The 144,179-nt window shown below is 32.5% G+C and overlaps 2 protein-coding genes and 1 long non-coding RNA gene across 5 annotated transcripts; 2 read left to right on the plus strand and 1 right to left on the minus strand.

Moving 5' to 3' along the window:
• Positions 1 to 32,853: 32,853 nt before the first annotated feature.
• Positions 32,854 to 39,941, plus strand: LOC146996054 (uncharacterized). Of its 2 annotated transcripts, XR_015042819.1 has the most exons (3): positions 32,854 to 33,389; positions 33,470 to 33,605; positions 39,731 to 39,941. XR_015042819.1 is itself a non-coding variant. In XM_085822813.1 (2 exons), exons 1-2 carry the CDS (start codon positions 33,093 to 33,095, stop codon positions 39,854 to 39,856), a joined length of 639 nt encoding a protein of 212 aa, XP_085678939.1. In that variant the 5' UTR covers positions 32,854 to 33,092; the 3' UTR covers positions 39,857 to 39,941. The 2 variants fall into 2 exon arrangements, 1 of the variants encoding a protein (XP_085678939.1); XM_085822813.1 differs by having other exon boundaries at positions 32,854 to 33,605.
• Positions 39,942 to 46,287: 6,346 nt separating this feature from the next.
• LOC118187187 (uncharacterized) lies at positions 46,288 to 105,466 on the plus strand. 2 transcript variants are annotated; one of them, XM_035357385.2, is made up of 11 exons: positions 46,288 to 46,429; positions 65,716 to 68,695; positions 72,537 to 72,643; positions 76,300 to 76,524; positions 88,634 to 88,771; positions 91,200 to 91,324; positions 94,297 to 94,421; positions 95,702 to 95,862; positions 96,482 to 96,679; positions 98,388 to 98,474; positions 104,708 to 105,466. In XM_035357385.2, exons 1-11 carry the CDS (start codon positions 46,310 to 46,312, stop codon positions 104,756 to 104,758), a joined length of 4,317 nt encoding a protein of 1,438 aa, XP_035213276.1. In that variant the 5' UTR covers positions 46,288 to 46,309; the 3' UTR covers positions 104,759 to 105,466. The 2 variants fall into 2 exon arrangements, with proteins under 2 accessions (XP_035213276.1, XP_035213277.1); XM_035357386.2 differs by lacking the exon at positions 46,288 to 46,429 and adding an exon at positions 47,258 to 47,384.
• LOC118187189 (uncharacterized) lies at positions 90,087 to 91,240 on the minus strand. The gene is made up of 2 exons (XR_004757901.2): positions 91,101 to 91,240; positions 90,087 to 90,319 (listed from the first exon to the last, which is right to left on the minus strand). It is a non-coding gene; the product is annotated as an uncharacterized LOC118187189 (long non-coding RNA).
• Positions 105,467 to 144,179: the final 38,713 nt, after the last annotated feature.

The raw sequence follows: 144,179 nt of genomic DNA on the forward strand, positions 1-144,179 counted from the left end.
GCGACAGATATTTCACGCATGCGCAGTTGTGTCCCTTTTCGTTCGGAGGGAGCCACTCCTGCTGCTGCGAAGCTTTCCTTCTTAACAATACATATTCTTTGTTCTTAACATGCCTTCGTAGTGTAGGGGTCTGCACTTTGGGCGCGTATTCCAGAGATCTGCGGTTCGAAACCCGGCGAGGGCGATGCTCATTTTTCCCTTTTCCTGTTTCGAAATAAACTAATGTCTCTACAACTTAAAGATCAAAATTAGACTAAAAATATGTATTCTGTGACCCAAAATTCCCTCGCAGCTAGCCGAATTGCTCGGTTTTTCTGAGAATAATTTTGATTATAAAAATTGCTTTTTTTAAACTGTCTTTAGCTGTGTTTGAGGCTTTTTCCGGATTTGACAATTTTTGAGGAAGATGTTTTGAGTTTTTACACGTTTTAGCGTTGCCGCGAAGCGAGACATGAATTGATTGAATTGGAAATATATCACTAATGAAATTCGAGGATATATGTTTAAATGAAGTTCAGGAAAACATGTGTATAATTTAAACAAGCAAGTCCTGTGGTATTCACATCAGATATCTTTTACTTTAAGTTAAAGTAAGTTATACGATGATTATGTAACTAGGTAAGAATTATTTAAAAGAACTGCCAGTCTAAATATTTAATATTTAACTGTCAGTGTAGTTTAACTTCAAATTGTACAACCAACGAAAGTATCTTGCACGTACCGAATAGAAAATAAATATGCATTTGAACTCTCTTATTGTGTAATATTATTGTTTATGTTGGTTTTGATAAGCATTTATTAAGTTTAATAAGCAGTTAAAATTTATTTAAAATATTTTTTATTAGTCTAAAGGGGCAATTAGTCCTGAAGGACTATTAATTTCGTTTTGGCGTTTTGCGTCGAAACCTTTAAAAGGCTGTTTCACTTTTCAAATCATTGCCACGATATATTATCGCCCTGTCTTATATTTAAAGAAATTAATTAATGAAGAATCTGCATGAATGTATGTAGGTTTCTCGCATTGTGATAAAACAACGGTACCTAGACCCATCAAAATTTGAATAACGTACTCTTTCATAGAATATGGGAATGTGGAAGCCCAAATTTGAATTTGAAATTATTTATTATCGATTTGTAACACTTCAAAGAATTTTTCATTAAAAAACTAAACGATTTCAAAGCGAGCAATGGCAACATTGTACGGGAAAAAAAAAAGCATTTTTCTCGCCAGCGCGCAAGACTCTGTATCGGAAATTCTAAAGATATGCTCATTTTAAAATTAATTTGCTATGTTGCTGTTCGAAGTGAATTTTATGGCTTGAGTACGTAGAACAGGATATTTAATAAATAAAGGTAACACACAAAACGTTAAAAAAAAAACGCCTCTTTGGACGTAATTTAGAATCTGAAATTTTCCGGGTTTTTTTTTTTTTTTTTTTTAATAAAATTTTGTAATTTTGTTGAAAAAAATTCTGCTCCGTCAGCTGTCTTCGGCTATTGCTTACTGCCCGCATGCAATTTAATTTGGGACCATTGCATTAAAATACATCTGCGACTTTCTAATGTTTTGGGTATGCATAGGGATCACAGTCCCTGTCTTCCGGGTTTTCATCAAAAACGGGAACAGACCCTGTTTCCTTCTTCATCAAATCTTTCCAACGGTTTTTGATGCTAACATTCTGTTTCCTGAAATAATGGCTTCGGGACGTCAGTTTGTCTCGGATTTCTTTCCTGAAAGAAAATTCGGTGAAAGATGAAACAGGAAACGAAAGAGATTCTTCGTTCCTGTTTTTAGTTGGGGAAACTGTTTTCACCTCAAATTTTGATCTTGTTGGAAAATACTCTCTGCTTGTGTCTGTATATCTTTTTATTGCGAGAATATTGATTTTTTTAACGTATAGCTGGTGATCTGGCTCCGTTAGGTACTTCTAAAGACATTCATGTGATGACAGCTCTACAACCATTTTGTTGCCCCCATTCAGACTATTTTATTGATCTTTCTTTCCGGATAGAAATTTGGATGGACTGTCTTGCTTTCCTGAAGTTTAGTTAAGAATCGAATATCGTGATTAACCTGCATGTGATGTTTTCTTTCGTATTTATTTGTGACAGTTCTTGCATATGTGGCACTGATATGAAGTAGGTCTTTTGAAGTTTGGATGTAACAATGTCTCAAACAGTACAAGAAGATATCTGAGATAGTCCAGCGGTAATATGAGACTATGTCAGGAAAATTCCATAATTTACCAATCATATAGTAGAACATGCATGGAATAGCCTAATGTTCACCTGTTTTCGTATGCCAGGATTATTCCCAGAAATATCAAATGTCTTCAAATGGCATTCCACAGACATGACTTCGGACTGCATTCCATGATTCTCTACAAGAGGTTTCGCAGGTGAAAATCAAAATTCGAAAGAGTTTTTGAAACAACGAAGACCCCAAACCTAAATATCTAAAATAATTAAAAATCATTTTCTTTTTCATTATTGGTGTTAAGAATGATATGAAGTAGGGACGTTTTATGAATAAATTTACGATAAAATAATTGACGATGAGATGAATACTGAAATTTCTCGAATGCGTCTGACAAACTAAAAAATTGTCAGAAATTTAGAATTTTTCCTATAAGAAAAACATCTGATGTGTACGCCTTGTACGATATATTAAATTATACGCACTTTTTGACGCATATCATTTAAACTTATTTCTTCAAATTTCATTAGAGCTATAGTTCTCATTCAATTAATTCTGTTCTCAGTTCGCGGCAAGGCAAAAATACATAAAACCTTGAAATATTTTAATTAAAAATTGAAAAATATAGAAAAAATAAAACACCGAAAACAATTACAGCAATAAGAAAAAAAAAAAAATTTACAGTTAAAATTAGAGTTTCTAAGCAGAAACAAGCAATTCGGCCAGCAGGCAACAAGGCAGATTTTTCGGTGCACAAAGATGAAAGTTTATTTAAACAACTTTTAAATTGTTGCTAATTCTACAACTATTGCATGCAGATTAACTAAAGGCACAGAACACTCAACCACGTTCCTGTCTTAAAAGCTAACAGTTGAAAGTGAATTCCCTTAAATTGAATTGGGGTCATAGGCTGCATTTTTTAGTGAAGTATTTGCTTCAAATAATCCTCCCAAGCCCTTCGATAACTCAAGCTTCTAGAAGGTTTGGATCATTATTCAATTTAGATTAAAATATTTTTTGTCGTTGAAATACTTGAAAACATCTTTTATAAAACATCAGATATCTAAGACCAGTGGAAACAAAATATCTTCATTTTAACGATGATGTTTCAGGAAGGGAATTAAGTCTTTTTTAACATACTGATTTAAATAAAAGGAACCATTTACAGTTCACTGAGAAAACTCTATTTTAGAAATATTGTCCACTTCGCCATTGACACACCGTGATGCTACTTTTCCTGAGAATATTTCTTTAGACTTTATCTTTAAATCCATGTTGGGAATCTTGAATGATGATTGTTAAGTGCAAGTACTAACATTAAAATCAAATATAAAACACTATTCTTTTTATCTGTGATGCATTCCTGTCCATTCTTGGATGGAATGAATTGCGTATCGTTTTAAGGCATTTTTTTTAAACATTTGGAACTGTCTTTTACGTATAAAATTTCAAGAAAATGTCTTACTTAATTTGATGACGAGTTAAGTTTTATATCTTTAACGTTGAAGTAATTTGACAAACAGAAATTTCTGGTTTCTTGATAAACTTCGGATTAGCCATTTTCTTTAAATATTTGCTTGTGAAAGGCCAACACGCCCTTGTTTTTGCCGTGTTTTAAAATCCTATAATCATTACGTTTAATATTCGACTATTATTGTAACGCCTAAACCCAGCACCTTTCCTTCCTACAAAATATAACGATTTCGTTCTTAACCTTTCATTAAACGAGGTGCCATTTTATAAAAGGTTTTAACATTTACCTGAAACCGAAAAATTTATCTGAATTTGAAGGAAATAAATCACTGTTGCCATAACAACTAGAAAATTTGCATACCTATTTTTATTGGTTCATATTTAACCAATGGAGCTGCTTCCTTTTTATCCAGGAGGTTCTTTGTCAGTAATACATTGTGTCATGATGGCTGACTAAAGAAACAGACAAAATATAGACATTAATAAAAACGTATATCAAATTCCCTTTTGATTGATTTATAGAAGGATTTGCATTTCTAACTTACAAAGTGTCATAGAGAGAAAAAAAGAGATAAATACAGGGTTCGTATGCGTTTCTGCACATAGAAATTAAGGACTTTTAAGAATTTTGAGGACCGTTAATGAAAAACCTAATGCTCTATCAACAGAAGGCATTGAATAAACGAAAGCAATGATCTATACACGAGCTTCATTTTTAGTCCAAAGGGGCAATTTGCCCAAAAGGACTATTAATTTCGTTTTGACATTTTGCGTTGATTCACTAAAAGTGTTGTTTCACTTTTTAAATTGTTGCCACCAAATATTATCGCCTGTATTTTACCTAGAGCCGTCAAATTTTGCATAACCTCCTGCGAATTTGGACATCTGGAAGCCCAAATTTGAAATATGGAATTTGTTTTATTATCGATTTCATATTTTGTAAAACTTTAACGAAATTTTGATAAACAAACTCAAGTATTTCAAAGCGAGCCATGGCAACGTTGCACAGAAAAAACAATTTTATCTTCAGCGCGCGAGACTGTGTATCGCAAATTCTAAAGATTAGAATTTAGAATTATTTTAGAATTATTTTCAAATATTACTCTTGAACTGAATTTTATGGTTTGGGTGCGAAGAACATGATATTTAGTAAATAAAGGTAACACACAAAACGTTAAAAAAACGCACCTTTGCACATAATTTAAAATCTGAAACCTTTCAGGTTTTATTTATTTATTTATTTTGTAATACTACAGTGGATGGACAAAAATATGGAAACACCTTGTGAAATGCATGCTTGAAAAGAAAGATTGATTTTAATGAAATATGTACGTGGCGCTGGCGTTTTTGATTACTGACGCCACCTATACAACTTCGTAAATGTGCTAAACAGTTCAGTTGTTGTCTGAGTACTGTTATGTGAGGTTGTCATTGCATTATGTCAGAGTTAACAGACTTCGAACGTGGGCAAATTGTTGGAGCACGTATGGTAGGTGCTTCCGTAAGCAAGATAGCCGAGGTGTTTAGTGTATCAAGAGGTACTGTATCGAAGATTTATTCCGCATATTTGAAAAGCGGAAAAACATCATCTGCTAAATCACAGCGCGGGCGAAAGTGTGTCCTGAGTGATCGTGACAGACGATCATTAAGGGCAATTGTGACGAAAAATAAGAAGACCACAGCTGCAAAAGTTACTGCTGAAATGAATGTTGTGTTACCGAACCCTGTGAGTACCAAAACAATTAGAAGGGAGCTTCATAAACAGGGAATTGCTGGCCGTGCTGCAATTGAGAAGCCACTCATCAGTCATGCTAATGCCCGTAACAGGAAAAGGTGGTGTTTAAGTCATAAAGCCTAGACTATAGAGCAGTGGAAGCGAGTAATATGGTCTGACGAGTCTTCTTTCACTTTGTTTCCCACTTCTGGTCGAGTTTACGTCTGGAGAACGCCATCTCAAGCCTATAATACAGACTGCTTGTTGCCAAGAGTGAAACATGGCGGGGGTTCTGTTATGGTTTGGGCAGCCATATCGTGGTTCTCTGCTAGCCCCATGATAACTGTGTCAGGGCACATGACTGCCAAGAATTATGTGAACATTTTTATCGATCAAGTTCATCCCATGGTACAAACTTTGTTCCCCGATGGTGATAGTGTCTTCCAAGACGACAAAGCCCCTGTTCACACAGCTCACATTGTCCAGGACTGGTTTTCTGAGCACGAGGATGAGTTGTCTCATCTCCCCTGGCCACCACAGTCACCAGACCTGAATATTATTGAACCTTTGTGGTCTACATTGGAACGGAAAGTGCGTTCTCGTTATCCACCGCCAACATCGTTATCTGAACTTGCCACCGTTTTGCAGGAAGTATGGTATAATATTCCCTTGGCAAACATACAGGAACTGTATTTATCCATTCCGAGAAGACTGCAAGCTGTTTTGGATGCCAACGGGATTCCTACACCATATTAAGCAAAGAAACATGTTTTTTTTAAAGGTGTTTCCATATTTTTGTCCAACCCCTGTATTCTCAAAATAAAATAAATCTGTAAGCAGGGTACATTATTATTAAACATAATCTAATATTTATTTAACATAATTGAGCATGTAATCCATGATAGGGATTATAAAACGATATTAGGAAACTTATTGAGAAAGAAATTGATTACATAAAGCTGCAAAACATATATGTTTCGTAGCAACAACATCCAGCAAAATATTTATGCGTATTTTTAATTTGAAAATTTTCCAGGTATTTTATCTACTTTGCATTAATTTATTTCTCTTTGGCATTTTTTGTAAGTTTATTTATCTCAATAAACAAATCAGTACTTCCACTAGCTTTTGCTTCATCCAGTAACTTGTTAATCTTTTAACAATACACCTGTGAGGAATAATTTTCTTTCTCTTTATGTAATCAATTTCTTTCTCAATAAGTTTCCTCTTCATTTTAGGATTTCGGATTTAATTGAAGATTTCTGTTAAACTAAGGAACTATATATGTATTTAGAATGTATAGCAGAAACTGCTAATTGCATTTCTTTGACAATATGAGTATTTAGAATTAATGTTAAATGATATAAGGTCAGAACCGCCGCCAGGGACAGTGTGGCAGAATTTTAGGAGATGAAATGACGATGAAGATGAAACAAAATTAGATAATACGCCTGAAGATATAACGGAAGACGAAGAGGACGAACTCTTCATGTTATCCGATAATTAAAATGTTTAATTTCATAAAATATGTCATTTCTTTTAAATAAGTAGCATTTTGGTGCATGTAAAAAATCTAAGTTTTTCTTTATTTTTAAGCTGTCATTTTTATGGTGTCCGCCGAAAACATCGCGGCAAAAACGTCGCGGACGAAAACGTCGCGGCAATAACTACACAAGGCAATTCACTGAGGGAGTCTCTTAAAAGGCCTGACTTTTGAAGAAAACCTGAAGGAAATTCTCCATGTGAGAAGAAACTTAGCCAGAGAAACTCTCACGAAGTAAGTTGAACCTTCCTTAAATACCCCTTCGAAGTCATTTACGTGAAACACCATACAAAAAACTCATTCTGGTAGGGAATAGTAGATGGAAAACGAGAATAGACAGTAAAGCATGTTTAAACTTAAAATAACTGTTAGAAACTTAAAGTAACCTCTGCATGGCACTAATTTTCTTAAGAAGTCAGCTGAGTTGTTTTCGCAATAAATAAAAATGCATTTCGCGTTGGATTATTTGCGTATTTAATTTATACGAGGTGCCATTCGTGTCGATCGCATATTGTGCCAAACATCCTGGAGCTGAACGCAATGAAGTGACCCATATTATTGCAATTTATATTCTTTGTCTTCAAATAAAAAACAAGGAAGAACAATTCATAGAATATATTTCAGATATATATGTTGCTTTACTTACGAAACAGGTTAAATCCCGGTTTGTTGCTTAAGTCAAAATTTGTGAAATCCAATACTTGTTTAAAAATACGTATTGAATACCGTACAAAGCATCGCAAAATTTATTTAACTGCGGTAATAGGATATGGTATACATTACCAACTCTAAACATTAGTTATTGTATAGAATGTCCCAAAGGAAAGTATACGCAAATCGAATTTCAATACAACACTGCTTTCCTCAGTGTAAATGTAAACATGGACATTCTAACATGATGCTGCACTCTTGACTACAGGAGGGGTTTGAACTGGCCTCTTGTTGTCTATAGGGGCATGTCAGTTTACTTTGAGCAAAGTGTGACACTTTTTAGTACATCTGTGTTAGTTAGTTGATTAGTCTGAGCACTGGCCCCCAGCCTACCTAGCAGGCGAAACCTGCCATATGGCTATGAGGGAACAGGCCAAGCCACAAAGGCATAACTAAAAACAAAAAAACGTAAAGTAGATACATACATTCCAAACACTCTCGGTTGAAATAGTATATAAATGTGGCGTTTCTATTTCTGTGTTTTTTGCGAAGTTTAAAAATCTTAAATAAATAAACTAATTTTAAAGCTACAATCAACTCCCGATTAACGAGAACGGGATTAATGGGGCTTTAAATAAAAGATACCTGATGTGGACACCACGTGATTTCCTTCTATGGCCTATTAAATTATGCATCTTTTTTGCTGCATTTAATTTAAATTTATTTCCTCGAATCATCAGAGATATATTTCTCATTCAATCAATTCAGTTCTCACGAAGCGACACAGCAAAAATACATTAAAAAAAAATCAAAACACCTTCATTAAAATTATAAAATAAAGCCCTGAACCATCAAATACAGTTAAAAATTGTTTTACAATTAAAATAAAATTTTCTACGCAAAAAGAAGCAACTCGGCCAACTGGCAGGGAGGTCAAATTTTCTGTACACAAAACTGAAAGTTAACTTTTGGCCTCACTGAGCAAAAATGCACTGAAGCTGGTGCATTAACTGAATTCATTATCTAACTAAATGTTTTAAATGTAAACAAATGGCAGCTGCCTCGCTAGACTTAAGGCCACTTTTAAATTATTGATAATTCTACAACTATTACATGAAAATTAATAAAAGTATGAAAACCTTAACCGGAACACAAGAACAATATAATTCTTCCACTTTTAAAGCAAAAAATGCACAATTTACCAACATACAAGAGTAGTAAGTGCTGAACTCAAGGAGCCCGGTAACAGGGTGGGAATGTATATACAACTATTTATATGTTTGTTGTGGGTGATTGCAACGAAAAAGAGAGGTGCACATCTACATGTTATAGCTGGGCTCCTAGAAGTAGCAGCTTCCATTCCGTTCCAACTAGCAAGTCAGATATAATAGTAAGCAGTGGGATGTCTGTCAAGAACATGAAAATTTTTCTTTGTGTGAAAGACGACAAAATGCTGCTGTAAAATAGTGTTAATTGTTACAAAAGAAGAGTATTAGCTGAGTACGCATAATTTTCTTGTAGTCGTGGTGCGTGGTATTGAACTGAAGTTATAGTACCTTGATTATATTTAATGGTTTAGTAAATATTGTGAGCATAAATGTTTATTTTAATGGTTCCGATTTTCAAATTAGTATGTAATCTAGTCCTTATAAACCAAGGAGAACTGACTATATTTCTAAGGGTTTTATTTTTTGCAATTTTCCAGCTGGTATTCGAATTAAATTTTTGTAGAGATTCGTTTTTGTAGGTTTGGTTCGCTTTGCTTTATTTAATTACGGCAAAGCACTTGAGGGTACCTGCCTAAGCGTACAGATGCTTTCGTGTAAGATTTTCTAAGAGAAACTGGTTCGAATACACATTTCATATGGGGATAACCACGAAAACGCCTATGCAGCCAGCCCATTCTTCAGGATTCAACCCCCGGACCGAACTACCAGTATTTAGCGACTTTACCGCTCGGCCGTTGGTGGGTGCGTTTTTATAGCGTGCCCCCATTAAGAGGAGGCATCAAGTAAGGCTGAACGGATTATTGTTTTATATTATATCATTTTGTTATGAAAAGAATGTTGCTATATTTTTCTGGAAGTCCGTTGTTGCTAATACTCACTTGTCTGACCTATAAGTCATCCAAAGCCCACGAAATTCGTCTTGACAAGGAGCGCTAGATTACGCCTTTCGTTGGCATCAGACCCCTTACAGGTGACAGTGCGAGTTAACTCAGTTTCGCCCCCAGTTTTTATGTACAGCACCCCGGGGGAACAGATCCGAAGGTCTGTTACTCCTCTTTCCCTACCATCGACCTCTCGAGAAAACTTTCGGCTCGCTGCATGTTCAGAGTACCCCCATGCCGCACGGACACCATACATTTATAAATCCTTCCCATCCATAAGCACAGCAGTCAGCTACGCTAACCACTATACCGGCTGGGCGGCGGAACATATCTTAAGTTAGCTATGGAAATATTTAATTTATTTTTCATAAAGCCTTAGACAAAATTCTAGTAATCAACATAGTATCTATCTCTGGCAATGGCAACTCCAAGCTGCTGCCAATTCGCAGGCGAACCAATCGGAATATTTGTTACACAACACTCCTATAACCTTGGATTTGATTAGCATAAGAGTTGTTATGCAGCGCGCTCTTATGGCAACCTTGAAAATTTCCCTGCAGCCACCCTTACCAATTGGACAAACTTGCTAAGACGCACTTTTACTGCAACTTCGGAGGCGGTTAGAATAAGAGTAGCACTATAATGTGCCCTTGAACTTTGAGTAGGTTAAGTTCTAGCAGCAGTTTAAAAGCAATACAAATAAAATTCAAAAAATGAGCTTGTTATGTCTTATAAATGTCTAAAAGAGTGGAGATGCTTTATGTAATATATTGATCTGTTTTTCTTTATTAAAAACGTTCTTTTAAGGAATTTTAAAAGAAAACACGAATTAAAAGATAATATGTGTTAAAAGAAGAAGAAAGATATCAATTGGGCAAAAGGAAAAAGAAAAAAACTTAAACTGTCGTTTGCTCGTTAAACTCTTCTTTCTTTTCGAAAATCAATGGATTAAAAATTAAGATGAATTTTCTAATCCTGATAAACCTGTGACGCAGAAAGCTTATCGAGAGCAGCATTATCTGAGAAGTAACTCTTCTGCTTCATTGAAAGGGCATGTGCTTAAAAAAAATGTTCGTGTTGATTTATAAAACTAATATTTGAGATCCAGCTACCGATAAGAAAGAAGTAATGACCAAATAATGTTGTCTTTCCTAAATATGGACTGTCCAGTTTGTCTAAATTCATCTTCTCAATTCTAGACTGAAAACTGAAATTCCTTCAGGAACTTACAATACACGTAAAAATGGATGGATAACTTTTAGCAAAGAATGAAAATCCAAAGACGCAAAATTTGACTTCGAAAGGTTCGATGATAATCGGAAACATTTCACATAATTTAAGGCAGAATTAAGTTCAATATTTTATTCTGTAATTTCATTACAAAAATTATCTCAAAAACGAGAAATATACTGTATATTTTACTGAAGAATTTAATAACATTTTCGGAAGTCTACTCAGAACTTCAAAATTCATTCCTGCTTTATCCGAATTATTTTTTATCATATGTATCTGTGATCCATTTTACATTCATAAGAGTTTTAAATCTAAATTATTTTCTTCTTCTAACTGACGCATGCTAATTATTATTAGGGCAACAACCTTTGCCTCTTCATGAATTTTAGCAACTTTTTTGAGAATTTTAAGAGCTTTTTTAAGAGTTTGAAATTAGCTGGCTATACTAAATAAGCAGTTGTCTTCAAATGTCGAATAAATCTACAAATTTCGGATATTTTCCTAATTATTTTTTACATTTTATTACAGCTGAACTGACTTTTCATAGTACTTAGCTCTACTGTACTGAGCGTATCATTCAGCAAGAGGTCCAATCCCAAGGACGGTTTAGATAGTTGTGTACTATCTATGCACCATGGAGGTACTTAAATTATTGGCGAGCCGGAAGTTTTTTCTAAAGAGGCTTGACGGTAAGGAAGAAGAGAGTTGGGAGACCCTCGAATCCGTCCTCCGAGGCCTTCATCATCGTAATTGGGGTGGAACTTTCCAGCTATTGCGCATGTAAAATTGTTCGCCCTGTGTGGTGCAACCAGGATAATGTTCTAGGTGATGTTGTTGTCGTCTTGTCCATGTATTTCACGACAGAATGGTTGCCACAGCCTCAAGGGTGTTGGACTTCTACTTCCACCCCAGTCTTGAGGAAGAGCATCCCCGGGGATGGTCCGAGGCTCTCCAGCCCTTTTCCCTACGACCAAACCACAAGAAAGGATTTCGATTTACAGATTCGATTCGCATTTAGAGTGCTTCCATGCCACAAAGGCACTATACATTTACAAACATCCATACCTTCTTCTGGATTCGAACCCGGTTCCTTCGGCACCGCATTAGACTCCCCTATCCATTATACCGTCTGGGCGGCGTTCTAGGTGATGAGGCGACTAAATGACGAATGGGTATTGGCCATTTCCAACGAAGGCACTGAATTGCAGCTGTCCTGCCATTTGAATCAACAACGACAATTTCTGTTATAACTGTTGGATTGCTTTTATGTTTAAATAATTTTTATGCTACTTTAATTTATAACAGAAAATAATCCTATATGAAAAATCATATCAGCCAGGAATTGGAGATTCGAATTTTACGAATCTTGTGAAAGATTCAAAATTCAAATGCTGGATCTTAACGGTTTTTTCGTCATTCGTATCTTTTGGACCTCAACCTAAAATCCATTAAACGTTTTAACTTGAAACGTAGAAAGTACTTATTTCACTTTAATAGAAAGGTTCATTAGAAAAAGAACGCAGTTGTTGGAATTTTAGTGAAATTAAATAACTGTAATTATCCCTTAGCGGCCCTGAATGCCTCATTGTTAATTTTCTGAAGAATGTACAATGTTTTATGAGGTCCTAATGGTGTAATATAAACTCAAAGCTCTTCAAGCAGATTGACAACCGAATTATCGCTCCTTCTGAAATATGTTTAAAAATTCACAAAGGCCGCTCAATAATTTAAATGGTGCCTATTACAGTCGGCTAGCAAAATGGCTGAAACTATAATGTTCACTGGTAGAGCTGGGCGATAGAACTTAAACTGCGAGTGTTGCTTCCAAAAGCTCTATATCTAAAGCATTCCAAACTCTCGACTTAAATATATTTCAATCTAATCTGCATCTAAACCTACGAAGTCTATACTAAACTATAATAAGTAATCGTTGTTGAGTTATGCGAGATACGTCTGGACGTTTGTGCAGACGTTAGGAAAAGATTCATTTTCAATCTATTTTATAATCCGCGAAAACTATTCTTAGGAACTATTAAACCAGAATGTTCTATAGTCCCTCCTTTTTTTTTTTTTTTTTTTTTTTTTTTTTTTTTTTTTCGTAGTTAGCGTTCGTAACCATAATTAACCAACTGGGTAACACTGGCAGCTTATTCTTAATCGGCTAGCTGCATATATTTTCGCGCTTGTAAATTAAGTATAAAGCGCTTCCTTAGAATATCCTTCACAATAGCATTCCTGAATAGCTCCACGTGTCTTACTAATTAAACTAATTATCACGTATCGATTAGTCAACAAATTATTTTTTAATATTCGCATACTTTCTATCTGCCAAATGAATTTTTAATGCAGGAAAGATTTATTTGAGCTTGAGAAGAACTTAATGTACCAGCTAACGCTAATTTAAATGAGGCTTCTCAGTCGATATCAGACAATATATTTATAGGTTATCACTTCCACCATCATATTTCTACGATATAAGAATAATTTTAAAATTAATAAAATTTAATAATATTTCATCCTTTAGCTTTACTTTTTTTCCGTCAGTTACCTCGGGTGTTTTAATGTGTTAAATTTCTTGAATATGATAGATGATAATTTCTATTCGCAGGAATAAACAGTTTCCCTCACCCCTGGTTTAAAAGTTTTGAGCTTTTAATCTGGGAACTTAGCAAATAATTTTAATATGAACCTGAGAAGCACACACGGTTGTGTTATTCTGTGCGTAATTAATTTTGCAATTTCTCAATCCATATCAAGCGCCCAATATCCCATTCTAAGTAAAAATTCATGTTTCTATTTTTTTATTTATTTATTTATTTTATTTTATTTTATTTTATTTTATTTTTATTTATTTTTTTTGTTTGTTTGTTTGTTTGTTTGTTTGTTTCATTAGCTCAACAGCCCAGGCTGGACCCTGGCCTTCTCCAGAAGTCTTCCTCAGGAATCACTGCTTTTGAAACTGTTTCTAGTTCTTGACTTTTATAGTGCTTAGGCCATTTCAACACAATCGATCCATCTCATTGTAGGTCTACCCCGATGTCTGGTTCTCATGGGTTTTGACACAAAGATTTTCTTACAATACGGATCAGAAGATATTTCAAACAAGGTATAAGGACTCTGGCCAGATGAGCAGCCCATTTAAGTTTCTACAGTTTGAAAATTTTTATTATATCAGGTTGTCTATAGATCGTATATAACTCTAAATTAGATCTTCTCCGCGATCCATTCACAGGGAACCCACTAAATATGCACCTCAGTAAGTTTCTTTCTCTTAAAAAGCTTCCTCATCATGTAATGTCAGCTCCTAAGTTTCCGACGCTTAAGCCAGAACAACTCTTATAAGACTCTTGCAAAGAAGTAATTTAGTTCTTTGCTTGAGAACGATAGATTTTAAATAGCTCTTCAAGCCATGAAAACATCTATTTGCGGCAGAGATTCTTTTAAGTATTTCAGAAATTATCTCATTTTTACAATCTATCTCCGCTTCCAGATAAGTGAAACTGTAGACTTTTTCAAATCTATAGCTGCTAAATTCTAAATGACTGACTGTTAAGTAAGATATTAAACAAGGTATATACTTAGTTTATAACGTTGCGCGCCTCCAACTTGCACGCAACCAAGAGGTGACTGTGAAAACTTGTATAAAAGATAGAAGCTTGTGAAGGGTTTAAGTCCCTTTTTATTCAACGTAATGAATTACAATTGCGTTCTCTTGACGCTTACAAACGGTGCCAACTCGGCAGTCAAATAAAAATAATAACCTGAAAAGAAAGTAAAGACAAGATTCTAACTACGAGGCTCTCTAAAATAACTAACTCACCGTGTTTTACAATACCGCTGCTAATTCAGCAGACTTGAAGCTCACTGGAACAATTTCCACTACTTCCCGCCAAGCACATAGGCCGCAACGCGGGGTTCTTCAATTCTCGCTAACTACCTCCGCGCTCGCTAAGTAAGAATCTCACACCGAACTCGTTTCCTTCTATTTAAATCAGAATACTTCCGCTGATAATTTGAATCCTTGCGCGTTCTACTCAAATTTACATATTCTGGCATTGGCAGTTCCAGGGGAAAGTAAGGCTTGACAGGAAAGATAGTTTAAACTTAAAATAAATGTTAGTTAAAATAAATATAAACCCTACATTTGCCGCTGCCAGAATTTGGAAAACTTGGAAGCAGGTCCTACAAACGACCTGTTGTAAGTTTATCTAATTCTGAACTAACTGGCGAAAGCCTCGTTTACACACAAAAAAAATCTTATGTAACAATTATATACTAAAATTCTTTTGCTCGTTACAAAGCTTTCTTCTTACAGCAACTTTTCCTGGACTTCATCAATCAATCTTGGTCTTTCCTTCTAGCATCTGGAAGGAATAAGTATCAGTATCTTTCTACATACATTATAATTTACACTTTCTTGACACAATAAATTTTTGTTTTTAAACGATTCGTTTTTCTTAGTTATTGCTCACTTCACATTCATTCAATTTTTCAAGCATTAATTTAACTTTACCCTGGCTCTCCACCGTGTGTGGTGTCAAACGGGAATATTCGTGTTTTAGTCTTACAACACTTCCCCTAACCACCATGATTTGTTAGCATTCAACAACCAAATAGACACACCTTACTCGACATTCTACAACTCAATGAGCTACTTTAATATTCTTAAAAATTCAAATGTAGGTGGAGAACCCTACAAAACACATTCATTCTAACTTCCCCCTCATTCATCTTTAAACATGCAGGCTTTCGCTCTAAAGCATGACTTTATCTACAATTTACTACTTAAATTTTGACTTCATTGCTTTTAAGCATTCACTTTTAGCATCTACAGTTTTATGCTTCTAGACTAAATTCTACTTTTACATAACCTTCAAGTATTTACATACATTTACAAAATTTTAATACATATGCTTTTTACAATTTACCATAAAATGAATAAGAGAAAATAAATTTTTACTTTACTCATTCTTCGCCAAGCTGGCGGCACTGAAACTAAAATTCTTATTAATACAAGAATACGAAGTTATTTTTATCTTCGGCCAAATTTTGGCTTTAACATAACAGAATTAGTCTTTCGACCAACAGAAAATGCTTGTTTTTAGCTTTTACACTTAAAGAAAATAATACTTTTGCCTTAGCTACATAAAGTAAAACAAAACTAAGTCTCAACCGAGACATATTGACTTTCGTCAAAACATAGAACTTCGTACTTATGCATAACATTTCGGAACAAAACAGAAAGAAAAATTTATAGAAGGTTTTAACTTATCTTTGAGTTTTCGATGCTTGAAATTCCGTCATCCGTTTTTGGCAAAATTGATCCCAAGTTAGAGGTTTCATGGATGTCAATCTTCTCCTTATTGATCTCCGAGTTTCGTCCCCGTTGCTTTTTCTTTTGCGTCCTCTACATGCTGGCCTCTTGACGGAGTAATCGTCTGGTTGTTGGCCTTTGCGTTTCTGCCTGGGACGGCTGGTGTTGACGTCCTCCGGTCTGGAGTCCTTGAATTTCTTCTGTTCGTCGTATTTTTGTGCCTCCTGTTGTCGTTTCAGTTTCCGGAACGGCGGCCTTGCTGGCACCTGACTCTGTGGCAGTGTGTGCGTTCTCCTTGATGTGTAATTTCTCCTGCCATCCTTTGTAGGTGGTGTTTTCGTCTTTACCACGGTTTCTTTACCCGGTTCATCTGTATTTTTGTTTTTCTTAAACGCCGGAGTTTGAAAATCATTTTTTTCTTTTTGATACCGACGTCCGGGTTGTAGAAGTGCTAGGTCTCTCTTCAGTTCTCCGTTTCTTGGGTGGTGGAATAGTTGTTGCAGTCTCTGGCCCTTCTATTTCGTTTAGACTTGAATCCTGCAAGAAACTTTTAAGGATTTCAAAATCATTTGGATTATAGTATTTTTTCACCTGGTCGGGACTTGCTTTACAGATTTCCCCTCTGTCGTTCTTAAGATATAATACTACCCCTTTGATTTCCTGAATTACATAGAGGCCTTCAAACTTTGGAGCTAGCTTTGCCATAAAATTGTCTGGGGCACTTGATAAAGAAAATTTCCGCTTCAATACTTTATCCCCAACTTTAAAATCTGCTTCACGGCGTTTTCTATCATAATAAAGTTTCTGCCTATTTCTTGCCGTATCCGAGGTTTTAAGCGCCTGATCAATTAGCTTTTGCACGTCCTTTTGTTTAAACTCCTGCTCTCTTTGTTGCACAAAGAATAATTTATCTAAAGGCGTAATTAACTTTCTGCCTAAAAATAATTCTGCTGGAGTTTTTCCCGTAGTATCATGATGTGCCGTTCTTAAAGCATAAGCTAATTCATTTATGTAGCCATCCCAGCGCTTGTGATGTGTGCTCACGTAACTGCGAATTATTTTTACTATGTTTTTATTAACTCTTTCTGCTATGTTAGCCTGTGGTGGCGTATGCCAAGTCCATTGCATATGTTTTCAAATATTTGACTAATGAACTGTTTTCCTTTATCGCTAATGACTTTTATCGGTGCACCGTATTTTAAAATGTATCTGTGTAAGAATGCATCTGCGACTGTTTTGGCTGACGCGCGTTTAAGAGGAACAATTTCTATCCATTTTGAAAAATGATCTACTATTACTAAAAGAAAACGATTTTTATTTAACTCGCTCTGGGTTCGCAAGGAGATCTATGCCTAAAATTTCATTCGGAAATGTAGCGCGAATGCTATTTAAGTACCCGGCCGGGCTGTAAGTAATATCATTTATTAACTGACATTGATTGCAGGACCTGACATACGCCGTTACTATTTTGTATAATTGCGGGAAATATACCGCCTCGCGTACCCTTTTTATAGTCTTTCTGACCCCGAGGTGGCCCGCTGTTTTTTTTTCGTGCAACTCCCTCAAAATGCTTAATCGAAGCGAGGCTGGGATGACTGGCTTATACTCAAGATTTTCGTTTGTTGTTTTCGTATAGAATAATAAATTATCTATTATTTCATAGTTTTTTGCTTTATTTCTTATCGCATCGATATCTGTGTGCTCAAAGCTTTCGGGGTCTTTCAAATAAGCATAGATATTTCCAAATTCAGGATCAGCTTTCAGTTCAGTAATAACCGTATCTCTAGAATCTAAAATTTTTGAAGTCAACACAGCGCATTTAAGTTCATTTCCTTCGTCGTCCAGTTTTATACGAGAAAGTGCGTCAGCTACATTGTTTTCCTAACCCGGTTTATATTTTATTGTGATATTATATTCTTGGAATTTTAAAGCCCATCTTATTAACCTGGGCGTTAGATTTTTCCCCGAGTAAAGTCTACCAACAGCCGCATGATCCGAAAAGACTGTTACTGGCGATTTGCCGAAATAAACTCGAAATTTGTGTACAGCCATTAATACGGCTAATGTTTCTCTTTCTGTAGCTGTATAATTCCTTTGTGTCTGATTCAATGTTTTACTAAAAAATGCCAGCGGATTATGTTATTTTGCATAAGAACCGCACCCACCGCATAGTCTGACGCATCTGCTGCAATTTCCAGGTTTTCGTCCCCCTCAGGGAATTTTAAATCAGGGGCATTAATAAGGGCTTCTTTTAATCTTTCAAAAGCTGTGTTAGCTTCCGCTGTCCACGTAAATTTACTCTTTTTTCTTTTGATTACTAAGAGTGGTTCAACAATATTAGCGAAATCTTTTATGAAAGATCGATAGTAAGAACATAATCCAAGGAAAGACGAAAGTTTCTTGGCGGTGTTGGGCGGTGGGAAATTCTTAATAGCTTTTATTTTTGAATCTTGCGTTTCTATACCCTTTTGCGAAATTTTATAACCGAGATATTTAAGTTCTTTAGTTGCGAACTTGCATTTTGAGGCGTTAATTGTAAGACCGGCCTCTTTTAATAATTTAAAAACTTGTTCGAGGTCATTAATGTGTTGTTCCAACGTACTACTCGTTATAATTATATCATCTAGATAAATTAAAGTTGATTTTCCTAGGACAGGCTTTAGAACAATGTCCATAGCTCTCTGGAAAGTTGATGGGGCCCCACACAACCCAAAGGGCATGCGTAAAAATGCATAAGTGCCCGATTTTGTTATAAACGCGGTTTTGTGTATATCTTCGGGTCTCATAGCTATTTGATAGTAGCCAGACGTTAAGTCCAAAGTAGACATATATCTTGTCGATTTGATCTGTCTAAAGATCTCGTCTATAACCGGCAAAGGGTAAACTGGAAATTTAGTAATGCTATTTAGTTTTCTGTAATCGATAGCAAACCTCCAAGCCCTTTTATCCGAAGGAGGAAACTCGTTCTTTGTCCTACATAGTACGACTGGACTCGCGTACTCACTATTTATGGGCGTTATTATTTTATTCTTTAACATCTCCTGAATATGTTCTTCGATGATTAAGTCTTTTTGTTTATCATAGCGATACGGTTTAGTCCTACAAGGTTTTTCGGCATTTAATTGAATCTTGTGAGTCACGACCTGGCAGTTTCCTGGTTTTTCTGAAAACAAATGAGAAAAATTACTCACCACTTGCTGTATTGCTTTACTTTCCTGGTCATTCAAATGGCTAAGGTCCAATTCAGGTGTCTCCACAGCTTCCACCACCCTCTGGTCCATCTCCAACACCACGGAACTATCTTGAAAATTTAATTTGGCCCTCGCGGCCCTTAAAAAGTCCATACCTAAAATAAGAGAGTGTTGCAGGTGTTTCACCACAAAAATTAATACTTTGAGATTTTCCTCTTTTACCTGTACGTTTAATGATACTTTCCCGATGTAGTGACATGTTTTTCCTTGCGCCGCTATAATTTCCGTATTTCTGGTTTTAAAGAGTCGTATCCTATAAAAATTCTTTTTGAAGAACTTTTCACTCATGAAATTTCCTTCTGCTCCTGTATCGATGAGGGCTTCTACTGGTACATCGCCAACCAGGACTTGTATAATTGGTAGCTGTGAGTTTTTTACGATGACTGTATTTAAATGTCTATTTGAGGGTTTTTTTAAAACTTCCGGGGTCTGGACCCTCCCTTTCACAGGCCCCTCTAGTCGTTTAAAGCTTTCCTTTCAATCTGTGTCTTCTGGGTACGCGGATGCTTATTTTCAAATTTTCTTTTTGGGCCTTGACCTTCGAGTTTCGATGCGTTAGCTTGATATTTCTTTCCCCCATATGAGCGATTTCCATTTCTGGTTTCCTCCTTCCTTCGGGTATGTTGAGAATATGTTTCCCCTCTCGCTCTTTCCGCGATTCTGCGATTTTGAAACTTCACCGCCAATTCGAAGAGTTCCTGCAATGTTCTTGGGTTTCTAATTTCAAAGTAGTCTTGGACAGCGGGTAACAATCTTGGTAATATTATTTCAATGATCTCCGCATCGGGTTTCTTGCCATACAGCATATCCGTTAGCTTGATTTTTCGTAAAATAAAGTCCGTCAATTCTACTGTATCCCGTTGATAGAAACTATATAGTTCGGCTTCCAGCCGTGCGCGATCTTTCACTATGGGGAAGGCCTTTACTAACGATTTTTTGAAATTTTCAAATGTATACGTCGGGCTTCCAAATTCACCTAGAAGAAATTTGCCTATATTTTTCCACCATAGCGCGGCCTGTCCTCTTAGTGCTGATGTGGCGATGGCAACTTTTTGTCTTTCAGGCACAGGGTAGAGCTGAAAGTGGTTTTCTATACCTTCGAGAAATACCGCCACCGAATTTTTTCCGTCGAAATAGACGTTTGGCTTGATTGATGCTCTCAAAGTCTGGACCAGGTATCCAAATCCTTCTAACTGAGTTGTCATTTCTTGGTGTTGTCCAGCGGCTTCCATCCAATTTTCGGCCATTTCAGTTCGATAAGTGTTCGGGCGCCAATATAACGTTGCGCGCCTCCAACTTGCACGCAACCAAGAGGTGACTGTGAAAACTTGTATAAAAGATAGAAGCTTGTGAAGGGTTTAAGTCCCTTTTTATTCAACGTAATGAATTACAATTGCGTTCTCTTGACGCTTACAAACGGTGCCAACTCGGCAGTCAAATAAAAATAATAACCTGAAAAGAAAGTAAAGACAAGATTCTAACTACGAGGCTCTCTAAAATAACTAACTCACCGTGTTTTACAATACCGCTGCTAATTCAGCAGACTTGAAGCTCACTGGAACAATTTCCACTACTTCCCGCCAAGCACATAGGCCGCAACGCGGGGTTCTTCAATTCTCGCTAACTACCTCCGCGCTCGCTAAGTAAGAATCTCACACCGAACTCGTTTCCTTCTATTTAAATCAGAATACTTCCGCTGATAATTTGAATCCTTGCGCGTTCTACTCAAATTTACATATTCTGGCATTGGCAGTTCCAGGGGAAAGTAAGGCTTGACAGGAAAGATAGTTTAAACTTAAAATAAATGTTAGTTAAAATAAATATAAACCCTACAAGTTTTATTTTCGTTAACAGAAAGGTTAAACCTTTTTCTTTGTTGTACTTGTTATTTCTTAAACCTTTGTACCTTTGACTACTTGTGCGATTGTTTTATGTAAACTCTTTTGTCTATGATTTTCCCATTTATATATGTTCTAAAAGTCATGTAATTTATTTAAGGACTTCTACAAAACGTTCTCTGTGCGTACTAAATTCGTGTAATTCTTCAAAGGAAGCACATAGAAGAACTTTCTCGCAAAAACGATTTGGTCATTATCTCGTTCCACCGCTTGTCTACAATTATGCAGCTCTTATGTCTCAAATGTTTGTCATTTTTAACTTTATTATAACAGAAAGTACTCGAATCTTTTTTAAAAAATTCGTAATTATTAATCTGTTTCGAAAGAGGTAGGACCTCGAGTCTGAGCCCTCCTGTGATAGCACAGTTCTACTTGGATTCCGCACCGTACGTTTATAAGGTACTTTATTCCCGCTTTTCGCGTGCCTTCGTTGCATATCTGAAAGAACGTCCGAGGCGTTAATCGAGAAGTCTGGAGTCCGAATCTCTGCGAAAGTATTGCGAATTTCTCCAGTGTCCTAACATGGAGAAATTCTGAAAGACTCTGCATATTTCATTTTCAAACATCCTTTTCTGGTCTTCCAGTGCTACTCAAGTGGGCCTTTATACATTAGATCTGCTGAAACAAACTACGCAGTTACGTCGTGTTCCATACTAGTCCACAGTTAATAATAATAATAAACTGTATACGTTCTCCGCCATTTGGCACTACACGGACTGGTACCAAACTGAAATACCCCCATGCCCCATATTAGGCAAGGGTCTGGGCGTGGTCTTCGAGATTAGGCCACGCCTGGGTTGCCAGTCGATGTTCCCAGAGAGGGATAAAAATACGCTAATCATGCTACTGATTCCGGGCTCCCAATCCGAAGTGACAGACTTTAAAAGTTTCTCTATGACCACGGCTACCTCTTGGGCTCGTGGATCACCACTCTCGGTTCTCAGCTTTCACTGTGGCGGGGAATATGCACGCATGGAGATCTGACTGGCCGGTTCAAAGTGCTACCTTCCATTACCACGCGGAATGCCTGAAGCCCGTGCACGGGGTCAAACACGGGGCTTACAACACCTCACCCTGTGGGCCACTCGAATGGTCGGGGACGGTTTTACCCGCGAACACCCACAGGTCACAGAAAACCGCCAAGCTCAATGATTTTATGTCCCCGTGGCCGAGACTGCCTAGGCACAGATCCTAGCCAGTAGCCTCACAGAGTTCTCTGCGTCGACCCCGGGGGAGGGGTAGTCCACAGTCAGTGCGGACTTTGAAAAGCTTATTATGACGAAACAGAGAGAGATAATTACTAATGCTAGCAGTACGGTATTTTCAAGGCAGGTTTAGTCTATGCAAATCACTACAGCAAGCGTAAAGTAACTTCAATAGGTTAACAAAAATTTAAGTGTTAGAAAAAATTAAAACAGTACTGTGAAACATCCTCATTTTTGAGAATGTAAGAATGTTGCTAATTTTCCTCTTGATTCAGCTGAATTGTTCATTACGAAAACTTTCTTTTGATACTTTTTGATGTGCTGTAAACCTGAAAGTTAACAGTATGAAAGTTAACTTCTTTGTTAAAATGAATTTCTGAAGTTTCGTAGCTAATTTGGCGCCCCTTCGAATTATTTACCAGAGGGAAATTGACTCCTGCCCCAGCTTTGTGCACGAATACAGCTTTTTTTCTGAAATAAACAAAAGTCGCAGTAATTTTTGAGATTTTTTATACCATTATAGAGTTTTATGGGGAAGGAAAAATTTAGATAAAGTATAGAAAAAAAACAAAAGATTGCGTAAGGTAACTTCATAAAAATATTCATAATAAAATAGTGTCAAAATGCAAGTCCTCTTCAAGAGTATTTAAATTTTTATATAAGTTCTGTTATCAAAAGTTAACAGAAAGCTCAACGTATTTGTGCTACAAGGTATTTTCTAACATCTTTCATTTCTATGATTAACCTTCGTTCCCCTTTGTGGCCAGTGTCTCGTATTTATTTTATGGAACTATAATCCTTCTAAGTAATATAAACACGAAAAGCTTCAACAAAACGAATGATTTACTTTTTCAAATTTTAAATCAAAAGGACCACATTTACTGAAGCAAAATCTAAAAAGGAAAAAACCTGAAAGCTTTCAGACTTTATATTATTCCCAAAGGGTCTTTTTTAACGTTTTCTGTGTTGCCTTTATTTATTAAATATCGGGCTCTTCGCACTTAAACCAAATAAAATTCAATTCAACAGCAATATCACAAAATATTTAAAAACAATATATCTTTAGAATTTCCGATGGACAGTCTCGCGCATTGGAGATAAAAATGTCTTTATCCCCCCTCACCGTAATGTGTTGCTATTGTTCGCTTTTATTTCCCTTTCTATCCTTTTTCTTGGACGAGAGCAAGAGGGGAAAAAGAAAACCTTTTTTTAACTATTAAAACACAAAACTGAAAGTTTATTCATTGATTATGACATGTTTTTAAAACTAGAAACTTGAATTCAAAATACACAGTACACTTTCTTAATTAATAAAAAATTAACAGCTATCTAATTAATTAATTTATGTTCAGACTTCTAACATCAGCTCAGACATATTTATCAGTTCTCATTATCATTTATTTATCATTATCTCAGACATTTTATATAGATATATATATCTGAATTTTTCCATTTTTTTGCAGTGCGAAATTTTGTATGAAAGACAAATACACATACTTTAAAAAAGATCAAAATTAATTCTAGAACATAGTAGAAAATTTTAGTAAAGCGCTAATGTATTGTGAAAGAATTTGACACAAGTAGTTTTTCTTCAGCGATCCATAAATGATCGAGTAGATAAGTGAATTCTTGGACAGTTTTCTGCGATTAAATGGACTAATTATAATTATCGTAAATTTCTCCGCATAAAACGCGAATATAAATTAATTTCTCTTAAAAAATTCTCCACAAAGGTATGCCTTCTAAAATAAACAGCGCTAATGTATTTTACCCTTGTGAATTAATTGACGTAACCACTTTTTAAACGAGAAAAAGATTTTGATAAAAAAATTTCTGCTACTTTTAAGATAAAGGTTTAAATTCTTACAAAAAAGCATTGAGTGTTTTTAATTAAAGGAAACAGCATTGTGAATTTTAAATTTGACAGTTTGGTGCTGATATAAATGAGAAAGCTTTGTATTTGTTGCGTGCGTACGGTTTCGTTACAGATTGAATGCAAAAGTCTGGTGAAAAGCGAATAAAATTTATTCTTGTCACAAGAAATAAAACAAAATGTTGAAATATTTCCTCACAGATATTCGTACATCACAATATCACACAGAAGTTATATTTTAAAAAATACTAAAGCGTCAAATAGAACACAATTCAAAGCGCACAGAAAGATAATCCGATCTCAGAATTTACAGGAGCAACAACAGCTCACTAAAACAACTGAACTGAGATCGGGATTTTTCCAGCATTTTTTAATTAGTCACGAGAAGCTTCTGGTATTTTCTCGAAGTTTCTGGAAAGCAAAAGAGTAGAATTGCAGTTACAGCTAACACACAATTGCATTTATTCAATTTAAATATAAATTACGAGATATCTATTTATTAAATGAGCTTGCTCCTGTATTTTTACTTTTTCGGCGTAGCTTTCTCTTAAAACTCGTCACGTGTTGCATTGCATGGGGAAATAAAACAATTTTTATTACAATTCTACTAAAAATAGCAAACTAAATAAATACAAAAATCGTAACACTGCCCCCTTCCCAAGGACTGCATGTCCCAGGCAGTACAATCCCCTGGACAGGAAGCCAAACTTACAACTAAAGCATCAATTCAATAATACACATTACATTACGATTAAAAAACAACATAAACAATAAATGCAATAAGTAACTTAAATCAAATACTAAGTACAAATCAAATCAAAATGTCTTCAAACAAATGAGATTAGAATAAAGAGTTTATCGATTGCCTTTTCAGTTGATTGTAGCTCAGGCATTTTCGCAGAAATTTTGCTAATAAGTTAATGAAAGTTCCTTAAATATGTTATGAAGGTTCTTGAAGAATTTAAGTACATCATTGAATGCATTGACATCCACATTAGTAGTTTGTTTGGTCAATGGTTCCAAATAATGGTAATTTCGGGCGTCGAGCCGATGTCTGAATGCTAGGGCGCTTTGGGCGACTTCGATGCGAAAGAGTTAAGACAGTTGTTAATGCAAATACTAAATTTCATATACCAAAATTTGTAGCTGATAAAAATACTGTAAACAAAAAACTCATGTTGTCTCTGATAGTAGTTATGCCAGTATGGCACAAAGCAAAACTGATGATAATAATACTATAAATTACAATTTGTCAAAAAGTTCTGTTCCAAACATGGACTTTATAAGAGACAGACTAACCCAGTGGGCGGGGCGCGCATCACCGACATGTCCGCAAGAACGAGTAGGGACGATCTGGTTTACTTTAACACTGAAACCTATGGTGTTTGTATCACATAACTGTTTTAATTATTAAATGTGATACGTTGTATAGTGATGATATTATGAAAGTCACAGTTTTTTTTCAAATAGAATTTATATATCTCATTAAAGCACTTTTTACTTCATAACACACATTTTTTTCCCGCGTAATTCTTGTACAAACATCTTTACTTTGGTAAAACGATAAAAACTACAAAGTACAAAATTTATGAACTTAATTTTGCGCACAAATAAAGTAAAATTAAATAAGACTGATAGTACTTAATGCTTTGAAATAAATAAGGTAGAATTAAACAAGATCTGATAATTTTTTTTTTTTTAATTTAATGAGCATTTTCAGGCAGTGGTTTCCAAATAAATAATAACATTACAAAACGATCATATATTTGATTATATTAAATTATTAACATTACAAGTGGATTATTTATTTTAATAATTCATAAAATTCGGAGCATAAAATTTTCTGAGAGTTATGAAGGGGGGGGGGAATGAAATCTAGAAGCACTCAGGTTTTATATTACGCCTAAAACGGACATTTTTTTAACGTTTTGTGTGTTACCTATACTTATCGAATATCCTGTTCTTCACCCGTAAACCACATAAAATTCAATTCAACAGCAATACCACAAAATATTTGAAAACAGCATATCTTTAGAATTTCCGCGCTGGAGATAAAAATGTTATTTTCCGTATAGTGTTACCATTGCTCGCTTTGAACTTGTTAAGTTTGTTAATCAAAAATTCATTAAAGATTTATAAAATATGAAATACATTAAAACAAATTCGAAATTCGGCCGTCCAGATGCCCATGTTCGGGTGGAGGATTGCGTTATTCAAAATTTGATGGCTCTAGATACCGTCGCTTTTGTCACAGTGCGAGAAACATACATTTATTCATGCAGATACATGTATAATACAGGGCGATAATATTTGGTAGCAACAATTTGCAAGGAGACACGGGCATTTATAGTAAAACAGCGCAAAATGCCGCTTTGAAGTAACAGCCTTTCTAGGCTACCGCCCCTTTGGGCTAATAAATTAAATTAACAGTAAATAAAAAAAAATCTTATGCAGAATTAAAAATAAATTTAAAAAATAATCACTATAAAATACAATTTTAATATTAGAAATAAATGTATAAAAATTATTAAGGAGTCAAAAGTGTTTATCACTATGATGTATTATGAAATATAATTGAAATAAAATTCCTTTATATAAATTGTACTATAATACTCATCTATAATTTTAAAAAAGCAGCACAATTTCGAATTTTAAACAAAAATTTCAAAAATTCGTTTTTAAATATTTTAGTATTTTTGACTTTTTTATACCTATAAAAAACATAAAAACTGCAAGAGAAAATTGCTTGTTTGAAATTTTCTATTAGTTCAGATTTAAAATATTATTTTCTAAAGGAAGTAGTTACAAAGTTCCTTACAACATAGGAAAAGCTAAAAAAATATCCAGCCCTGAAAGCATGCAACAGCTTTATAATTATTTGGAACGGAAATTATGCTTGATAAATATGCTAAATTTTTAAAAATCAATCTCAGTTTCAAAAATAAAAGTATGTAGAAATTCTAATTTGTGAAATGGGGCGCTACAACCAGCTTTTCTTTGACAATTATACACGCTGCAATAGGCAAGCACTGTTAAATTGCTACGAGTCGTCCCTACTCCTCCGGGTGTGGTCAAGGTGACAGCCGGGAACGCATCAGACGAGGGAGAAAACCCATCTGGGTCGGTCTATTTCTTATAAGGTCAATGGTTCCAAATAATGGTAATGGTCTCTTACCAAATAATGGTAACAACTGTCTTAACTCTTTCGCATCGAAGTCGCCCAAAGCGCCCTAGCATTCAGACATCGGCTCGACGCCCGAAACGCCTGAATAATTTCCTACTCAGTGCTTTCCCCCATCACTTTACTGCATTACTCATTGCTTTCAGGTGTTGTTAAATCACACGTCAATCATTCTTTGTTGTCAATTTCCTTGTTTCCTTTGTTCCTTCCTTTCCTTTGCTTACTGTCAGTGTTTAGCTTTTGATGCCCGAAGTTGCAATCCCAGTGTCAAAGCGTCGAAGAAAGAAGTTCTCGCTTTACTTAAGTAAGGCTATTGTTAGCGCTGTAGTATTCAACTTGTCATGGGGGAAGGAAAAGCATTCCAGGAGAAATTCTTAGATACGGGCGTTTTCGATGTTTGGGAAATTGAGATTTTGTCCTCTCTCGATGTGAAAGAGTTAATGAATGGAAATTTCGGACACCCACGATAGTTCGTGGTGTGTCCTGACTGTTTTCAGTTACAACACAGAACATTTCGAGCCTTTTGGCCATGCAATTTTCAATTTTGTGAGTTTATATCGTTAGCACTGCTCTTCTTAGATTTTTTTAGAAAGTCTTTTTGGTTTAGGATTATTAAACGTCCCAACATTCTGACTATAAGATACACAATTTACATCAGTTTTAACATTACATGGATCTGATTTAGCATTTTTAGTACACATAGAAATAACATCATAAGCAATATTATTACTAGAACAACCGGCGCTAGCCAGTGTCTCATTAAAATCCATATCCATCTGTTTAAATAGCAGATTGCAGAATGTGAATTTCTTCAGCAGCAGTTATATAGTCCTCATAAGATAGAGTATCTGCATTTTGTAATCCAATACGGTTATCATCAAGCAATGCATTTGCGTATTTATGAATTTCATCCAGTAGCTCTATCACATAGGCACGAACGGCAGCATCCATATTGTTGAGAGGAGGAGAGTGATTCTCCTCCTCTCAACAATATGGATGGAGAGTGATTCTCCTCCATATCACGTGTAATCCACCAGAATTGTAGATAAGAGTTACCACAGACAAGACTTCATCTTCTCCGTCGCCAAATTGACTCGCTGTCGTGCAAAATTGTACATCACTTCAAACTGGGCCTAGAGATCTTGGATGTATTCCTCAGGCGATGAAGGAGCATCCGGAGGGCAACCAAACAAGAGATCACATGGCAGATGAAGGTCACGACCGATGAGCACCTGGGGATAAAGAATAAGCCGGTAGTCTGGTGTTTCTCTTCGATTCTAGTATGATTTCGGCAGCTTTCTGAGCTGGGTCTTTCAGACAAGGCGTCGGTGTTTTCAGGTGAGAATCCCTTCTGACAATGGATAGTCATGTCCTCAGATGGTGAAAGCAGTTTGTTGTTTTTGAAGTCTAAGAAAAAATTGTATTTCCTTAAAAAGTCCAATCCGAGTATGCAAGGACCTGTAATATCTGCCACATATGCCGTACAATAATAGGCGGCCCTTCAAAACGTGATGTTCACGTTTAGCTTCCCATTTATGTCGATTTTATCACCGGACGCAAAATCTGGAGCGTAACACAGGATGGCGTGGGAATGAGTTTATCTTTAAATTATTGAGCTAAATCTTTCTGAATGATGGTAACATTAGCTCCTATGTCTAAGATCATATTACAAGGAACTGCATCTAGATGTCCATTGATGGATAATCCATTACTGTTGCCACTTGCTGCAGAAAGTTTGTGTGCTTTAAAACGAGGGTTTTCATCAAACTCCACTCCGCGATATGATCATTAATTTGTTTCCTACGTCTTTGCTGGGAAATGGTCTTATTTCTCTTGTTCTGCATTGTTCTGCAGTTTCTTCGTATGTGGCCTTCAGCTCCACAGTTCCAGTACTTTGCTTTCTGGTCATTCTGTTTTCAACTCATGGCATTTCCTTGTCTGTTTAACTCGTATGTCTTATTTTCCGTGCTCTGGAATGTTCTGCAGTTCCTTCGTATGTGGCCTTCAGCACCGCAATTCCAGCACTTTATGACTGTTTTTTTTTCATTCCTGTTCCGTCTCAATGCACTGACTTGTCTGGTAAAATCCTCTGTTTTATTTTCTGCGCCTGGGGTGTTCTGCAATTCCGTCGTATTTTGAGCTTCAGTACCACATTTTCAACACTTTAGAGCCAGTTTGTTCTCACACCTACTCCGTATCAAAGCATCATCTCGTGTAGAAAAATCATCTATTGATCCATTGAAAAGCCATCAATTGATCCACTGGCTCGTTAACTTCCACAGCTCTGACTGCGTGGCGATCTCTACGAATTGCTTGTTGAGTTACCTCGAATTTCATAGCATACACTAGAGCGCTTTCTACGTCCTTGACATCCGCCATTCGCAGAGCTTTCTGTATTTCAGGATCCCACATGCCGTCGATGAAGTACTGCACGGACAAGATCTCCCTTATTTCTGTCGGGTATTCCGGAAACGCGAGATGGCACAGACTTTCAACATCCGTGGTGCGAGCTCCTGGAGTGTTTCCGTGGGCTTCTGTTGACGGGATTTTAACTGAAGTCTACTGTAGTCTTCTAAACATGTCTCGCCAAAGCGCAACTCCAACGCGCACCGGACAGAGCTTCGAAGTCTAGTCTGTGGTTTTCTAAAAGATTCTGAAAAATATCAGCTGCATCTGCTCTCAAAGAAGCGACGAGATGGCAGGCCCTAGCTTGGGAATCCCATCCATTCGCTTACGCCACTATAGAAAATTGTGTCTTATACACTTGCCAGAAGGTCTTCCCATCCTATCTGGATAGCTTCAGAAACGGACAAGTAGGCATGGGTAGAAAATTTAAAACCCTCGGAATTGCTCCCCGCCGTCGCTACGAATTTCTTCAACGTATCAACTTCTTTAGTGACCGCTGTAACCTTGTCATCAATTTGTTGTTCTACGGGAGAAATCCTCTCCTATATTTGTTCTTTTACCGAAGAAATGCTTTCTTTAATTTGTGCACCTTTATTTTCAACCGCGTCTATTTGGCCTCCCATAGCCTTAAATTTGTTTTCTATTATGCAAGTAATTTTCTTTTTCATTTCTTCTTGATCTGCTTGAACGACTTTCATCTCTTCCTTAACGGATCCTGACCCACTTTCATATTCTCTTGGCCCACATTCATTTCTTCTTTAAATGCAGCAAAGGCTGCTATCAGCTGTCTTGAGTGCTCTTCCGTCGCTCTTATGATTGGCATTCAAATCCCACTCTTGACACCAAAACGTGTTGCGTGCGTAGGGGTTCGTAATACATTGAATGTACAAGTCTGATAAAAGTTATTAAATTTGTTTTTATCACAAGAAACAAAACAAAATGCTGATATTTTTCCTCACAGATATTCGTACAATATCACACAGTAGTTATATTTTAAACTACTAACACGTTGAATAGAACACTAGTCAAAGTGCACAGAAAGCTAATCCGATCTCAAAATTTTAGCAGCTAAGTAAACAACAAAAGCTCACCAAAACAACTGAACTGAGATGTTTCTGTCTGGCTTTTTAAAGATTTCTTTAATCAGTCGCGAAGAGCTTCAGGTATTGTCTCGAAGTTTCTGGAAAGCAAAAGAGTAGAATTACAGTCATAGTAACACATAATTGCATTTATTGAATTTAAATATAAATTACGAGATATCTATTTATTAAATGCGCGTACTCCTGTATTTTTACTTTTTCGGTGTAGCTTTCTCTTAAAACTCGTCACGCGCTGCATTGCACGGGGAAATAAAACAATTTTAATTACAATTTGACTAAAGGTAGTAAACTAAATGCAAAATCCGTAACAGTATATTTCGAGAAATGAAACAGTTTATTTTCGTTTTCATAAAAAGATAAGTCTTCTCATATGAAGTGAAAGATTCGTTGCATTTCGAAAGAAGAAAATACTGCTCTACAGAAGAGCGAAATGAAGTCAGTATTGAAATTATTGGCTTTTAAAAGGGGTAATAGCTGTATTAGCCTCTCGAAGTGCTTTCATCTTTATTCAGTTAACATTAAAAAAAGTTTAAATTTGTCCAGTCATTAATATTTAGCTGGGATGCAATTTCCATATCTATTATTTTAGTTACTTAGAAGAATTTTTAAGAGGACACATTATTACTGTGGAAAGAAGATTTGCAAAATACGTGGAGTTTCCAGTTGATATCAATGCCATTCAAAAGCCGAATTCTGAAAATTATTAATAAAATTATCATTGCAGATTACACAAATCACTAATTACATGAAATTTTTATTTAGAAGCAATAATTTCAACATCCCTTTTAATCTGAGAAAATTACATAAATCGAAAACAGTAAAATGTAAAAGATGTAGTTGAGTTTTGTGCAATGCGCTCACCAACTAGTCTTGAAAAGCTTTCTACGATGGGCATCACATTCAATGAGACTTCTATCTCGCTTGGCAGGTTGGAAATATTTTCGATCTAAGCTCTAGAATAATATTAGACGTATCACATTTGGCTTTATTCCGTAACGGAGATCCTAAGGCACGTTCGGAGAATAATTGTATAACTTTGAGCGTAAGAAACATACATGAATTATATAGCTTAGCAAAAGTTAGAAAAGGTGTATTTTTTTTACATAAAATCCACTTATTTCATTCCATAAAACAAATAAACACCCTAGTCTTTGACGTCATTCAGAACTTCAAGAACAAAATACAAGGATTTCTTCAGTACACGAACCTAATTTCATTAAAATATCATCGAACTGTGCGTTTTTCTTGAAATCAGAGTACCTGTAGAATAAAAGGGTGGTGTTAAGATCTTAAACTCTCTTTTTTTCCTGTTAGCTTCATTATTAGGATAACATGACATCTTAATCTTAAATTTTTAGAGGAAGCAGTGATTAAAGTAGAATATTATAAGATTTAAGCGTATTGCTAGCTTATTTTCAGTTTTAGCATTTTTTATTATATTAATAATTTCATGTATGTGTCTGGCAACAGTCTGAAAACTGGCGGGTAAGCCCATTTGATTGGAAAGAGTTTTACAGAATTCCGCAAATCGGAACCCGGAAGTGTGTTCTACGTCATCACCGGATATGTACCTTTGATATCTCCGTTGGCAACATAGCTTGGCGAGCATTTGGCGTTATTTTTTTCCCGTGAATTTTTCCGCGAGGTCAAGAATTGGCGCTAATTTAGTTCACGTGTTAATTAGCGAGTGTGAGGTGTGTATTTTTTGCGCCATTTTTCTCGCTTTCCTTCAGCTATTTATCTTCTTTTTTTTCTATTAATAATTATTTGTATTTTGTTATATTTATGATTAGTGTTTGATTTTCATTTAATTTATAGTTTCATTTTATTTACAGCATATATAATTATTGATCTGTGTTTCGATTTGTAGTTGTTTGTTTTGCCGATATGCAACCAAAAAAGATGAAATTACTTATAATTGGAGATTCAATGGGTAAATATTCATGGCGAATCTTCTGAATTATGAAGTAGATTTACATTCTTTTCCTGGTGCAACGATAGAAAGGTTAAGACGTAAGATATCCTTTTTGGACAATCGATACCATTTGATTTTGGTGCATGTTGGTACCAACAATTCGAATGACAGTGTTGAAGATATTCTTAAAAAGTACGATTGCCTCTTTAAGGATATTAAACGTTTGAACCCGAATATCAATGTTATCATTTCAGATATCCTACCACGTGGTGAAGATTTTTTCACAACTTTAAATCAGCGAGTAGCAGCTTTGAACCGTTTACAGGTAATTAATAGAAAGATTGTAGAAATTAATTCTCAACTTGAAAAGTACTGCCAAAATCGAGAAGCGTTTTTTATTTGCAGGTCGTCTCATCATTTTGGAGCTAAGTTATTGGCTAGGGATGGATTACATCTAAACCGTCTGGGGAACAAGAAACTTGCGGCAGTTTTCCTGGATAATATCAAGATTGTTTTGACTTCAAAGCCAGTTTCTACAAAGGTAAGTCCTTTTGTATTGCCTTGTATTTCATTTACTACATTGGATTTTCCACCTCTGAGTGATTCTTTTGTTTCTGCAAGCCCTTCTTATCCTCTCTATTCAACTGTTTTAAAGCATGGTTGTGCTGTAGATGCTGCTAAGAAGGCTAATTCTGATTTGAGAAATGCTGCTAAAGTTGCTTCTAGCTCTCGGCTGAAGAGGGTTGCTATTTCTGGTGCTGGATTTCGTTTTAAATGTGTTGTCCATGGTGGTGACTCTCATTCGAAGAATGCTGTTAACCACACAGATGGTTTTAGTTTGCATCTGCAAAATGATACCACCCCTGGCTCACATCCGAAAAATGTTGCCAACCCAGATGCTAGCTCTCGGTCTCTTTGCATTGCTGGCCATGGTGGTGGATCTCGCCCAAGGAATGCTTCTGTCCATAGAACTGGTTCTGGTTTGCATGTAAGGAATGGGACTAAACCTAGATGTCATCCTAGAAATGTTGCCATATGTAGTGTTGGCTCTCATTTTAAGTATGTCAGTGGTTTTAGTTCACGTCCAAGGAATGCTGCCGTCCCTCGTTCTGGTTCTGATTTGCGTCCAAGGAACGTTGCTACCCCAGGCCTAAGTCCTGAGAATGTTGTCATTCCCGGTGTTGGCTGTCATTCTAGACTTGTTGGTGTCCATGATACTGGCTGTCATCCGAAGAATGCTGCTTCTGGTTTGCATTCAAGGAATAACGTCACTCTCAGAATGGAAGAATAGAAATGATATCCTTGCTGATTTTGACTCCTCCAGGCGTGTTGCAGTCCATGGTTCTGGCCATTTTCTGAGGAGCAGTGCTAGTTCCACTGTTAATTCTTCTACGAACATTACTGTTTCAATTGCTAATTTTCAAAAGAAACCAATTCGTGCTTTTGGTGATGGTTTGTGTCCAAGGAGGGATTTGACTGTTAGTGGCAGTTTGCATCTGAAGAATGCTGCTTCAGCTGTTTTGCGCCTAAGAAGTGTAATGGCCTACATGGGATCATCACTAAAGAATGCAGTCACTGCTGCTGGTTGTAGTGTACAGCAGGCAAGTGCTGTTTCTTTCAGTGATTGTTATCCATTGTATTGTGCTTCTGTTAGTGGCAAAGGGAGTTTAAAAAATGATTCAACAAATTTTGATATTTCACAACCTAAGTTGTGTGCAACAAAAGATGATTTTTACTCTGACTTTGCCTCTAGTTATGTTTTGCAGCAAAAGAACATTTCTATGACCAGAAAAAGCACTTCTTGTAGTTCAGGCCTAAGTTTCTTTCACTTTAATAAATTTTGTTTACTAAAAGATCATGTAGAAAGCAGTGAAATTAATTGTCAAGTGAGGAAAAATAAGTCTATGTGTCCTATTCTGACTGGAGGGGGGTCCGAAATTGACTGTAATGCACCATCGCTTTATCCTAGAAAATGTGATATTTGTAAAAAAAACTATAAAACTAAAAATTCTTTTAATAATCATAAAAAAAATTGCAAAGAAAAACTTGAAACTGAAAATTTTAAACTTTCAATAACTTCTCCTCAGAGTAATATTCTTATAAACATTGATAATGTATTGAGTGCTAAAAAATTAGAAACCAAAGAATGTATTAGTGATAAAATAGAAATGGCTTATCTTCGTAAATGTGAAATATGCTTGAAAACTTATAAATCGAAGAATTCATTTTATAACCACAAAAAAAAAAAAAAAAAAAAAAAAAAAAAGTTCAAATAAACAAGTACCTGATTTAAAACAAAATTTTTCATCTGTTTACCCTCGGAAATGTCTAAATTGTAATAAATGTTATCCTTGCAAATTATCATTTTTTAAACATGAGAAATTTTGTACAGAAGTTAATAAATTGTATGTATGCTTCATACCTGATTGCCATAAGTCTTTTACATATGTTTTAAATTTTAATAAGCATTTAGCAGATGAACATAATTTAAATAACTTAAAAGAATATTCATTTGAAACAATGAGTTATTTTCTAGATTGGCTAGAACTGGAAGGAACCTCGGCATTTACTTCATTCAGAAAGTTTTCTAAAGTAACGAAAAATTCTAAAACTTATCATTATTATTGTTGTCAGTTTACCACGCAAGGTTATTCTGATTTTGAAAAAAAAACTAGTCGGAAAAATGAAAAAGGTACAGTTTCAAAAAGTGTATGTTGTCCAGTCAGAATATGGGCTTGTGAAGAAATGAATAAAATCTCTGTTTTTTACTTTCCTAAACATAATCATGAGCAAAAGTTTGAAAATTGTAAATATCAGCCATTGAAACAAAGTACGCGGTGTTTAATAAAAGCAAATTTACGTTTGTCTGTGCCTCCACAAAAAATAAGGAATATCTTACAAGATGGATCAGGAAATCGCGAGAATAGAAATAATTTCCCTGTAAAGGAAAGCTTTGTCTCCCGTAAAACTATTTCTGCTTATTCTAGATATTTAAACAATTCATTGCGTCCAAGTAGTGATGCAGTTTCTGTTAATTCAATCATTGAAACTTTAAAATGTGAAGCATACAATCCTGTGTTATTATATAAGCCTCAGAATAATTCAACTTTGTACGGTCCAACTGATCTAGATAATCTTCCAAATCATAAAGAATCGTTTGCTCTTGGTCTTCAGACGCGTGAACAGAAAGAAATGATAAAAGGTTGTACAGAGATTTTATGTATCGAATCTACGCATAAGACTAACCAGTATGATTTTTACCTTCTTAATCTTATAGTACCTGATGAATTTGGTTGTGGCTATCCAGTTGCTCATTTTATTACTAATTTTCTAGATGCTGACACTCTTTATTGTTTATTTAATAGTTTAAAGTGTCGTGTACCAAATTTATATGTAAACTGTGTAATGACAGATGATGACAAAGTTACATATCCTGCATTTTCAAAGGTTTTTGGTCAAGATGTTAAGCATCTTTTATGTTCGTGTCACATACGCCAAAGTTGGTTCCGGCAACTAAATTCTAAAGTGGTAGATAAGGAAGTGCGACAAAAAATGCTAGGAGAATTAACAAATATATTACATGAAAGAAACCAGATCACTTTTCATGATCAAATAAGTAAGTTTTTGAATGACTATTCTAGGAAAAGATTTTATTGAATATTTTTCTGAAAATTATAAAAATAGATTAGAGGAATGGGCTTTGTGTTATCAGAACTTTCCACATGCATTTACTGATACTAACATGTACTGTGAATTTTTTCACAATCAGTTGAAAACTGTTTATTTTAAGCGGAGACATAATAGACGATTAGATATTTTAATTTCTACACTTCTGACAATTGAGAAAGATAAATATTTAAATCATACCTATAAATTATACACTAATGTATCTCCCAGAAATTCCATTTCTTGTTTAAGTAGGCATCAGAGAGGACTAAAAATTAGGGACAGTGATGTAAATAAATGCTCTGATACTTCTTGGACTGTTTGTTCTCAGACAAAAAATAAAATATATACTGTGCAGCGTCTTTTTGAAATTTGTCCGTGTCAGGATTTTTGCTTTTATAGATGCCCTAAAGTATCATGTGTCTCATTGTGTAGTCACTTGTATCACTGCAATTGCTTAGATAAATTGCTGTGCAAACGTATACATAAAGTGTATTCATTCCTTAATAAACAAAATGATTGGGTGTTTAATCCCTCGGGAATTAATCTTGAATCGAATCAGAAATGCAATGAAAGTATGAAATCAATAAATGTGTATTCTGTTAATCATTACAATCCACAAAGTATTGAACAGAGAGTAAATGCATGTGAAAAGCTTGTAGAAGAATTACTGCAATTAATAAGACAACCAAAAGTCCAAAATGTCATGTTAAAGTGTGTTCATACAACATTAAATTCATTAGTTTCAGAATGTAGAGGAATTTTAAACTCGAATGAAAATTCAAGAGCAGTTTCAAGTGCATCATGTCCAGTTTCACCAAATCAAAAACTTAACCCACAATTGTTTAAAACTTCTAAAAAGAGAAAATTACAGAAATGTCAGCAGAATAAGAATCAAGATTTTAATGATAATGTAGATGACCCAGAAATAAATGAATGTGTGGAAAAGAAAATTAAATTTAAAGCCGTAGCATTTGATTTAAATGACAGTGATAAATATCTATGTGATTTAACCAGTGTTGATCAAAATAAATCATTTTCCCTTCCATTAAAATCTAGCGAAGATATTTCTGAAAGAATTTTACAAATTGGCTGCTATAGTATCAATCGTATTGCTTTAAAGTTTTTAGATTCTTATATCAGTAAAAGTGAAGAATTTTTTATAAAATCGGTTTGTACAGATTTTGTTAGGGCGTGGTTATTTGATGTAATCATAAATGCATTTTTATACAAAATTTTAGAAAGTGATGATCAATATACTTTTGCTGATTCCTCGATTACCCAGCTTATCTTATCTGATGCATTATCACTTGAAAATGTTTTTCCTGTTTCTTTGAAATCTTTCAAATATTTATTGATTCCTGCTTGCATTGATTCTCATTGGGTTCTGATCATAGCAGATTTAAAGAAAAATACCTTTTATTTATATGACTCGTTAATAAATTCATGCAATCAAAAATACATAAACTTAACTAATAAATGGTCTAATGTAATTAACAGTGAGTTACAAATTAACGATTCATGGGATATTCAGTGTCTACCGCATGCTTTACAAAATTATGAAAGCAGTTGTGGGGTCTTCATCTGTTATGCATTTCAACATGTAAATAAATTAGCCTTAAATCTTCCTTTAGATACCCTTCAATTTAGAAAATATATTTATAATATTTTAACCGAGAATGTTCCACCTTGTACACAGGAAAAGATAAATTTATCTTCAGCAGAGCAAAACTTTTCAGTAAGTGTTAGAATGAATAAAAATTTGACCAAATCATGTTTAAAAATACATGATATTGAAATTACACCATATATGTTAAAATCTATAGATCCTTTTATAAATAATGAAGAAGAATACTTGTTTAAATCTGTATCTTCATGTTTTCGAAAAGGATGGCTCTATAATACTATAATTGATGCTTTTTTATTTAAAATATTAAACAGTTATGAAGATTTTGCCTTTGTTAAGTCTAATTTACAAATTCCTAAACCAAATTTTTGTATTAAAGATCCATTACTAACAAGATTGAAATCAGCGAAATTATTTTTTATCCCTGCAAATTTAAATTGTCATTGGATATTAATAATAGTAAATATTTCAGATATGGTTTTTGAATTTTATGATCCACAAAATAAATCATGTGGGCAAGAGTATCAAATTTTAATTCATACATGGTGTGAGGTTTTAGCTAAAATATTTGCTACTAGCACTAAATGGAAAATAATTTGTCCTTCACGTATTTTGCAAACTGATAATATGAGCTGTGGTGTTTTAGTATGCTACTATGCTTATCAGAGGATTAAAAATCAAAGTTTAAATACGCCAGTTAATATAACTGAATTCCGGAAATTGATATACAAGCATATAATTTTAAGTGATTGACATATTTAAAGAAATTTAAATTAAGAAATGTTCTTCAGGACAGCACTCCATTCCTTTGGTGATGCTTGAAAAATATAAAGTATAATGGACAAATATTTTGCAATTCATCTGTTGCCATACAGTTTCTATAAAACACTTTTTTTTTTTTAGTTTGCTTTATTTTGTAATGATGTTATATGGCCAATAAACAAATAAAAATGCTTATGTTTGTATGTAACTTGGTAGTATAAGATAAAATTGTTAAAGTAGGCAACAATGAACCCTTTTGGCCAGGGTGATACCCCCAATTGTGGATAATAGAGAATAGTTCATTTTATGTTAACAATGCATTCTCGGGGACCTACATGCCAAAATTTTCTCTTATTTTTAAAGAGGAATAAGAGAATTTGTACTTAACACTTCATCCCATTCACTGTGAAGGATTTCCTCAGGAATGATTAGTGGTTCTGCACCAATTTTCATGGCCAATGGGATAGTATGCAAGTACTGCAAATTTTTCTGTTCATAAATAATCTCATATCTGATCTCAATCTGATCATTTTTAATATTTCAGGCTTATGTTTGCAAAATGAATAGTGCATTGCTTTCAATGATCTTGGCTGTTTCACAATTGAATTTAGTCTTCTTTATTTTTCAGTAAACGATTGGCAGGAATCTGGTATGTATTTAAAAGTCAAGAGCAAGCTCTGCCAGGAGAATTTTCTGAAACTGAAACTCATAAATTTTTTAGTAATATGGTTCAATAATAATATTTATGCTCTAGTCAATGAATTTTATCTGATGTCTTTATTTTCAGAAATAAAAGATGAATAAAGTCTGGGGAAAAAATTATCCATTGTTGAATTATTTTTTACTGAAAATTACTCCACATATTAGGAATTAGTCATATCTATGAAGCATAATATAAGTAGTGTTTCTTACAAGACATTGACTAATACATTATCCCAATTTCTTCTTAAATAAAATATATTTTCATTCTTTATTTCATCATCCATGATATCAATTGATTTTCATTGATTAAGATTAAAAAACACTATAGTCACTTAAAAATGTGGACACTTTTTTTTTTTTCGCTGGTTAATAAGAGTACTTGCATATCTGTTAAGTTTCAGTACGTAAAGCTGTATACAAATTAAACTTTCACACATTCCAATATCAAAAGAGCTACCAATAATTAGATATTTTAATTTTTCAACATTCAAAAACAAAGAAATAGGAGTGAACTTGCTGCTAATCAAAAAGATGAATATACTGGTCTTATAATAATTATGAAAAATGAGTGCTAAAGTTACAGCCCATTTTTTAATTTTTAACTATTTATTGCAAAATAAGGAGGCTTAAAAGTTTGTGTGTCAGGCAAAGGGCTTGTGGTCTTTCACACAGAAGAGTGTAGCCAGACTTATATTAAAGCATTCAGGAAATTAAATAATTTTAATTCTAGAATAAGTCTTATCATTACTTAATAGTTAGATAATGCCTATTATTATTATTTCCTGTCATTACAGAAGTACTTGCTGAAATTTCTTTGTTTCCCATTTGCATGGATGGTTTCAAAGAGTTGAATTTTCTGCAGAACTCTTAATATCCATAAATTGTTTGACACATTAAAAATAAGTGAATATTTGCTCTAAGCATATACATGTATTTCATTTAAATTTAATAATAATAGCATATACATAAAATCCAGATTTGATTTAAACATTCATAACTAAAGAACAAACACTGCTTTTACAAAGACCATGTTTTCTCCCATTTTGCATCAGTTACAGTTATTTTCATGCACATGAGTATATTTTGAAGTGTTAAATTAATTATCATTTCTATTCTTGGATGCTCTATGACTCAGAAAATAAAACTTAATGCTAATCTGATATCTAATTATTAATCTACTAAACCAAAATAATGAGGTTCTATAGTGCATGAATTGGGCAAAAGTGTGCAGTTAAATTCAAACTTGTAATATTCTGTAGCAACCATTTGAAGTCACATTTCCTAATGTTTTCATTAAACGGAAAACTTTACAATTCTAACACATTCATAAATCTCTTAAATTTGTATCATAATATAGTAGGAATGGTTCTTGGAATTAAGTGTTAATTATTTCATCAATGTTGAACTGTGCTGTTTTTCTCTCACAGCATGAATAAATGTGACTGATTATAACAGCAACTAATATTGTGATATGCAGAATAGGGGTGTAAAAAGCCTACAACAAGCAATTTTAAATATTGGATCTAGTTGAGCACTATTACAGATTGAAAACGTCAAAGTGTCAAAAGTATATGGAATAAAACCTGCATTTTTAGAAAATGAGAGGTTTCATAAATGAATACTGTAATGATATACGTAAGGAACCAAAAATATTTTTTAGATACGAGATACTGTTCTGTATTGGTGTGTATGATTTATACTGAGAAACATGACACAAAAATTTAGATCATTTCAGATAGGATTTCACCAGAATATTTTGTGTTATGGTATATCATTTGTGTATGTGGAAGTGATCTGTTCAAGATATAACTGTATTTTCATGCCAAAGATTACACCTGCAAAACATGAAACATATCCTATGAACTTAGCAAGGTATTAGCGAAACAAAAATAAGAATCGGTTGACAGACAGCCTTGGTCAACGGCGACCAAGAGCAACAAGTGCATCAGAAGAGTGTTTTATATCCTTGTTCACGCGAAGAAACTGCAAGGGATTTGGTTTTAGAGCTTCATGCTGCGATAGGAACTCGAATTAGCCGTTCTGCTGCTGCACGAAGGCTTAACGAGGTTGGACTGTATGCAAGAAAACCAATGGTTTGTGTCCCATTCACTCCATCTTCCAGAGGGGCCCGTTTAAACTGGTACCGTCGTCATGTTCAGTGGAGCCAAAACGACTGATCGCGAGTATTGTTTACTGAGAAGTCCACACGTAGTATAAACAGTGATTCTAGACGTTTGTTGATCTGGAAAGAGAAAGGAACACACAACTTCCCTTCTCTTGTCCGTGAAATATACCGTTTCCGCGGTTTAATGCGTACGACTAGTGGCCGCATCGGAATCTTTCAAGGAGGTTCTGTAACCGTTCGTAGATATGTTGACGAGCTACTGGAACCCCAAGTTAGACTGTTTAGGAGTGCTATTGGCCCAGAAGTTTTGCTAATGGATGAAAATTACACATGGGGAAAACCACAAAAACACCCATGCAGCCAGCCTGTTTGCCTTTAATATAAGGTTAGGTACTTTTAATATAAAAAGATTTTACTAAACTAACAGTCTCTATCTTTTTCTTTTAAATATTTTATTCCTAAATGGATACTGCTTTTTGGATTTTTTCATGTATTCATGAATAAATATTTTTATGCTTCAGTTTTGCATGCTTGGATACTGAGCTGCCATTTTTCAAAGTTAATTAACTAAACTATAATTTTTTATCTTTAGGTATCTGACACATAAAATTCTAGTAAATTTAAAAAAAAAAAAAAAAAACTCAACTTTTATAATTACAAGAAACGCATAGTGAACTTTACGAGAATCTGTGGTTATATCTAATCTAATATTATTATAGATTTGTTTAATGGCTAAAGTCATGAACAGGTTTGAGAAATAATTATGTCTATACTTCTCATAGTATATAAAAAAAATAAAAATCTATTAATCAGACCTTAATATAGAAAATGCATAATTTTTGTAAACATACCAAAGGTTCTTCACTAGTTGTTAAACAAATAAAATCTGTTCAGAATTTTAATTCAAAATTCAGAAAGAAAATTAAATTTTGTGTGGTTTCTGCATATATGTGATTCATGCATATTAATGATTCTAACTAAAACTTAAGAAAAGCCTCCATTAAGAATAATAATGATGAACTTTATCTCTTACAAGAATCTCAAAGATAAATTTTACTATTTTATTACAAAAGTGTTACTTTATAACAGCTGCACATTTAAATAACCCCTATGTTCTCAACAATTTTAGTACAGAAATTATCTTTAAAGTAAGAACCCCGAAATTAATCTCTAAGAATTGGTAATTCAATCCAGGTTAGACTATTGGCGCACAATTTGTCTTCATAATTTTTCCTATGTGCACAGTGAATATGAATGTTACATAATCTTTCACGAAGGAAAAGATTCCTCTTAAGCAGATAGCCTTTGTGTGCTTTGCCATAAATTGACTAAAAAATACAGCTTCATAAAATAAGTAATTAGGGAAATATGAATAAAATAGCCATCAGTAAATTTTTTAATGAAGTTTTTCTTAAAAAATAATTATATTTTCAATTTTAGGACAAGTACATTTCTGAAAATATTGAATGAACTGAATATTGTAATGAAGGTTCATTGTGTTCTCGATGAAATTAAATAATGCAGAATTTTTAATGTAATATTACTATATTGAATGCTTTAAACTCTTTAATTAAGTTAGCATAAAAATATTCAAATTAATTGCATTTTTACTTGAAATTCCAACAAGCAAACTTAAAATTGTAGTTACTTAAACTGTTTTTAAGTATTTTAAAATTTTAAATGCATTTATTTGCAACAAATATTTTAATTGTAGTAATTAGCTTTATAAAATTGAATTTTGATTCTTGTTTTTAATGGAAAATCAAAATCCTTAAATAAGTATAGAAACAGACAGCTATGTATAAATATTTACAGCACTAGAGAAAAGTACTCAAAGAAACTCTGTTTCACATTAAATTTACTGGGAGTTAATAAACAATAACTAAACTTTGACAAAACAAATAAATTTCCATTAATTGATGTAATAAATAAACAGAATATCAGAATGAAATGAGTAACAATGCAAAATTTATGAAAATATGCATATCAATACATGCAAATTATAAAAATAATGGGTAAAAGTTTATAATTGGGTGCCCTTTGTTTTTTGGGGATTCTTTTTTGACGCCAAGATCAGTGCCAGGAAGGCATAATTTCAAGATGGCCGCTACACAAAACCAAAATAAGAAGTCAAAAAATTGCACAAACTCTGTGTCCATGTACACATCAATCTGTTTTCACTTAAAAAAAACATCTTAGAATTGCACAAACTAGGCATTACACACTGCCTTAAATTTGTCCATGTACACATCAATCTATTTTCATTTAAATAAATTCAGGAAGCTAAAACACAGTTAAAACTATCATGGTAACCAGAAGTGAGGTTTCATCGGCAAAATTTTTTAAAAAATTGTCGCTAATCCATAGCTAGGGTTTTCAGCGCCCAGGGACAACTGAAGATTTCGCGCCCCCTACTGCTTGCCAAGGATGGAAAACATTTAATTCTAACATGTCGTAACATCAGTTTGGAGCCCCTTGGATTCTGCGCCCGGGGATAGATGCCCCCTCTAGCTACGCCCCTGCGCTAATCGAAGGGGCACCCAATTCTACACTAGAGCCAAATAACGAACAGTCAACGAGAAATATATACACTGCATGAATTAAAAAAGAGGGACAAGAAGAAGATGCATGAAATATGCTTTAGTTTCTTCCTTTATTTACCTTTAGTATTACAGCTTTTCAGTTATACAATGAATATTTAAACAATGTCTGGAAAGAATTAAAAAAGTCTAATTATCTGAGCCAAAACTGTTAGTATTGTGCAAGTAATATAAAATTATATAATCAAATTAATAAATCTGAATCAAGATAAGACAAATTATAATAAAAGAATATATAGAATTACAGGAAAATTAGTTTATTTGAAATATGAAAACAGCCTACAGTATAGCATCAGATTAAAACATTAGAAGGGTACCTTGGATTGTAAGAAGTTATTAATATAAATTAGAATATAGACGAAAGGATGAAATGACAAGACTGGAATTTTAGAAAATTTGTTATTCAGTGACAGATTACATTCTTTTGATAAGATGGACAGAAAGCTATTTTGAAGTAAGATCTTATTTGTTCAAAATGTTTTCTAAATCTGGAACACTGCACCACTAGGTAAGGTTTGAGACTGTATATCCCAGAATGAAAATATTAATTAAAATGTAACTGAAATAATAATACAGTAATTTTATTATAATTCAATAAATGCACAAAATTGTGAGATAATTACTTCAAAGTACATCAAATTTAGAACTACAGTATACAAAAGTTTGGAATACAAAAGATCCCAAGTGTGAAAAATGTGAATGAAAAGAGTACCAGCTACACAAAATTCTTTGCTGAACCTAGATGTATACAGACATTTTATGATGAAAAAATGATTTTTAAAACATTCTGATAGAAAAATATGAAACTCTTTGATGAGATCTAATGAAAATATCAACAGAATCAACTTGAAGATGTTTATAAGTTTTTGCAAAACAGTACGTTTTTTATGAAAAAATAAATAATATTTCTTAATTTCTTGTAGAGAGTTTTTATCCATAAAAATGAAAATCAAATATTATTGTCCTAGCAGTTCGTACATGTGGTATATAAATATTGTTAAGAATTAGTTCGATTTTCTATTCCTTTTCATTCATTACAAATAACTGTTTTGCTAATAACCGAAATATGAAATATACTGTGACCCAAAATGTTGTTCTATGCCGTTTAATTACTTTTTCTTACTGTTATTTATTTCACTTAGAGTGCAAGTAAATGCGTAGCAATACAATAACAACAGTATTCAAATTATAATAATTTAATTCAATATAAGACACAGAGTAATATATGTAAATTTTCTGTCAAACATTGTGAATTATATGTAATAGGGAACGTTTACAAACTAAGAACAATATCTGTGAATTTAAAAATGTTCTGCCTAAAAAACACTCAAGAGTTTAACAGTTTTCCTATATCCTTAAAGTTCAAGTGCATACCATATAACAGCGATAGCAAATTGTTACCGATAACTGCTGTGCTTGTTTACGATATTATTTACCTATTCTAATTGCCAAGCAGTGATAAATCAAAGAGTAGGGCAACCACCGTTAGAACTATATTAACCCTGCTCGTATGCCATTGGTCAGCAAAGATAATGTAACGATGACGTAGGTACACTTCCGGTGATAACGTACAACACACTTCCGGGTTCCGATTTGCGGAATTGTAGCTCGTTCGATTGGAAAACCTTGGCAGATGGCGCTGCGGTTAAACCACGACGTGGGAATCCTGAGCGAAATTACAGTCAGTGGCTGAGCGGTTTCGCTCAGTAGTTAGCATGTGAATGTATCGGAGTTTGTAGCTTGTGCTCAGTAGTTAATGGACTATGCAGAAGAAACACAAAATGCTGGGCACAATGTGTTTGACAGATATTTCGGATTTGTCACATAACTCGTTCTCGTATGTTCGAGAAAAATCATCATCGGCAATTAGTGAACTTCACTGGGTAAGTGTTAATATAGGACTGATTTTATTAAATCAGTAATGATTCCTTATAATGTAAATTATGGGGAGTGATTTTGAACGCTTTAATTTTTAGAAAATGTTTGTTTATGCAATTTTAAAGGTGGTTGTTATATTTTTTGAAGGGTATTTAATTTTTTTTTTTTTAGTTTTCTCAGAAAAAAAGGAAGATGTGTATACTTGTAAAAATTCTGCAAGAAAGCCTAGTTTTCTTTTAGAAATTAAATTATACTTCTGTAAATTAAGTAATAATTATAAATCTGTTTTGAGAAAAAGTATTAGCTTAATTGTGCTAAGCTGATACTTTCTTTCCATGCAGTAGTTAAAACAAGAATTAAAGTTTAGAGTGGATTTCAATTTCATTAATTTACTTTTGACTGTTTTCCTCAATTGGACAGATTATCATTTCATCCAGTTTAGGCGGGAGCAACCGAATTATTGAACGAACTGATGTAAAAGTGGTAAATTTATACAAACCTCTCATATTAGTATATATATATGAGTTATATTAATTTCAGGCCTTTACAATAATTCTATTTTGTATAATTTTTATAAGCATTTAATAACTGTGGGACTAATTTTGCAATTTTTATCTGATTAAATATTTTTTCTCGTTATTTTTACGATCAATAATGATATTACAGGGAATAAATTTTCCGTATTTTGATTAATATATTTTAAATTTATCTGTTTTTGTGTAATATTTAATAAATTTTGAACAAATAAATAAAAAAAAGTGCAGATGATACAACAGAGCCATCATGTGGAAAGCGCCGTGAACTAAGGGATGAGACTTCTCGTCCAAGTTAGTCGGCTTCCTGTTTACAGTTAATGTTTAGATAGTGCCATAGCGTTTTGCTAAGTCGCTAAGATGGCGGAGAATAGCGACATGAAAGAGGAGAATCCAGAAATGGCTGCTCCTGAAATTTCTAATTCCAGTAAGTATATGAGAAAAAGAAATTCTAGTGTTACATAATTAGCAACAATTCATACTTTTAAAGCTATAGTTTACATTTTGGGTGCCAACTACCAGTGGACATCACTGCTCGACTGCTGTGAGGTATCCATGTTTAAATGGGGCTACATTTTATGTTGTAGATTAACAATTCCGACAAATTTTTTGGTATTTCTTCACTTTTGTGTTTTTCTTTTAAACTCGTTGAAAATGAATTAAATGTGCATTGACCATTCTACAGTTTTATCAGAAGCCTTCTTGAACGGCAGTGCTTTATTAATAGGTCTCTTAATGTTTTGATGTGTGGGCAGCAACCCATAGCACGTAAAGAGCTACATTACAGTCCTGTGTGTGTTTTGATAATTAGTTACATGTTTCCGTCTTGTTTAGACCAAATTTAGTGGATCATTTTAGTACAGTTTTATAGTATAGAATATTTAACAAAGAATACAGTTTGTTTTCTTGTGTTTTAAATGCGAATATTCATTTTAAATGTGTAAACAAGCATGGTGTAAATTTTGAAATTTATTCCATGTATGATATTAGAATACTGCATTTTTGAATGTTGTTTAATTTTATATGTCTGATTTAATATATTTTGGTATAGAAATTCAAACATCTGATGCACATTTATTAGAGTTAAATATTTGTATCTTATTTTATTAGTTACTGCTTTGAAAATTATGATAGAGAAAGAAATTAAGGAAATTTATTGTAAAGTTTGACTATTCTAGATATTTATAAATGTCAGACCATTTTAATGGAAGTTATATATTTTAATTTAATTATTAAAAAATTTTAAAAATGTGTTGCATAACATTTCCTACTTGTTATTTTCTAATTATTTAGTTGTATTTGAAGTAATTGATTTGTTAGTGTATCATAGTATTAAATCGAAATATGTTAATTGTATAGTTTACTTGAAAGAATGTTTACCTATTAAATTGTTGAATAGTAAAAAAAATATGTATTTTTATTATGTATTTCTAATAGTTAGTAATGTAGTTTGGGAAAAAAGAAATTAGCGATTTGTTATGGATTGAATTTCATAAAGTATGAATGAAATATGTAGAGATAAATAAATAAAATGTTGCATAATTATTTAAATTTGATATAAAAAGAGTGAAATGAAATCAAAATCTGTCCAGTTGGTGATTCTGAAGATTACCCATGTAGAAACTAATAATATTTCTATAATAGTGTTCATTCAAAAAATCATTTTAACTCATCCAAGTTTAATAAAATATTTTGAAGAAAATTATTTATGCTGAATACGTGAAAGAGGATTTAGAGATAATGAAATTTATTGTATTTTTTATTTTGTTACCTGTTTCTGTCTTGTATGTCAACTTTGCATGAATACTAAAAGATGGCGGTGCTTGTTGCTGCCATAAATCTGTATTTTGTAAAGTTTGAAACTAACGCTTAAAATTCTGCCATAGTGGTTTATTTATAGGTAATTTACATGTAAATTAGTTGCTTGGTTTCTAAGGAATTTGTATTATGCAAATTCATATTATACAAGACAAAAATGATGAAAATCTGGTTTAGTTTCTTCCAAATTAAGAAAACTGGCTATTTTTCCTTCGTATTTTTAGAAATCTGTTTGTTCATTGGTAAAAGGTAAGGTTAGTCTTTGTATTGAAATAGATTTCTGATTCTGTCATTATAAAACAATTTTAAAAACCTACATACCTGTATCGTGCAATATTTCATTTCATTTTTTGAAATTTTTGTGACCCTGGAAAAGGTTTAAGAAAAACTGTCGTAAAGGAAATTGTCAAAGACATATTTTTTAAAAAAAGGCTGATCTTTGGAATATGGTAACTGGTAGTTTGGCGACATTTTGGAGGCGATAAAGGTTACTACCTAGGACTTTTGTAATAATGTGAGAAGCACTCAGTTCCGATTACGCATTATTTTGTGTGAGGGAAATGAGAGATCATGAGATATGTCATGTGACATTAATGGACGAATTATAGTTGTTTAATCGGAAAAGGGGGGAAATCTAGAAATTTCGTATTTAGAGTTATTTTGTGAATTTTATGTTTGTAGGAATTTGGTATACGTTTCAGTTGAAGTAAACGTGTATGGAAATAATTTAAGTATTTGTAACTATTTTTAATGTTTGCGTATAAATTTGTTGCTGACGTTTATAATATAATAGATAATTTAGAGGTAAAAGTTTTTGGATATTTTATTTATTTTATACTTAGAAATGTTCATCCTTGGAAAGGGTATGTACTTTTTCGCGATCAGGTATTTTCATATATGTGCTTTTTATTGAGTTTAAAGATTAAGAAAATATTCCTGCATTTTCGTGCAAATTTTTGTAATTAATGAGAAAATAGTGTAGATGGATAAAGTTAAGAGTGTGTGCAATGCCATTTTTGTGCAATTCTGGGATGTTTTTTTAAGTAAAAATAAGTCAACGTGTAAATGGTTTATGTGTATGTGCTATTCTGAAAAACGTGCAAGGAGTTTGCGATTGTGAACTTTTTCCCAATTTTGCAGTTAATATTTGTCATGATTAAGCAGTTTTGTTACATAAATTCGGCTAGTAGATTGTTGGAAAAAGTGTTCAGTAAATAAAAAGAAAAGAAACATGTCTTTACTTCGTGAAGACAAAATGGCGGCGGGAAAAAAAAATAGAGGGTTGCTGTAGCAGAGTTGGTCGCCAAATTTTCGCTAAAAAATCGCCAAGTTACCATAATCCAAAGATCAACCAAAAAAAATATATAATTTAATAAGTTTTTGATATGATTTAAATCGAATTCCTCATCATTATAAATATCATGAATACACATCAAATAGTTTTCTGGTGGCAATTTTCTAATTTCGACAATGCGTAATGTATGCTTTACGCATGCGCGCGTTCAAAGAAATGTTTAATAAAGTAAACAAATAAATATTAAGCTTTTTTTTGCTCTTTATTTCATAAATTACGGTTTCATATTTTTAATTTCTGCATGCCATCTTACCAGATTTAAACTGATATCTATAATCCGGAAAAACCGACAATCAGGAATCGCCAAAGTCCCGACGAGTACGAATTAAAGACTTTTGACTGTATTTAGAAATTTATTGGTTTTCTACAAAATTTTAAACGCTATTAAAATGCTTATGCCTTCAAAATAAAAAATTCTGTCAACTAACATTGTTAACATTTTATATGTATAATATATGTTGTCGCCAATAAAGTCTGCTTGGCAAGATTTGCGCCGGCGAAACGGAAAAGTAACAATTTTTCTTATTAAATTTTATTTCGTGTGAACTATGTTTTTTATTATATTTTATTGATCTTTATCTTATTAAATTTCATTTTATCAGAGTTGTCTTAATATACTGCAGTCATCTATAGATTTTTATATGAAGATTCTACCAATGTTTAATTAGTTAATATTTGTATTTATTTTGCTTCATTGTATGGTGTTGGCAACCGCCGTACATTACTAAATTTATTCAGATAAATATTATATACACTAATTATTAATTTTATTTTCATCATATTTAAAAGTACTTCGATAAATAAAAACTTTGGCTAATGTTTGGAATATGGTAACAGGTAGTTTGGCGACATTTTGGTAAGGCGATAAAGGTTACTAGCTAGGACTTTAGAAGTGTACATGGATAAAGTCAAGAGTGTGCGTAATGCCATTTTTGTGGAATTCTAGAATTTTTTTTAAGTGAAAATAAGTCGACGTGTACGTGGATACCGTGTATGTGCAATTTTTATAAACGCGGCAAGCAGCTTGCAATTCTGCACTTTCTCCCAATTTTGCACCTAATCTTCGTCGTGATTAAGCACTTTTGTTCCATAAAAGTTCTAGCGTAATTCAGCTAGCAGATTGTTGGAAAAAAATGTTGAGTTAAAAAAAAAAAAAAAAAGGAGCCTTTACTTCGTGAAAACAAAATGGCGTCCGAACAAAAACTAGCAGGTAGCTGTAGCAGGGTTGGTCGCGAAATTATCGCCAAAAAATTGCTAAGTTACAATAATCCAAAGATTAACCAAAACTCTTCTTACCTGTTCGAAATTTTCTCCTTATAAAAGTATATGAAAATTACAAAATAAAATTAGCCATAAAGTATAGAATTTTGAATATCTGATTAAATGATAATAAAGCAAAACCAGAAGAAAAAGCTGTAAAAGTAGTGAAATTAAAAATTGTTTAAAAGGACTAAAATCCCGTACTATTGCTGCAAAAATAATATTTAATTTAATAAAATTATAGACTATGTAAAGGAAATTATCTCCTAGAAGAAAATTCGGAGGGAAATTTATAATGCAAATGTACACTGTTGTAAAAATTGTCAATTTAGGAAGCAAAACCGCACTATTGTGGTAACAATTAATTGGAATTTAGAAGCAAATATTGTGGAATTTCAATTAAAATATAAAAGAGGAATAAAACAGAGTTATTGCCAATTCCATGGAAGGATCCTAACTTATCAAGGGCAATTGGAATGTCTCTGTTCAACCATCAGCAATTCATGAATTCATCATCCTGTATATCATCTCACATTCACTATTTGAATAGAAATATAAAATTAAAGGGTTCCCCCCCCCCCAGATGTACGAGATAATGAAATGCACTTTTCATGAATTGTTGATGTTTGAATGGAGAGATTCCAGTTCACCTTGTAATATCAAGATCTTTCCATTGAATCAGCAAAAATCCGCTTGTTTTATTCTTCTCTTTTATATTTTAATTGACATTTTACTGTATTTATTTATAAATTCAATTAATTATTGCACATTAAAACAGTGCACATCAGCCTTCTAAGTTGTTAGTTTTAACTACAGTAATGCACATATGCATTATAAATTTCACTTTGAGGTTCCTAGGACAAATTCATTTATACTCTTTATGATGTGATTAAATACCAATGTACAGTACCAAGTCTGTAATCCGGACGTCCATTATCCAGAATGATCTATAATCTGGACCTCAAAGCCACAAACTTTACGCATGAGTGTAGAGAATGTGTATACATTACGCATGCGCAGATACTCTTTAGATCATAATTGCGCTTTATTTCATAAATTATGTTTTCATATTTTTAATTGTATAATTTCTGCATGCCATCTTACCAGATTTAAATTGATGATCTATAATTTGGAAAAAACCCTAATCCGGAATCGCCGAAGTCCCGACGAGTCCGGATTGTGGACTTTGTACTGTATTGTACATTTTTACATCAGAATTTTGTTCCTGTTTATTTAGTTTTATAATCGTGCATTATTAAGTAACTTTAAATCAGTTTGAAGCACCTTTGAAATGGCATCATTGCACACCGTGAAAACTCCTTGTTTTCTCACAAAAAGTCTTCTGCTTTTTTGGATTTCAAGATGCAGCTATTGTATGCTGTTTATGTAAGAATGAACTTTCCCTTAATTCTTTGATAACATGTAATAATTTGAGTGGAAGAAATGTACATATACTGTTATGAGATAAAATGTGCAATAAGTAAAAGTTGGATGTAATTACAGATGATTGTGAAAGCTCGTCGGACATTTATATAGAAAAATTATTCCAAACTTTTATTGGAACCCATAGAAATTAAAATATGTTATGTTCTGTACAGAGTTTGTGCTGAACATTTTGCTGCCCAGTGCAATCTTTGCAAGTCATAAATTCTTTTGGCTGAGGGCTTTCTAAATTTCTGAAGATATGCCACCATTAAAAATTTGCCTTAATTCTAAAAATTTTGGTGCTCAATATTTTTCTAAATTCCAATAATTTTGCCATCTCTAAATCCTGCTGCTCAGCATGAACTTCCCGTCTTGGTGATGGTCAGGGTTCGATATCAGTTGAGTTCAAATTTGAATTCGCTGGTGAATAAATCGTGTGGTACAGGTATTGCCCAATTCGTGAAAATTTTCTTTATTTACGCTTTTGCATATGTTTGCTGAAAGAAATCTGAATAAAATTTTTATAAAAAAGTGAAAATAAGGTCGTTATCATTTTCTGGTAATGGAAAGCAAAAGTACAGGATATTTATTTTTACCAAAAAACAACAGTTGGTGATTGCTTTAAATGCTGACTTTAGAAAACTGGGTACTATTCGGTTTTTTGAGGGCCGTAAAAAATCTCCAAACTATTGTTGATGCCAGTGCTGCCAAAAAGAATTGCGGCAACCCTAATCCAAGAAAGGAAGTATAATAGTAAATAACTATCTAAGATTGATGTTTTAATTTAGATGAAAGGTTAATTTCATATAATACTTTTTTATTATTATAATTTATATAAAAAAGCCTAAACATGACTGAATGGAAGCATAAGAGTAAATAACTATTTCAGTTCACTATTATAATTTATATAAAAATTGCTAAACATAACTGAATGGATGCCTGCATCCCTATTTCACTACCGAGTTATTGCTAAAGCATAATTTCATCTCGTTGTTTGTTCAAACATAATTTTCTATAATGAATGATGCTTTTTCTTTAAAAAAATTCTCGTTAAAGTGCAGAAGCGCCCACTTATTTGTTTGCCGCTTTTTAAAAGGGTAAAAACGTTTGGATTTTTCTTCATTTTCTTTTACTTTTTAAGTGAAAATAGGTCGATGTGTACCTAGACAAAGTCAAGGGTGTGCACAGTGCCATTTTTGTGCAATTCTGGGATTTTTTTTAAAATGAAAATAGGTCACTGTACATCATGGATACTGAGTATGTGCAATTTTTAAAAACACATCAAACAGTGGATGATTCTGCACTTTACCCAAAATTCTATTGCAGACTTTTCGTTATAGACAATTCCCAAATTGTTAAATCCATAGGATATCAAAAATGATTTAAAATCAAAAAAAGATTTTAAAAAAAATTAAACTACTATTTCAATTATAAACTATATAACGCAATATTATAAAACTATATAACGCAATCTGAAATCAGCGCGTATGCTAGATTTTGGCATGCTGTTTTTTAAAAATGGGCATGTTTGCTGGATTTGATGCTTTTGTGCATACATTTTCGCTGTAATTTTTAACGGTACTCAAAACAGAATAGTACTAAAAACTGTTATTTTAAAAGGTTTTAAAGTAACATGTAGATCATTTTGTAAATGAACAAAGATTTGCAAGTTAAAAAAAATATTGGATTCAAGTAATTGGGTCTAGGACTTTCTGCCATTGACGATTTGCCATCAGTCTTCTTTCACCAACAGGAGGACAGTTTACCAGCAGCTGATTTGCCATGGACCATTTCATGTCAAGTACAAATGAAATACATAATAAAGCTTGGTTATAGTATGATGAATTACTTGTTTACAAATATGAGATATACAGAAATTAACATGGCTAGAAAATTATGTCTATATGAAATAGAATAAAATTACCGCATTTCATAATTATAGGCTAAACCTCTGAGATATGTTATATTATTATATGTAAAATTATACAGATACAGTGTTACATGAATTATCAAAATTTGAAAATTTAATCAGCTATTATAAAAGTGAAGCACCAAGGCATATATTTTTACCATAGAAACTCTATCAGTTTTGAGGGCGAACTAAGTCCCTTTTTGCAAAGATAAGAGGAGAGTTAGGTCATAGTAAAGCTTTTCTCTCATGGTCATTGATAAAGCTCTTAAAAAGTTTTCCACTTTCCATTCAAGGAAACTTTCCGCTGTGAGAAATAACGCTAATAACCTAGCCGTGCTTCCCTTTCATCATTATGTCAGCTACCCCCCCCCAAAAAAAATTGCAAGAATTCTTCAGAAGTTCAATTTTCAAGTCATTTTCTCTCCCATCAATAAAATCCATGGTTCAGATACTATTTCTGACTTCAATTCATGGGGAATTTATAACATATCTTATCAGTGTGGTTAAAGATATATCAACCAAACCAAAAGAGCATTAACCCCTTAATCTACAATGACGAGCATAGCCTGCGTACGATGGTCAGGCCAAACCTAACTTTCACGGGCATGGCCCGTGTACGGTGATCGGGCCAGAAGTGAATATTACGTGGAATATTTGATTCGCAATTACAGTCTAATGCAATAATTGTGGTAGACGCAAGTATTACAAAATGTTTATTTATACAAAACTCCAAAATACAAAATTAGTAATCTGTAACGATATGATATATTTCAAAACATTCTGGTACATGTAACGGAATTTTACACTCATGTTCTATGTGGATTTTTTCGTATTTGATCTGCATACTGATTCATTTCGGTTACAGTATTGTTCCAAAATATGTCATCAAATATTAGATTAAATATATCAAATTCTCCTTTACTTCCTCCTAATTGACATAAGGCTTCTTCTTTTATGCCAGGAGTCATCGTATAGTTTCAGATTTTTGGACTATTTCTTTTTTTCTTTCCAAAGACAGGACTCTGGTAGTTGATTGTCATCGGATGTATCATCAATAATTATTCCCCTATACTTTCTTCGAAAATTACATAATTTGTCATGTTAACGATTGCTCGGATTAGCGTGTTACACGAGTCGTGCAAATGTCCCGAACGCTGCGCGAGCTTGTATACAATTTCGGCCCAACGTCTTCGAATCTAAATCGTAGGTTAAGGGGTTATGGAACATGAATCTCGTGTCTGAAAAGGTGAAATTTACAAGTCTTCGATTGCTAGTCATAGTTGGAAATTTAATCACAATTTAAACTTTATGTCTGCAAAAATTATCCAGAAAGAAAACTTCTTCCACTGGAGAATTAGATTTTCTTGAAGCTTTTCTCATTCACAAAATTTTACCATGTTTAGCTAATGATTTTAATCCATTCCTACCTAACGCTTTTAAATCTCTTATTATCCTAATTTTTCAATTTTCGTTATTATTTCTAATATCAGATGGTGCTACTCTCTCATCTTCCTTAGGGTATAAATATGTTTGTAACTTGGTACTGATATCTTTGCTCCTGATCAAGAGGGACTTTGTTTGCGCTTAAAATTGAAAGTTTCTATGCTAAAAATCTACGCTTAACACAGATTGTTGCTTCACTTTTATGATTTATTTGAGGCATATTTCTCTTCTGTCTTTAATCAGCTAGTTCATAAATCATTCATGCGAACAGGAAATTCACATTTTTATGAAATCTTAATTGAAAATGGAATTTGGAATCTTGTTAGCCCAATAATCTTTTAAAATTAATAAATATGTAGATATATATATACTTAATAAGTTGACTTTTATGTTGTGCATAATGATATATTTGTATAAAATTGTATTCAAAAACATTTCGTGTATAATTCAAAAGGTTTTAATTCATTAGTTCTAGGTAATATTTTAATAATTCTAGAAGATAATATTTAGATGCAGAAGCTTTTTTCTTTTAAAATTTAAGGCAGCCAGAGGTACTCGATAAGAAAACAAAATTATTAAACTAAATATGATATGGCAGATTATAATATAGGCATAATACATGTCTTGATGGTAAATTGGCCCAATAGTGAAATGGTGAACATGAGGGCATAATAGCGGTGGTGAATACTCTCATTCTCCAAGTAATTGTCATATTTGAAGCGTAATGAAAAACTACAGTTTGACATATATGATCTCTTTTCTCTTCTGCAGTCTATTCTACCTTCCATCACTCGGACAGCTTAGCTTAGCAGAGGTTGTGACTGCAGAAATATCATTTCTGTATTGTGCTGTGCAATATCGTTTTTCACTTTTCATATCTTTTACTGTGTTAAAACCATGAATGGCAGACAAGTTATGTTTCTATTATTTAAGTCAGGAATTTTTGGAACTTTTTCCAAAGCTAAATTATGAGTCTCTTTATATACAGGTCTGCCAATTTTGTAAAGAGGTTTAGGTACTTTTCCATTAGCTGGGCCAATAAATTGTCCAGTATTGCCTTTATTAAATTTCTTAAATTTATGGGAAAATAATTTTAAATGAAATGAGTTGTTTAATTTCCGAAATCGTTTATAATGATGCTTTGTTGCATCTCCAGTACGAAAAATCTGATTTAATGAAATCTGCATATGACTCTGTCCACTCTCATTTATGGCGAAATTCTGAAGAGCCATATTGTTTTAGCAAAGATGATCACCAGTAGTCTGAATTTTGTTGAATAAGAATTTTTGTTCGCTCTCATCTTCCACACAAAAGATAATTTGGCTCATAAAATAAGATTAGTACAGATGCCACAGATCATATAGAAGAGAACAAATGAATAATAATAAATAAAAAAAAAAAATGGGGTAACTTCAGACAGTTACCAGAATTAAAACTGTTGTTGGTGTCTGGCATTTTACTTTGAAGCAATTTGATGAGAAAATATTCCAAATATTCTACCTGTTTCACTTGCTTGACAGTATTTTTCCATTTTGTCTTATCAGATTTTTTAAAAATTAATCAATTTGAATTATTAAACTTTGAGAGTGGTTCATCATTTGGCTAAAAGAGGCTGGTTGGTCAAACAGGCAGATCAGCTGGCATATTGGTTGTCAACTGTTGTTGGGACCAGTGGCTCAGGGGTGTCTTTGGGCAACCAATGTGCGAAAAGATTACAGAATTAGAAGAGCTGCCACGTTTTGCACCAACAGTTATGCTATCATCGGTTCAATGCCGTTTCCCAACTCTCATGTATCTTGAGATATCCAGAGATGTGATTAACAGAAGATTAGGTGAAGCTGGTCTCAGATCTTGACATCCATTAAGATGCTTGCCATTGACACTCCACAGTGAACAGTGTCGTCTTCCATGGTGCCTCTCTCGCTCAAGCTGGACAGTGTTCTATTGAAGAAATGTGATTTTAGGGATGAATCATGCTTTCCTGTCAATGTTGATGACTGTCGTATACATATCAGGAGAGAGGTGAGCGATCCAATGTACCATTTGTTACTGAGGGGCACTCGGCCAGGACACCAGGTGTGACAGTTTGGGAAACAATCAACTTGGTCTGCCTTTCACAATTAGTCATGCTGCAAGGTACTCTGCTTGCAGGTACGTTGACGACATTTTGCAACCGATCATACTGCCTATGCTAGCAGGTTGTCTACATTCTGTTTTCCAGCAGCACAGCATTTGGCCGCATACAACACAATTTTCCCAACAATGTCTTCAATGTGTTTATGTCCTTGACTTGTCTGCTGGGGCTCCAGACCTGTCGTCTATCGAACATGTTTGGGGCATGTTGAACAGACAAATTCAGCTGTGTACAAATATGACCCAACTTGTTGACTGGTTGTTCCATTTGTGGTACAATATACTGCGGAGGGATGTAAGTAATTTAATAGACTCCACGCTCAAATGAAAATTGACTTGTGTAGCTGCGAGGAGTGGCTTTACCACTTGTTGATTTTGACATTCTTTGTATTGTGACTCAAAAATAAAACATATTTTCGCCACAGTTTTTGATCATTTGAACACTATACTGTTGCCGAGTTTCGTATTTGTGAGGCTCAATTTTTTCTGGGTGCATATATTTGCTTGCAACAAAGTTTACATCCAGTGAATTAACAATGACTTCTTTCAAATATTCTATCATGTATGCTTTGCAGTGGGTTTGAGAGCTAAGTAGTTTAGCCCAATTTTTGCAATTCTCTGATGTTTTTTAAGAGCTAAAATGGTTTGAATTGAGAGAACAACAGAAAAGTTATCACTTAAAACCTATTTTGTGAGTAGTTCTGAATATATTTAGTGCATATTTCTTGAGTATAAAATTCTCTAAAATTACAGGGATCGGTGTATATGCAGATCTGCTAATCTTGCAGAAAAGCAACTTTTCCATTAGCCAGTACAAGCGATAAATCATCAAATATTTGTAATAATTTATTGTTTTATTTCTTAGGATTATAAAAAAAATCATTTGGAGTTAAATTGTTTTCTGAAAATCAGTTGTTTTATTTTTGAAATTGTTGGTTTGTTGCATCATCACCACAATGAAAATTTGTCTAGCACAGATATCATGGATCAAAGAACTTAAGAAAAGTTCTTTGTCACAGATTGTGTGCAAGATAAACAGATGATTGGAGAAAATGTCTTAGCTTCAGTATGGGTTACCAGAGTTTAGACCATCATCATTGTATTTGGCATTTTACTTATGATGATGAAATTCACTCTCAGCTTGTACATGGATTATCTCATATTTGGAAATCTACAGTATTTATAGAAGCTCTATTTTACATCACAGATTTAAGCTCATTGAGCTATGTATGTTTGTTGCATCAGATTTTTACAGTGTAGTTTCCACCATAAATCCCCCATCGAACTTCACCGTTCACCTTTTCAATATTGGTGTGGATTTTCAAACTGCATGTGCAGTAATTGAATTTTTATGCAATTGAATCTTTATTCATTCACAGAGTATAAAGCTTTAATGAGTTATGAACTGCATAAGTAAGGTTTGGTAAATAACAAACTGAAAAAATTTTAATTCATTTAATAAAACTTACAACCATTACAAGTAATTTTAATTATTTTATGAATATTAAATAACAGCTTATTTTACAGAAACCTTGTTTTACATTTTGAATTTTAGTGTCTTTTTTTTTCATATGTCATTTGGTCTCTTCTGGCTTTATCCAGTTTTTGTTGTATTCAAAGAAATTCAGCCCTGCTTTTAAACTATATAACAGGAGTGGTCAAACTTCATGACTAAAGGAGCTCCATGTTAGGATCAAGAAATTTCGAGAGCTTGCAACCATGTTCTTGCCTCAATTCCATTTTTACATTGTTATAAAAATAATGAAACAGATTTTCTGGGGGGGGGGGACAAAACTTAAAGTAAATTATATGAATTTTACATTTTTTATGTCATTTATGTAGTGACATGTAAATATAAACAAATAATTCTTTTTTTTCTCCTGCTCGATAATTCAACAGGTTTGTCTCTGTGACTGTAAGATGAAACTAAATATTCTTTTGTCAGATAAGAAAACAAGCGTTTCATTATTTAATTGCTTCCCCTGTTTATAATGAATGTCTGGTTTTGATAGAAGTAAACTGAAATCAAAAGAAAGATTTGTAATGGTTTTTAGGTACAATAATGTAAAAAGCTTCTAATTTGAGTGAAGAATAAAGCATGAATTTGAAAAATAGATCTAGTGAGTTTTATTAATTTTTTATATCATATGTGGTCTTGTGGAAAGAATAAAATAAGTGAAAGGGACAGCATGAAAGAAAATGCTGTTTGTAAAACATTTGTTTATTTGAATGCAAAAGCATATGGACCACCTGCCTAAAGTGAGATATGCCATTGTGAAGGACATTCTAAGCAAAACTGGCTTTTATATGTGCTAATTGGCAAAATAAAGTAGTTTCAGAGTAAAATATCAAATTTTTCAAGATTTTGCATAAAAAAAGTTTCTTCCATACAATTGACATGGGAAATAAGATACTGAGATCAAGTCTGACTTTTAAGTAATTGGTTTGATCATTTTAATGTGAACAAGATTGTCAGTTACAGCTTTCTTCTGAGAATCGGATGTTTGAATCTTTAGGTGCCATAAATCTTAAAAAAGATCTGAATTTCCAAAACTCGAGTCTTAGGTTCCTTTTTTTTTTTTTTTTTTTTTTAACTCATTCTCAAATTTTAAGAACTGAATAAACCTTTCAACTCAGAATTATGGAAAGATTAGTTTTATTGATGCTCAGTAAAAGTGTTCGCTACAAAAATATTGCAGTTTGAGTGATATGAGAGTCACTAAAATCACTTTGTGGTGGTCCCATACTATTTAATGTGGCATCTATCAAAATTTGACAGAATTTTCAAGTTACCAATGTCTTGCTTACTTGAAAATCTCAAATTGGCTTGATAATTCTAGATTGGATAACATATTACAAATAGATCTTGTATACTTTTCATAGCTCATGGTATACTATATAAACGTTGCAACCTGACTCCAAATGTCTGTAAGTTGAGTTATGTTTAATATTAAAATGAGTTTTTCTTCCTATTTGAAAGATTTCAAAAGTTCAGATATTCTCAAAAATTCAGGATTTGGTTTCAAATCCGAGGAAATTCGGAGTTTACTCTATATTCAGTTTTTTCCCCCTATTATTTGGGGGTACTGTCATAAATCTTCCAATCATTTTTGATTGATGCCATACTCTATAAGAAATCCTAGATTAATTTCTGGTAATAGCATTTATGCATTTTATTTGAAAGTTTAACGCAAAAGCATGCGAGGTCCCTCAAACATGGCATTTTGAAGTGACAAGCTTTTTAAATAATATCTGCAGGTGACTATAGAAAATCAGTAATAACGTTTCAAAACGAAAGTTTAATGGCACAATCCAGTAGAATTTTACAGTGCATTGTGTAAAGTTTGTTGTAATCAGGCAATGGATCACAGTAGTCTTCCACTGGCCCAGTGGCTTGTATCATGTCCAGGCTTTCTTATCTTATCTAATCATTGTACCTTATCTCGTTCATCAGCTGAGAATGATAGCTCGGTTACATCGAAACTAGTTCTGTGAAAATTTGAAAATATAACGCTGATTTTTGTTTGACTTCTGAATTAATATTTGTTCGGCATGTTATTGTATCTTAATTATGTTAATCATGTGTTATATCTTCGTTAAGGTACTCCTTGAGTTTTACATAAGTTAAAAGTAAACTCGTCAGTTATATTAAATACCAGTGAATGTATACTTCTAAATAAGAGTCTCTTTTTGAAAGAAGTGTCTGATACACTGCGGTAAGTTTTAGGGAGGTTTAATTATTCTTATAGACCCAGTTGTAGTTAAGCAGCAGCTAGTAAATAGTCGGTGCTAGTTCTTTACACTGCATTTTTAGACTTCGTAGCTATATTTTAGCCATAGAATTCTTATGATTAGAGGTATAAGGATTTGAATTTGTAATTCTTTTGATGAGTGGCAGATTTCTTAGTGTGGGTGTTTATAATATTTATTCAGTTTACTGAGATGGTTTTTACCATTTGTGCTGGTAAAGAATATTCTAATTCTTGTGAAGTTATAAGTTACTCGTTTTTCATTTTTATAAAAATGATTTATTTTGTTAATATTTTAATGTATTTTCAGTATGTTGATTATGTTGGGAGAGAACTGGTAGTGTAAAATTTGCAATTAAGCCAAAAAAAAAAAATAATGCAACCTTTGTTTGGCATAGCTTGCGAATAAAATCGTCTCGATTTCAAGGGCTATCAAACACAGATCTGTCTTCTTCAGATGCAAAAGTAAATAAATATGTAAATCAAAATTAGAATTTAACTCTATAATAACCACTCAATTCCCCTCTCTTTTCTAAAAATCGCAATATCTTTTCTGGACTGTGTCATTTCTAGATCAATCCATATAGCTTGGCTTGCATAATGCTAATGATGTAGCTAATTTGGAACTTCAAATCAGAATTTAATATACAGAATTACATGCTGGAGCAATGGAAGAATGCAGCAAGGAGAAGAGGCAACATTTAGCAAGCTCCTGTATGATAGAGAAATAAACTATGCAGCTAGTTGCTACTTATATTAGAAGTTCAGCTTTAATCTGATTGGCCAAGGAATTATGCAAAATGCGGATAGTTTCAGAACTAATTTTCAGATATGACGCATTTTCAAATTAAAAAGAGAAATTAAGATACTGTTGCTAATTTCAAGTTACATATTTTTTATTTTACATATATATATATATATATATATATGGGTTAATAACTTTGTAATTTCTTACAACGTCATAAAACTATTGAAAACAAAGGTTTCTCCATCCAATCCCTGCCTTAATCAAGAGGTGTTCAAAACAGAGACATGAAAATATGCTCAAAGCTTTGGCATACAAAACTATAAATTCTAGCTACTGGGAAGAGGAATGGTTGCGAGTATGTACCAATGGTTCTAGAATAGGTGATCTCGAGTATGTACCAATGGTTCTAGAATAGGTGATCTCGCTAATGCCAGTGCAGGTGTTCATTGTGAGTTATTTCCTTTATATGCACCCATTGGCTCATATGCAGCTGCTCTTGATGATGAAATTGTGGCCATCTACCAAGCTCTCCTACAACCACAGACTGATCTGAAGCTTTTTTCAAAGGTGGTCTTCTTATCAGATTCCAGAGCCACCTTTCAAGCTATTGATGTACAGAGTGATTCCTGCCCTTCAACTGTCGATTGCTGTTTTGATCTTTTTAATTGGTTGTCAAGTAGTGACAGAGATGTTGTACTTCAATGAATTCCTGCCTATTGTGGAAATGAGGTCACCGATTTCTTGGCCAGAAAGAGAGCTTCTCTCGTTCAAACATTACAGCCTGGTCTCCCCTACAGTTCTATCAAGTCAGTTGTTAGGAATTCCTTTTCCAAGGTTCCGAGATTCCTTTTTCCAAGAACTCTTATAGAGAAATGGAAATAAACCATAGTTTAGACAGATTCTTGAAGTATCCGAATGGCCTAGAAAGAGCTCTATCAAGTGTTCCGTCTTATGCCTGGCTATGACTGTCTTTGTAACCACCTTCAACATATTAGAGTTGCTCAAAACTCTTTGTCCCTTATACAATCTTAAGGACGACATGGACTGCCACATCTCGGCAAATGCCATGACCTTCCTCACATTTCGATTTGGGAGCACTACGAGAAATGCCTAGAGTTTACAGATATACTGATGTCAATTTTCTAGTCTTTCTTTTGTATTTTATTTGATGTTCAGTTGCCTTGTAACATGCCATCAGAAATTTTTAAATTTCTGAAAACTTAGGAGAGTTGATAGTGTAATAGACTAGGAGAGACTTGCAGATGTGGCTGAATTCAGTTATTTCCTTTTTATTTATGGTTGACACATTTTTTATCAAGACAATACCAGTAATATGGCATTACAGTGCCTTGATCTTAAAGAATTTTTACATCAATTCCGATAGACTTGTGAATTACATTTTTGAAGAAAGTAGGCAGCGCGAACTTGCAGCAGTGAAGCAGAAGCAAAAAGTGATGCATTCAGAAGAATTGTGGGAAGATAAAAGTCCAAAAGGTTTTGGTTTCAACTGAACATTTTAATCTGATTGGATGAAAGGTAGCTGCATGCCTGCATTATGCAAGATCTTATGATGCAGTTTAGACTGGTATATTATAAATAGTTACTATTTTTATGGAAGGGAAGTACCCAAATTCAAATGAAAAGTAAAATCGACTATTGCAAATTAAAGTTAGAAGTTTCTCTTTTAATCTTAAACATGCATAAAGTTAAAAAAAATCTGAAAGGCTTCAGATTTTAATGATCATCCGAAAGGTCTTTTTTAAAGTTTATTGATATTTATTCATATGGTTTATTGATAGAGATTGCCAATGGAGATAGCCCGGGTGGAATAGCAAAACATTTTATAGGATATTAAATAAATATGCATTTAGGCTTACATGGTAATATTACATATCTTCTGTTGTTGAAAGTTGAATTCTATAAAAATATTTGTTTTTAATTAGATATACTATGAATTAAATGCATTTTTATTTAAATCAGTCGTATTAAAAATAAAATAATAATTTTCTTAAAAACTGCATCTGTTGCTTTTAAAAAGTTTATTTGTTAACTAATAACAGACTGTTTTTCCAGATGGCAACTGACTCAAATAAAAAGTGAAATGATGAATTAAAAAGAAATAATGCAAAATAATCTTTCGAGACTACTATCCCTTTGGGGCTAAAAATGTGGGACCCCTAAATATGCGTCTGATTGCCCTTGACATTGATAGTTTTATTCGATATCAGTCCCAAATTAAGATTGCTTTTTGCCTAACCTTAAATTTTACTTTAATATATATTTTAACCTTAAATTTTACTTTAATATATATTTATAATATATAATTTGTAAAGAAAAAGTTACTATTTCTGTTATCTGACTATGAAAGATACATGTAAAAGCAGAACGTCTAATTTTTTAGTGATTGAGTATGTGAAATGGAAACTCATTGTTCGAGCAAAAAAATCTCAAGGCTCAGTGTAGTTAGTCTATGCGTAAAAAAAGAATGCATTTGCTGATGCTTTCAAGAATGCTTTTGTTAGTAATGAATAAGTTATTATTGCACCATTATTTTCATTGATAATTTCTATAATCAAGGTTAAATTTTCTGAATTTCTTTTTAAAATCTTATTGTAATTTTTATATTGTTCACTTTATCATCTCTAAAATTTGCCTTTTTCTTATGACCCTGTTTTGATTTTATTGCAAGATACTGTTCATTCATGTAATTTTAAATGTCTTCTACATAGTGTTTAGGGAATTGCTGCAAATTTTTTTAATGCTGTTACATTAGAAAATGTAATATTTCAGATGACTTAAGTTATTTTTTCTTTAAAGGCACTAGCTTTTTAATTTTAAATAATAGATTAAGGTACTTTTGTACTTTAGTTTTTGTTTATTATTCGGTTTGCTTAGCTCCTGAATCATCATTTTCAGGACAGCCCTGAGACTATAAATATGGACCCAACTCCGTGGTCACCTTACAGCCAGCAGCCATATTCTCACCTGAGCAGTGGATCACCACATCTTCCATCATCTGCTCCTCATGAAGAATCACTGAATAATTATGGGAGTGGGAACTCTAACCCACTGCTCATGTCATCGTGTCATCAAGGAATAACACCATTGTCATCAAGAACAAACATTGATCCTCCACCTCCACCTGCATTGCCAAACTCAAACTATGATGCTCTTATATCCCCTCCGGCACCTAATACTAAAGAAACAACTGATTTTTTTAGCGAGACTTTATTTAATGGAGTCTGCAAAGAAAATCAGTCTGGAATACGTAATTTTATACAGACGCAGGTTTCTGCATCTCGAACTGAAGGAAATAATTTTCCTGCTTCTGAGAGCATTACTGGATATACAGGTCAAGTGCCATCTATTTCTTTTCCTCCTAATATTGATCGTCCTTCCCCTGGTCCGTTTGGTGTGCTCCCACATGAAGCTGTAATGACCCGCCCAGGTCGGTTTGAGAGGAATAATGAAAAGTTTATCTCTCCTGTCTCAAAAACTGCATCTGCATCATATAACAATGGGCCTTATACAGAACGTGATGTGACTAGCATTTATTCCTCTGCTCCACTCTCGGCGCAGTCTGCTTTCTCGGGTGATAATACTTCTCATTCTCCTGCTGTTAACTCTGTCACTTCCCCTACTATATCTAATTTTTCATCACCAAATGAATATTATTCCAGTCCAAAAACAAATTTTGGAGCTTATAATAGTTTACAGAGCCCAGTGCCTCAAAGTCCTTCTGTGGCTCATTCGTACCCCTCCTCCCCATTTGCAAATGTTGATCCTGTTAGTCATATTCCTTCAGCTACACCATGTTCACCTATGAATGGTGGAACTTACGTGAATAACTTGAACGCAGTTCCTCAGAGGAATGGCCAGAAAGCACAGCATAGCCCAAGTAATAGCGGTGCTAATAATGTCATGTGTTATAACACTCCACAGTCACAAAACATGGTTCACCATGGACCACAGTCGGTGTTATCTAAAACACCTGATTATCATTCCGACTATGTCTTTGCACATGATCATAATACGCCATCATATTCATCAGTGTATCCACCCATTCATCCTGGTCAAATGAGCAGTGGAAACAGTGCAAGGATATCTCCAAGGACGCATTCTCAACATCTTAATTCTATGTCTCATGATAGCAGAATGCAGTATGGACATTCTGCTGCATTATCATCAGCTTCGGTAACAAATCCATCTTACTTACAAAATAAAATTAGTCATGAAGCCCCTTATGGAGCTTGTTCTTCCAGTATTCCACCTGGGCAATCCATGCATCCTCCCAGGTATCCGTCATGTTCATCTGCAATGAATACACTAAGAAACAATTCAATACACCCAAATCCTTCGATGATTCCCAATCACATGGGAGGGGACCAGCAATTTGGTTATCCATCAGCTGACATAGATGATAAAAATGCACTAGATATATTCAACTCTCATGTTGATTCTGGAGCTCATAATCATGACAGTTCCATTTCCAATTTTTTGGAAAATGATGACCTTAAAATATTAGATGCAGATACAGACATGTTGACCAACAGGCAGCTGAAGCCTCCAGAGCCAGATGAAACTCGTCAGAATTGCTCTGGTAGTCTGGACACTCCGAACAGAAATGTAGTACCTCATCCTTCTGTTTCTAATGCATCTCAGACTAATGAAATATCATCAGTCAATATGAATTATTCATATAATTCATGTAGAGAGCAACCTATTAGGCCTGGAAACCTCTTATTTCATTCTCCTAGGAGAAGAGGACGGCGAGGTAGAAGAAGAAAAGCAGATAGTGGCAATATGTGTACTAGGTTTCAGTCATTCAAAAATGACCGCAATGTTTATAATAATGGCTATCCTATGCCGCCATCAAAAATTTTAGATTATGGAAATGTAGACTGTTATACTGCTTATCCCAAACGATTGTGTGACCAGAAAGAATTACCACCGGTGAACTATCCTTTATCAAGATATAGATCTGAATTGAAAATGAATGAGAATCAAAAGAAACCACTTCCAGTTTCAAAACCTGTTGAAAGTATAGAGCAGGAATTAGCATTCTTAGCAGAACTTCAGTTTCCAGATGAAGGTGAGAGAGATGCTCCACATACTTTCATGAAAACTAGAAACAAAGATATTGATGGATTTTTGCAGTGTTATAAAAACTTTCTAGCCAACAGAAAGGTGAAACCCGATTCAGAAGTAGAATCGGGCTCGCCAGAGAATAATAATAAAGCAAAGAATGATTATATCAATAAAGAGCATAAAGATCATAAACACAAAAGCCACAGAACTCTTCCTAAACTTATAATTAAAATGGGGCGATGCAATAATCCTGGGGAGTGGCGTTTAACCGAATCCTATCCGGAAAAAGTCTCTGATAGTGATGGAAGTGCCTCTGAAAATTCAGATGTTGTGTTATCTAGTCATAAATCTAAGCAAGATAATTGTGAGAAAAGCAGACGTTTGAAACTTACAGGTAAATTAAATAAGGTATCAGAAAGGTTTTCAAAGCATAGTGCCAAGAGAAAAAATGACTCTGTTGATCATAGTGATAAATATAATGACCTCAGAGAAAACCATCTCCATTTCACTAACTCTGAAACTCTTCCGGCAGGCAAGCTGAAAATAAAGACAGAAATAGACACATCACTACAGTGTGATGAGCAGCTGCCTAACATGCCAAAAAAGCGTGGAAGGAAAGCTAAGAAACCACCAGCAGTAAAAACAGATGCAAAAAAGAGAAAATCATCTGTTAAATCACCAGATCCCATTAACAACTTGGCTATTACTATTAAGCAAGAGATCATAGAAGAAGTTGCTTTCGAAAGTTCAAGACGATCTTCTCTCCGATCGAGGAAAAATGAATCAACTTTAAAGGAAGTAGAAGCTGGTAAGTATTTATTTCTTTATTTATATTTTATATTAAGCAGTGTTTTTATAATTGTTGGTATGCAACCGCATTTTTTAAATCTTTCTTGAATGTATTACTGTCTCATAAATGATTATAATTTAGTAAAAATTAGAATAGTGAGAAAATTCATAATACGCAACGAGAGTTTTAGAATCATCACATAGCCTTTGTAGAGATTTTTTTATATATGTAATAGTAAGATTTGTTGTATACTTAGTTTTACTTTTTAAAGGTATAGTTTTTCAGCTTCTGATATGAAAATGCAAGTACCTGCTGCAAGTTAAGCTGGTAAAAAGTTTACTAGTTAAGTTTTTGTAATTGTAAAAAGCTCCTTTCTTTTTAATATCAGAAATAAAATTTTGGTGGCATAAATGTGCTAAAAAGTGTTGATGAGGCAAAATTTACCAAACATTTCTTTCCATATGCTAAAATTAGATTTTGTTGATACTCATAGACCCAAAGATTATATTTAGGGCTATTTGAATTAAGAATAACTGATTTGTTATTCATATAAACCCAGAACCAGCCCCAGGCCTCGTATGGCCGCACTAAGTCACAGAATTTATGACCCACGGTGACTGCATCAGGCAGTAAGATATCTAGCGCCGGCCCTCAAGTATATGTCGGAATTTATGTATTCAGAACTCTTATAAGCCTAGTATGTGGAAGAAATAGGCATAAGTATAATAAATAACTAATACAATTCAGGTTTAATTGTCTCAGTGCTCGATAGAAGCAAGATAAAATTTAACGGAATAACTTGTTGTTAATTGCCAAACTCATGATGCATAGCCAAATATGTATGGTCAAGAATAGCTAAATTTGATGATGATAGCCGCGAATTTTAAAGGCTTTCACATGTCGCAAAACAAAGGTGAAATTTTCCAATTATCGGATTTTGGAAAGAAATGTGGAGAAGCAGTAATAAATGAAAATGATATAAAAGAAGTTTTTCATTGTGATGACAATGCTTCTCAATCATCAACTGATTAATGAATGGCGAAAGCTGTAGTATGGTTCTAGATCCAGAAAATACCCCCTACCGATAGTGTAGAAAGTGACAAAGAAGTTACTGAAAACGAGAAAATTTCAATTGACAAGTTAGTCAGAATTCTCGGAACAGCAGTTACAGGACTTTAACAATGTAACTGAACAATAGATTATTTCTGTCTACAGAATTAAAGAGAAAGTATTAGCACAAAAAATGAAGCAACTTAAACAACTTAACATTGAAAGAAATGTTTAATAAGGTAACAAATAAATATTAAGTTTTTTTTTTATATTTATACCCTTTAGATCATAAATACTTCATTATTTCATAAATCACGATTTCGTATTTTTAATTTTATAATTTTTATGTGCCGTCTTACTAGATTTAAACTGATGATCTAATATCCAGGAAAATCCCAAATACAGAATCGCCGAAGTCTTGACGAGTCTGGATTTTCAAAATGTTATCATCGTAGAGGTTCAGTCTCTTAAATAAATAAGATCCCAATTTTTGCAGTCGTTAATGACGTCCTTGTAATGGACAATAATGCTTGCCTTTCATTTATCTTGAGTATAAATGAAATCAGCTGATGGAGTGGTCCGTATATTCTTTAGATTTAAGTACAGCAAAATGTATTGGACACACTAGGATGCCAGCTTTCATCACTGGAACTCCACCAAACACTTTGCAGAACTTCAAGGTGTTACTAGTAAATACGTTTTATTACCGCAGGAACTTCTGGACAATCTAATACAGAGGAGAAAAAAATCACTGTAAAGCTTGCATTTTGGTAAGGGATCACCAGGCACTTTGTCTCTGAGAAGTTTTACCACCAACTTTCCGTTGCTGTACTTAATATCACATTTCCTATATTACTGATTAAATTTACTTTTTGGAAGTAAGGCTATTTTGCATTTTGTAGCTATGTCAGATATGACAATATAAAGATTTTGGGCAAATGTATTCAAGTTACAGGAGTTTTTATACTTGTTTCCATCAGCTTCTTATTATTGGGTACAGTATAAAATTTTTCTCACCAGTTTGTTAGTATAAATCATAGGTTGCAAATTTCATTGACTTTGATGAAGCATGATCATAAAATTTTTACTAAATTTCACGATTTGTCATATTACTATCTTGGGCATGGTATTTCATTGATTATTCCATAAGCTATTCCATAAGTTTGGCCTTTTTTCGTAAGGTAAAATTACCATCCTAACCACACTATAGCATTCTTTCATTCTTTTCAGCCCGTTTATCAAAACAAAATGTTTCTGCTCTATTTTGACTAATTCGTTGTTGTTTTTTTTTCCTTTCAAGATTGTCCTGATTATCAGCATATTTTTCAACTTCCTATTTTTGAACCCTTTCAGCAAAATAGTTAAAAATTCTATAGATATTTTACATTGACCATATATTTAAATTTACTTCTAAAGGGATTTTGTATAGATTTCACATCTATCTTTTATTTTCTAAGCACATTGCCATTTCTTTAACATTTTATCAACAGATCTTTGTTTGATTCATTTACATAATGTAAACTATCAACTTCCCTTTTGTAAGTAACTTTTCTGTGGCATTGCTTTGGAAGGTCATTGTAATACTGGTTTCTCTTTCAAACCTAAGTCTTGTCCATAAAGACATCTGGTTGTTTTACTTTTCAGTAGATGAATTTTCTGACAAGTAATCTATTAGAAAGGTTATCATTTGAACATGTTTTGCTCACCCCTATTCTAATTAACCAATTTCTGCCATTACTTGATAATTGTTCCTACATCCAACATATTGTAATTTTCATCTCTTAGTTCAAATATGAGAAATCTTTTATGGAAAAGACAGTTTATTTTGATCTTTTTAACTAGCAATATATATTTTTCATATTTATAAGAATATTTTGGTTTAAAGTCTTAAAAGGGTATGGTATGTATGTCCATTATTAAGGGAAAAAATTATCATGCACAAGCTGTAAAACTTAAGCTATTGTCTTTCAGAATATTTATTTCCATGGAATGTGTAGTCTTTTTTAGACAGTATATATATATTTTTTAGACAAAATATTTGGGAATAAAAGTTATCACCGTGTAAATTAATATGAGTAAAACTGTAAGCAGGTACTTGTTCAAATGGCCACCACATAAGCATTTAGCGACATTTGAAATTTATTAGGCGGTGTTGATAGTTCTGAAGACCAAGTGCAATGGTTACTTTAACAGTGTATGTATATTTTTTTGGTACTTACGTCTTATCACAAACACCTTAGTAGAAGTCACAAAATTTTCAGAATGTCTCAAACTCTGGCAATCTTGCACATAGAGCAGCATCCTTCAATCAAGCAACATTGCCATTTTCGTATATACTGTTAGCCATAAATAGGCAGTGTTGCTGAGGGGTGTGTAGTGCTGAGACTCTTCAATTTTTTAATGTTTTCCAAGTGAAAACAGATCGCTGTATCCTTAAGAAAAATAATAGTGTAAAAAAAAAAAAAACCCAGAAAGATTTGAAGATGGATGTTTTACAATTACTTATGTAATTCTTTTTTTTTTTTTTTTTTTTTTTGTTGTTTTTATTGCTGAAGTATGTTGACTTTTCATACATTACTAATATTTGCTCACTTATGACAAATATCGATAGTTTGGGTGTTTTTTTTTTTTTTTTTTTAAAAGTCATGAAAACTATCAAATTTTATTTTTTCATCTGTAAAAAATCGTCAAGATACACAAAGGTGGTTGCTTTAATACGCAAGTACCATATTTTCATTTATAAATACCATTTTTGATAGTATTTCTTTATGTGTGTGTATTTTGTCTATGTGCTATCTTTGGCTTTTAGGACCTTCAATTAAAAAAGAACCAATTGAGCTTAGTGATGATGAAGTTGACATTATAGATGATTCGGACTCTGATCCCGCATGGACACCATCTTCTAAAACTCCGAAGGTAATAAAAATGCTAAAAATATATCATTGAAGATTTTTCAAGGCAACCTCAGTGAAAATAAATAACAGTTCTTAATTGACTGACTGGCCTGTTAGAAAAATGATTTTTTTATTGTAAGACTCTTGGTTTATATGGGACATAAAACCTCATCAGTAATGCCTGTGTTGAAGCAGTGAGCTTAACAATGCAATGTTAATTACAAACCTGGAATTGTACCATAAAATGTTACATCAGTATGGAATGAACGATACCGCATCTATATGATGGTCACAGACTGTGTAGCTTCTCAACAGCTGGCACAGCATTATTGCTCACCTACATGTATGTGAATGGGGAGTTGAAGATATCCTTAAGTAAATAACACTTCTACACCACAGACATTTAATGAATAATAATAGAAAAGCTACAGATTTGAATTAAATAACAATACCATTGCACGTTCTCGCACTTGTTAGATACAAATACAGTTCTGCATGACTTGAAGTATTTAAATAGCTACACAGCACCTACTTGCGCTTGCTATTTTAACAGAGTTCTTTTGTTACCACCTTTGCGTGGAATCAACATCCATCTATCTTTTGCTCTCGCTGTTAGTTCATGCATGATGCCCTCTGGTGGCTGTGTTGAACTAACGGATACCACATGTATATATGTCATTGTCAGGTTCAACAGCTTGCAGGCATCTGCTGCACAATTTTTTATAGTCATACATGCATATCTCTGCATAGGATTCTTCATCTCCTCCCTCGAAAACCACTGATGCTTGTGGCTCCAGTGGGCTCATCAACAATGCCACTGGTGTGTTGATTGGCAGCAGATAGTCTTTTATGAAGAATCCTGCTTGAGTATGGAGTATATTGGTAGTCAAATACATATTAGATGCTTGGGTGGAAGGGTGCAACTTTCAGGAGTCCGTTATCATATGATAGGCAGTTCATCTGCTAAGAATTGAAGGTAGTGTCATCAGCAGCTGCTACATCAGGGAGGTTGTGGAGCTTAAAGTGCTGTACCCTTCATTGTCAGATATCACATCATCTTGGCTTGCCCATTCACCAAATATGTCACCTGTTGAATTTGTGTAGGATTTAGTGCATAGGAACTTTGCTTGTGACATTTGTCACACATCCAGCATAAATCAACTTTAGGCTTGAATAGGAGGCAATAGATATGTTATTCATCAGGTACACAGTCAAAACCTATTTGATCCAGTGCCACATTAAATAGGAGCTTTTATTGGATCATTATGGTGGTTTCATCAAAATACTGATTTGGGGCATTTAATATTCTTGTATTATTTTGGGAATTTAATCATTATATATGGATGAAATTTCATTCAATTCTGATAATTCTTTCATCATGTTGCTCTTTTCATAAACAGGAGTATGGCTTATTTAAATTCTTAGTAGTTCCTGCTGACTGAATTGATCTTTGAGATTCTGTAGTTTTTAGCCATTATTTTTTAGATCCTTTTCCTTATTATTGCCATTCCAAATTTTTAACAATTTTTGTTCATGCAAAAGAAGCTTTTTCATGTTTGTTAGCCTTTTAATATGCTCAGCATTTTTTATGAAGGTTTCATTTTAGGAGTAACATATTTCTTTCTAAAATGAGTTCCTTTGGCATTCAGATTCATGAAAAGTGTGAAGATCATTATATTTTGCTATTCATCTTACCATTTCGTGATTGGAAATAGCTGCCTGCTAGTTATGAGACAGGTTTCATACATTGCTGTATTATTCAAAAAGTTGCCAGTTGTTACAGAGTCTTGTTTTAAATGCTAGTTGTTTATCTTCAGATTAATTGAAAGGTGTCCGTATGATTTATATACATGGTGTATTGCATATCATGTTTTTTCTATAATGTTAACAATTCTCATACTGTTTATTGAATAATATGCATTTATTGCTTCTGGCTAATACAGTTTTAATAGCTTCTAGTTTTGAGGGAATAAGTTTTTATCATTGTTTTATCATTTTTACCGTTTTTATCATTTGTTGCTTTAAATTTTTAGCTTTTGATTTTTTTTCAAAACTGTTGTGAAAAGACAAAAGTCACGTAGGAAATATATAATTTAGTTTAATAAAAATGTCATTTTAATTCATAAACATGATTAGTTGTTCTGACTGGAGTGTTGGTTATAAAGTATGGATACAGATTGTTTAGTTGTTGATGTTGTCTTTATATACACATCACACAAATCAACATACATGGCCTGTCCCTGAAGTAATAAGAACAAATAAATAACAGCATTTTTTATTTCCCATTATTGAAATAATTGTGATTACAGTTTCATTGTTCATTTGCTTAGTGTATCAAAATGAGTGTTTTCCGACCGAATACAGGAAAACTGCCTGTTTACATGGCAGCAGAAGAATTATTCCTATAAGGCATTTTTCAGACATTTCATCGCAGCTGCCTGGTTGGTAATTAGCTGTTGCTAAATGATGCACTTGAGTTAAGTTTTGAACTTGGAGAATAAAATTAGATTTAAGTTGGTGCCATATTTAGTGAAAAGCTCCCAGGCACACATTGATGTATGATAGTAGTTTTGTATTGAGTTGTGTACAGTAACTGAACTAAAAGATTTAAGTTTTAAAATCTGTAAAAAATAGCTGTAAATTTTACAGAACAGATGTAAATTTGAAGCTTGTCATTGTTTCATTTGCAGTACGGCCTTGCATTGTGAAGGGATATCTTCTGTTTAGACCTTACTTTGTAAATGTAGCATTTGAGTGTTAGTAAGGTTTTACAATGCATTTCAGATTTAAACTTTTCATTCCTTTAGGCAAATTTTTGTGTAAATTACAACTCTTTTTAAAAAAGATGCTGATTTCTTAATCTACTGAAGATGCTGTTGAATTTCTCAGCCTTCAGAAAATCTGGATGATATTCTGTGTATTTCATTAGCATGTAACCTGACATAAAATTTCTGTTGCTAAACAGTACTGTCCGGGGCCAGATTAACTGTACGAGACCCTAAATAACCACTTTTCTTGCCTTTATGATGAAAAAACAAGATCTTGAAGAAGTATGATGGGATTTTGATCCTTCTGAAATCTGAGGGTGTAGATCAGAGGTTCTTAACCTTATTCCCCGTCTGGGCACATCTGACAAATAGGAAATGCTGGCGGGGGTGCAGTTTAAAAAAAAGTTTAACAATTCTTAATATTTCTTTATTTTATTGCAATCATAAGCATCATAAACAATACCCTACATTAAAAAGGTAACAAAAAAATTCAAAATAGTTGCATTCAATGCGATTTTTGGCATTACATATAGTATATAGCGGACAGTCGCAGGCACACAAAAATAGCTTCACAGGCACATTGGCGCCCGCAGGCACGGGGTTAAGAACTGCTGATCTAGATGATAATCAGATCTTGCTGTTTGATGTACTGTATTGAGTAATGAATGCAGCTTCTCAAAGAATTGAAACTGAATTTATTTTAGCCAGTTTTAATTTAAATAGTCAGTTCCATGTAAATAATCTGACTTTGCAGAATCTCAGAATGCAGAGAAATAATATGAGTAAAAAAAAAAAAAAAAGATATATGCTTTCCCCCCCAAGAAAAAAGTGCTTTGGAAGCAAGATATTATGTTTCTTAGTTTAAAACTGCTATTAAATAATGTTCTTTCTCCAAATTTTTCTTTTATAGGCTACAGACCATATAAAATCCCACGGTATTCAGTCTGTGGTTAAAAAACGTGGGCCTAAGGTAGGAGGGCGAAGAAGTTCAGCTGGTAATGCCCCGGCTGCAAAGAGGGAAAGAAAGAAATCACGTGAATCTCAGCCAAGAAAGACTTCAACAGAAAAATCTGTACCTGCCACTGTTTGTAAGAAAGAAATATTAGAACCTGTCGTAAGAGTGAGAAAAGAAAAGGTGTGTGTTAATATTTGAAGTGCTTTACTTTCAACTTAATTGAAGTGCTATGCTTCTACAAAAATCCATCTTTTTTATACTAAACACCATTATGTGGGTTAACCACCCTCCATCTGTATTGTTTTTATAATGCACGCCATGCGTGTGGACAATTATTTTCTCCCTATACGATTTCATAATGGCTTATATTTAATATTACATTCCTATTTAACATTTATCAAGAAATACTGGAAAAATTAATTGAAAAATATATTTGTTGCACTGTAAATGTTAAGTCTATTGTAGTATATCTCTGGTTTGTACATGAAATTTTATTTGCATGTGAACATAGGGAAGACTGAAGGGGAAAATTAAAAGAATTGTTGGTGCATTTTAAAGATTCTAAAAAAACAATGAATCCAATGCTTGTTGCATTTTCGTAGTATGTTTGAGCATGTTTTATTAAAAAGTTTGCTTATTGGTTATGCTTTTCATGTAAAATTAAAATGGGCATTGCAGGGTAAAAAAAAAAAAGTATTTAAAATATGCTTATGTGTATATATTTGTTATAAAAATAGTAAATGAAGTGAATAATTGAGATGAGTGTTTGTCGTAGGGTAGTAAAGAATATGTCTGTCACTGCTATTTTTACTGCCAAAATATTTTAAAAGATGTGAAGTGTACACATTTCGCATTTCAGTATTAAAAATTAACATATTGAAAAGATATATATATATATATCTTTTTAACATTTCATGTACTAATCTCAGTGTCTTTTTAATGTACTTTTCGTAAATCTGTGTGTATTTCCCAATTTTTGATTTCCTTGTAATTTTTAATCATGGCAACAAAAAATTTGTTGTATCAATAAAAAAGCTGTGAAAAATTTGTGTTGCGTAAAAAAGGACTGAAATCTGTTTCAGTACAACTCGGATGCTTTGCTTAAGAATTCCTTTTATGCTAAAACTAACACCTTTTAAAGAAGTCAGCACATTAATTTTTCATTTTTGTCTATTTGATTGGTTTTTCATATAAACATTAGTCCATTTCTAATATTGTCTTCCCTATTATTGAAGTACAAAGCAAGTTATGTTTGCTTTGTTATTTATCAGTACTCTTTTTATTATTATTATTATTCAGGTTCTTCATTTTATAAGTTCATATAGATGAGAAAAGATTTTCAGAAATGGAAATGGCATTCAAAAAAATCTTTCTCAACTAAATTGACAATTCATAAAAATACATTAATTTACTATATTTTTAATCATTACCTTGTAATTTAAACATCTCATCTTTACTGTTTAATTTTTGGATCCACGATATTTTTATTCAAATGCCATATAATGGAAGAAGTGTAGTATTAAGATAAGGAAATTCTTTATGACAGCAGAATTGTTAGTTATTCCTCCTAACAAAATTAAGTAAAATTGTTGAGCTCACATAATTAATTGAGCATAAAAAATATCTGATAATAGTCTTCAATTCATTATATTGAAGCTATTCTTGCTCATTTTCGTAATTTTTTATTTTTAGCATAGAATAACAAAAAGCAAGCCATTTAACCTTGGTATAATATCCTTTTATGTCTGCAGTATAGTTTTCATTATTATATTATGCTAAATAAGTATTTGTGGGTATGAGCAAAGATGTTAATCTATTTGTATGAACATGTAAGTACATTGAGTGTTAAATGTATAAATATATTATTAAGTTACTGTATAAAAGTGTTGTGCACTTAGTAAATCTAGATTTCTTGTTTCTTCTCATATTTGTATTTTTATCACATGTGGTAATTATATTCAGAAGATTTCTCATATTATAAAAACATTTCTGCTACTACAGTTATTTCTATATAATTTTCTTTATACTAGTATTCCTTTTATTTATTGAATAAACTAGGAAAAATTAATTTTTTAACAATATGTTAAAAAATAATGTTTTTATGTAATGATATCCTGCTGTAAATTAATGGGTCAGAATAAAGTAATCATTTAAATTATCTGATATATGTAAATTAAGCTTAGTGTAGCATGAATATCACTATCTTACCACTGGAATAAGAATTTTAAAATTATATGACACCATTTCCCAAAGGAATTTCCAAAAGAATAGCACATGTTTCTCTTCTGGAGGTGCAGCAAAATCTTCGACATATTTTTCCATGAAATGTGTACATTTTATGTGATTATTTTTTCTGATCCTTAAATTTAGCTTCACTTTCTATTTTCATTGAAAACAAACAGAATTATCATGGAAGTGTGAAAGAAAGTGAAATTTTAAGTAACTTCCAAGATGTGACTCGCATTATTTTTTGTATCGCTTGTGGATCCCAATTATTTCATGTGATAAGCCATAATTCTGCCTAAATGCCAAGGTACAGACAGTCCTTCCATGGTTTTAGCATCACTTTGACTAAAAACTGCTTTGAAGCATGTGGGCGACAAAAGAATTATTGAAATGTTAAGAATCGTTGGTCCTACTCTACCATTGATAGCCATTTTTACTGTATAGTCTGAACTGTTCCTTTTATAATTCTGTTTTTACAGGTACTTTTATGTTTATAGTAACATTCATTTTCAACTGTGAGAAAGGACCGAAATGCAGCATACAGAATGTTTTGAATTTGCAAACAGCTAGATGCAAGTTGACTGAACTGTTGTTGTATTACCAACTGATTTGGATGGATCAGCTGTCAGCCTGGTGAAAGAAGCATGAACTTTTGAAAAGAATTATATTTATTAATCTTGCTTACAGTTGAAGATTATGCGGTCTGTATTTCTTATGAACTAAATGGAAAATTGGTTAAAATTTGCAAACATTCACATTTTTAACTATTTGATGTCCAATGCTTGGATTTGGCTGACAAAAGTCCATTTGATCATCCTCAGATAGCCCGTATGGCTATGCATGAACAAAAGGATGCTAAAACCTATGCCATGAAGACAAAAGTATTTCTGTTCTTGTGCTGAAAAATAGCTATGTAGATATGTAGTTTCACTGTGTATGTGTTTTATTTTGTCTTATCTATTATTAAAATTTTGGAAAAAGAAAATAGTCTTCATTACTTTCAATCCTCCCTTATATAATATTATGCTGTGTAAAATATCAAATCTATCTGGATTAAAATTTGGAAAACAATGCAATTACTTCACAATTAAATTAGAAAATAAAAATTTGAGATACGCTGTACTTAATAAAAGTAGATAGCTATATATTGTTTTTAAGGCATTCAGCTTATCAGCCTTTTTTTTTTTTTTTGTCATAAAACAATTTTCAGTGCATATCTTGAAAATCTCAAAACCAGAGCTAATGTTTAATGCAATTCCTATTTTGCTGTAAATTATTCCAGGTACTACAGATATCATCATGTATTGTAGGAGCCTGGTCATATAATAATGCAGGTATTTCTTACAATAATGGTCAGAAAAATTTGGGATGTAGCAAAATCTGTGGAATGGTAGAAACTAGAGAAACCAGGATCTGAAAAATCTTTCCAACATTGGTTTATGGCAGATTGGGGGACGAAGTTTAAAGAATTTCTAGATTATATTTTGTAGTCCACTTCCATTCTCAAAGCATACTTTCAATATCACTTTTTTTTTTTTTTTTCCTGTGCCATTTCCCAATATAAAATTGCATTACCTAGCTGCAATAGCTTTTTTAAGTAGACTGAATATCATCAGTACAATTTAACTTTTCTCTTTTGCATGAACACTACATATATTGAATTTAAAAGTGATTAAAGTTTTTTTTTTTTTTTTTTGTAAGAAAAGGATATATTAAATGCTCGGCATTTAATTATAATGATTAATTGCATTTTACTTTGGTACTATCGTAACTTTCTAGCACTTTTCATAGATAATTAATATCTTTTTTTACCATTAGAAATAAACTTAAATTTATTTGTTAACTGTAAAAACTGTTATTCATAACACTTTTTTTAATTTACGTATAATTCTGCAGTGCACTGTTTTCCTTTTTGATTATTGTAGGAAAATTTCTACCGAAAGGTAAAATCTAAAACTGTTCTGCATTACCAATTTAAAAAAAAAAAAAATCCGTATTCATAGAAATTAGACAAATTACTTTGCACATTTTCATAAATTCTTCACAATGAAGTAGCTTTACATATGCAAACATACGCTGTAGACCAATTTCCTGTTGTATATCGGTGTATGCGATGTTTAAAAAATGATTCAATGACTGATCTTTGGAATAGGTTGGTGTGTAAGTGCACAAGTTCATTTTTAAGAAATTAATCAAATAACGTTATGTTATTATGGACATTGTCTACGTCTTTTAGTAAAAATATATGAAGTGGATGTTTCTGTACAGTCTCCCGAAGAAATACATGATCACTCAGCTGGCCAAATTAGACAAAACTAGTGTGTCCTCAAAATTACTGTAGTATTAAGTTTTACTGCACTTGCAGTTTTGAATACAAAGGTACATTCTCTGTTAGGAAAATATAAGTATGTGAGTATGGGTTTCAAAATTGTTACTTGTAACATGCTAAAATTTAAAAAAAAAAAAAAAAAAAAAGCTATTAAGTGTTTTATGGCCCTAAAGTCAAGATTTCCTTTGTAAATAAAGGTGTCTCAAAATTCTAAATTTTTTCAGGGCTAATTTTACATTTTAGTAAGATAAATGATTTAATTGAAATTTCCGTTGGCACGTGTAAAATAAAATCCATTACTTTATTAAACTATTTCATAGTGAATGACACAACTATATATCATGTTGCCAGAAATCCTATATTTCTTCAACAGGAATCGTGAATCTACAACCAACTATTAAAGAAATATTTATTCATGCAATCTTTTATGAACACATTTTACAGTAAAATGAGGTGAGAGCTAATTGTGGAAGATGATTAGTTTGAAACATAATAATGGATAATTTTGAGATTTGAAAATAAAATAAAAAAAGATTGAAGATTTCTTCAGTGTGCCATACAAATAACCTTTCGTAAACTAATAGCTGTATTTTTTGTGTATTGGAAATTTGGTCATAAGCATTTTAAATGTGCTCTTCTACACAGTCTTATAAAGAAGATCCTCTTAGGTCATGGAAAGCTTGTCTGTATTAAGATATGTCTGCCATGATGAATCATTTTATCTGTTTTGGATACCTTATGGCTCAGCATATTAGGTTCTTGCTTCTTTTATTTTATAATTCAACCTTCTCCATTATTTTCAGCCAGTTCCATGGTGTTAAAACTTTGTTTTTGGAGCTCATTAAGGGTGATTTATTTTGTTACAATAAATAGATCAGATAAAATTCTGTTGCATGCATTTGTTCAATGTTCAATGAGCCAGACAAATCATTAAACAAATGTTCCACTTCATGTTGAATCAAATAATATTTAAGGGTACAAACAGAATCACAAGGAATGACATGAGAATTCACAGACCTTTTTGGCTTTTGAAGCAGATTTGTGGAGAGAAGCAATGCTCAGTTTTCAGGATGAATGCAGTTTTTGTTTCTTCTAAGAAATATAAATTTCATAATTTTTGCATTAAAACCTGTTGTTAACTATATTCAAACTCTGAAATTAAAGAGGGAAACATAAAGTATTTAGTAATTGAATATTTTTGAGTTCTTTGGATCTCTCTCTCACTTAGCTTACTCTTTAGTTTATATACTACAGTAAATATTCGGTATGTATATATAATAAAGAAAACAGAAACAACAAATTGTCTTTCACATTTTTATTTTTGAACACATTTTTAGTTAATTATATCAAGTAATTAAATTTCATTCTAAATCAAAATTTGAGAACAGTATGCTCAATTAAATATGTAATAAACAGTTTTGAAATAGTTAAATCGTAAATTCTTCACAATTTCGTTATCAGCCACTGTATTTGTCAATCTATATATCTTCAGTATTCTCGGAGGACTTCCCACAATTTGGTCCACTGTGGAGGTGGTTGTTTTGGGCAATATTCATTGATGGTTGATTTCTTGGAAATACTGGTCAATTTTAGAATTCTCATGAGAAATTCCCTCCATTTTTAAAACTTTTAAATTTATAAATAATGAAGAATTTTTAATATGGTGTGAAGATACATTGAGCATGTATCAGCTAAAATGTAAAGTATTTAAAATGAAAAAATATTGATACAACCGACATTGCATAAATTTTCTGGAGAAAATATAATATGAACTTTGATAATTAGTATTACTACTTTAGAAGTGTTAGTAAATTTTATGTTATTAAAACTTTTTTTCCTAGTTTATATTATTAGATTTGTAAAAAATTCATCTTTGTGTTATTAAATTTACAGAAAGATTTGAATAATCTGTTTTTCTCAGTGTATTGATTAGATTTGTAAAAATTTCATCTTTGTGTTATTCAGTTTACAGAAAGATTTGAATAATCTGTTTTCTCAATCTTTGTAACTCCAGTAAAAATTTTAACTCTGTTGAACTTAATTTAAAAGGTAATGCTCTTAATAAATATCCCTGAACTGAAATCAAACTATAAAATTTTTAATAAAGTGTTCATGCTAATTCAGGTTATTTTCATTTTTTATATAAACCCTGCCCTTTTTATTTTTCATATTTGTATGTTGCAGCATAAAATAATAGATAAGTGTAATGAAAATTTTACATATTTCATATCAGTTCAGTTGATACAATGTTACTATTATTTCTGTAACTGAAATCCACAGGAACAAAATCTTGGAAATTAATTCAGAAGAATTTTAACTTGAGGTTTTAAGATTTTATACAAAGTATTAAAAAAATGAGTTACATTGGTTGGCACGACTCCATAGAATTGCACAACTAGAGTACTGCACATACAGAATAAAACTAATGCCTTTATCTTCGTGCAGAAAAATTCATTGTGGCAGTGTTTAAGAGGTGCATCATACATAGCACAGGAGCAAAATCTTAAGTGGAAGTGACTCTGTTTAAAATACAAGAAACTTCTTTGACAAAATATCTGTCTGGATTCACCCACGAATATGAACATATATGGGGGAAAAAGCAGTGTCAGCTCCAGTCACAATTAAATGGTACCGGCAATTTGAATGTGGTCGCAGATATTTTACTAATGCTAATCAGTAAAGGAAATCCATCAACAAGGATTACAAAAAGTACTATCCTGCAGATTAACGAAATAATTTTCAATAATTACAGAATAATGGCCATAGAAAATACAAGAATTTGATGTCTGGACAGCATTTTTTCAAGGCGATACAAACTATGGCTCAACGATGAATCTATCAGCTGGAGCAAATTACTGTTATCAGGGGATGGAATGTTTAGTTGAATATTCCAACAAATAAAGACAGAATGATTATATTGAAAAATATCATGATGTACCATTGTTGTATTATGTAGTGTGGCAATAAAATTTTGAATCAAATATGACTTTCTTTTTGAATCTCCCTCCTAATTGCCTTGATGGTTGCTATGGTGAATAAATCTTTTTGCTTGACATTGAAATCCAGGAATCTTACAGTAGTTCTTAGTCTTCTAAAATTATTTCATTCTACCACCGTTGTTAGTTAGGAAAAAACAAATCATCTAAAATCATATTCTATTCTGACTAGAAAGCAAAATCACAATTTTCTAGTTAGGAGGTTACGGGGGAAATACTATTTCTTAGATCTTGTAAATCAGTTGAGAAAGAAGTATATAGTACTTTGTGAATTGGTTGAAAAAGGATTATTTATTTCTAGTACTTAGTATTTTCCTCCTAAGCATTCTTAGCATATGATTTATAAGTTTTTGATTTCTGGCATTAAGGTATAAGATGGATGTACAGTGGAAAAGAATTAAAATTGTGACCACTTTCCTAAAATATATAGCAGAATAATATTAATGGATCTCTGACTCTCTAAATATAAATCTGATAAGTTTTTCCTTTAAGTTCTTCTCTTTAGAAATGGTATATACCACTCCCAGTTTTCAAGCAGCAACATCGGTAAAACTGGTAGGAATGCACAAGTAAATAAAGTATGCATGCTTGTGCATGAATATTATGTAGATCTTGCTCATAGCTTGGTACATGCATCTTTTTTTTATTTTCTGTAATGATATAAAAAGTGTAGTGTTAAAAAACAAAAAAACCCTGAATTTGTGTATGTAAAAATATCTGACAATCTTTTATTGTCCCAAATTTATTTAATATGAAAGATACATTTGAGAATTTTTTTATCTGTGCTGTCTTCTTAATGCTTCCTCATGGTACTGTGGATCTCAGGTGTTTAGTTCTGCTTTTGTAATGAATATGTCCTTTTAAATCTTAAGCAAAGCATGAGTACTGAATTAAATTATTTATGGTATTTATCCTAAGCTTGTTCTTATTTCTTAAATTGATATCTGTTGTAATGATGTTTGCTGTGAAACTGAGGTTAAAGCCTATGTTAAATAAATATGCTCGATTCTCAGTCCAACAAGAAGAAAAATGATATGTAAAATTAATATTGCACTAAATACATAAGATTTGAATAAATGAAGAGGGGGAAAACTGGCACAAAGAATTCAGTTCTTTTAACTAATTATTACAATGCATATCTTTTAATAATTCAACATAATATATGTTCTTTTGCCAGAGTTCTCCCTTCCTCTGAATAACATTTAGTTTGAAAATATATTTTTGCAATAAAAAAAAAAACATGAATTAATTTTTTTCCTTAAAATATTGGTCCCTCTGCATGTACTTAATCCTTTGATATGAAAGTGATATATATTTAACCTACGTTGGCAGTTGACAAAAATTGAATTTTTCACTTCAAATTAGAATACTTCTGCGTTTTGGAGAATCATGCAATTGTATTTAACAATGTGTAATGTTTTAGATAGGTTGCAATATAAAGAATAAAAGAGGGACACTACATGTTAGGATTTGCTGAGAATAAGAATCAGTTTTTGCTATCCAGTTAGGTATATAAATGTAAATTATATGGAGACAAGAAGGCTGTTATTTTAAAGGGGGAATTCTAAATAACTTCTGTTGCTCCCCTCACCAAACAAACAAGCACTATCCTTATATGAGAGTTTTATTTCAGACATTAATAATATTAATTTTAATATCTAAAGTATTTTGAATAAAAATTCTTAAATTTTCTGAAAGCAAAAACATTATTTATTTTAAATTCATTATGTTTTATGAAATGTAATAACCATGTATGAAAAGTATTTAAGATTTTATAAAACAAGCAGCATTAGGTATGGATGATTAATCAGATATAGTTAACTAGTTCAAGTTTTATTTTGCTTATGATTTATGTGCATTTTGTTCAGGAATTATTAAAATTCCTGCCTTAGAAAATAAATATTGCAACCCATTTGGAATGAAACAATTTGTAATATTCCAGAACTCTGATCTTGGATCACATACCTCTAAACTGTTTTATTTATGACTACTTTTAAATTCATTAAGTACTAATTATTTGAAAATGATAAAAGTGTGCATTTTAGAGTTTAAATCTGCTTTTGAATGATATTAAGTGTGCTTTAGTCTTAAAAATCAGATTTTTTTTTAAATTTTAATTGTAAATATTTCTTGTTTTTTTATTTTAATTGTTAATATTTCATTTCCTAACAAAATGAAATTTTAAAAAAAAGTGACTTTTTTTGTGCTTCAGGATGAATAAGCAGATTTGAAAATTCGGTCAACTGTTGAGATCATAACTATATAAAAAATATACTTTTTTTTATATGAAGTGATGAAATTAGTTTTTAATTACTGTAGGTATGTGCTTCATCTTAAAATCAGACTGGTTATTATTTCAAATGTAAATACTGCATTTTCTAACAAAATAGGATTAATTTAAAAAAATATACTTTTTATATGAAATGAATGATTAATGAAATAGTTTTAATTAACAAGATTAAATTAGTTTTAAACTGCTGTAGGTAAAGTGTTATGAAATAGATTGATTTCAATGACTGAAGTAATCAAGAAAGTTTTTAATACACGATTCGTTTTTAATGAAGTAATTCATTCAGATTCTTTCAAATATATTTGCTATATCATTTGTTTGTATATTTCTCAGGTCAAACTTGTATTGTCACTTGTATTTTAAATATGCTATTAAATTTCATATGTATGGCCAGTTTTCGTTTTAAGTTATTTATAAATAAATGGTTATATAGAGCTCAGATTTTTATTGTTGTTACTTTACTTAAACAAAATTAATGATTATTTATTTTACTATATTTTAAACACTAAAACTTTGTTAATAGTCACCTAATGAAAAGTTGTACATTAATCTCAAATTCAACTATATTTCTTAAACCGTAAAAATATTGATATTTATAAGGACTCGCACTATAATTAAAAGTTGGATACTTAATGAAATTGTGAAAATATAAATATAAAAAAATACTGCACACAAAATTTCTTATGTGACCAATACATTCTAAATGTATTAAACTTGCAACACATTGATTTCATAAAAAAATTGCAGTATATAATTCTGAAATAATATAACTACATCAAATAAAAAGAAGGTTCTTATCGACATCAACTTTAGCACAAATATTTTAAAAAAAGATAACCGGTACGTGCTGAAATTTTTTTATATGCTCATTGTAATTACTACCTTTATAAGTATTTTTTTTTTTTTTTTTCTGAAATTTTGCTGTTTTTAGAAAGAAATCTTATCTTTAACACAACATATAAATAACAAATTCAAAACCATTTCTTAAGTCTAAAAAAACAGTTCAAATATAATGATTGCAACAAATCTGCAAGACTTCTTCAGAGTAACTTTTTTTTTAAATTTTTTTTTAAAATCGACTAGGGTTTCTTTTTGTTAAAAGTGGAAAGAAATATCTTCCACTGAATTATGCGTATTGCCTTATGATGAACTGTGTAATAGTATAGGCACAATCATAATGAATATTTTCATAAATAGTACAAACTGACACTTCATTTTTAACTTGCATGCTTTTCATTGCAAGAATCAGTAATAGTTGGTTAGTTTGAAGTAGCCAATTCTTTATGAGCATTACCATACTGAAAGTTTGCAAGTCAGTTCACCACTAAGCCAATTCTGCATGAGCGTTATCATACTGACAGTTTACATTCAAGTCATTTCTCACTAAGCCAATTCTTGATGTTTTTATAATGAACGTTTCCATTGTATATAATCATGATTGTAACATTGTATAATTTTGTTATTTTTGAAATTAATCATAGTGGATTCATTCTAAGTAAAAAAAAAAAAAATCGCAGATATGAATTTTGTGCCAATATATTGTAACTATTTTCCACATTTTATTTCTGAGCTGAAGCTACAACTTTTTCATTTATTTTTTAATTTACAGAAAAAGTAAAATTTGAGCAGGAAAGTATGCATTTTAACTCGTGTAAATAATCTGTATTTATCTAAATTACTTCTTTTTTGCAAACATATTGTATTTTCTATTCCAAACTCTTCAAATAATGCACGCATAATGATTAATGCTTAGGGCTTTCACTGGAAATTTATATAATACAATAATCTATTTCAACTGCATTATGCAATTCTTATGATCTTTCATACTTTCAAAAAAAATTTAAACTGTAAAATACAGCTTCATTGCTCTGAAGCAAAGTAATACCTGTTATGTATTGAAAGTCAATTAAATACTATAAATGGAAGGAAGTTTTTTTTAACAAAATCTAACTGTTATTCTCAGTAGGTTGGTGGAGATTAAAATGCTTAACATTTAACGTGATATTGTAGATTTTAAGGCAACGTTCTCAGGTGAGTGTGAATTACATAAAAATATAAATAAGTGTTAATTGAAGTATTAGAAATTCCAAATGCTTTCAAATGCATATTGGAAAAATTTTAAATAATAATAGTCAAATTTATCAGTATCATATGGACAATTACTTTTGTTTTTCCTTTTTATATCTCCTTAATGTGGCAGAATTTTCAATGTAAGAGTGTTTGAAATTAAGCTCCAATTTAACATGTATGGCTAAACTCTTTTAGAATATTTAAAGTAACTGTAACATATTTTTCTAATATTAGTGCCTTTTTGGAAGTTTTTATTAAATGAGATATTTTTTGTGATATTCTTTAAATATTTCTGGAATGGAAATTAAGAATTCAAATTGTCTCTGATGCTGTAAATATTTATGTATTTGATTTTAAGTAACACATCTTTATTTTTAGGAACGATTTCTAGTAGCCAAAGCTGACATAAATGAACCAACACCATTTCTATGGAGAGTGGATAAAGAAACTAATATGCTTCAACGTTTTGAGTGGTTTGAACAGGATGGCTTGCTTCTGTATCGCAGTACTTACACTGTAAGTTGAATGGTTACATGCAAAATTATTTTAAGTTTCCATATTTTAATGAGAACAAAACTAAATTGATTTTTTTTAGATCTTGGATGTAAATTTTTCATAACTTTGAAATATTAATATATATATCCCCTTTTTATGTCTGTATTGTAATATATAGAAAGTATGCTTAAATTTTAGTTTTGATTTACTGTTTTCTTTAATATTGGTATACTTGTCTTGCCTGTGTTAATTTAGAAAATGAATGTACAAAGTTGATTTATTTCATGAAGTGGAATATTTTTTGGTCCATTTGTGTATTACAAGAAGTGTTTTAACGAATATAAAATACGCAGGGTAAGCAAATTACTATACTGACTCAAATGTAGGATATGTTTTTCTCCTTAGACTGTTACCTGAAAAGCTATGTTCATCTGAGGTAATGTTAATTTTTTAAAATCATTTATCCCTTTGAGGAAAAGTAAAGTCCGAGTAATAATACTTAAAGGTATGCTATTTATGCCTCACCTTTCTTAAAGATATAACATACCTAGACCAAACACCTGAATTATTTTCTTTAAAGAATTTTATCTTTTTCATACTCTGGTTGTTTTAAGCCAGTGATAGGTAAAAATTACTATTTGGAATGACTGATCTTTTAAAGACGTAATGTTTTTGAAGGGAGGGGGTATAATAGTTTTCCACATATATGATAAATTTTTTTAACTTAAAATTATTTTTATTTGTCTTAATAAACTGAACATTAAAAAAGTGTTCAGATATGATTGCTGTGATGAATGTGAAATCTCAGTCAGAAAAACCAAGATACAAAATGGAAATTCTACAGCAGAGATACAAAATATTTTATTTTAAAAAGTCCCCCCTTCCTTCTAGTGAAATTTAATGAAATTAAGGTAAAAAGTATAAAATTAAGGTAATAAATTTTGAAAAACTTATGGAATATTGTTTAAAGTTATGAACAGGAATGTAAACATTCTAAAAATTTCACTTTTTATATATAGTAAATTAAAAAAAAGTGCTGCCCAGTATCATCTTAACCAGTTCTGGCTCTCCCTAACATAGAGGCAGCTAAGGAGCCTCACTCTTATGAATGTGATGAATTTTCAATTTTAATGACTTTTTAGTGTTGTGCAGTTTTTGCGATATAAATGGATCTATTATACTACAATATATTATTACCCATATTTTTTTACAGTATTAGACAAAATTTCTATTATCTATTTATCCATCATGGCAACAGATTAATGGATAACCCAAATTTCACTATAACAATGAATAAATGTGAAATTACACCGATAATTAATTACATAGTCAGTCATAAAAGCAAACACTGCAGTGACCTGTGTTAAAATTTTTTGAATACAGGTAATTTGAATTATATTTGGTAACTCTTAGACAGTTGAGTTATTATCAGTTGCATGATTAGAAACAAAAAATGGATTATTTTTGAAGAAGGAACTTATACCTAGCGAATTATACTTAACCTATTATCCTTTATCAAGAGAAATTCATGCTTCATAAAATCTCCACCGTTTTCTTGAATAATGGTAGCTGGAAAAAAATATTAGAGAACTTCTGTTAGTCTACATACAGACATTCTCAATCACTATTACTTAAAAATCAGCAGCTTTTTTAGTCTGATTTTTTAGGATTTACAGCAATGAAGCAATAAGTATTGCTTGTTACCCAAAAAATAGGGGGAGGAGAGAAATGCAACTATAAAAGAAATTACTGTTATGCCAGTTTTTTTCCTAGACTTATGCTACTTTGAAAAAGTATTCTTTTTCTTCAGAAATGTAACTCCTTGTTAATATTATAAGGCATTTTAATGTGTGATTTATGAATTACATTGATGTAAAATGTAACTAATAACAGATATAAAGTATGCCCTTGTATTCAGTTTCTTAAGGGTTATTTATGACTGATGTTAAGTACTTATGAGAATAAAAAAACAGTTACTCTTTAATTTAATTTAATATTATATCAAACTTATAATGAAAATAAGTGCTTAATAAAATGGTGAAGCTCTTGAAGGAACATTGAAAAAATTTAAGAAGAAATGTTATTTACTTTTATTAGTTGAAATCAGTCGTTCTCAACCTTTTTTGCCCCATGCATCCCTTTCACCATTGCTAAGTTATGCCCCACTTCCAAAACTTAAAGAATACATGTGTATGTTTATTTAGATTTAGATTATATTTTTTATGTGTTTTATAAATTAAACAACACAAAGTGTAGGAAATGGTTTTGGTAAGTACCAAAACTTGAATAAATTAGTTTTTCATACTCATAAATTAAAATGAAATACTTAACAACTAAATAAAAGACTGACCAAAACTATGAAATTCTGCTCTGGTTGAGAACCTCTGGTAAATGTAAATCAACTTCACTGCTGTAAATTTAGTTGCATTGTTTTTTTCCCTTCTTGCAGTATGCAGCTTGGAATGAAATATCATTTTCAAACTATGTGACAGCCAATGTGAAGATTGTATCGCATAATCGTGTAGTATTTATAGTGGAATACTTAGGTCCTGCAGTGAATGAACCTGTTGAAGAGTAAGCATTTTATTAATTATGAATATAAATGGCAGGTTTTTAAACTGTTTTTTACTTACCTTTGCAAACTGCTACTTTTGTTAGTTATAGTTATAAGTACTATAATAATTTGTTATATTACTGCACACATTTTTCAAGGTTGTTACTTATCATAGACAATCAGTGAAATAGTGAAGAAAGCTATCTTATCTTTCTGAATAGTATGATTGTTTTAATCCCTGAGGCCACCAATAAACTTAAATTTGAACCAGTTTAAGTATTCAAGTTTAACCCACGGAATACCAGTCTTCTTTTCTGTTCTTACAATATATTTTGAAGTACATCTTAAAAATGCATGCAATTGCATGGAAGATATAATAAACATTAAAGCATATCTTGAAAAATAAGAGGTTTTAGTGTGTTGTGTATATGTTCTGTAACCAAATATTTAATTTAAAGTTTTTTTTTGGGGGGGGGTGCCTAAAAAATTAAGATACTCTGGGAATCTATCATAATTTCAAAGATAAAAATTATGTGGAAATTAGCTGCTTTAAAATCCTCTACTAATTTCTAAAATGCATATTGGCTTTTGTAATACAGTATAACAATGAACAGAATCAGAAGATAGTTAATATCATAACAATAGCAAGTAGCTAAATGCTTGTTGAAAGGGAAGAGCATTTTCGTCAATATTATTTAATTTTTTTTACTACCTATACTATAACTGAAGCCCTTTTATATTACAGATGCCATATAAGATTCATATTTGCAGCATAGCCATATGCGGTAGCAAATGTGATACAGTACGAAATACTAAATCTGGATATTGAAATCCAGAATGATCTAATATTGGGACCTCCAGATTACCAGCTAAAGAATAAATAAGTAAAATAAAATTTTCCCTTATAAAACTTAGAAATGGAGATTATAATACTCAACAAAAGAAAGCAGTTTACTGTAAATGGAAATTTTGTCTTGACTAACTGATTTATACCTGTCACTTTCAAACACTTGCAGGGTAGTGAGTTGCATTGCAGCTAATAATAATGTATTAATATTGTATTGATACTGGCCAAGATCACACTTTTGGCCCTTGATTGGCCATAAGAAAGAGCCGACCAGTGCAAACTCTGCTTCCTGGTACCTCCCTAAATAAATTTAAAAAAAAAAAAAAATACCCAGTACCTCTTGTAAGGTCTGAAAATTTTGCTCTCCCTTATTTTTACCGTTTGATGCTTTTCTAAATTATAAAAACCTTCTGCCGCTCGATGCAGCCATATCAGCTCTGGTGTTGGTTCTGTTGTTGATAGGGTTATTATTCTTCTATACAATTAGCTAAGTTTTAATTTTGCCATGTCTACATGTCGTTGCTGCCTAGCCAGTATAGTTGTTAGTGATGCTGATTGTCATACCAGTGAATCCAGGTTCAACTCCTCGAGAAGGCATGAATGTCTATGAGCATATAGTATCTGAAAATATATAGTAACAGAGAAAGTTGTAATAGTTGGTGATAGAGAAAGAGGGTTGAAGTGGGAGATCCTCAAACCTTTTCCCCACATACACTTTTCTCCCTCAAATTGGGGTAGAACCTTAAGAGCAGCTAGATCTCAATCACTTGTACTACAGAGGTGCTGGCCTAGCTTCTACTTGTACTTGTCAACATATTATCTTACTAGATTTAAACTGTTGATCTAAAATCCATATATTTCTGACTTTTATACTGTATTTGGTAATTTCAGGAATATAACAGTATTGATTTTTGTACTATACCATGTTATTTCTCAATTACAGCAGTAAAGCGTGTTAAAGGCCATCTTAATTATTATACTAAATTAAAATAGGGGAAAACCACAACTATAAGACTGCCAACTTTTATGAATTTTTCACAATTCGTACGAACATTTTAGATTTTATGGGTAAAATTCACTTTTATTTTTAAGATGCTAAAAGCTGTGCCATTTTGGCAGTTTCTCATCAAATTTGTATATAAAATGGGTGATATTCTGATTAAAGTTTGAATTCATCTTCTTTATTTGGAATATGAATTCTGTGGTTTTGCGTCAGTAAGTTTGATAACTTATCTGCATTTTAGCAATTATACCAATAGTTTTTCTAATTTTTTTTTTATTCAGAGGTTTATGAATTTTCTTATATTTTTAACAAATATAGTAATGTTGCAGTATCTTCAAAGTAGCATAAAATAAAACATTATTTCTCTCTTAATCTTTCAAAATAGCTTTTTCTTTTTAATTGCACACATTTTGGAAATCTTTAATCTAAAATTAAAATTTTAAAGGCTAATAACTGATATAAATTACAGTTTTAATGTCATTCATCTATTTTTCGATTTTTTGAAGTCCGTTGTTTTTTGCATGCAACTGTTTTACATTTTTCAGATATCTTACTTTTTCCTGTAAAATTCAATTTACTTCTTTATGAATTTTTATTGTTATGAAGTTGGCAGTTGTGTTGTTTTTTTAACAAAACTTGTCAATTTCAAAGGGACACTGACCCGCCGTCAATAGGAGCAAAAGAATTTTCAGTAGAGGCAGAGAAAATAAGCTGAATGAATAGCAGATCAGTGAGAAAAGCAAAGAGAAAATGTACATCACGTAATCATTGAGAAAAAAATAACCGAGCTGTATTTTCTTTCTGCCAAGAACTTTTGTTTCAGCTTTTGATAAAATTTGTGTCAGTACTTGTTTTGCCATGTTACTGTTAAGCTTTGTTACTGTAAAGCTTTAAATATGGCTCTGAAAAGTTAAGGGGAAACTAGTTTCCATGATAATTCCTTATTAATTTTAATATGTTTTTATCCCCTTTCCAGAGGCTGCTTGTCAATTGATTGTTTATATAAGTTAAATATTTTGCAAAATGGAGTTAATATTTGGGTCTCCTTGAGTCTTGCTGAATGTATTATGCATGATAAGATACTTATTTCAGTTATCTTGAATCTTAGAATATTTAGTAGATTACAAAAAATATTTTTTTAGATTTCCAGATGAAAATGTAACTGCCCCTCCTGACCCCTTAAGAGATAATTTTGAAGTCTTCCTACAAACACTCATCAGTCAAGCTCTGGATCCGAATTTTCTGTCTGAAATAACCAATGAAAATGGTAATGTTGTATTCAGGCACTTTTATTTGTTACTTACTCTCTTTTAGTATATCAGCATAGAGTAGAAGAAAGAAATAGAAAGTAGCATAGAAAAGAATAGTTATATCCAGGATCACTGCTAAAAAATAATTCTTATATGCTCATTTTTATATGCCATATAAGATTACTATTTAAAAAATTTAATGTTTCATTTAATCAATTTTATTCCCAAAATAACGTAAATTATCATCAATTCAAGTACACTATACATATATATATATATATATATATTAAAATCAAATTTTTTGTTAATCTTCAATCATTTTTTAAAATTGTAAGCTATACATGTGTAAAAATAAATGACAAAATAAAATTCATGGTGTGCAATAGTATAATCAGCTCCCTTCCCTTTTAAAAAAGTTACTCAAATTATTCTATCTGCGAAGTATTTGTAATCCTATGGCTGATAATTACATCTAAGACACTTTTCATACATATGAAAAACCAATTGGTCACATGAAAAACCAATTTTGTTATATCATGTTTATTGATAACGTGAATGCAGTATTCATAAAACAAACCCAGATTATTCTATTCTTTTCAATGTTAGGGACAGCCTTTTTGTGAAACAAGAAGTCGTTAAATGTTTCTTATTACCAAAATGCTTTGGCTGATTAATGAGCACCTTTTCACATTCTTTGTGCATCTAGAAGAGATTATTTCAGTACAAGTAATGCACTAGTTCACCAACACTTGGACATGATTCAATGTATACTTGCCTGAATTCCAGAACATCCAACTACTTCCATGGTCTTCAGATTTAAGCTTTGCCAACACTTTTAAGATACTGTTGCACATAATATCAGATTTGAGAATCTGTTATTTTACTATTATAAAATTTAGGATGGTTATTACAAGCAATGCTGTTGCAAGTATGATTTTAATTTCTTCAACATGTACAAGCATGCTTTAACTAAATAAAAGGTACATGCTCGATCTATGAAGTTTTACTGTTTTATTATATTTGCATTTCATAGCCTATGCTTAAAATTTGCATTTCATAGCCACGTGCTTAAAAATTTGTGATACTTAAAGAATCTACAATTTTTTTGCAGTTAATTTTTTTTTTTTTTTTTTTTTTTTTTTTTTTTTTTGAGTGTTTGATTTAACTTGTAGTTATAAATATCCTACTTACCTTCTAAATTATTTACATATTATTTCTTGCTTTATTATAATGCATTTTAAATTGCACTAGATTTTTATTAATTTTTTATAAGAGTTCTTAAATGAAATATTTTCAGATGAATACTTCCTAAGTAACATCAAGGAAATCGAGCAAGTGAGTGAAGCTAAGAAATCAACTTTATTGAAAGATACATGGGATGAAGAATTACAAAAATGTGCAAATACTTACCCGTGTCTGAACATTTTGGACAGTATTACAAATGAAATGAAATGTCAGGTATAATATATGTTTATTCTTTTCAAATGATTAAAATATTCTTATCTATCAAAACATATTAGAAGCACTTTTTAGTAAGTAGTGTCCTCCATAAGCACTTTTTAATTAGTAGTGTCCTCCATTTGGATTTAGTGAACTTTCGTTGTGTCTTGATAACATAGATCAGTTGCCTTCCAGTGCACGTTCTTCTCTGGTTCCATTTGATCTTTTTCAAATCAGAATAAATGATTCAGTATAATTTTAAACCATATTAAAAGTACCAATAGAACAGATCAATATTTTCAGTGAAGTGAAAAAAATTTTTTGAAAAGAATGCCATATGTATAAAAAAGTTCTGAAACTGTTCTTGTAAGCTTATATCTAAATCTAACCTGATCTCTAAAATGTAAAACGATTGCCCATGGTTCTAAATGGTGCTGTCCTTCTGTAGAGGATGTGCCATAAAAGAGTTAATTGTACTTTAATTAAGATTTTTTTAATTTACTTAAATGTAAAACTGTATTAGGCTTATTTTTTTAAATGAATTTCAAAGTACAATTTGTATCTTTTATACATTGTGAATTTTTTTTAACAAAAATTATCTTTGGTTTAAAATCTTTTTCAAACTAATCCTCTACAGGTATGTGACAAGGAAAATGGAATTAAATTGCTTCAGTTTTATGGACAACCCTACGACTTGACAACACTAGGATCGGTTGAAATGCCTTTAGCTACTAAAACCCAATTTAATGCCTGCTGCAGGTGTTCTGCCACAGTTTCTCTGTATAATCGCTTACATCATCAGAAGTACAATTTTTTCATAAAGTGTCGTACAAAGGTAATGCTTTTTTTTAATATTGTACTGTTCTTAAATATAAGACGACATTCCATATGAGATAAAACTATTCAAGAATAAATAAATTAAAATAAAGGGTAATTTAAAAAAAGGCTTTGCATCATCAAATGAGTACATATCATTCCTTCAGATAAAATTTAAGTATTTTTTAATGTTAAACTTGATAAGTGATAATTTATATACATATGTAAATTTGTAAAACTTAAGATTTGTGTATATAAAATGGTTTGTGGCTTTCAGATGCCTAAAACTAAACTAAAATCAGTGGTACAAACAGAGAACCATGTCTGGCAATGCCCTGATATCTGCTTTCTAGACAGTGGGCTCCAGGTTGCTTGTGCATCTTAACCTGGACAAATGGTCAGCGTGTCACAGGACCCGCTGGTATTTAGTCTCAGAGCGAACTTGGTATTCATATTATCGGCCCATTTTAGGGATGAAAGGTTGAGACAACCTTGCCCAGCCTAGGAATCGAACACCGAACCTGTGGTGCTGCTGCGCAACGTCTAGCCACTGTGCCACAGGGCTCTTTTCAGATGCCTATTTTAAGGAAAAACATCGTCTTATATTTGAGCCAATTCAGCGTTTATATCATGTCATGATCTGAAATATTTATTAATAAATTGTAATTTTGCTGTACTTCAAGAAATAGGAAACAAATCATGCCTGGAATATCAAGTTACAAATATATTTCATTTTGTTACTTTTAAAACAGTACTAGCAAATAAAAAGAGAAATGATATTTAACAATTTTAATTAACTGCCTAATTTTCATGCTTAAAAAAAGAAATTGATGAATTGAAACTTCTTTTATACATATATTGTAAATGGACACTGTTTATTATCAAAACAGTATTTCAACTCAGAGGAATGTTTAGCAATATCAGAATATTATTATTTATTGGAATGCTGCAAGCATTATCTAAGGAAGGTACCTCTAAAATCACTTGAGTCAATGACATCCATTTGTGACACGATCAGCTTAACCATCAATCTATGGCACTGAGGTGCACAAGTTCTGTCCTCAACCAGGCACCATGAAGTTAAAAAGAATAGCGACTTTCACAGGCACCCTTTATTGGCAAGCAGCACCATTAAAATATCATTCTGTACAGGCCTAGGAACAACTTGCTCATTATACCAATTATAGATGGCATCATGAGACCAGCAAGGCCTAAAAATCACTTGCGATAACGACCCAAACAAATCACCACTGCATTTACTTTCTTTGTATTCATAGGTACTGTATTCAAGAGCATTCAACTTTTAAATTGAGGTAAGGCTGGTATATTCTAAATACCAATGTTACACTGCACAATTCAGATTTTTCTCAATGATTAAGTATATGGTTTACTTGCTGAAAATAAAATATGTAATTAAAAAATACAGCTAGAAATAATGGAGTAGTGCCAGTTTTTAAGTATGGTGACGATTAATAAAATATGCTGATAGGAAATATAGGCAACAGAATTTGCAATTTCCTTAAGAATAACTTTTTGGGCAGAATGTATCGGGACTAAATCGTAATTTTTAATAAAACTTGTAATTTTTTTTACCACTTCCTAGCTTTTTGATATTACTGAATGTTTTGGATAACTTTTTAATTAAAATAATTTACTTATAGCTTTTAGATTGATTAATATATGTAATTGTTATTCTTTAATTTCTTTATGCTGTTTTATTTTGACAGATGAATGAAGTTAAAGGAGATAGTGAAAAAATTGAGTCACATGTTTTATTGGAGGACTGTCTGCAGGATCATGCCTGGGTCAATACTGTAAGTAATTTTATCTTCATACTTCAGATAAAAATATTTAATGATGAAAACTAAACATTTTAAATAATTTATGTAACATTTCATAGCAAATCTACAAATGGTATATGGCCATAATAAATATGCTTCTGATAAATGTTAATTATAAATTGGAATGTAAGAATTTTGAAAATATGCTTGAATTTCACAAAAGCAGTCACATCAGTTACTTAATCACATGTATTTTAGTTATTGAACAACATTTCCACCCTTTATTTATAGCAGTAATTGGTAGCCTATGATGTGTAGTGATTGGTTCATAATTTTAAAATGTAACTTCAAATGATTTAATTTAAATTAAACTTAATATGGAAATTTATGAAAACAATTTCTACACTATGCTTGTACAATTTATCGATATATATATATATTCCGGCATAAAATGCGCACCTCTAATTTCAAACTACAATTTTTAATTTTTAGGTACATTCTCCATTTAAGGTACACCATTTTCTATATAAAGAAATCTGAGATACATGTTCAATGCTCTTATATAATTTGAAACCATTCATTTGAAGATATTGCCTACGTGCTCGAACAATGGTATACTAAATTGCCATAAGAGAATAATACGTGTGCGAGAGAAATGTTTAAGGGAGTAAATAATTCAGCAATAAGGTTGGGTTGTATTCAGTGAAGGTGGGCACAAGAATGTTATTATAGGATTTCAAGATAAAGGAGGCATAATTTGGGGTAAGAACACCCTTCCTACCTGAATGAATTTGGAGTCTGATGTTTTCTTTTTCTATCATCATTTGAAGCAAACATCAAAGGCTTTAGAGTAAATTGAATTTGCTTTAGTTGAAATACAGTTGATATAGCGTTCCTTTTAATAGTAAATATTGCTCCTACTAAAACAATACAGTGCTGGTCTGAAATGCAAAGTCATTCACTTTGCAAAAGAAAATGGGAATCTTGCTGATGTTTGGGTGTTGGTGAAAGATAAAACAAATGATTATAATTTATTTGTGAATCAGAGTAACAATGATGGTGAAGATGAAACAGATTAGTTGATATGCTTGAAGATACAATGGAAGGCGAATTTTTTGTGTTATCCGATAATGAAAATTTTTAAGTTCATAAGGTATGTCATTTCTTTTAAGTAATTAGCACTTAGGTACATGAAAAAATCTAAATTTTGGATGCTAAATTTTCCTTATTCTATCATTTTTATATCCAACATATAGCGCGGACCCGTAAATTCCTGTCTTATTTTTTTGTTTTAGACATGAGTATTACATGCTGGAATATATGGTGTGTATCACACACAGAGTACGCAGCTGATAGGAAACATGTTAAAATTCTTTAATATATTTTCATTGTTTTCAAAAAGTATTTTTTTTAAACCATGAGATTTTCTTAACTATCACATATACTGTTAATTCTTAAAGAATTTCATCCCATTCTGTTTATAATAATAGTTGCATATATTATGAATATATTCTGAATTATATCTAATTTTACATAAAAGTAATTTTGAAAAACAAGCTGATTTTGAGTTGTTTTGGCTAGGGCTCAGTAAAGACAAAAGTTTAGACAAAATTTTAAAAATTTAATGCTTTTAAAATTATTGATTCTATACAGAAAAGTTTTAAAGTATACTCTTGTATTTAATACATGTTACATTTATCTGAAGCATATTGCAAAAAATAAATATGAAGGCTGCTCTGAAAGTTTGAGTAGAGAGATCAGTATTCGAAATTAAAAAAAAAAAAAAATCAAAATCTACATTAACTTCTTTGAGGAATTAGATACCCAGAATTTTTAAGAAGTTGTTAGTCAGAAGTTTAAATGCATAGACCATTCCAGTCAAAAACGTACGTTAGAATATCAGAGTATATTAGAATGAGATTTCCAAAGCTTTCAGCACCATTCTTTTAAATGAATTTATATACTCTAATTGCTATCTGATATTCAGTGTGTTAGGAAGAGCTATATGTACAATGCTTGAAATGAGTTCATATGCACTTTTTTTATTGTGAAATAAATGTTGTGGGCTGTGTTATGTCTGTCTTGAATAAAGATGACAGTATGGGCATGTCTAATTGTATAAACCTTCGTTAAAAAATGCAACAATCACTTTCATTCAGTTAGGCATGTTTACACTGATGATGCCTAATTGAATAAAAGTGACTGTAGTCAGTTAAGTTCCAAGTGGAGAACCAGGGAATTTATCAAATTCAAACCTCCAATGAAGCAAAACAAAAGAAAATGTTGTATAGCATCAACATCTAGAAATGCCCTAATGGGTAATAATTACTAGCTGCACATTATATAGTATAAATTACTTATAGAATGCACTACTGAGGCACTGGTATGATTTTACTCCTTGCTTCTGTTTTTTCCTCTTTGAAATTGCAAACTTAGTTTTTGTCAGTTGGATATGTATTATACAGGAAAGTTTAGCTGTAAGAGGCCATTCACATTAGGGATTATTTTAGCTAATGGAGCCATTTGGTAAGCTCTTTTTAATGTAAAAAAAAAAAAAAACATTATTTCTTTAGTTGAAAAGTCTGTACTGCCACATGTAGCAGAGCTAGTTGATACATGGAATAGCACCATTAGCTCAGATTGGGGGTTCACCCCAATCTTAACAGCCCTTTACAGCCTTGAAATATTTCGAGCACTTTGATTACACTCACCATAAAATACTATTTCCGTCTATTTTTAAATGGATGGTGGCACATCATCAAAAGATTCGATATAACGTTCATCCATGTCATTTATTTAAGCATGCAGTTAATGATATCCATAGTTTAGTTCCTTATTCAGCTGTGATACACTTACTTTGGATACTCAAGTGACTATGAAGATTCTACATGACGTTTCTATTTCAAACCTAAGCACAGCATGGATGATTGAAGTACCTGAATACATGTGGGAAATTTTATGATGGTTATTTCTTCTTCACTTGACAAAAATATCATAAAATACGAGAAATTGTTTAAAACTATGCTTGTTTCAAAGTACATGTATTCTGAAATTGATCTGCATACAGTGAGGAAAAACTTCTGAATATTGCATATCAGCTGCACAACATCAAATATTAGGAATCAAAATCCTTTTGGATTTTGTACATATTATTTGATGCTCTGCAATTTTAAATAACTGAACATTTTATTTTATTTAAGTCTGTTTTTATTATTCAATTTTATTTTATTCTACGAGGGCTATCCAGAAAGTAGATTACGTTTTGGAATAAAAAAATAAACAAAGTATAGGAAACAAATTTTATTATATACAGATGAAAGCCAAAAGCCACACTCAAATACTACTTTTCTACATAGTCACCATACAAATTAAGGCATTTATCGTAGCGATGTACGAGCTTGGAAATTTCTTCGTCGAAAAATTCGGCCGCCTGCGCCTTCAACCACTTCGTTACCTCTTCTTGCAGCTGTGCGTCGTCATCAAAACGCTGCATAGCCAGCCACTTCTTCATTGCTGGGAATAGGTGGAAGTCGCTCGGTGCCAGGTCGGGACTGTACGGCGGATGAGGAAACAACTCCCACTTAAAAGATTCAAGAACTTTACGAGTGACATTTGCCGTGTGGGGCCGGGCGTTGTCGTGAATCAACAAGATCTTAGAGCTCAACATTCCTCTGCGCTTGTTTTGAATTGCTCTTCTGAGTTTTTGGAGAGTTTGGCAATACCTTTGAGAGTTTATTGTAGTGCCTCTTTCCAGGAAGTCCACCAAAATTACACCTTTTCTGTCCCAAAAAACAGTCGCCATCATCTTCCTTGCCGACATTGTTTGCATGCATTTCTTGGGTTTTTGGGGAGAACTTGTGTGCCCCCACTGCATTGATTGCAATTTCGTTTCACAGTTCACATGTTTCACCCATGTTTCGTCACCAGTAACGATGCGATCGAGTAAAGAGTCACCATCCTTATGGTAAGCGTCCAAAAAGTTCAACGCTGCAGCCATTCACTGATTTTTGTGGTCCTCTGTCAAGATTTTTGGAATCCATGTTGCACAAAACTTGTGGTAACCAAGCTTTTCGCTGATGATTTCGTGCAACAAACTTCGCGAAATTTGTGGAAAACTCAAAGAAAGTTCCGTTATTGTGAAATTTCGATTTTCACGGACTTTAGCATCGACTTTTTCGAGAAGTTCGGCGGTCACTATGCTGGGTCTCCCACTTCGATCTTCGTCGTGAACATTGGTTCGGCCATTTTGAAATCTTATGACCCACTGACGCACTCCACCTTCAGTGATAATGTTGTCCCCATACACTTCACGAAGCTGCCGATAGATTTCTATCGGTTTACAGTTTTTTGCAGTCAGAAACCTTATTACTGAGCGCACCTCGTGGGATTTTCAATTAACGCAGACATTTCAAACCGTCACAGTATCTGAACGGAGCACAGCACGAACCTCTCACTAGCACGGCTAGATGCAGACTGCGCTGCGCAACGCTCTGACCCCAAGATGGCCGCGCTAGCCCCGCCCCTAGCGGACACAGACGGAAACGTAATCTACTTCCTGGATGGCCCTCGTATTATTACATTTCTCGTTTATTTTCTTCTAGCAGTAGAAGCTTAAAAAAATAATTTTATGATAATGGATCGGTTAAAAAAGAAAATGGTTTTGCTTCCAAAAGTTTTTTTCTACCATAGTTTAGGCAACAAATTTCTTCTTTCATTAAACTCCCTTCAGAAAAGTTTTTAAAATTTTTATAAGAAAATATTTACTTAGTATTTCATTTTAAATATATATATGTATAATCTCTTTCATGCTACATGTAACTAGTAACATTATTAGTAAATATACAGTGGATGGACAAAAATATGGAAACACCTTGTGAAATGCATGTTTGAAAAGAAAGATTGATTTTAATGAAATATGTAGGTGGCGCTAGCGTTTTTGACTACTGATGCCACCTATACAACTTCGTAAATGTGCTAAACAGTTCAGTTGTTGTCAGAGTACTGTTATGTGAGGTTGTCATTGCATTATGTCAGAGTTAACAGACTTCGAACGTGGGCAAATTGTTGGAGCACGTATGATAGGTGCTTCCGTAAGCAAGGTAGCCGAGGTGTTTAGTGTTTCAAGAGGTACTGTATCGAAGATTTATTTCGTATATTTGAAAAGCGGAAAAACATCATCTGCTAAATCACAGCGCGGACGAAAGTGTGTCCTGGGTGATCGTGACAGACGATCATTAAGGGCAATTGTGACGAAAAATAAGAAGACCACAGCTGAAACAGTTACTGCTGAAATGAATGTTGTGTTACCGAACCCTGTGAGTACCAAAACAATTAGAAGGGAGCTTCATAAACAGGGAATTGCGGGCCGTGCTGCAATTGAGAAGCCATTCATCAGTGATGCTAATGCCCGTAACAGGAAAAGGTGGTGTTTAAGTCAGAAAGCCTGGACTATAGAGCAGTAGAAGCGAGTAATATGGTCTGACGAGTCTTCTTTCACATCGTTTCCCACTTCTGGCGAGTTTACGTCTGGAGAACGCCATCTCAAGCCTATAATACAGACTGCTTGTTGCCAAGAGTGAAACATGGCGTGGGTTCTGTTACGGTTTGGGCAGCCATATTCGTGGTTCTCTGCTAGCCCCATGACCGTGGTTCACTGCTAGCCCATGTGTCGGGGCACATGACTGCCAAGACTTATGTGAACATTTTGGCCGATCAAGTTCATCCCATGGTACACACTTTGTACCCTGATGGTGATGGTGTCTTCCAAGACGACAAAGCCCCTGTTCACACAGCTCACATTGTCCAGGACTGGTTTTCTGAGCACGAGGATGAGTTGTCCCATCTCCCCTGGCCACCACAGTCACCAGACCTGAATATTATCTAACCTTTGTGGTCTACATTGGAACGGAAAGTGCGTTCTCGTTATCCACCGCCAACATCGTTATCTGAACTTGCCACCGTTTTGCAGGAAGAATGGTATAATATTCCCTTGGCAAACGTACAGGAACTGTATTTATCCATTCCGAGAAGACTGCAAGCTGTTTTGGATGCCAACGGGTTTTCTACGCCATATTAAGCAAAGAAACATGTTTTTTTAAAGGTGTTTCCATATTTTTGTCCAACTCCTGTTTATATAATATGTCCATTGTGTAAGTTGATTCAGCTTTTGAAGAAGACATTTCTTGACTCAGAATATCAATTTATATGGTGGAAAGTAGCTTTTGTGTTTGGTTTAACAAATTAACTGAGTGACTTTATTTCCACAGCTTTATAGCGAACTTGAGCAAACGTGGAGGGAGTGCGAAGAAAAGAGCTGACAGATCATTACCCCTCGAAATACTGGTCCTTCGGAGTTCACTCGTAGCCGAACTGCACGAATGTGAACTGTGGACTCATCAATATGGCTGTACTCCCCTGACTAAACTGCCATCAAGCTATTGTATATTATGTTACATCATGTCAGCATTTTTTGCATTTAAGAGTCATCTTCCTTTTAAAAACGATCATATTTCACTGGCGTTGAACTTGCATTTTATAGAATAATCTATATATATAAATATATATACTTTCGCAGCTGGACTTCTATTCTTGCAGTGTTAAGAAGAACTTGTATTTGCTGGTGATATATAAACCATTCGTTTATCGACCTGTACATTATCATAAAATCTTTGTTTAATGTTTTTGTCCTCAGGTACTGTGTTTGAACGTTACTGTAAATTGTTTGAGTTTTAGGCTTCTTAATTATACATCTGTTTTCAGATTTGAACTATACTTATGTTGATGGCATGCAAAGTTCTGTTCTAAAAATACGTTTAACTTATTTTTAATTCAAAAATTGTGTCGAAATATAAAAGTAATTTTGATATTTAGCAAAGGGATTGCTGTACAGTAAAAAGTTACTATCTGTGTATGTACAGAAAAAGTTTTAAATGCCAAAACAAACCATGGCATAAAGTGGTTCCACTTTTTGTTTCAAAGTGTTTGACTGTTGAAAATTTTATTAAAATATTATCTGTATAAAATAATCTGCATTTTTTCTCTTTTCTTCTCTTGCTCGTCTTACATTCATGCTACACTAAAATACTATCAATGATTGCTAATTTTACTGATAATCATTCACATAACTCATTCTCTCGAAAGTATCGAAACTTTTTTTAAGTCATGCAGCGAAAATCCGTACTTCAAATATGTTTTTTAATAATTCTTATATTTAATTACAATGAATGCACTAGTAAATTACACAATATAAAAACATGTATAAAGTTATTGTAGTTCATCCAGTTTCTAAAACTATACATTTCTCTTTATAACCACTTAAAAAAAAATAATGAAGCAAAATAAAATGGTTAAATTTATACATTTTGAATTCATCATCTTGGCGTTTTTCACATTTCCATTGATAGATGATAACGAGATTGCTGCTACTAATTCATGAGAACAGACGCTTCACAATGATAACTCTTTTACAAATTTCACGTACTGTCACTTGTTCCTGCACATGAAGCGCGAGCTTGGTGGCAAGCACTTTGGATCTGACGATGACACAAAAAATGCTGTGGAGTCGTGGTTATCAAAACTGGCGGGAAGTTTCTTTGACGATGGTATACAAAAACTGGTCACCCGCTATGACAAGTGTTTGATCTTTGGCAGAAACTATGTTGAAAAATAGTTTAAGACATATATTTTCATGTAAAAATAAAATTCCATTCGAAAAAATTGTTTTACTATTTTTTTTTTTTTCTTTTTTTTTCAAAACGGTACTTAGTTTCCGAATATGCCTCGTACATTGCTAAGGTTTAAGAACACCTATAAGATGCAGTTTTAAGAGCGGAGTTTATAATTCGATCATGGGTCTATGAAATCTACCAAACAATGAAGGTGATGATATTAATTTCTTAAAAAAAAAAAAAAAAAAGAGAGAGAGAGAGAGAAACACGGTGGCATAACAGCCCTAGTGGGCCACGGCCTGCAGTGCCCAGAAATCTGTTTTCTTGACCTTGGGCCCCGAGTGCATCAGCATAAGCCCTGGGCAAGTGGTCAGCTTGTCGCAAAATGCCCGATGAGTCTCCAAGCAAATTTGGTACTCATTTTATCGACTCGTTCAAGGGATGATTAATTTCTTACAAGAAAGAGTATATATATAATAAATTACCAAGCAACCATCATTGTTCTAATTTTCATGACATGAAATTTTATTTGATTCAGTTTGAAGAGCGAACAGTGATGTTCAAAAGACATGAAACTGATAGGGCTGATCTAAGGAACTGACATCAATAAAGTTTTGAATGGAAAACCTTAACATGGCTGACATTACTGTTACAGAGTAGGATATCTATACGATGCAGAATCATGAAAATAAGAAAAATAGGTGCTGAAAGTTTAGTTGTAAAGTGATGAAAGGCTGTTCTCGAAAAGAAAAAATAATGTCAGCTGTGTTGTGCAGTATCAATGGATTTTCTACGATGTTTGCTGGAAACTGAAAAAAATTTTTCTTGTTACTGTGCCCAACAGAAAAGCTAAGAATCTGTTAAATGCAATTGAAAAAAATATCAAGAAAGAAACAACCATTTATTCCAACTCCTTGACCACCTATAAAACGGAATTCCAAAAAGCCAGTTTCAAGCTGAGTGAACCACAAATTTAATTTTGTGAATCCACATTCCGAAATTCATACACAAAATATCAAGCAGATATGGATTTCTTCATGATAGGAGAATAAGAAAAATATGGATACAAAAAGACACCATTTGAAGTCATACTTAATGGAGTTCACACAGATGTTGTAAGTTGTAGCTTAGTGTAAAAAAACTCTTCAAAGCTAATTTAAAAACATTTTCCACCTGAAATGAAAAAAAAAAAAACTAATTGCATCAAATTACTGCCAAAGTTAGCCAACCGCTCTCCGTTAATACGCAAATACTCTTCTTTCTTCTTTTATAGAAACATAAAAATGATTGAAAACATGCTGTGCTTAAAGTCCTAAATAACTGGGTCTTTACCTTGAAGTGTGTAGGAGGTGCAAACTTAACATATAGTTCCAAATTTATTTTTGATTAGCCCTCAGGAAATAATGATTAAATAATCTGCTGTTGCTCAACATAAAGCACATATTAATGGATACTATGTACCACATGCTGCATTATTGCAATAAAATTAGAAAAAAAATTCTGCGAGACAGGATTATAAAAAAGAAAGAGTACTTTGACAGTACTGTATTCATCCGTATGAACTTTTGAAAATTGTACTGTTCTAAGCAATCCAATGCTTCTTTCAGATGATATAACCTTTTCTCTGCATCGTAGGAGTGATGCCATTTTGTATCAAATACACTTCCGTACAAATACAAATGTGTTATTTAAGATTTTTAATTAACATCTTAAATAATTAATGAATTAACTATGAAGACATGCAGAAGGTCATATTTTGTCCATTGTAATGTAGCATTTTCTAAGAACATAAAATATTCGAGTTCACACCCAATACCAATAATAAAAAGTGGTACAGTCAAAAGTCGTTAATTCGGACACCCATAATCCGGAATGATCTATAATCCGGACCTCAAAGCTAAAAACTTTCTGCGCATGCGCCGCGTTGACACATGCGCATAGGCGTTTACGCGTGCGCGTAAGACCTTTTACGACTGCGCGTATGTGTGTGCGCAAGCGCAGAATACGTTTTCGCGTGCGCGTTTTATGTATAACGGACGGTATAAGCTAAAATGATCTAATTATCTATTTCAGTTAACGTTGATGATTGTGTTGTTCCTTAATGTTCGAATTGAATCCGGCTTATTATTTTTTGCAGACTGTAAGAGCAATACTATAAAAGTAAACTTGAACTTTCGATTATGTCAAGTAGAATTTCCGATTCTGGAGCTCCCAAAGGATCATACAAAACGAAAGTATGTTTCGATGTCCATCAAACAAAAAGTGGAATTGCTGCAAAAAAATGGATAAAGACATGAAGAATGTGACAGAGAGGTTAGTGAAAACGAAAAAATTTCGAATGACAAGTTAGTCGGTATTCTCGGCACAGCAATTAACGGGACTTGAACAGTGGAACTTTGTAACCGAACAAGAAATTATGTCTGTTTATAGAATTAAAGAGATAGTATTATCACATAAAACGAACAACTTAAACAACTTACATTGAAAGAAATGTTTAATAAAGTAAACAAATAAATATTAAGCTTTTTTTTTTTTTTTTTTGTAAATTTTGATACCCTTTAGATCATAATTGTTCTTTATTTCATAAATTACGGTTTCATATTTTTAATTTTAGAATTTCTGCATGCCATCTTATGAGATTTAAACTGATGATCTATAATCCGGAATCGCCGAAGTCCCGACGAGTCCGAATTAACGACTTTTGACTGTACTGGAATTATTTACATATGAAACTATTTAATTTACTGCTACTAATTTTTGAGTTTTATTTGCAAATCCACTATCAGTTTCATCATATGAAATTAAATACGTATTGATGATAGCTAATGAAATTATCAATACCTGCAATAATTTTATACGCTGATAAAGCCACATTAAGTAACAACACGCAGTTCCCAACCCCAAATATTCAGATGTCATACAGGTATGCGACAGATTTAAAGTCAATAATAAATGTGGTTGGGAGATATTCAAAGAATTGCTTGGATTGGTCAGGAATTCCACTGGAACTAAATATATTCTTTAAAATGAAGTAGTATTAGATCTGGAGACTTAGATCGTAAAAATTATATGTTCAGCTTAGTAACACGAAACATGTAATAATGAATACAGATAAAAAAAAATTGGTGAATTGAAAAAAAAAAAAAAAAAAAAGCACGTTTTTGGTGGTCTATCAGATTTATTCATATATATATTCTTTTTCAATTAGTAATGGCCGCAGATGTTGCAGAAAATGTGTTATTGTTCGCTTCGAGAAAAAGAATGTGGTCTATTATTCATTTCTTACCTATTGGTTTCAACTGTGCTACATAAGAATTGTTTCTTTAAGGGTCTTTCTTGCCTTTACTCAAAATCCTTCACAGAACCATTGTTTACAGATCTTGTATTCGAAGAGATTTATTGCATAGTTGCTAAAGTAAACGTTATTTATTTATTTGAAAATGAAAGTAAAGACGTGAGTTCCACTTACACATGATCCTCATGATATAATCCTCATGTAACAACCTCCTATTCGAAATGACAAACAACCTTTCCTTATGAACGAAATTTACAATGAAACTCCAAATATTTGGATTACAGCTGATCTAGATATTCGATAAATCCGAATTATTGGGCAGTCTTCTTTCTTATACGCCAAATACATTTATACTGTACTGCAAGGTGAATGATGGAATTTTATTTTTTAGTTGAACATCTCCGTATTTCTTCGATTTTAAGATGCACTCCTTAATTTTAGTACCACCAACAGAAAAAGATTACTACTAGTAAAATAAAATAAACGCTAAAATATAGAATTTCAACGATACTACCAACAAATGCGCCAAGTAATTTTTAAAAAGGAATTTAATTTTATAAATAACAAACCTATTTTTTATTAGTAATTTGGAACCATTACATTGGATTAGATTGGATTATTCAATTATGGCAAAGCACACGAGGGCTATCTGCCTAAAGGGAGAAATGCCCTCGTGGAGGACTTTCTAAGGGAAACTGGCTCGTATACACGTTACACATCCATTACATTGGAGTAAGTTGGAAGAAAACTGCAATTCTAAGACACCGCTGAATCTATAGTGCATACTGTTTTTTAGTTACGTTTACATGGTAGGGGGGAGGGGACTTCTTAGATTTTAAGAAATACAATACACTTAAAAAGGTGATAAAAGATATTCACCGATTTAGATTTCAACTTAAAAAAATTATCAATTGTTATTTAAGTAAGTCGCAAAACAAATTATTTTACATCTGTAAAATAAAATGTATAACTTATTCTTGATCGGCTAAAATTAACCAACATATACTTTCTTTATGTTGTTATTATTATTTTATTTGCATGTTATTATTATTATATTATTGCATGATGTTGGAAATTATCTGAAATGACTTATTATATTGGAAATTATTTGAAAGAATTCGGAAGGCGTCCCTCATTTGAGGAAAAAATGACAATATTAAATATTGCACTAAACAAAAAAGGGACACCTTAGTTTGTCCTAGATATTTTCAGGTATCCTATCTTCTTGAAGCAGAAAGACATGTCTGTTCTCCCTCAAAGACGAAAGCGTTATTCAAAATCTACGTTCCTAGTCTAGAGCTTAGTAATGAAATCCATGGAAAAGAAAAAAAAAAAAGAAAAAAGAAAAAAAAAAAATATTTTCCATTAAATTATTGCGTATTTGCTGAACATTACACAAGCAGTATCAGACCTACAGTATCGAGGTTCGAGACTGTAATTGCGTACAAAAAACATACTGTCACAAAAATATCGACGCAAATATATAATTAATATTTATTTAATAAAAAATGAAATAGTTAAAATGATTTGGAAAGCAAAAAATATTAAGACTAAAGAAACAACCAAACTTAACGTTTTAGCAGACGAACACGTGTACAGTGTTTCACAAAAGTGTTCGTTCTCTGTAAGAATCTGCAGCAAAAGCGCTGTAATCCAGAACTGAATTCGGATATATAAAGCTGAATATTTTTTCATATCATATCGATGTGACTTTGCATAAAACCAAATTTAATTTTTAATACTGACTTATTTTGTTTTTCTGAAACTGAAAATGTAAGGAAACGTACATAAAACACAGCACAAAAGTGATCGTACGATAAGATAAAGATTGTAAAAGATAAAGTTCTGGTGACGATTAAAAATTTTTTTTGCCTGATCGTACGGTAAGATAAAGATTGTAAAAGATAAAGTTCTGGTGACGATTAAAAAAAATGTTTGCCTTCATTTTTTGTTTGCTTACTTCGTTTTATATATATATTTATTTAATGTTTAAAAATGGCTCGTAATCGTAAAGAGACAACGAACACCATTCGAAAATTGATCATTTTTTATTGTAAGAATGGAAATTCGATTCGGGATATCGCTGAATTAGTAAATTTATCCCACTATACAGTGTAGTACGTGATAAAATGATTTAAAGAAAATCGGGTCCAAAGTAAAGAAAGAAAAGGTTGTCCGGCAAAAAAGACTCAACGTGATTAGTGATTATTGTTAGAAAATCTGTGACAAATCCACGTTTGAGTGTTTTAAAGATTTCTATAGAATTTACTGAACAATTTTTTACTTCAATTTCACTTAAAACTGTTCGACGAGCGCTCAGATCACCTGGATTACATGGGCGCTCTGCTCAAAAAATGTTTTTTGGAAGTGCCAAAAACAGAAAGCTGAAGCTTTTCTTCTCAAAATCAATGGTAAATAAGCCCGAAGCGTATTAGAATCATGTCTTAGTTGCAGATGAAAGTAAATTTAACATTTTGGGTTCCGATGTGCATTTAACTGTATGGAGGAAAAAAAATGAGGAGTTTAATCCCTTTCATCTTGATTGGTAGCATGGCAGTGGAAGTGTTCTTGTTTGGGGGTGAATGCTAGCATCAGGATGAAATAATTCCATATTTACTGATGGCACAATGTACCAAGATGTTTATTTAAATATTTCAAAAGATAATTTAAAGTTATCCACCCAAAATTTGGATACTAGTAATAACTTTATTTTTTTTAATCAGAATAATGATTCTCGGAAGTTTTCTCTTACTTTTTTATTATTTTTTTTCCAAAAAAAGTTTTAATATGCTTCATAAAATAATTAATTAATCTCTTAGTTTTGCTAAGAGAAATTTATAGATATTATTAAAAAATTTTCATTTTAAAATATTTTTTATTAACGAATAAAGCAGTGTTTCACTGAAACTCTTAAGGGTACGAAGACTTTTGTGAGGCACAGTATTTTAAAATAGCTTATTAATCTGCCATTTTTGATGATACAAAAAAGTGTTTTTAACTTTTATGTCAGGAAAAAAAAAAAAAAAAAAAGCTAGAACTGTTTTTTTGCGAGTTTCCACTTTCGGAAAAAAAATTAAAAAATCCCCCTCCCCTTCGTTGTATTACATGGTACAAACAGCTAAACTGATATGCCCAGTTTATTCGTTAAACACAGTCGAACTTTTGGAGGGGGGGGAGGAATATCGCTTCAGCACATTGCATTGTAATCGAGAGTACAAAATTTGAACCCCAATAGTTTATCAGGAAGTGGGTTAAAAATGGATGACAAAGTTTCACCCGCAGTGAAACACCACGAATGAACTAAATAAAATCCTATTTAAAAAAAGAAAAAAAGTTTTGTGTATTACCTTTATTTATGAAATATCATATTCTTTACACTTAAACCATAAGATTGAATTTACCAGCAACATCACAAAATATTTAATAAGAGCATACTTTTAGCATTTCCGATACACAGTCTCGCGCACTGGAGATAAAAATGTTTCTGCGTAAAGTGTTGCCATTGCTCGCTTTGAAATCGTGGAGTTTGCTACTAAAAAAATTCGTTAAAGTTTTACAAAATATGAAATAGGTAATTAAACAAATTCCAAATTCGGGCTTCTAGATGCCCATATTCGGGTGGAAGCATTCAATATTGAAAATTGAATGGTTCTAGGTACCGTTGTTTTATCAGAGTGCGAGAAACAAATACATTCATGCAAATTCTTCATTATTTAATTTCATTAAATATAATACAAGGCTCTAATATTTGATGGCAACAATTTGAAAAGTGAGCCAACGCAAAATGCCAAAACGAAATTAATACTCCTTCTGGGCGAATAGCCCCTTTAGACTAAAAACGATGTTTTTTCCTCAATAAGTTCTTTATAAATATTTATATTTTAAATAGTTATAAATTTAATTACTTGTAGAAGACAAGACCGAAAACGTTAGATAAATGTGCACAAACAAATACGATAAATTGCACGCTTTTAAAAACGAGAGGTAGGTGGTAAAAGCAGAATGCAAAGATCTATTTTCTCAGCTCAGCGAAGATGCATATTTCCCAGAAATACCTCCATCCATCCTCTCACTCCCCCCCCGACCCGTCGCGTTGCCATAGAAACTAAAGTGTCCGAGAGTCTGCTGAAGCTACCGACGACAGGCTGCTTGCAATCTGATTGGTTCGTTTATTTTAAGTAAACAAGCCTCTTGTGCGGCCAGCCGCCTAAAATAGTTATTTATAATAAAAAAGGAAAAGGTACATAACGATTTTAATGAATACAGCCAATGTAATTTCATCTGCCCATGTAGTGATTAATATTAGTTGAAATGAGCCTGTCTTTGTTGCTTTTAAATCGCTTGTTTTTAAATTTAATAACGTAATAAATTTTAAAAAAATTAAATATCTGTTTACTCTCTTCTGAATGACAACACAGCACGGCGTGGAAGATAAAATATTTTAATTCGACCAAGTGGCAACATATTTGTTTTCAATCGCACAGTTTGTTGATTAAACTCGATAAACAGATAACATTGCGTTTTGCCGAGTGGCAACATACTTCTTTCATATCGCTCAGCTTTAATGAAAAATTCCTTAAATTTGTACAAAATATGAAATAGATTTTTTTAAAAAAATGAAAGCTTTCGGATTTTACATTATGCAGAAAGGCACTTTTTTATCTTTTGTGTGTTACCTTTATTAAATATCATGTTCTCCGAACTTAAAACATAAAATTCTAAAATTCAATTCAACAGTAACATCGCAAAATAATTTTAATGTGAGCATATCTTTAGAATTTCCGATACACAGTCTCGCGCGCTAGAGGTTTTTTTTTTGGGGGGGGGGGAGTACAGTTTTGCCGTTGCTCGCTTTGAAATCGTTGAGTTCTTTATTCAACAGTTCTTTGAAGTGTTACAAAATATAAAATAGATAATAAAACAAATTCCAAATTTAGGCTTCCAGATGCCCATACTCGAGTGAAAACGTACCTTATTCAATATTTGATGGCTTTAGATACCGTTGTTTTATCACAATGCGAGAAACATGCATACATTTATGTAGATTCTTCATTATTTAAGTTCTTTAAATACAACATAGGGCTATAATATTTGGTGCCAACAATTGGAAACGTGAACCGACATTTGAAGTTTTCAACGCAAAATGCCAAAACGGAATTAATAGTCCTTTTGGGCTAAAGACATAAAATTAGAGCTTGGAGGTACACACAGACTAAGTATTAAAAATTTTGGCGAAATTTTTCACAATGCGAGAACTATACATACTTTTTTGACTAATATATGAATGTGCTTTTGATGCTGTTATATAGTAGTGAAAAAAGTTGAAAACCCTTTGCTGCTTGCAAGAATAATGATTGTATAATGAACATTTAATGCTATTTTTACAGTGAAGAACAAGGGAGGGGAATATATCCTCTTGAAAAACAAAACAAAAAAAAAAAAAACTTCTTCGGTTCCGATTAAACGCATCAAAAGAGTATTAAATTCAGAACAATTAATTATATAAATTTTTTAATTTAATTAATATTTGGTCGGGCAACATTTAGGTTACTTGACTGCTGTTAATCTCCTGGGCATTGAATTAATTAATTTTTTCCAAAATTATCGTGTAATTTTCTACCATTCCTCTTCTAAAGATTCTTTTCAATTGTATCTTATAAGAAACTCGATGATTTTCTTTAAATTTTTTTCTTGCAAAATGTGCCCGCACATGTTCTCAAATATTTATGCTTGGTAACGTATTTAAATTTGCTAAAAACATTACATAAAAATCCCAGCCAAAGCAGATAGCAATAATCCAAAGCAGTTAGCTTCGAATCGTTATCCTGCTAAAAAATCACTTCACAATTCCATTTTTTTGAGCATCTTATTTAAGATGTCTTTTAAATATACCTATGTATTGGAATCTACTCATTTTCCTTTCAATAAATTACCGGCTCCAAAAGCAGACATTAAAAAACAAGTATACTTCCACAAACAATGTAGAACGTCTTCAGCGCAAATCGTCCGTGAAAATCTTGTTCATTTAATTTTTAATTTCCATCTGATTGTTGAGCTAGAAACTACAGTGACCGATTCTCGTTCTAACTCGGCTTTTATTTTTGGTGCTGAAATAAATGATTTTTATTTATTTTTTCAAATTAAGTCTTTTACACCTCAGTAATTTTAAAGACATTCTGTACAAGGTTTATTTGCAAAAACTCTACATATTTCATAATTTTTAGTCCAAAGGGGCAATTTGCCCTGAAGGACTATTAATTTCGTTTTGGCATTCTGCGTTGAAAACTATAAACGGCGAATCACTTTTCAAATTGTTGCCAACAAATATTATCGCACCGTATTATATTTAAAGTTAAATAATGAAGAATCTCCATAAATGTATGCATGTTTCTCGCACTGCGATAAAACAACAGTACCTAGGGCCATCAAAATTTGAATAACGTAAGCTTCCTTAGAATATGGGCATGTGGAAGACCCAATTTGAATTTGAAATTTGTTTTATTATCTTTTATTATCGATTTCGTATTTTAAAACACTTCAACGAATTTTTCATTAAGAAAACTAAACGATTTCAAAGCGAGGAATGGCAACACTGTACGAAAAAAAATTTTTTTTTTTTATCTCCAGCGCGCGAGACTCTGTATCGGAAATTCTAAAGATATGCTCATTTAAAAATTAGGTACTATTCCGTTTTGAGGACCGTAAAAAAATTGCAGCGAAAATGTATGCGCAAAAGCGCCAAATCTAGCAAACGCGCCCATTTAACAGTGCGCCATATCTAGCGTACGCGCTGATTTCAGATTGCGTAAGTTTATATAGTTCTATATTTCTTAAGACGCCATAGAAATACTAGTTTAATTTTTAAATCCTTTTTTGATTTTAAATTCTTTTTTGATATCCTATGGATTTAACAATTTGGGAATTGCCCATGACGAAAAGTGTGCAATAGAATTTTGGGTAAAGTGCAGAATCACCCACTGCTTGACGCGTTTTTAAGAATTGCACATACTCGGTATCCATGTGCACATCGACCTATTTTCACTTTAAAAAAATTCTAGAATTGCACAAAAATGGCACTGCGGACACCCTTGACTTTATCTACGTACACATCGACCTATTTTCACTTAAAATGTAACAGAAAATTGACAAAAATCCAATCGTTTTTACCCTTGTAAAAAGCGGCAAACAAATAAGTGGGCGATTCTGCACTTTATCGAGAATTTTTTCAAAGAAAAGGCATCATTCATTATAGAAAATTATGTTTGAACAACGAACGAGATGAAAGTATGCTTTGGCGATAACTGGGTAGTGGAATAGCGATGCAGGCATCCATTGAATTATGTTTAGCAAGTTTTATATAAATTCTAATACTGATCTGAAATAGTTATTTACTCTTATGCTTCCATTCAGTCATGTTTAGCCTTTTTTATATAAATTATAATAATAAAAAGTATTATATGAAATTAACCTTTCATCTAAATTAAAACATCAATCTTAGATAGTTATTTATTATTATTATACTTCCTTTCTTGCGTTAGGGTTGCCGCAATTATTTATGGCAGCACTGGCATAAACAATAATTTGGCGATTTTTTACGGCCCTCAAAACCGAATAGTACCGCAAATTATTTTGCGATATTACTGTTGAACTGAATTTTAAGGTTTGAGTACGTAAAACATGATATTTAATAAATAAAGATACCACACAAAACGTTAAAAAAACGCTCCTTTGGGCGTAATTTAAAATCCGAAACCTTTCAGATTTTTTCCTTCTTATTATATATAGTGTTGTTTAATTTTACATTCGTGCTTTACGAAGTTGGCGAAATTATACCTGAGAGTTTGGCGCAAATCTAAAATCGCCAAATATGGTTGCTGCCGCTATAACAAATAATTGCTGACAATTTATTGAAATTAACATTTACAAACAAATGAAATTCTGGAAACATACTCAACATCGTTATTTAAATGAAGATTACCAATGACATGCAGTTTTAAAGCATCATATTGTACGTACAAAGACTTTCTTTATTTAATAGTGCTTTATTTAAAAGAGAGGATCACTCCACGAAAATTATTTGTCGTTTTAACACGCAACGGAACGTCAACTTATAGAACAACCAGAAGCGGCTTTCATTCGTTATCTAAAAATTTGAAGTGTAGAAGGATTTCATAATTCAAAAGTTTCATTTGGATTAGGCAATATACAAAGGACCATACTGAAGCATACCTTTGCGGAAATTCAAAATAGTAATTGGTATAAATACACATAATTTAAATATAAAATACGATTCTACTAATAGAAATTTGAAATAATGGGATAAAACATGAAATTCGCCAAAAAGACTGATATTTGCGAATTCCTGTAAAATTTCCTAGAACTTGTGAAAATAATCGCAAAATCAGTTCTGAGATGAAGTTACTATTCTAATCACCATCAATAAAGAATTAAAAAGGCAAAAATTCGTAATTTCTGCAAACCTGCTTGTTTGCTTTGTAGAAAAGAAAAAAAAAAAGAAAAAAAAAAAAAAAAAAAAAAGCAAGCAAACAGGTTTATATTGCTATAATGTCTGTGTTCAGTGGTTTAAAAATATCACAAGGTCCTAACACAATGCTAAATGAATATAAAATATTCATACATAACATCATGTTTATCAGATAACGAAATTTCGTAATTTCTGCAAACCTGCTTGTTTGCTTTGTAGGAAAAACAAAAAGCAAGCAAACAGGTTTATATTGCTATAATGTTTGTGTTCAGTGTGGTTTAAAAATATCACAAGGTCCTAACACAATGCTAAATGAATATAAAATATTCATACATAACATCATTAAAATCTAACACTGCTGCATGTTTATCAGATAACGAACGGGAAAAAACATTTCCCAAGACAACGTGAACTTCTTCGCCATTTTGGTCTTCAAGTCGCTTTCAAGTCTTTGGATTTTCTCTTTATATTTGAAATGTTCCGTGCTCTTGACAACTACCCACATACCTTTTGAAAGTCGCACATGTTTCCAGTGGTAAATATGGAGTTTTAGAATCAGTCTTTAAAGAATTATCTGAGAAGAAAAACTATACAAGTTTTGAACTCTTCAGTAGCTGCAATACAACTGAGCTGAATTCTAAGTCCTCTCGCAGCAGGCCCTTAGAGCTGTTTTGGAAAATAACCCTACATCGAGATGATTTATGTGAAGCTTAAATTAAAATTAACATTACTTTTACGCTATTGATTTGTACGTTTTTTCACACTTCATTTCTAAACTGATTGCAAAAAAAAAAAAAAAAAAATTCATCCTTGTAAATTACTTCGCGTATGTAAAACTTCAAAGAGATGATAACACAAGAGGCTAGACCAGCAGTTCTGAACCTTTTGACCAACGCGAATTATCTAAACAAAAACTTCAGGACCAGCACTATATTTTATTTTACAATGATTATTTTTAAATTTCTCAACAGAAATATTAAAAAATATATATATTTTGCCATTTATACAATCTATTGGCTATTTGTATTAAATATGCACACATAACAAATATTAGAATAAAAATTGCTTATAGTTTTAATCATCAAAATTTAAGTTCTAATACATTAAAATTTCTACAATTTATTGCGAAATTTGGGCCTGGTCAAAAATCAAAAATAGAGTGAAATTTATTGTCTGCTCATATTTCACTTAGCTTTAGCGGTAAATTAGGATCCACTTTTACTTTTGTCCCCCCCCCCAAATATAACATCGAAGAAAATCCTTTTCATACTAATAGGCTGTGCAAAAACTGAATAAAAATTTAATAGCTTTATGTGAAATGCCTTTTTTTTCAGTTCAGCCTAAAGTTAACAAGTGTGCTGTTTTTGAAATCTTCAGTCAGAATTCAGTCACAGAAAATTTGTATCAGTTGTTCTTTTTCTACACAAGATTTTTGAATTTAATAGTTAAAAATACTTTGTTTCTTTGCCGTACCAGCAGTGGTACGCGTACCACCGGTTGAGAATCACCGGGATAGAGCGTTTCAGAACTTCTCACAAACGTATAAACCATTATATACATTTGAAAAGGGTCCTAAAAAATATGCTTTAGATACTATAGATCCGCAGGGTCTAAATTGCTTAATTAGGGCCCAAATTTTCATCATATTAATTATATACTTAGTTTAAGGGGACTCATACACATTAAAACTCATAAGATCTTCGAATATGTGACTGTTGCAAGAATTGGGATAACTTATTTATTTTAAAAGCAATTACTTCCAAGTTTTTACAGCTTACTGCATATTATAGCTGCTTTTTAAAATAGTAATCGGAAAGTTTGTGTTGCCACAAATATTTTTATAATTTAATTCACTTTGTGACAAAATTCTTTGTTATGTTTCCACCTTGCGCGCACAGTTTAAGACATTTTGTTGCATAATTTAATTCCACATTTAATATGTAGCTTTTATACCACTTGGAAACTACTGTGAACCAAAAATTAAAAAAAAATTTCATGTTAAATTTTTATTTTATATGGTGTTGAGTTCATAAAATATATTTTATTAAAAAAATCTGTAATATTTTCGTGCATAAACTTTTTAATATTAAAATATTCATCAGATTTTTGGTTCAGTTAGAAGATAGTGCCCGTATAAAGAATTCCATCAAATGTCAAGTATGTACCATTAGCCATTTTTAAAATATCTTGCGCGCAAGGTGGAAACATGGCGAAACGTTTTGTCACAAAGCGGATTAAATTACAAAAATATTTGTGGCAACATAAACTTTCTGGTTACTAGTTCCCAAAGCAGCTATATTATGTAGTCAGCTGTAAAAAGGTAGTGGTGTGGTGTATTTAATTATGGCAAAGCACACTAGGGCTATCTGCCTAAGGGGAGGGATGCCTTTCGTGGAGGACTTTCTAAGGGAAACTGGCTCGTATACACGTTACACATGGGGAAAACCACGAAAACGCCCATGCAGCCAGCCCGTTCGCGGGATTCGAACCTCGGACCGAACTAACAGTGTTCAGCGACTTTACCGCTCGGCCGCTTGTGGGCGTAAAAAGGTGGAAATAATTGCTTTTAAAATAAATAAAATATCCCATTTCTTGCAACAGTCACATATTCGAAGATCATAAGGTGTTTAAGGTGTATGAGTCCCCTTAAGAAAAAGGGGCGGCAGCGTCCAGCTTGGATTACGAGCCACAGTATTTCGAATTCTTTTTGTAAAAAGAATTGCTGGTAAAGGAACGTGCGAACTTAAATTCTCAGTTTGCGTTGAGGAGAGCGTATGAGTGCCGCTATACTGCTACAATCCCTTAAAAATAGAGAATATTGTGGAAAATTTCACCTTCAAGAAAATTATCATGAAAGAACAAACACAAATAAAAGGCAAAATCTCCCAGAGGAAAAAAAAAAAAAAATGTTCAAATATCATTTCAGCTTCGTTCGTTCAAGAAGTACATACACACAAGTCATTTCTATATATATCGATCAATCCAGGTGAAGAATGAAAAAGAAACCGAAAAACATTTAGAGACCGGAAAACTGGTAAATGTGAAGAATATGCCGACATTTGTACAAACAACTTATGAAGGACCGCCCAAAACAAACTAGACAAGCAGCAAAAGTGCTTGCAAAATGACCAAAAGACATGCCGCATTAAACAAAGATGAATTCCAAAAACATGTGGCTTTCGGAATATTCTTTCAAGCTAATTTATGATGCGCAGGTGTTAGCATTTTCTTACTCAAGCTTCCTAGCCAGTTCTGGGAAAGGTTAAGTTATTTGCGCAAGACCTACGTGTTCAGATTCATTTAAATTTACTGCATGCAACTCGTAATATTTATAAAAAATGGTTGCGGCTTGAGACAAGGTCTATAGACCTGTTCGTACTGCCATAGTTTCATTAATGTACAAACTCACAATTAAAGTTGTCTTTACACTGCCTGAATTTTTATTCTGACACCAAAAAATATATGTTGTTAAAAATTCTTGTCAGAAATAAGGAAAAATATCTTAAAAAATATATTTCTTGTTTCACTGTTTTTAGTAAGTAATTTATCTCTTGTTGCTATATGGAAACAACACTCATTCACTGGTAAATTATACCTTATTGCTACCACTTACACAGTAGGAATCGAAAACAAGAAAATGGTTTTATAAATCCAGTTATATATATATACTATATATAGTTTTATCCACATAAATGTTTATCAATAACAGGAAGTTTTCTTAATCAGTATCTCAATAGGCATACCTCTTCCGAGACAAGTTTGTTCCACAAACTCAATCTTCTGTACATTAAACGGTCCTGGAAAATCTCCTACAGCAGTTACAGTTCATATACCGGCACTGGATATTTTGTCTACATTTTTAAAAGATCCTCTACTGTCACTTTCTCTTGTTATAGATTCATTTCATTCAACTTCAGCACAAGATCACTTGTTTTTGTGAATTTGTTGCTGTTACAAATTCCGTCACGGATTCCACTTCCATCCATTTTGTTACTAGTCCATGGTAGTGAAAATCACATTTCATCAGCGAATCGTACTTATCTTGCTATCTTTTCCACAATATAAACTTTTTCACATTCATTCTATGAGATAAACCTCATATACAGTGCACGAAACCATACAAACAACGTGAAATGCATGAACAATTAAAATTAATTAGCTGATTTATAGAGGTACCAGAAGACTAACTGGAAGCAAGGTGTTGCTAAATAGCAAGACAGAGTTTTACGTACCCTGAGAGTTGGTCAAGGATAAAATTGCCATTTTTCTATTTCTTTCTGTTTCTATCCCCTGTGCAGAATATTAAAATAATTTTTAAAATATCAAAACGCATGTCGGTTCTGAAATATATTACGAATGTACTGTACAATATTTGACAACAACTCGCTAACAAGTCATCAAATGCATTTCTACACAAATAAAGTATATTACGACATCTATGAATGTAACGAAGAACTATACACTAAGAACAAATGTGAACGCTTAATATTTGCGTAAGTTTATGTTGCCAGACAGCAGCACCCCCACAATTACTACGATCCGCGATTATGAAAATAAAGGCCAAGTAAGAAAGAGTGTGTGTGGGTATATGTTACGGTGAAACACCGAAATCTGGAGAATGTCGACTTTCACCGGTGAATGTCAACATTCACATAGTCTCTCGGTGTATGTCCGAAATATTTTCCAAATACTCTTATTTCTGACTTACACCGGTCAATGTCGACATTCACCATGTACTAATGGTGAATGTTGAACATATTACAATATTATATTTTCTTCTCCGTAATTCAGTCGCGAATAAACGCACTTGAGACTTGAAATAAGAACTTAAGAACATGAGAACCTAAAACACACAATACATTCAAAATGAGAAATTAAAATAATAGAAGTGAAAAACTTACTTAATTATACACTACGTTCTAAATGAGAAAATAAAATAAAAATCATTAAAAAACTTACTAAACTACGTGATTCAAATCTTATTTATTGCAACAACTTAAACTATTATGGCACTTTATGACCTCTCTTTTCGACTTTCAGCAGAGCATATCTGTGATTGTCGACATACACGGTGAGGGTCCGAATATACAAGAATGTAGTGAAATATTCGGTCTTTCACCGACGTATTTGGTGAATGTTGATATTCTCCTGTGAAAGTCGACATTCTCCAATTTCGGTCTTTCACGGTAACATATATATATATTAAAAAAATATTGACTATATTATCTCCATAGTTAGTAATATCCATAATATAATAAATATATCCATAGTTAGTAAGTTCAATTTCGAAAATTCAAGTCCCCGTTAAACATTTTTAACAATTTACATTCAAGTTACTTTAAAACAATTTTCGAAATTGAACTTACTAACTATGGATTCACTCTTTTAAGATAATTCTACTAAAATTAATCTTAAGAGATAATATAATCAATATTTCTTTAGTAAATAAATTATTATTAACTTCCTTTGCAGCAACTGCGCAAGTAGTAGAATAACTCGATTTCGCACTAAGTGAATTTAAAATCATACAACATATATATATATATATATATATATATATATACATTCGGTACTGCTGGTAACAATAAAAATGGCAGGTACACAGCCAGATGTTACAAAAGTCCCATACTCAAAATTTCAACATTCTAGGGTTAGTCTTTTTTGAGCTATGCAAGATACGCACGTACGTACGTACGAAAAATCCATTTTAAATCCATTTTGCAACAAAAAGACCTTTGTTATGTCCCTACGTATAAACATCAGGCAAAAAAAAAAAATGGCAGATCAGGCACAAGTTGGAATGTGATAACCAAAATGTTTCGTGATTATAATACTGCCTTCACTTCGTACAAGGAAGTAAAAGCAGTACTAATGGTACACTACGAAAAAAAAAAAAAAAGAGTTTTACATCTCCTGTTCTACTGGACGGATTGGCGAAATTCAAATTGCATTTTTCATGTCTCGAAAGCGCGACTTAGGATATGTATTATATATATATATATATATATCATTGTTACAATATAGGTATTTTGATACAAAATCGGACTTTTCCTGAAATGACATGCCACCTTTTTTCCTTATTTCGGTTCTACGACTCATATTATGCCAAACCGCCAAGTTTTGTAAAAATCGCATGAATAGTTTTTAAAAAATTAGTTCTCCAAATTTTAGCACCTCAATGTTAACTGAATTTGATGTTTACCTCGTCATTGTTAATTGAATATTTATAAATCTCTCTTTTTTTTTTATTAAACTTATGTAATTCTTCCTTTCATATTTCGAAATTTAGATTCATTCCAAATAAAAGTCGCCCATTTTTTATGATTTATTTTTAAAATTTGTATTTTAAAAAAATTTTTATAAATTTTTCGAAAAAGATATTGAATTATAATAGTTTTGCCATCAGCTTAAAGTAGATGTATTTCTAAGTGTAACTGCAAAAAATATTTTTTTTTTTTCAAAATTTTCTAAGATACATTTTAAATTTTATTTTGGCGCGTTTTGAAATTTGGCGTATTTATTATTGGCGATAATAACGAAAATGTGGTTTACGCACGTTGTTAAAATTATCTGAAAGTGTGAACGATGAAATTCTTGCCGCGCTCGTGGACAATGGAAAAAAAAAAAAAAAAAAAAAGGGGAAGGAAAATAGGTTGCTATAAATTAAGAAATTCGCCAGGTAAATTATTTTTGACTCAAACTGAAAAAAATTTGGCAAGATAAATTTTTAAATTTCTCACCAAAAATTACAAAACTCAATATCTAGGCATAATTTGAGTCGTGAAATCGAAATATGGAAAAAAGTTGGTATGTCATTTCAGAAAAAGTCCGATTTTGTGTCAAAATACCTGTGTTAGAGCAATGTTATATATAAATCTAATATATATCCTAAGTCGCGCTTTCGAGACATGGAAAACGCAACTTGAATTTCGTCAACCGGCCTAGTAGAACGGGAGATACAGAACTGTCCCCCCTTTTTTTTCCTCACTGTACATCAATAAAATTATCAAAATTGACAGTAAAATATATTAGAAAAGCTAAGCGCTTAATGATAAAAACGCCGAGTCACCCATATAAGACATGAAACAAGCGCGCGTTTTAATCAATAAGCATGTAACAAAATAAGACTTCACAAACTACCACTTACTGGCCATGTTCTGCCATCCATATCACCAATTTTATATTAAAAAAAAAAAAAAAAAAAATCTGAAATGTTTCAGATTTTAAATTACGTCCAAAGGGGCGTTTTTTTAACATTTTGTGTGTTACCTTTCTTTATTAAATATCATGTTCCTCGCACTTAAACCATAAGATCCAGTGCAACAGCAATATCGCAAAATAGTTTTAAAACGAGCATATCTTTAGAATTTCCGATACAGAGACTCACGCGCTGGAGATAAAAATGTTTTTTCTGCACAACGTTGCCATTGCTCGCTTTGAAATCCTTGAGTTTGTTAATCAAAAATTCGTCAAAGTTTTAAAAAATAGGAAATCGATCATAAAACAAATTTCAAATTTCAAATTGGGTCTTCCACATGCTCATATTCGTTGGAGGATTACGTTATTCAAAATTCGATGACTCTATGTACCGTTGTTTTATCACAATACGAGAAATATACATACATTTATGCAGATTTTTCATTATTTAATTTCTTCAAATATAATGCAGGACTCTAACATTTTGTGGCAACAGTTTGAAAAGTGAACCGACATTTATGAGTCCGACGCAAAATGCCAAAACGAAACTATCGGGATTCAAATCCCTTTGGACGAAAAATCGAAAAGCTACGTGCAAAACAGTAAATGCAATAGGGAAAACAGGGAATGCAACAGGGAAATGCCTGTAAAGGCCCGAAACAACTGTTACACAGCACAGGGGCTAGTCGAGGAAGTGCTTAAGTGTCATGAATCATATCTAAAGACTGTTACTGTTAAGATTGACAATTTAAAAACCGTCACCAAGAGGCCAGCTGTTGACATAAACTGCGTTCTTCCTTATTTCTGCATGTTACAGTTAACAAACACATGAAATAATAAAACTGACTCTTGGGGCGAGAAATGGGAAACGTTTGGTTTAATACGTTGGCACCAGCCTGACCCTCCGGTGGTCATATTCTACGTATTCATACGAATATGCCCATATTCTACGGAATCTTCCATAGAATATGGGCATGTGGAAGCCCCAATTTGAATTTTAAATTTGTTTTATTATTTATTCATATTTTGTTAAACTTTAACGAATTTTTGATTAACAAACTCAAGGATTTAAAAGCGAGCAATGGCAACGTCTTACAGAAAAAAACATTTTTATCTCCAGCGCGTGAGAGTGTGTATCCGGAAATTCTAAAGATATGCTTATTTTAAAATTATTTTGCGATATTGCTGTTGAACTGAATTTTATGGTTTGAGTACGTAGAACATGATATTTAATAAATAAAAGTAACACACAAAACCTTGAAAAAAGTCCCGTTGAGCATAATTTAAAATCCGAAACCTTTCAGATTTTTAAAAATTTTTTAATATTAAAATTTTAATTTTTATAATTTGACTCTGCGCTGCCCCACGAAACGGACAGTTAACCCAAGCTCTACCCCACGAAAAGAACAATGAATATTCCCGCTGCCGTCAACGTGTTAAATTAGGAGCATGCAGAATTATACACCGTGCCTTAAAGAATTGCTTATCCGGCCTATCGCAAACTTTGTTCACAGACATAGATTTCCAAGTACAAAAATGCTTTAAATGACGCAAATGTTCACGTTTTGACACTTTTACATTTAAAGAAACAATTACGTGTTAAATTAGGAGCATGCAGAATTATACACCGTGCCTTAAAGAATTGCTTACCCGGCCCATCGCAAACGTTTCTCACAGACATAGACTTCCAAGTACAAAAATGCTTTAAATGACGCAAATGTTCATGTTTTGACACTTTTACATTTAAAGAAACAATTACGAAGTCTAACTCTAAAGTTTGATATATGCCTCCTGTCCCTATATTTTACTCAGAAAAACTGTACTGATAATAAAAATCAAAACACAAAAAGTTTGAGTACGACAAAAATTTGCTGAGATCTTTGGTATTAAAATCGAACATCATATTCAAGGGCCATATACAAATTGAACAGTGAAATGTTCGCATCTGTGCGCAACTAAAAATAAAATACCACTTTAGAAAAAAAATTGGCTAAAATGCAGAATCGCCCACTTATTTGTTTGGCGCTTTTTACAAGAGTAAGAAGAATTGGATTTTTGTCAATTTTCTTTGACTTTTTAAGTGAAAATAGGTCGATGTGTACATGGATAAAGTCAAGGGAGTGCACAATGCCATTTTTGTGCAATTCTGGGATTTCTTTTTAAGTGAAAATAGGTCGATGTGTATATGAATACCGAGTACGTGCAATTCTTAAAAACGCGCCGAGCAGTGGGTGATTCTGCAGTTTTTTAAAAAATTTCTGGCTAAGCGATCAAGTGACCAGCATTCCGATGCAGATTATTGTGAGAAGTGTTAATCAATATAAATTGTTTTTAAATGGTTTGGTTTCTTTAATTATGGCAAAGCATTCGAAGTGATATTTGCCTAAGGAGAGGGATGCCTTCATGGAGAACTTTATAAGGGAAACTGGCTCGTATACACCTTACACATGAAAAAGTCACGAAAACTCCCACGCAGCCAGGCCGTCTTAAGAATCCGAACCAAACTACCAGTGTTCGAAGATTTTATCGCTCGATGGCTGGTGGACCTGTTTTCAAAACTGAGAATTATTCACAGATAGAATATATGTTCTAGAAAACACTAACAGGCTTCAGTATTAGCATTTGGCAAACTTATAATATTAGTTTCAGCCCTTAAAATTAATATTTGTAGTTTGGTGAATTTTTGTATGATTATCAAATTATAATTCTAAAGTAAAACTTCATTGAGATTATATTTTTAGACTTTGTAAACTTATAAATTCCTCGTACGAAAATTCTTTCAGCATACCAAATATAACAGTATTAAACACACTAGCAAATCACAAGAACATATCATTGAATGGAATTAAAGGGGCAAAAATCAACCTCAAATTACTTTTATTTATTTTACTAACCGGCTCCTCAATCTAATTGAAAATTGCATCAGAAATGGCAACTTTTGGAACTATATCAGTGTGGTCGCACGGGAATCAAACATTCTGTCTTTTATTTTTCATAGAGTTTCGTACCCTTAAATATAAGCACGGGGAACAGAGAAAATTAGATTTCGTAATTTTCATAAAATTGACTTCTTTAAATTAAAAAAACACCCAAACATGAACGTCTGCGTTATTTAAAACAGTTTTGTTGCTGGAAGTATGTCTCCGACCAATGATTACGAAAATAAAAGACTTTTTGGGGCATGGTTTCTATATTCGCAGACGCGAAGCACGACTGCAACTTGAAAACTGAAACTGAATGAGTTTTCCCGAATTTATGTAGAGAATGTTGTTATCGCGTTATGTATTGAGGTATTATTAATGATGTAAATATGTGCTAAAATTTCAAGGAGATTGGCTATTTAAAAGGATTATTAATTAAAGATAACGATTAAAAATACACAGAAAGTATATCTAAGAACTTATAAAGACATTTACGTACGGGAACACTACCACCTTGGCAAAATTTGGCGTTTTCTATAGATGAAAAAGATAAAAGTTTCTTATCGGTTGGAAGTTGATGGTTTTCGCCAAAAAAAAAGGTTTCTCAACCTATCCGATATTTATCGTTGGTAAACATTATCAGCATATTAAAAGAAAACATACTTTAGCAATTTAAAATAAAAATCTGAATTATTATATAACGATTACGTGGTACATTAAAAAAATAAAACACTTACATTCTTCTTCATATCTTTACCGCAGTTTCTTCTATTGCTGGCAAATTCCGCAAGCTACTATTTTTAAATTAAGTTTATGGCAAAAAATAACGCCTATGAAAATGGCGGCGTTGACTGAAGGATTGCTACAAGAAGAGTTGCCGGAAGAATGGTTAACCGCAGAGTTGCCAGAGTTTGGCGCAATCTGCAAATTTGGCGACTTCTACTAAATGTGGCTACGTAAAAACGTAAGTACTCTTATAAAAATATGAGCAAAACTTTAAAGCAATTTCGGAATTAAAGTTTTCTAGACGTATAAGGCCAACAGAGAATTCGCAAAAGGGCACAAAATTAAGAATGACAGCAGTAATAATATGTAAACATGCGAATAAAGATTAACATACAAGAAGTATCTAGAAGACAAATTGCAATAAACGCTGGATTAAATTTCAAGGGAAATTTATATGAAATTCTGGAATTCCAGTATTAATAAGTTTTAAATAACCTGCAAACCTAAATGATCTATTGATCATTTTATAATTATACAGATGACCTTGGAGATAAAATGAACTGATTTACAATAAACGTTATGAAGTGCTTATTGGAAAAAAAAAAAAAAAAAAAATTGCCAAGTTCGGAGGCAAATTGATATTGCACATCTTATGTTAAAGTGGCCATACGTACAATTTTAAAATCAGTTCACTTTTCTTATTTTTCATATTCATGTAGAAAGGAGGGACCTACACTCTAATGCAATGTTTTTGTAAATGAAAATTTCAGTAATATATGTAAACATAAAATATAGCATTAATGCATTTGAGTTTGCTTATGTTAGGTTAAAAGAAGTAATAATGTGTGTTTCCCTTACCCAAATCGAACTGATAATTCATAAAGTGACCAAAAGTAAGAATATAAACAATAATGACGTGTAAGTATATTACTTGGCATGTTAAAAAAAATTTTTTTTAATGTTTCTTTCTATTCACATGTTTACACATAATTACGACTATTACTCTTATATTTTAACATTTGTACGAGTTGTTAGATGGCTGTGAGTAATGAAACTCACATTAATATATACATCTTTTCAAACTCTATAAGTAAATTCAAATTGTGAATTAACTACTTATTGCAGCTTCATACTTATCTAAAAATAAAAATCTGAAAAAGGCTCAAATTTTAGCAGTTGCCCAAAAGGGTTTGTTAAGGTTTTTCTGTGCTGTCGCTGAGCTTGCAATCTAATAGTCTGCTGTTACATTCACTCCTGCCAACCCCTAACTTTATGTGATTTTCTTCTTATTACTAAACATCATTTTCTCCGCAATTAACGCCATTACAATGTAACAGCAAAATTACAATAATTTTAAAAGCACCATGTGTTTAGAATTCCCGATGAACAATGGCAACATTGTACGGGGGAAAAAAAATACACATTTTTATCTCGAGCGCGCGAGACTGTCTGTCTATCAGAAATTCTAAAGATACGCTGCTTTTAAATATTTTGTGATATTGCTGTTGAATTGAATTTTTCGTGGTTTAAGTGCGAAGAACATGACATTTAATCATTAAAGCTAACCCATGAAACGTTAAAAAAAACGCTCCTTTTGTGCGTAATATAAAATCTGAAAGCCTTCGGATTTTATTTTCATTTATTTACTGTCCTTTTATTATTAACGTTTTATGTGTCAAATTTATTTATTAAATTCCATGTTCTTCCCACTTACGCCACATAAAATTCAGTTTAATAACAAAATCACAAAATATTTAAAAACAGCATATCTTTAAAATTTCTGATAGACAGTCCCATGCGTCCCAACACTACAGGGATAACAAAGTGTTCCTCTCTGTAGTGTTGCCACTGCTTGCTCTCAGATCGTTGAGTTTGTTAAAAATTCATTCAAGTTTCACAAAATATGAAACATAAAATTCGAAATTCAAAATTCTGTCCTCCAGATGCACATGTTCGTGTTACGTTAATCAAAATTTGATGGCTCTAGGTAACGTCGTCTTTTCCCATTGCGGGAAACATACACACGGTGATGCGGATTCTTCATTATTTAATTTCTTTAAAAGTAATACAGGGCCATAATATTTCGTAGCAACAATTTCCAGGCGAATGGATTGGTCGTATTTGTATTTTCGTGGCTTCCAACGCATGTAACGTGGAAACGAAGCAGTTTCCCTTAGAAAGTCCTCCACGACAGAATTTCTCCTTCTACGGAGGTAGGCCGAGAGTGTTTTGCCATAGTCAAGTAAGGCAATTAAACAATATATTCTGATAATTCCAAAAAGACTATTTTTTTTTTTTTTTTTTTTTTTTTTTTTTTTTTTTTGTCTGTGGGAGGGGGAAGTATATTCATTACCTTTTTCAAAACTGTCTTCGGGTTATCTGATTTTTTGAAAATTGCAGCGTTTCTATTTTTCAGATTGGTTTATTGAGATTAAGGCAAAGCACACTGCGGCTATTTGCCTAAGGGGAAGGGATGTTTTCGTGGAGGCATTTCTAAGGGAAACTGACTCGTATACACGTTACACATGGGGAAATCACGAAAACGCCTATGCTGCCAGCCCGTTCGGCTGGTATTTTTCAGATTGAGCAGAATGAATATCGTAAAGACTATAAAAGCTGTGTAAATTACAAATGGCAGAATTTTGTAATCAGTAGAGCAGTAACTTTATAGCGACGCGGGTTTTATAAGATTTCGCAAATATTAAAATTTTCCGGTAATGTGGAATTAAATCCTCGAATTTCGGTTTCCCCCCTCGATTATTTATTTTATTTCTATTATAATTGCTAGCTTATTTTTTTTTAATACTTTTTACGCCACTTTCTGCAAGACGTTTTCTCTAAAATACACTGCAAAGTAATTCTAATCCAAATTCCAGACTAGAATATTGAATAAACCTGTATTCGCTAGACTTCTCGAACCAGAGAAAAAGTCGTTCTTGAAATCATAAAAAATTTCATTCCTTCCATTCCTTGTGAATGTCAACAAAGCTATTTTAATGCCCAGTAGTCCTTTAAAAAAAATTTTTTTTTTTTAATTTAATGAAGAAAATCTTTGTAAGAACATTATAATGTACAAAAAAACATCGTCTGATTTAACTTTAATCCTGATCGAAAAAAATGGTTTTAACATTTTGCGGTCTGGTGATGCCAGGCTGAAGTCTGGCCGGACTAGCAACTAGTTAAAAAAAATAAATAATAATAATAAATACCATCGCTATCAAAATAATAGGTGCGAAATAATTATTTTACTCATTAAAAAATTTAACAACTATTCTAAAAACAAATAATCTTTTTCTTCTGGCTTTTTATAAGGGTTTCTTTTTAAGTAATTTTCAAATCTGTGTCTGTCGCGCTTGAGTTTATTACGTACGACACATGCGCGATTACAATAATGTGCTTGGGGAAATAACATGTGAATTAAACTCGTCAATCTTTTTAAATATAAAATTCATTAAATTCGCGCAACATATAAAATAAACGAAAGAAAATCGGTATTCAAAATGTGGTCTTTGCAAACCGATATTCAAAATGCAAGCTACAGTACTCGATAAAGGCATAGCCAATTAATTCTTAGGCTATCTGCTTCTATGGTGGAAAGCCTTCGTGGAGGACCGTTAAGAAAAACTGGCTCGTATCTTCGATACAAATGGGAAAATCATTTGCTATTAATTTCGTTTGGGCATTTTGCGTCGAAACCTTTAAATGTCCGTTTCATTTTTCAAATCGTTGCCACCAAATATTATTAAATAATGGAGAATCTGTATAAATGTATGTGATGTACCAGCTTTAGTCGTAGCTTAAATTATCAGACGATAAGTAAAAAAAAAAAAAAAAAACAGGATTTATTTATTATTATTTAGTAGAAAATAGCAGTTACAAAAATCAGATATCCGGAGTAAATAAAAAGAATTACTAATAACTTTTTGTATGAAGTTTACTGCATCGTGACATTTAAGGAAAAGCCCCGATATTCTTTTGCGAGTCCTTTCATAGCCTCTGGAAAGGCGGAGCTTCCGAGAAATGACAACAGCCTCGTCAGCCAATCCAGTTCGCTTTAAATATTACAGAACAGAACATTCTATAACTGTACGTGTAGAAAAGGCGGGAAAAACAACTTGACTACGGGGCTGTGGATGCAATTCCACGTACTTTCAAATAAGAGAACGTCGCCATTAAAAATGAAAAGAACATACAGTTAGAATTTTAAGTGTATTCTTGACTATGGAATTTTATTATTACATGTATATATGTTTCTTGCACTTTGATAAAACGAATGTAGCTAGAACCATCAAATTTTGAATAACGTACGTTTCCACCCGAATATGGGCATATGGAAGCGCTACTTGGAATTTGTTTTTATTATCGATTTCATATTTTGTAACACTTTAACGAATTTTTGATTAACAAACTCAACGATTTTAAAACGAGCAACGGCAACACTGTACGGGGGAAAAAATTATCGCCCGTGAACGAGACTGTGTATCCGAAATTCTAAAGATATGCTCATTTAAAAATTATTTTGGGATACGGCTGTTGAATTTTATGGTTTACGTGCGATGATATTTGATAAATAAAGGTAACAATAAAACGTTAAAAAACGCCCCTTTAAGCGTAATGTAAAATCTGAAACCTTTTTTTTTTTTTTTTTTTTTTTGTTCATGTTTGTTTGTTTACCTTTTGTATAAGCTTTTGTTTAGTTCAAGATTCTTTACTGTACGTGGAATTTTGTGATCGATTCTTATTTCCTGATAAGCTAGCGAGTTCAAATTTTGTACATATACACACTATTTCTCGATAATAATGTTATGTGGTGAAACGATTTTTTTTTAAATTCCATTTGTCCCCCCCAACCGTTTTTGCGTAATCTTTAAACGATTTTTCGCACATATCTTTGTTTAAAGAACAAACAAAGCATATCAGAATTTCATTGTTTGCCCCATCCAATAGAGAGGGGAAAAAGTCCTTTCAATGAAACTTGTATGAAAACTGTGATTTAATATCGGAATTTTTTAAAATCGCTCTAATTTTTACACTATTTGATGTTTATGATTTAAAAATTTCAACACCTAAAAATGTATCCGCAATAAAATTCTGAAATTTTCACAGATTACAAAACAAACCTTTCGACCTGGGGAAAAAAAAAAAAAAAAAAGAAACCACTGAGTGATTTTCTATTTTTCTTTAAAAAATGTTTTGCAGTCTGAAGCGAAAGGAAAAAAAAAGCGTTTCTCGCCAAAAAATCTACTTCTGAACTTTCCACCTTGGCGTGCTTAATGACGAAATTTGCCATCTTGGCACACTTAATGACGAAATGTGGATATATATATATATATATTTAAATTTTAGTTTTAAGTTAAATGGTTGACAGGTTGGTTTATTTAATTATGGTAAAAGTACGCGAGGGCTTTCTGCTTAAGGGAATGGATGCCTTCGTGGAAGGCTTTCTAAGGGATCCTGGCTCTGAAAAATCATTGAATGACTGTTTATTAGTTGATCCAGATCTAAACCCTAATATACTGGATATAATTTGAAAGTTAAGCCGCCCAACCGGTGTAGTGGTTAGTGACCGAAACATCGACGCATGGATCTCCGACCTAGGGTTCTACACCGAGCAGAGTTACATCCATGCGACGGAATCTACCATCTACCGATGCTACCGCCAAGGCGAGCCAAACAGACCAGCGGCATTCATTGAATCAATGATAGTAATATTACAATGTTAGATTGACAATGTCATCTTTACAATAACTGTTACATAATAATCCGTATGGAAAAAATATACAATCAATTAACCATTACATTGTCATGGACAGGATCTATACTGTGGAGAGTCGAACTTATTACAATCTCTAACAGTCTTACAGTCTCTAAACCCATGTCTACTTCAATACGTCATAACTTCGTGTTCTTATCATTTACACATCTAATGACGTGTGTCCTTAGGAATTTTCACATTATTGTTGCAATTGTCCACGAAGTAGGCCAGTCACATGAGTACAAGCATTTAAGTTCCATAGCCCAAAGTTTATGATGTTGTGTAGACTATTCTATGTTCATATAAACTGGATTCAAAGTTACCTTCTGATCCAGTTTATATGAAGTTACATGAATTCCAGTTACTAAAAGCAAAGTTGCTTTAGCAACTTTTGCAAATTCATATTACAATATCCTTAGAATGACCAGAAATACTTTTGGTGTTGCTCCCGTATTGCATTTATTCTTTTAGCCACCATAAATCATTACGATTCTTTTCATACATATTTATACGGTGACGTTATTAATATGTTAGACAGTAACAAGACTTCTTTTGAGCTGATGCTAATATAAAAGCCTTCTATTGGTCAACAAGTGGGACGAAAATATGAAAGGAAGCTCATACGTATCTTCGCAAGTTTGAAACAAACCCTCCAGGTTTGAGATGTCTATAGAAACAGTACGAGTAGAGTTGTCTACGAAAAGTGCGTTGATTGTGATTCATCAGACGTTTTAGGTATAATCTGGAATGCGAATGCGGACAGTTGGAAATCAGAGATGCAACAGGTTTTAGAGGCATCCGAGGAATATAAATTTCTGAAATGGCATAGGTTAAGGACAGTTGCACAAATTCTTGCCGAATACAGATTTGCAGTAAACTACTATATCACACAGCAGCCGCATTCACTTCTTTTGGTATTCGAATCAAATTTTATGGTAAGAGATCTGCGAATATGGAATGGATAGGGATGGGGAATTACATTTTAAGAAGAATTAATTCAGTAGTGCAGTGAAATTAAAAGATTGATGATTTGGTACATTCCAAGAAGATAAGAAGTAAACGAATATTACCATTATTCAGTTTCATGTATTTTGTGACGCCTGTCTCAAAGGACGCTTGAGGGACGAAGATTCCCATTCAACATGTTCCCTGTGGCATCTAAGAGAAGAGTGCCTTCCTTCTAGAAGCTGACAATAACTTGCTTAGAATTTATGGATGCTATCAAGCAATAATCAATTTTTTTAATCACTCCTGCAATTAATTAGGCAGCTATGGCAGATAATCCTTGAACAGTCTCCGTATTTATCCCCCATTTGATACGAAGGCAGTTCAAAGCGACTTCCCCCAAAAGGAGGAAAATACAAACTCAGTTTATTGCAGACCTGGAGCCCTTTTTTTAGGGCGGGCACAAGATATTTTAGGCTTTGGTCACTACTGGTCATTACCACCGTTATCTCATATGAAGGGACATATAATTTTATATCCACGCCTTCTCCGGAATTCGAACCCTGGTTCTTCGGTGTGGCATTCATTAACCACTTTCCTGTCTGGGCGACCAGACCTGAGGAGTGGATCCAGATTTTCAGACTTTTAGAAGATTCAGACTCTCTCTTACGCTCTCAGTCCACAAGCGGCCGAGCTGTAAAATCGCTGAACACTAGTTCTTCAAACTGGGTTCAATTACAGGCGAACGGGCTGGCTGCATGGGTCTTTTCATGTGTTTTATCATGCGTACGGTGTATACGAGCCACTTTCTCTTAGAAAGTCCTCCATGAAAGCATCCTTCCCCTTAGACAGACAACCCTAGTTTGCTCTGCCATAATCAACTAAAGCAAAAAATCTCTCAAACGGTCAACCAATAACCCAGAGTCACCATTCCCGTGAGCATGGATACCACGAAGTGGGGGGACTTGAATCCATATTTTGGCTTTCAGATTTTATTTTTTCTATTTCATATTTAGTAGCATTTCCACGAATATTTTCATATTTTATTTTTGGCATTCAAATTTCTGTCACCCTGCTTACAAATAAAAATTTGCATGTTGCCTTGTTCACAAATACCAAATTTGTATGTTACTTTGTTTAAATTTATACGCATTTGTGGAATATTGCTTACCGCGGCGGAGAATGTCTGGAGTCATTAGGCAATGCTGACAAAACCTTTTAAGGCGTCACCATGTGAGCCAGTATCGAACTACCACGAATTGGTAGTCACGTGGTGATGAAGAATAAAATGCAAGAAGAAGTGTTCTTCTCAGAAAAATTGGCTCTCATGGTGATGTTACAAACACTGCTACGAGCTGGTATTCGCACGATGATGAAGAATAAAATGGCAAAAACTGCTCGCCATTGGGAAAATGGCACCGATAGTTGAATGATAGTTTAATGTGTCTGTCTAACTATCATTCAAATACTGTACTGGCTGTGAAGGCAGCGTTACCAGTAGTAAAAAACGAAGGCTTCAGGGGTAGAATTTCAAGCTCTTCGTGTGGATTTCGGATGAGAGCGCAGCTGACAAGGGGAAAGACATCGATTAAAGGGACGTTTGGTTTATGTGATTAGAGCAAAGCATCGAGGGCTATCTGTCCAAGGATAGGGATGCCTTCATGGAGGACTAAAGGAAAACTGGCTGGCATATACGTTATACACGGGGAAACCACGAAAGCACTCATGCAGCCAGCTCGTTGGCGGGATTCGAACCTCGAACCGAACTATAAGTGTTTAGCGACATTATCCCTCGGCCGCAGATTAAAGAGACATAACAAGGCCCACCAGCGGCCGAGCGGTAAAGTCACTGAACACTGGTAGTTCGGTCCGAGGTTCGAATCCCGCGAACGGGCTGGCTGCATGGGCGTTTTCGTGGTTTTCCCCATGTGTAACGAGTATACGAGCCAGTTTCCCTTAGAAAGTCCTCCACGAAGGCATACCTCCCCTTAGGCAGATAGCCCTCGAGGCTTTGCCATAATTACACACACACACATAAAGAGACATAACGTTCTAATATGACAAAATATTAGCTTTTCTTTATTACCTTTAACTTAAATTTTAGAATTTTTAGCCTTTGTATTTTTCTTCGCATGTCATTCCGTAATCCCCGTTCATACCTAAACTTGACAATTTTCGATTTTATTTCCAACATTCACTGCTTCTTCGAATGAACTTTCAGACTCACCAGTGGCCGAGCGGTAAAGTCGCTGAACACTGGTAGTTCGGTCCGAGGTTCGAATCCCGCGAAAGGGCTGGCTGCATGGGCGTTTTCGTGGTTTTCCCCATGTGTAACGTGTGTACGAGCCAGTTCCCCTTAGAAAGTCCTCCCTCCCTTTAGGAAGATAGCCCTAGTGTGCTTTGCCATAATTAAATACACCAACACCACACCACCTTAATTTCAGATGCAAATTTTTAATTTCTTCCGTACATTTAAAAAATTTTTAGTTTCTTATGCACGCTTAATTTTAACTTATTTCTCAGATTTTCTGTACATAACAAATATTTATTTTTAATGTTTTTATTTAATTTCACACAGTTTTTTTTATGCCTGTTTACTCATTTCCATACTCTTCATTTTATCTTATTTATTACATTTTATGACCATATATATGACCTGTATTTAAATTTCATGTAATTTTTAAGTTCTTTCGTACTTTTAAACTCTTGTAATTTTCAAAATATTCTAGTTAACTTATTTATTTATCATCCAAGGGTAATTATTTAAATTGACACTTTTAATTTATCATATTATTTATCTTTGTGACTTTTTTTTTTTACCTTTTTAAGGAATTTAAACTTATTTATTATAATTTTCGAACGCAATAACGCTTTTGATTTTACTAATTTTGCTCTTTCACTTAATTTTACATGCTTAATTTTGCTAAATACACAGAGATATTTAGCTAACATTTAATTTCACGGCCGTCAATTGTTATTCTTATGCTATTAATTTCAATCCGTTCTTAGTATTTGTTATACAATTCTATTATAATATTTATGTTATAGCCTTCTCACTCGATTAACAATGTTACCATTACTAATCCTACTTCATGTTTTCACAATATTTAACTTCCTGTTTATTCAGATATTTCCTTACAAATCTTATTAATCTCAGTAACATTCAATAAACTCACCATAGTGCTTTTTCATGTTTTGAAGAGAGCTTTATCAATGTCTCCTTTCTGTATTATAACTCTTATAACTGGCAAAAGTAGCCAAGAAAAAATTCCAATAGTAAAATATTCTTAATGAAATGCAAGTTAAATATAACAAATTAGTAATTTCAATTGCCGGGTAAAATTACAGCTGCTCTTAAAGTAACAGATACCGCGAAAGTGCAGCAGCTATAGACTGGTTTGGTTTATGTGATTACGGCAAAGCCACGAGGGCTATCTGCCTAAGGGAAGGAATGCCTTCGTGGAGGACTTTCTAAAGGAAACTGGCTCGTATACACGTTACAATGAGAAAAACCACGAAAACGCCCATGCATCCAGCCCGTTCGCGGGATTCAAACCTCGGACCGAACTATCAGTGTTCAGCGAATTTACCGCTCTGCCGCTGGTGAGCCTGAAAAATGCTATAGAAATACATGTACTAGCTATATATATAATAAAATTCCATAGTCAAGAATACACTTAAAATTCTAACTGTATATTCTTTTCATTTTTAATGGCGACGTTCTCTTATTTGAAAGTACGTGGTATTAAATCCTCAGCCCCGTAGTCAAGTTGTTTTTCCCGCCTTTTCTACACGTACAGTTTTAGAAGGTTCTGGAGATATTTAAAGCGAACTGGATTGGCTGACGTCATTTCTTGGAAGCTCCGCCTTTCCAGAGGCTATAAAAGGACTCGCAAAAGAATATCGGAGTTTTTTTCTTAAATGCAACGATGCAGTAAACTTCATACAAAAAGTTATTAGTAATTCTTTTTTATTTACTACGGATATCTGATTTTGTAACTGCTATTTCTCCTGACCAATAATAAATGGATCCTGTTTTTTAAACTTATTGTCTGATAATTTAAGCTACGACTACATCTATGGTTCTTCAATCTATTTATTCCGGACAAAAGCTGGTACATCACATATATATATATGTACCAGCTATAGAAATATATATCCTAGTTATAGAAATTAAAAAAAAATAATTACTTAGCTCAAGCAAGCGTTATCGGGAATTTCCGCCATTATTTTTCCAAATTTTAGTTAATTTTTTTTTTCCCAGTTTAATGTATTTAAGAGTTTTTTTTTTTTTTTTTTAAGGTTTTTCTGAATTTTAGTTGATCTTTTGTAAAGATTATTTTTGATTTAGGAGTATTAAGATTTTTATAAAAAATGTCCGAATTTTAGTGGATTTTTTAAAAATAAACATTTAAGATTTTTTTTTAATACAGAGAATTTTTAACACTTGAATTTTTTGAAAGATTTTTAAGATATCAGATATTTTTCGAAATGTGGAATAAATCTAGAAATTTAGGTGTTTTTTTTTTATTATTATTTTTTAACTTTTATTATTGTTAGTTTACTTTCATATTTAAACAATCTTCATACCATTAAATTTTTTTTTAAATAGAATAATAACCTTATTCCCAGCCTCAAAACGTAATTTTGAATTGCTCTAAGTTTTATTGCATTTCTCATTTCTGAAACAGAAGGGAAGGTGTTTCGCGAAGTTACACAAAGTCAGTTTGCTTTGCCTTTCAATGCCGCAAAATAATTTCAAAGCCAAATAATTTTTTTTTTTTTTTTTTTTTTTTTTTTTTTTGAAAACGTGTTATTACCAAAAAAAGAAGGTAGATTTTTAGAATGCGCGTTTTGCACATATTCCTACCCATGTAATGCATCTGAGAACAACTCATTAAAAGCGCTTTTAACACTGTAATTTGGATGCAACGCTCCGCATTGTTCTTAAGAACAGATGATGACACGATGCAATTCGAACTGAAGAATTTTCCATTAAAAGACAATTGTTGCAATTCTCACTATTCATAAAATAAGATTTCCTATTATTGATCGATATAGCCTTCATTATTTAACATAAAACGAAAGGAAAAACATGTTTTAAGTTTTTCACTGAAAATTAAAATTGTGCAACACCAAGGAGTACAAAGGTTGTACCGGTTTTTCTGTTTGAAAGCAGAGGCAAGAGATTTAATAATATCGTTTGTCTGAAGATAATTACTGCATTGACACTTTCAAAAAAGGCTAATGTCAAATGTTTCGAATATCCGAAGGAAAAATGGTTTTAATTATTCTTGAGAATAATATTTTGGGAAGGTCCAGATGTCATAGAACAAGTACTGCAAATTTATCTAGCAACGACCCTTTTTGAAATAATACTTTTCTTCATACACCCTTTTATAGTTTTCTCTGTTATATATAGAACATCTCAGCATAATCAGAATATAAATAACTGCGCATAAATAACTTAAAACAATTAGTCTAAGAATATAAACAAAAGTTTTGGGAAAAAATGGTTTATTATCTTTATGTTTTATTTAGTTTTTTGTATGCTTATTGCTTTTAATTTTTCAAAGAAAAACAAACGTTAAATAACTGATTCTAACTGCCCAAAGTTCGATTTTAATTAATTTGATGGCTGCCCTTAATGTATCATCCATGCAATGTTTTAATATTCGGTAAAAATTTGTATTATTTTTAATTTTGAAAACACAAAATCAATGATTCTAACTGTCCAAAAGTCCGATTTTAAGTAATTTGACGGCTGCCCTTGATGTAACGATGCAGTTTTTTAATTTTCGGCAAAAAATTGTATTATTTTTAATTTTACAAACCATCCATTATAAATATTCAAAAGTTCTATTTTAATTAATGTGATGGATAATGTATCGATGCAATTTTTTAATATTCGGCAAAAATTTGTATTATTTTTAATTTTAAAAACACAAAATCCCTGATTCTATCTGTCCAAAAGTTCGATTTTAATTAATGTTATGGCTGCCCTTGATGTAACGATGCAGTTTTTTAATTTTCGGCAAAAAATTGTATGGGCTGACTGCATGGGCGTTTTCGTGGGCGGTTTCGTTTTCGTTCCCCATGTGTAACGTGTATACGAGCCAGTTTCCCTTAGAAATTCCTCCACGAAGGCATTCCTCCCTTTAAGCAGATAGCCCTCGTGTGCTTTGCATAATTAAATGATCCAATCCAATCCATTAATCAACTTGGTTTGGGGCTTCAAGACACTTTTTCCTTGATAAGTTTCGTTTGAAGCATTAAACTCAGGAGATTAATACCTCTTTTTTTATTTCTTATTTTTTTATGCAATGCTTTCAGTAAAGTATCAATATTTGTAATTTTCACTTGCACAATCTTTAGATACCACTATCTTCGAGAAACAAAATGATTAAGGCCTTCATAGGAAAGAAATCGTAAACTTTCATTCAAGCTACCACCATTCCTATTCTTTTAATAATTATATATATATATATATATATATATATACAGAGAGAGAGAGAGAGAGAGGTAGACAGATAGAATTCTCCATGCAGTGTTAAGTGTTGGCATAAGCTTTTTTCTAATTCTTTTCAGTCTTTTATCAGTTCAACATACCAATGTTCAGTTTTCTTACTAAGATGGCGTTACAAAACTTTTTTTGTCTTTTTATTATTAACATTTGGTGTGTTTACTGATTAAATATCAACTTAGTGGTTTACTTATTAAATTCTTGGCACTTATGCCACATAAAATTCGATTCAACAGCAAAATAACAAAGTATTTAAAAACAGCTTATCTTTAAAATTTCTGATAGACAGTCTCGTGCGCTGGAGGTAAAAATGTTTTATTCCATTCAGTGTTGCCACTGCTCGCTTTCAAATAGTTGAGTTTGTTCATAAAGAATTCATTAAAGTTTTACAAGATATGAAATAAATAAATAATAATAAATATATAACGTCTTTCTATAAAAATACTGAATATTTTTAATTAGCCAGATCATGAGTTAAATTCATTTATATTATTTAAATCGATCCGATTCAAAAATAAGAAACAAATATTCTTAAAAAGCTTAATCTATTCCTTTCAAAGTGTTTACCTTGTAAATCCACAACAGACAGATTAAATTTGCAAGATATATATCTTACATTTGGCCGAACGTCAACAGACTCGAATGAAAAGTGAAACGACACATTTAGAGTGATTCCATACGAAATCCCATTTCGAGACTAATAGCTCTTTCGAGCTAAAAATTTGGAATCTTTTTTAATAATTCCGAACAGTAAAATGTTTTATAAGCTATCCGGAGCAAATCCGGATATCTTCATTTTTCGGATATTTTCATCAGTTTACCTTCCAAATATATACAGTAGAAAGAATATAAAAAAATAATTATATGGCAACAGTTACAACTCTGTAAACGTGAACTTTTCTAATAAATAATTTTTGAAAATTAAGTAATGAACTCAGATTCTAATATCAAAATTTTATTAGTTTTTCCGTGCGACAATTTCTCAACAATAAGAATACACGTGGGATGTCCTTTCTTATCTGTCAACTTCACACTTTTTCAAATCTCGTGACATGGTTTGTTTTTAAAATACAAAAATATCTAAAAACTTCTAACAAACCTTACCCAATTATAAATTAATTTGTGCATTTGTCTTTTCTGATTTAAATTCGCATCCCCTCTAATTAATCACATTTGAAAAAAAAAAATATTTTTAGCCGTATAAAATGTTAATTCATATAAGCGTAACTGTAATGTGAACCAATTTCGGAGTAAAAAAAAAAGAATGGAAAAAGAAATGAAGTGTTGCCATAGAATTAAGCCGAAACTTTTGTTCTTCGTTTGCAAACTGAAAAGAATTTAAATCCAACTAATTAACGTAAGGCTGGGGATTATTTGTCAGTATTCAATCCTATTATGATGGCATCACTGCTTTCCAGTCAAAACAACTCAATTTCATTCCTTTTAAATTAATTGAATTTCAAATTATTATTACTGAAATAAATTAAAAATACGCGAAAACAAATCTGTTAGGTCATAATTCGATTTCTTAAAAGATTTTCCAACCCCCACATTTATTTTTCGCTTGTGATGTAGGCGTAAACATTTTTTTAATTGTTCAAATCTAGATATATCTAGCCAGCGGGTTCTCAATCTTTAGAATAACGAGTATCGTCTAAATAAAAATTGAAAATCTTCAGTATCACCTCTATTTTCCAATGATTATTTTTCAATTTTTCAACAGAAAAATTAAAAAAGTATATATATTTGTAATAATAAAATTCCGTAGTCAAGAATACACTTAAAATTATAACTGTATGTTCTTTTTATTTTTAATGGCGACGGTCTCTTATTTGAAAGTACGTGGAATTAAATCCACAGCCCCGTAGTCAAGTTGTTTTTCCCGCCTTTTCTACACGTACAGTTTTAGAATGTTCTCGAAATATTTAAAGCGAACTGGATTGGCTGACGTCATTTCTTGGAAGCTCCGCCTTTCCAGAGGCTATAAAAAGACTCGCAAAAGAATATCGGCGGCTTGTTCTTAAATGTCACGATGCAGTAAACTTCATACAAAAAGTTATTAGTAATTCTTTTTATTTACTCCGGATATCTGATTTTGTAACTGCTATTTCTCCTGACCAATAATAAATGGATCCTGTTTTTTAAACTTATCGTCTGATTATTTAAGCTACGACTAAAGCTGATACATCACATATATATTTGCCATTTGCACAGCCTGTTGGCT

Source organism: Stegodyphus dumicola, chromosome 8 (assembly GCF_044657685.1).
Source record: "Stegodyphus dumicola isolate Sdum_Otavi_A_Nest chromosome 8, ASM4465768v1".
Taxonomy (NCBI): domain Eukaryota; kingdom Metazoa; phylum Arthropoda; class Arachnida; order Araneae; family Eresidae; genus Stegodyphus; species Stegodyphus dumicola.

What these genes read in the sequence shown, in the direction of transcription:
- LOC146996054 (XM_085822813.1), top strand. Translation starts at nt 33,093, where the DNA reads ATGGCGAATCTTCTGAATTATGAAGTAGATTTACATTCTTTTCCTGGT. An exon ending in CAAAGCCAGTTTCTACAAAG is followed by an intron (nt 33,606 to 39,730) that starts GTAAGTCCTTTT and finishes AATTGAATTTAG; the next exon opens with TCTTCTTTATTTTTCAGTAA.
- LOC118187187 (XM_035357385.2), top strand. Translation starts at nt 46,310, where the DNA reads ATGCAGAAGAAACACAAAATGCTGGGCACAATGTGTTTGACAGATATT. An exon ending in GTGAATGAACCTGTTGAAGA is followed by an intron (nt 91,325 to 94,296) that starts GTAAGCATTTTA and finishes ATATTTTTTTAG; the next exon opens with ATTTCCAGATGAAAATGTAA. An exon ending in TGAAATAACCAATGAAAATG is followed by an intron (nt 94,422 to 95,701) that starts GTAATGTTGTAT and finishes AAATATTTTCAG; the next exon opens with ATGAATACTTCCTAAGTAAC.